General features: G+C 43.3%; 6 protein-coding genes and 1 long non-coding RNA gene across 15 annotated transcripts; 3 read left to right on the forward strand and 4 right to left on the reverse strand.

Annotated features, from left to right (window-relative positions):
* The first annotated feature begins 4,012 nt into the window (after window positions 1–4,012).
* LOC139542564 (pleckstrin homology domain-containing family G member 4B-like) lies at window positions 4,013–32,720 on the forward strand. Of its 4 annotated transcripts, none has more exons than XM_071348148.1 (24): window positions 4,013–4,308; window positions 13,748–13,945; window positions 14,182–15,625; window positions 21,074–21,262; window positions 21,359–21,482; window positions 21,615–21,708; window positions 22,095–22,181; window positions 22,300–22,416; window positions 24,499–24,597; window positions 24,681–24,832; window positions 25,231–25,369; window positions 25,531–25,653; window positions 25,803–25,997; window positions 26,168–27,117; window positions 27,243–27,492; window positions 27,646–27,735; window positions 27,846–28,070; window positions 28,251–28,421; window positions 28,658–28,835; window positions 29,063–29,179; window positions 29,284–29,538; window positions 30,192–30,439; window positions 30,563–30,656; window positions 30,769–32,720. In XM_071348148.1, exons 1-23 carry the CDS (start codon window positions 4,306–4,308, stop codon window positions 30,638–30,640), a joined length of 5,526 nt encoding a protein of 1,841 aa, XP_071204249.1. In that variant the 5' UTR covers window positions 4,013–4,305; the 3' UTR covers window positions 30,641–30,656; window positions 30,769–32,720. The 4 variants fall into 4 exon arrangements, with proteins under 4 accessions (XP_071204249.1, XP_071204250.1, XP_071204251.1 ...); XM_071348149.1 differs by having other exon boundaries at window positions 30,773–32,720; XM_071348150.1 differs by having other exon boundaries at window positions 30,599–30,656.
* Window positions 32,721–32,952: 232 nt separating this feature from the next.
* tgm2a (transglutaminase 2, C polypeptide A) lies at window positions 32,953–40,772 on the forward strand. Its single transcript, XM_071348153.1, has 13 exons — window positions 32,953–33,084; window positions 33,454–33,636; window positions 34,565–34,792; window positions 34,887–35,005; window positions 35,153–35,281; window positions 35,395–35,572; window positions 37,189–37,318; window positions 37,414–37,517; window positions 38,001–38,243; window positions 38,333–38,608; window positions 38,705–38,865; window positions 39,900–40,036; window positions 40,306–40,772. Exons 1-13 carry the CDS (start codon window positions 33,075–33,077, stop codon window positions 40,451–40,453), a joined length of 2,046 nt encoding a protein of 681 aa, XP_071204254.1. The 5' UTR covers window positions 32,953–33,074; the 3' UTR covers window positions 40,454–40,772.
* Window positions 40,773–40,830: 58 nt separating this feature from the next.
* LOC139542567 (regulation of nuclear pre-mRNA domain-containing protein 1B-like) lies at window positions 40,831–44,773 on the reverse strand. Of its 2 annotated transcripts, XM_071348156.1 has the most exons (8): window positions 44,665–44,773; window positions 44,038–44,257; window positions 43,771–43,900; window positions 43,330–43,469; window positions 43,037–43,158; window positions 42,621–42,747; window positions 42,251–42,426; window positions 40,831–42,055 (listed from the first exon to the last, which is right to left on the reverse strand). In XM_071348156.1, the coding sequence occupies exons 2-8, from the start codon at window positions 44,186–44,188 to the stop codon at window positions 41,906–41,908; spliced, it is 996 nt and encodes a 331-aa protein (XP_071204257.1). In that variant the 5' UTR covers window positions 44,189–44,257; window positions 44,665–44,773; the 3' UTR covers window positions 40,831–41,905. The 2 variants fall into 2 exon arrangements, with proteins under 2 accessions (XP_071204257.1, XP_071204256.1); XM_071348155.1 differs by having other exon boundaries at window positions 44,038–44,710.
* Window positions 44,774–45,129: 356 nt separating this feature from the next.
* Window positions 45,130–53,132, forward strand: tti1 (TELO2 interacting protein 1). 2 transcript variants are annotated; one of them, XR_011668520.1, is made up of 8 exons: window positions 45,130–45,253; window positions 45,571–47,898; window positions 48,079–48,246; window positions 48,598–48,743; window positions 48,906–49,080; window positions 50,981–51,185; window positions 52,273–52,360; window positions 52,511–53,132. XR_011668520.1 is itself a non-coding variant. In XM_071348152.1 (8 exons), the coding sequence occupies exons 2-8, from the start codon at window positions 45,594–45,596 to the stop codon at window positions 52,731–52,733; spliced, it is 3,276 nt and encodes a 1,091-aa protein (XP_071204253.1). In that variant the 5' UTR covers window positions 45,130–45,253; window positions 45,571–45,593; the 3' UTR covers window positions 52,734–53,132. The 2 variants fall into 2 exon arrangements, 1 of the variants encoding a protein (XP_071204253.1); XM_071348152.1 differs by having other exon boundaries at window positions 48,906–49,046.
* Window positions 53,133–56,736: 3,604 nt separating this feature from the next.
* Window positions 56,737–93,686, reverse strand: LOC139542568 (V-set and transmembrane domain-containing protein 2-like protein). The gene is made up of 4 exons (XM_071348157.1): window positions 93,327–93,686; window positions 75,642–75,808; window positions 74,083–74,127; window positions 56,737–58,439 (listed from the first exon to the last, which is right to left on the reverse strand). The coding sequence occupies exons 1-4, from the start codon at window positions 93,442–93,444 to the stop codon at window positions 58,044–58,046; spliced, it is 726 nt and encodes a 241-aa protein (XP_071204258.1). The 5' UTR covers window positions 93,445–93,686; the 3' UTR covers window positions 56,737–58,043.
* A 7,482-nt stretch (window positions 93,687–101,168) lies between these two features.
* LOC139542569 (beta-catenin-like protein 1) lies at window positions 101,169–139,585 on the reverse strand. Of its 4 annotated transcripts, none has more exons than XM_071348159.1 (16): window positions 139,406–139,585; window positions 137,261–137,437; window positions 133,951–134,057; window positions 130,551–130,690; window positions 130,257–130,354; window positions 129,242–129,335; window positions 128,576–128,667; window positions 128,308–128,380; window positions 127,792–127,850; window positions 125,989–126,137; window positions 123,306–123,487; window positions 114,525–114,622; window positions 114,059–114,139; window positions 105,579–105,716; window positions 104,197–104,269; window positions 101,169–101,582 (listed from the first exon to the last, which is right to left on the reverse strand). In XM_071348159.1, exons 1-16 carry the CDS (start codon window positions 139,568–139,570, stop codon window positions 101,494–101,496), a joined length of 1,815 nt encoding a protein of 604 aa, XP_071204260.1. In that variant the 5' UTR covers window positions 139,571–139,585; the 3' UTR covers window positions 101,169–101,493. The 4 variants fall into 4 exon arrangements, with proteins under 4 accessions (XP_071204260.1, XP_071204259.1, XP_071204262.1 ...); XM_071348158.1 differs by having other exon boundaries at window positions 130,257–130,349; window positions 130,546–130,690; XM_071348161.1 differs by having other exon boundaries at window positions 139,272–139,410.
* A 731-nt stretch (window positions 139,586–140,316) lies between these two features.
* LOC139543257 (uncharacterized) lies at window positions 140,317–142,238 on the reverse strand. The gene is made up of 3 exons (XR_011668641.1): window positions 142,011–142,238; window positions 141,759–141,799; window positions 140,317–140,565 (listed from the first exon to the last, which is right to left on the reverse strand). It is a non-coding gene; the product is annotated as an uncharacterized lncRNA (long non-coding RNA).
* Window positions 142,239–143,847: the final 1,609 nt, after the last annotated feature.

The raw sequence follows: 143,847 nt of genomic DNA on the forward strand, positions 1-143,847 counted from the left end.
TGACCCCAATTTTCTCTAAAACACAATACAATGGAGGCAGGATACTTGTCCACATGATTAAGCATGTATCTAATGTTGCAAAAATGACATTAACTCATTTTTGAACAAATGAGCAGTTACTGCCTTTTTGCATGGTAGGGCAGTGTAGATATATCCATCTCTTACATATACTGTAACCACATACACACACATATGTCTTGTCCTTTGAATGTAATCTGTGTAGAGGAATGTGCTGGTTGGGGTCCTCTCTCCACTGGTCAGGGTTAGTATGAGCCTTCACTCTCCCCTCCCAGGTTTGCTTACTCAGCCAAACGGAAAATATATACTTTTCACTTTTTTAAGAACAGTTACTCTCAGTGGCTGTGCGTTATAAGGCTTTTTATCACACACAGCTGTCTCTATGAACATCTCCACCCCTCAGACCACAGTTAGGGCAAGGAAATGACCTGATATGTCTCCTTTTCTCTCCTATCTTCTCTCTTCTCTTCTCTCCTTTTCTCTCCTCTCTTCTCTCTTCTCTTCTCTACTTTTCTTTCCTATCTTCTCTCTTCTCCTCCCTAGTGTGGGTTCCTGTCTGGGGTCTTGGTACATATTGCGACTGACTGTGTAACGGATTGGCCCGATAATGCGCCTGGTAGTCTAAACAAGATCTATCCACACAACAAACATTCCAATTTAAGGCAGGGGAAAATGGTCCAGTCAGTGCACACTAAGAAGGGGCTGAGGGAGGGAGCGTCTGTCAGGCTGTAGTTTTAGATGGTTATCTAGTTAATATGTTTCTTCAAATAACTACTATTTATCTCTCAACATACTGATATTAAGTACAGGATGTATGGGCATAAATTTGAGATATCTGTCTCTGTGTGCTCTGCAAATAGAGATATCTAAGAGCTGGTCCATGGGAGTGTGTTTGCACACAGATCTTTATACTGAGATAGTAGGGTAGCTGGGAGGGCAACAGCGACTGTCCAAGTCCACATACTGTAGATGCCATGTATCATTTTGGTCTTTGTCTGGACCTGCAAGTGCTCGTCACCAGTAAGGATCCCCAGTCCGTTAGCAGTGGATCAATTACAGCAAATTCCTCAGCAGCGTAACTCTTTCACTCTTAAACGTCTCATAGGCTATCAGACATTGTCTTTCATTCTATCTTAGTTATGAAAATAGAATAGTTTCTATTGGTGTCTATCTCTCACAGCTGTGATAGGAAATCCTGTTCAGATATTGTCCATTAGTTCATGTGCCAGGACTGGAGGGAATTAAAAGTAATGAGGATAATAGTGGTCGATATTGCCACTCCTATTTGCCATGTCTTCAATTTAGCCTACTAGAAAGTGTGTGCCCTCAGGCCGGAAGGGAAGCAAAAGTTATTCCGCTACCTAAGAACAGTTTTTGCTCCAGAGTGGCGTAGTGGTCTAAGGCACTGCATCTCAGTGGTAGAGGTGTCACTACAGACGCTGGTTCGATTCCAGGCTGTATCTCAACCGTCCCGTGATTGGGAGTCCCATAGGGCAGCACACAATTGGCCCTGCGTCGTTAGGGTTTGGCCGGGGTAGGCCATCATTGTAAATAAAAATTTGTTCTTAACTGACTTGCCTAGTTAAATAAATGTTAAATAAATCAAATAAAAAAATAATAGTAAAGCCTCCTTTACTAGCTCAAATAGCAGACCAATCAGCCTGTTACCAACCCTTAGTAAACTTTTGGAAAAAATTGTGTTTGACGAGATACAATACTATTTTACAGTAAACAAATTGACAACAGACTTTGTCTGGGAAGGACAATCAACAAGCACAGCACTTACACAAATGACTGATGATTGGCTGAGAGATATTGATGATGAAAAGATTGTGGGGGCAGTTTTTGACGTTATTGATCATAGTCTGCTGCAGGAAAAACGTATGTGTTTTGGCTTTACACCCGGAAGCCTCTCCAACATCCAGGTAGAATCAGGAATTCCCCAGGGCAGCTGTTTAGGCCCCTTCATTTTTTCAATCTTTACTAACGACATGCACTTGCTTTGCGTAAAGCCAGTGTGTCTATGTATGCGGATGACTCAACACTATACATGTCAGCTACTACAATGACTGAAATTACTGCAACACTTAACAAAGAGCTGCAGTTAGTTTCAGAATGAGTGGCAAGGAATAAGTTAGTCTTAAATATTTCAAAAACTAAAAGCATTGTATTTGGTACAAATCATTCACTAAACTCTAAACGTCAACTAAATCTTGTAATGAATAATGTGGAAATTGAGCAAGTTGAAGAGACTAAACTGCATGGAGCAACCCTGGATTGTAAACTGTCATGTTCAAAATATGTTGATACAACAGTAGCTAAAATGGGGAGAAGTCTGTCCTTAATAAAGCTCTACTCTACTCTTTTTAAAACACTGTCAACAAGGCAGGTCCTAGAGCCCCTAGTTTTGTCGTACCTGGACTACTGTTCAGCCGTGTGGTCAGGTGCCATAAAGAGGGACTTAGGAAAAATGCAATTGGCTCAGCACAGGGCAGCACGGCTGGCCCTTAAATGTACATGGAGAGCTAACATTAAGGATATGCATGTCAATCTCTCATGGCTCAAAGTGGAGGAGAGGGCCTCCCGAGTGGCACAGTGGTCTGTGTCACTAGAGATTCTGGGTTCGAAGCTGGCCGCGACCGGGAGATCCATGGGGCGGCGCACAACTGGCCCAGCGTCGTCCGGTTTAGGGGAGGGTTTGGCTGGCAGGGATGTCCTTGTCCCATCGCTCAATAGCGACTCCTGTGGCGGACTGGACACAGTACACAGTCGCCAGGTGTATGGTGTTTTCTCCGACACACTGGCTTCCGGGTTAAGTGGGCATTGTGTCAAGAAGCAGTGCGGCTTGGTTGGGTTGTGTTTCGGAGGACACACGGCTCTTGACCTTCGCCTCTCCTGAGTCCGTACGGGAGTTGCAGCGATGAGACAAGACTGTAATTACCAATTGGATACCACGAAATTGGGGAGAAAAAGAGAAGAGATTGACTTCATCACTACTTGTTTTTGTTAGAGGTGTTGACAAGCTGAATGCACCGAGGTGTCTGTTTAAACTACTAGCACACAGCTCGGACACTCCCACAAGACATGCCACCAGAGGTCTTTTTACAATCCCCAAGTCCAGAACAGACCATGGGAGGTGCACAGTACTACATAGAGCCATGACTACATGGAACTCTATTCCACATCAGGTAACTGATGCAAGCAGTAGAATCAGATTTAAAAAAACAGATAAAAAAACACCTTTATGGAACAGCGGAGACTGCGAAGAGACACACAAACAGGTATAGACACACGCATACACACACGGGCGCTAGCACACGCACTCTACACACACGTACAATGTAATATTGTTGTATAGTGGTATCATACATTTTGTGTTGTGAATATGTGGTGGTGTGACAGTGTTATATGATGTACTGTTTAATCTTTTGTTTTATGTGTAATATAAGTGTCTTAATGTGTTTGGACCCCAGGAAGAGTATTTGCTGCCTTGGCAGAAGATAATGGGGATCCCTAATAAAATACAAATACAAATGTGAGGTCAAGTTATCTGGTCAGAATGGAATTACCGATATTGAAGAAACCACAGCTAGTCCTCCTGAATGAAATTCTCTGTATCTATATCCACCATCTTCACATTCTCTCTGCTCACAGTGCCATAATAACAAGCATATTTAGTTCATTTGCAGGACAAAAGAGGACATGAATGTGGAATGGAAGCCAAAGGAATGGAAAAGTGGGAAAGGTGCATGTGTGAGAGAGAACGAGGAAGAGAGAAGGGGATGGGGAGCGATAAAGAAAGAGGGAGGGAGGGAGAGGTGAGACGGAAGTTGAGAGTAACCCCAAAGAAAAGTAAGAAAGAATCTTGAAGGGATTTCCTTCTGAGAGGGAAATCTTCTCCCCTCCCCTCTAACTCCCTCTCTCTCTTTCTCTCTCTCCCTTGCTCTTACATGCCTGCATGAGTTGCTTGTGTCATGCTGCTCCCTCTCAAACTGTGGGCAGACAAACATAACACCAGAAGAGAGAAAGCAGACAGGGAGAGTTATTAGCAGCAGCAGAAGAAAACTCGGGAGCTCCAAGATTATTTTTTATTTTTTTTATTTATTTAAGTTTTCCTGTTTCTATAAGTATTGTCCTCTTCACTAAGCAATGAGAGACCATGTGGTTACATTGGAGAATACTGTGGTCAGTTTGTCACTTTGTGAGACCCATCTGTCTAAGGATTATCCTCTTGACTGGACTCTGTACATCCCTGCTTAACTGGATAACCAACACACTGTAGGAAACATGGTACTGTAACTGCTGCTCAACATGGCTTAATTTGACTGTATTTCATTCAATTTCATATGTGTGTAGTTTTTGAATTTTCTGTTTTGATAGGATTTTCATCATATTGGAAATCATTTAAAATATATCTTTTTTAAATGGACATGCTTCAAATGACTAAAATGTCTAATGTCTAGCTACACAGCAAAATGCTTTGACTCAAGGTGAGGGTTTCAGGTTACTGTGCATTCGCAATTTCCCAGTGATTTCACATAACACTCACTGAATCTGTTGCCCTGCGTCTCCTCTTAGAGTCCAGCACATAGAATTGCACAAAGGATCCCTTTGGGAAAATATAACTGAATTAATGTTTTGCTGTTTCAAGTGCTACTCAGGCTCTGGAGAGGGGATGGCTATATGTTTATATTCTTTATAGCTCAGGGTGAGAGTACATTGGAGAGGTAGACTTAGGAACTGAAGTGACCATCATACTGGTATGTTTCCATTGAATCACAACCTGAAAACAAGAGTTATTTCGTTAGCATAAAAAATGATGTACTGTCTTGCCTGGTTACCTCAGTAAGTTCTTAAACATTGAGGTCACTCATGGAACACCATAAAATTCAGGCTCTCTATGTACTTGTCATCTCTGTGATCATGCGGGGGAGGGAAAACTGCCAGTTTGAATAAAACTATGTTCAGCTGTGACATAATTACAGGTAGGAGGATGAGTAAAGATGATGAAACTGATCCCCCGCTTTTAATTAAATGTTTTTAAGCTCACTACTAATGCCAGACTACTGGTCTGCCACCAACTTCAAGCCATTCTGCTAGACAAGGCATCATAATTAGTATTTTCATGCAATAAATGCTCCATTTGCAGAGCTTGTGAAACAACTAAATATAACGTCTGCTTCTCAGTGGCTCAGTGATGGTTGACAGTAGATCCACACAGATTAGGCCTGTGTTTATTTTCTCTCACTGTAATTTGGCATGTTCTCATGGAGGGCGTTAGCACGTTCTGAGGTGGTGAGTCAAGATGTTGAGATATTCTCTCAGAATAGATCTACTGGTATGTAATTGAATGCCTGTCTGTAAATTCTGCTGTGTAATGCAGGATATTTGCCCTCAGCATTTTGTGGGCCCCCGGTCCATTTACTTCAGGGAACATGTATCATGACTTTGTTCAGGTGTTATCAAGGAGAGGTTATCTTTCAATTCTGCCCTCTGATTAATTACACTGGGCATACCAAACATTAGGAATTACCTTCCTAATATTGAGTTGCACCCCAACCTCATTTTATCGTCAGAACAGCCTCAGTCAGGGCATGGACTCTACAAGGTGTCAAAAGCGTTCCACAGAGATGCTGGCCCATGTTGATGCCAATGCTTCCCACAGTTGTGTCAAGTTGGCAGGATGTCCTTTGGGTGGTGGACCATTCTTGATACACACGGGAAACTGTTGAGCGGGGAAAAAGCAGCAGTGTTGCAGTTCTTGATACAAACCGGTGCACCTGGCACCTAATAGCATACCCTGTTCACAGGAACTGAAATATTTTGTCTTGCCCATTCACCCTCTGAATGGTACACATACACAATCCATGTCTCAATGGTCTCAAGGCTTAAAATCCATCTTTAACCTGTCTCCTCCCCTTCATCTACACTGATTGAAGTGGATTTAACAAGTGCCATCAATAAGGATTTATAGCTTTCACCTGGATTCACCTGGAAAGTCTATGTCATGTAAAGAGCAGGTGTTCTTAATGTTTTGTATACTCACTGTACATAGCTTGCTTATCAGTTTAGTTCCATGATTATGGACACAAGCACAGTTTTTAAAGAGCCAATGTCAAAAAATTCATTTATGGACATTTACCTGAACAGTTTAATTAGCATTAGCAACCATTTATGGAACCCAAAAGGGACTAAACCTAGACAGATCCTGATTAAGTATCTGTAGTGATACGACAGTGAGACCCTTCTATTAACTGGCCTGTAAATTAAAACAATGTTACAGTGACATTGATTTATTTAGATCACAGATATGACTCTCATTTCTGCAACACCACACCAGTACATTTACAGTAAGTAGTCTAAATCTGGGCACAAAGCCCCCAAAAACAACAGTTGATTGAGGTTACAAAGGAGGAAACTTGCTGGGTTTATCTTCACAGTTGGCTGTGTTAGTTTGCATTGTTTGCCATCTCTGTAAGATGCTCACTATCACTGGGACTGTATAATGACTAACACTGTGCTTTTCTTAATTATTCACATATTTTATTGAAGGAGTTGCCTTCTAAATACCACTACACTCTTAGAAAACAGGGTTCCAAAAGGGTTATTCGGCTGTCCTCGTAGGAGAACCCTTCCCACTGGGCACAGATTCAATTCAACGTCTATTCCACATTGGTTAAATGTAATTTTATTGAAATGACGTGGAAACAACATTGATTCAACCATTGTGTGCTCAGTGAGTTTTTGGTTCCAGATAGAACCCTTTTTGGTTCCAGGTACAACTCTTTTGGTTTCCATGTAGAACCTTCTGTGGAAAGGGTTTTACATGGAACCCAAAAGGGTTCTTCAAATGGTTGTCCTATGGGGAAAGCCAAAGAACCGCTTTAGGTTCTAGATAGCACCTTTTTTTCTAAGAGTGTACTGTGGCTTGATGTTGAAATCTCATCCTTTGGATGCATGGTAGGGACTAAGGTTCCCAACTGAACAGACTCATAGCATCTTGGTTAGTTACTGACAGACAGCTCACCCCAACTAAACAATACACACTTTTGTCCTAATCTCCATTTTGGGGCATTCCTAAAAAGTCAGTATGTGTTTGTTGTTTAGTGGATGCCAGATCAAAATATAATTAAGGCTAACCAAAGCTGTCACACAGAACTAACACACCTAATAAAATGTTCAATAGAAACATGTGAAAAAAAGGATCCCAAAGATTCACAGGATTGGATGCTACAACAACCCTCTATTGGTCCAGCTGGAAAAGGATGTCCAGTTTGCCATTCCTTTTAGATATTTGTGATCTCTTAGATTTTACTGTAATAGGCTAGTTTGGTAAACTGTGCCTGCCTGTCCTGGGGGACCACTGAGAATGATGTGTGTTGTTTGGACAGTCATCCTGTGGGTGGCTTACCAGTGTTATCTCCTGATGGCCAACAGAAAGCTGCCCCTCAGACATCACAAAGATAGTCTGGTCTAGGAGAGTCTAAACATTATCTCCACCCAATTTGTTGAACGTTAAAAATAAAAACTGACGTAAACACAGGAAATTGAGCTTTTGCCTATCTGAAGTTAAATTTGTGTCAGAAATTGCTCAGATGCTCTGCCAAATAACATTATCCATGGGCGTATTACAGAGACATTTTGTATACAAGATAATTCATACTGAAATACTTTAGGATACTTAAAAGGCGTCTTGGCCACTGGCTTAGAAGTAGTTGTTTGGATTGGCTGTTTAGTGAAGAGAAATGTTCAACTCTGAAATATAAGAATGTACTCTACCTCTATCCTATCCTAATGCAATGAACTGCAATCTGAAATGAGCCATTTATTTTAGAGATGGGATTGTATTTATTTAGTGCCCAGTGTTAGACCTACCTCAGCAGAATGTCAGCACTCAGCAGTAGACCGTTAGGCAGGCTTGCTGTTTACACCCTCAGGGTGTTCTCTTGTTGCTCAGACATAACAGTAACCATGAATCATGGCAGTGCTAGTCCTGCTAACGCCACTTTCCCACATTGCAGACCCTCGGCTGCTCTTCTCTTTTTTTCATTTCAAACGACGAATAAATGACCTGTCATGCTTTCCTTAGGGCTTGTTATCATGCCTTGATAAGTAACCTGCCCTGCAGTGCTATTTTAAGTGTGGAGATCAACTCATTCAACCATAGTATGACATAACACAGGGGCTTTATTCAGAGGCCCGTAAAGGTGCTGGAAAAATGTTTTCAGGTCAGGTCAGCCCCAGACCTGGTTTTCTATTAACCCAACATCAGGCCCTGCATCTCATACAGTTGAAGTCAGAAGTTTACATGCACCTGAGCCAAATACATTTAAATTCAGTTTTTCACATTTCCTGACATTTAATCATAGTAAAAATTCCCTGTCAGGTCAGTTAGGATCAATCAATCAATCACATTTATTTATAAAGCCCTTCATACATCAGCTGATGTCACAAAGTGCCGTACAGAAATGTCAGAATAATAGTAGAAGGAATAATTTATTTCAGCTTTTATTTCTTTCATCACATTCCCAGTGGGTCAGAAGTTTACATACACTTATTTAGTATTTGGTAACATTGCCTTTAAATTGTTTAACTTGGGTCAAACATTTCAGGTAGCCTTCCACAAGCTTCCCACAATAAGTTGGGTGAATTTTGGCCCATTCCTCCTGACAGAGCTGGTGCAACTGAGTCAGGTTTGTAGGCTTCCTTGCTCGCACACGCTTTTTCAGTTCTGTCCAAACATTTTTTATGGGAATGAGGTCAGGGCTTTGTGATGGCCACTCCAATATCTTGACTTTGTTGTCCTTAAGCCATTTTGCCACAACTTTAAAGGTATGCTTGGGGTCATTGTCCATTTGGAAGACCCATTTGTGATCAAGCATTAACTTCCTGACTGATGTCTTGAGATGTTGCTTCAATATATCCACATAATTTTCCTCCCTCATGGTGCCATCTATTTTGTGAAGTGCACCAGTCCCTCCTGCAGCAAAGCACCCCCACAACATGATGCTGCCACCCCCGTGCTTCACGGTTGGGATGGTGTTCTTCAGCTTGCAAGCCTCCCCCTTTTTCCTCCAAACATAACGATGGTCATTATGGCCAAACAGTTCTATTTTTGTCTCATTAGACCAGAGGACATGTCTCCAAAAAGTACAATCTAAGTCCCCATGTGCAGTTGCAAACCGTAGTCTGGCTTTTTTATGCCGATTTTGGAGCAGTGGCTTCTTCCTTGCTGAGCGGCCTTTCAGGTTATGTCAATATCGTTTTACTGTGGATATAGACACTTTTGTACCTGTTTCCTCCAGCATTTTCATAAGGTCCTTTCCTGTTGTTCTGGGATTAATTTGCACTTTTCTCACCAAATTACGTTCATCTCTAGGAGACAGAACGCGTCTCCTTCCTGAGCGGTATGACGGCTGCGTGGTCCCATGGTGTTTATACTTGCGTACTATTGTTTGTACAGATGAACGTGGTACCTTCAGACGTTTGGAAATTGCTCTCAAGGATGAACCAGACTTGTGGAGGTCTTCAATTTTTTTTCTGAGGTCTTGGCTGATTTCTTTTGATTTTCCCAAGATGTCAAGCAAAGAGGCACTGCGTTTGAAAGTAGGCCTTGAAATACATCCACAGGTACTCGAATTATGTCAATTAGTATATCAGAAGCTTCTAAAGCCGTGATATAATTTTCTGGAATTTTCCAAGCTGTTTAAAGGCACAGTCAACTTATGTAAACTTCTGACCCACTGGAATTGTGATGCAGTGAATTATAAGTTAAATAATATGTCTGTAAACAATTGTTGGAAAAATGACTTGTGACATGCACACAGTAGATGTCTTAACCGACTTGCCAAAACTATAGTTTGTTTTAACAAGAAATTTGTGGAGTGGTTGAAAAAGGAGTTTTAATGACTCCAACCAAAGTGTATGTAAACTTACGACTTCAACGGTATGAAAATTCAGACTATGAAGAACAAAACACATCTTTCATAGAAACTCCCTTGACCATGTAGCAGGTTTTTCTATCTTCTTCAGGGGCAACAGAGCTTTTCCAAGACAATGATCCAACATTCATAAGATGAAAATCCCAAGTGTTTCCCAGCTAAAGTACATAATCTATTGTAAATAATCATGAGCCCACCACTGTTGGCTCGTTGATGTGTACCCAAAGGGTGTGTGTCTGAGGCTCTGAGCTGTGGCCCAGTCATGCGAGAAGTGTAATGACCGTTGTCTTTGGAGAGATCAAGAGGGAGTGTCCATGTTATATGCGGAACTGGTCCTTAGAATCCAAGAGCCTTTCCAGAGACTTGGGAGAGGCTTTTAGAGGAGGTCTAGTATCTGGTGTCAGACTTAGGGTTGCAAAGCTAATGGTACTTTACCAAAGTTACTGGAACATCTTCAGTAATTTCGGTATTTAACAGAAAATCTATTGCAATCTATCGCAACTTTGGTCATTTATACTTGAATATTTTTTTTTTTAAGTACTAATATATACAGTAGTATTACATTTTTATACCTGTGTCCATTTTGTCCATGAGTTTCTAGTAGAAAGACCATATGGTTCTCTTCCAACTATTGACTTTTTTCAAAACTGCCACCAGTTTGATGCCAAAACATTGACAACAAATACATACTGACATAGTAAAATAAATAAAGGTGTGTAACAAAAATATATAAAGAGTATTTCATGCTAAAACCCTCATATTAAACACCAACGGTATTCACTAAGTTGATATTTAGGATAATATTTTACAGTTTTGTCAGTTACATTTTTTAAATCATCGTAATTAGTTAGTTCATATATTTTACATGTGATAAGGCCACACAGAGGGCCAAAGATAATTACAGACACCTGTAAAAAAAGGTTGACTAGATGTTTTGTGATCGATTACATAAAATCCTTGAAAGATACCAAAATTCTGGTAGTTTACAGGTTAACTTCGAAAGTTTCCAGTAATATGTCCTGCCTTTGCAACCCTAGTCAGACTGTTACATAAAAGTGTACAAATCGAGCAGTCAGAGTGCAGATTGGGTTACTGGGTGCAGAGGTTAGTGAAAGGGTAGGTTTTTCTCCTGACCACCATAGACTAGCAGATGTTTTAACTGAGAGCTGGACGGGAAGTAGTCTAGTTAGCCAGGTGAGGTCTGAGGGGATCGATCTGGTCACATCCTGATACGCCCAGACCCTCTCTCCACCTCCACACCACAGCTGGGATACATTGAGTTATGTGGCGTGATCTGTGGAATGATCACAGTGGTATTTCTCTATTCAAAACAAACTGAACAGAGATGCAGGTAGGCAACATATTTTCCCATTGAGGAAACAGATGTAGCCTATTGTTGATAAAATCGCTTCATTACATTTTGCATATTTATTGAAATGCCTACTCTTTGTTGAAATATAATTGAACAATCAAGAGGGTGGTGTCTAGTAGCATTTGCTAGTCATTATATCCCTGCAATTATATTGAAACCAGACTATGTAACTTGGCAAGGCATTGTAACCACATTGCACCAGAAACCACATAACAATGTTTTCTCCTACAGAGGCTATCTATTGAGATGAGAAACACGCACATGTACATTTACCTCCCACAGCCGACACATGGCCTTCACAAAGCTAAATTAAGCAGGGCCTAAAATGGGTGATGGGCCACTCTGATGAGATCAGAGAGAATGTGAAACCATAAACCAGGCCTCTTCTCTAGCAGAGACCCCCAGTCTGTTTATGGATAATTGGTATCTGCCTATATTTACATTTACATTTAAGTCATTTAGCAGACGCTCTTATCCAGAGCGACTTACAAATTGGTGCATTCACCTTATGACATCATCTATATGATTCTTATGCTGCTCAATGTCTCCCGTGATACTGTAGCCACCCTGACATCCACAGCAACTTTGCCCTCGTGTTGTCAACATCTGTCTCTGGTGAACGGTTATTGGATTGTGCTGTATGAAGGGGAAAAAAGGTGGGGTCTGACATCTTATTGGAACAATACTGAAGGATGCCAGGATCAGAGGATAGCAGACAATGGTGACTGTGTATTTTATGACCTTAAGGGATGCAGTGCTGCTTTTGGATGTTCAAATCAGCGATATATGACACCGTAGCCTTCAGAAAGTATTCACACCCCTTGACTTTTTCCACATTTTGTTGTGTTACAGCCTGAATTTAAAATTGATTAAATTGAGATGATTTGTCACTGACCTACACACAATACCCCATAATGTCAAAGTGGAATTATGTTTTTACACATTTTTACAAATTAATAAAAAATGAAAAGCTGAAATGTGTTGAGTCTATAAGTATTCAAACTATATGTTATGGCAAGCCTAAATGAGTTCACAAGTAAAAATGTGCTTAACAAGTCACATAATAAATTGCATGAACTCGCTCTGTGTGCAATAATAGTGTTTAACAGGATTTTTGAATGACTACCTGATTTCTGTACACCACACATACAATTATCTAAAGGTCCCTCAGTTGAGCAGAGAATTACAAACACAGATTCAACCACAAAGACTAGGGAGGTTTTACAACGCCTAGCAAAGAATGGCACCTATTGGTAGATGTGTAAAAAAAAAAAGCTGACAAATCCCTTTGAGCATGGTGAAGTTATTAATTACACTTTGGATGGTGTATCAATGCACCCAGTTACATCAAATATACAGGCGTCCTTCCTAACTCAGTTGCCAGAGAGTAAGAAAACCACTCAGGGATTTCACCATGAGGCCAATAGTGACTTCAAAACAGTTAAAACAGAGTTTAATGGCTGTGATATGAGAAAACTGAGGATGGATCAACAACATTGTAGTTACTCCACAATACTAACCTAATTGACATAGTGAAAAGCCTGTACAGAATTTAATATTCCAAAACATGCATCCTGTCTGCAACAAGGCACTAAAGGAATACTGAAAAAAATGTGGCAAAGCAATTATATTTTTGTCCATAATATAAAGTGCTATGTTTGGGGTAAATCCAATACAACACATTACTGTGTACCACTCTCCATATTTTCAAGCATAGTGGTGACTGCATCATGTTATGGGTATGCTTGTAATCATTAAGGAATGGGGAGTTTTCAGGATAAAAAAGAAACAGAATGGAGCTAATTACAGGCAAAATCCTAGAGGAAAAGCTGGTTCAGTCTGCTTTCCACCAGACACTGGCAGATGAATTCACATTTCAGCATGACAATAACCTAAAACACAATGCCAAATTGACACTGGAGTTGCTTACCAAGAAGACAGTGAATGTTCCTGAGTGGCCGAGTTACAGTTTTAACTTAAATCTACTGGAAAATCTATGGCAAGACCTGAAAATGGTCTACAACCCATTTGACAGAGCTTGAAGATTTTTGAAAAGAATAATGGGCAAATGTTTCACAATCCAGGTGTGGAAAGAGACTCGCAGCTTTAATCACTGCCAAAGGTGCGTCTACAAAGTATTGACCCAGAGGTGTGAATACTAAATGAGACATTGCAAAATTGTATGAAAACAGGTTTCCACTTTGTCATTATGGTGTATTGTGTGTAGATGGGTTAGATTTTTTTTTAAATTTAATCCATTTTGAATTCAGGCTGTAACACAACAAAATGTGGAATACTCCTGCCTGTATCTAATCTTTATCTTTATCTTTTCTTGGTCATTTTCTTTGTTGTTGTTGAATATTTAAATTTGTTTGTTTGTGCTGACCTTTGTTTGTGCTGTCTCTTATGTTAATAGAACACTGAGTCTCTGGACGGGTCCATCCAGAACACTCTCTCAGCCCTCTTTCCCCCCTTCGAGGCCACAGCCCCCACCGTCCTGAGCCAGCTCTTCCAGGTAATAGAGGAACGTTTCCGTGGAGACGCCCTCCAGTGTCTACTGGACTTCCTCATCCCGGCCAAACACATCCTTGAGAGTGTTCAGCAGGCTGCCTGTGTGAGTCAACAACCTCAGAGCTATACTCATCAACACAGATGCACAGCTATACAAAAAAATACATACTGTAACAGTTTACCATACACACCTACAGGCTCAAATAACGACCACCTATGCAAAACAAAGTTAGCTCAATTACAAAGTTTGCAACTGCCTTCAACTCCTCTCTGTCTTGTACTGCTAATTGTAAAGACAAATTAAATGGTAAAGAAATGTCTGTCATTTTCTCCCGTCAGGCCCAGTACTCTGATGTGGTGTTCTGCTGTGAGGGCTGGCCTCTGTGTCTGCATGAGAAAGTGGTGATCCAGCTTGCCCCGATCAACCCCCTATTTCTGTGCCCAGGGGACTTCTACTTGCAGGTTGCTCCCTTCTCTGAGCAGGCCGCCCGCATCGTGGTCCGGAGCCTGCTGGAGGACGGACAGGGTCAGGTGGTGGAGGTGGAGGAGACACCCATCCCTGAGACCTCCTACCCCTGCATCTTCTCTGAGGACTGGCTAGGGGAGATCAACCAAGGCCGCCACGGTACTCCACTTAGCCACTGTGTCCTCTCCACAGACCAGGGCATGGTGAAGGTGCCATGGGCGCAGGTGACTCTCCCTGAGTTTGTGGATAAACCCAGAACTATGGCCTCATCATCTCTTTCTCCGGCTGCTGTTCAACAGGAGGTAGTGGCAGGGCCCGGGCCCTCATTGGTCCTGCCTCACCCTGCACCTGCGTACTCTGTGGAGACTAGGATCTCTCCTGCTAAACATGGCATTGCGGTGTCGCTGCGTCTGGTGGACAGTAATTGCTCCCGGCTGGTTAAGGTGGATCAGGATGGGCCTATGGCTAAGCCCATAGGCTGGGTGTCTCCCAACACATGGGACAGCCGCAGCAACAACACCTCTGAGGTTGAGGGGGAATACGTGGACTTGGTGGAGTTCACTAACAAGAAAGAAGCATTGCTCCTCAGTGGGGCTCACAGTCACAAACACCCCAGAGCGCTCATGTCTAGGCCTGTTCCACTTAACAGGCCTGGTGTCCCTCTGGCTCCAGCTCTGCCTCTGTCCTTGGCCCAAGCCCTGGCCCCCAACCAGCCCCTCAGGGAACCCTTACACTGCGGCCGGACCATCCGGTCCTCCGAGGAGCCCCCCTGCACCCCTTGCATGAGGAGGAGAATGGGCCAGGTGTCCAAAGCACAGGAGCTCAGGTGCCGGTACAGGGAGTCTTACCATTCAGCACTGCAGAACCCTGTTACCTTTGAGAGAGACAATACACTGAATACACTGGCGGTTCTGGAGGAGGCTAGTCCATGTGAGGGGAGGCTGGGACTAGAGGGTAAAGAACTATGTCCTGGTGTCTCCCAGCAGTGCTGCCATCCAGACCCAGGACATCATGACCAGATTCCCCCTGTTAGCACTGTTACCTGTAGGGAGTCTGGAGAAAGTTACACTATATCCAGTGGAATTTTACAAGGCCTGAGTGACACTATAGAGAACGATGGGAGATGTCCCTCTTCTCTGTCGACCACTGTTGTGGACACATCAGAGAAGTGTGAAGTAGTGATACAAGGAAGAAAAATTAGGAGGGATATTGTCTCGTCTGCAGAGAAGATTCCCAGCTTACATGTAGTGCAATGTAAAAACGCCACAGCTTTTGGACTGGTTTCCCCAAAGATGAACAGGCGGAGACTGCCCAAAGGTAAGAGATCTACAGCATGAAATATGTTTCTTATTCTGTAATATATAAAGGGGATTTTTTTAAACACAATTGTTTAAAAAATAAATGGCCCCGGAGGATGGCTGCCGTTTTACGGGCTCTTAAGTGCTATTGTGTGTGTTTTTTCGCGTTATTTGTAACTTATTTTGTACACAATGTTTCTGCTACCGTCTCTTATGACTGAAAAGAGCTTCTGGAAATCAGGACAGCAATTACTCACCTCGTACTGGATGAAGATTTTTTCTTTAAAACCTCTTAAGGATCCGCCCCTTTTTTCAATTTTCGCCTAAAATGACATACTCAAATCTAACTCCCTGTAGTTCAGGCCCTGAAGCAGGGATACGCATATTCTTGGTATAATTTGAAAGGAAATACTTTGAAGTTTGTGGAAATGTGAAAGGAATGTAGGAGAATATAACACAATAGATCTGGTAAAAGATAATACAAAGAAAAAAACAAGCGTTCTTTTGAATTTATTTTGTTACAATCATCTTTGAAATGCAAGAGAATTTATTTAAAAAAAATGTATTTTACCTTTATTTAACCAGTTCGGCTAGCTGAGAACAAGTTCTCATTTACAACTGCGACCTGGCTTAGACAAAGCAAAGCTGTGCGACACAAACAACAACAGAGTTACACATGGAATAAACAAACATACAATCAACAATACAATAGAAAAAGTATATATACAGTGTGTGCAAATGAGGTAGGATAAGGGAGGTAAGGCAATAAATAGGCCATAGTGGCAAAATAATTACAATATAGAAGTTAAACACTGGAGTGATAGATGTGCAGAAGATGAATGTGCTAGTAGAGATACCGGGGTGCAAAGGAGCAAAATAAATAAATAAAATAAATAACAGTATGGGGATGAGGTAGTTGGATTGGCTATTTACAGATGGGCTATGTACAGGTGCAGTGATCTGTGAGCTGCTCTGACAGCTGGTGTTTAAAGCTAGTGAGGGAGATATGAGTCTCCAGCTTCAGTGATTTTTTGCAGTTCGTTCCAGTCATTGGCAGCATAGAACTAGAAGCAAAGGCAGCCAAAGGAGGAATTGACTTTGGGGGTGACCAGTGAAATATACCTACTGGAGCGCGTGCTACGAGTGGGTGCTGCTATGGTGACCAGTGAGCTGAGATAAGGCAGGGCTTTACCTAGCAAAGACTTATAGATGACCTGTAGCCAGTGGGTTTGGCAACGAATATGAAGCGAGGGCCAGCCAACGAGAGCATACAGGACGCAGTGGTGGGTGGTATATGGGGCTTTGGTGACAAAACGGATGGCACTGTGATAGACTGCATCCAATTTGCTGAGTAGAGTGTTGGAGGCTATTTTATAAATGACATCGCTGAAGTCAAGGATCGGTAGGATGGTCAGTTTTACGAGGGTATGTTTGGCAGCATGAGTGAAGGATGCTTTGTTGCGAAATAGGAAGCCGATTCTAGATTTAATTTTGGATTGGAGATGCTTAATATGAGTCTGGAAGGAGAGTTTACCGTCTAACCAGACACCTAGGTATTTGTAGATGTCCACAAATTCTAAGTCAGAACCGCCCAGAGTAGTGATGCTGGTCGGGCGGGCAGGTGTGGGCAGCGAAGAGCATGCATTTAGTTTTACTTACATTTAAGAGCAGTTGGAGGCCACAGAAGGAGAGTTGTATGGCATTGAAGCTCGTCTGGAGGTTAGTTAACAGAGTGTCCAAAGAAGGGCCAGAAGTATACAGAAAGAAAGGCCACAATGTATTATTCCAGCCCAGGTGCAATTTAGATTTTGGCCACTAGATGGAAGCAGTGTATGTGCAAAGTTTTAGACTGATCCAATGAACCCTTGCATTTCTGTTAAAAATGTTGTATCAAGACTGCCCTAATGTGCCTAATTTGTTTATTAATAACTTTTCATGTTCAAAATTGTGCATTCTCCTCAAACAATAGCATGGTATTCTTTCACTGTAATAGCTACTGTAAATTGGACAGTGCAGTTAGATTAACAAGAATTTAAGCTTTCTGCCAATATCAGATATGTCTATGTAAATGTTCTTGTTACTTACAACCTCATGCTAATCACATTAGCCTATGTTAGCTCAACCGTCCCGTGGAATGGACACCGATCCCGAAGAAGTTTTAACGATTCGGACGCGAAGGATTTACTTCAGACACCCGACAAGGCCCACATCTCCATCATTCGCAGGAGAAAGAGACGAAGATATCGGGAACGTAGGTCGGGGAGCCTTGTTTTTTTAATTGTATTTTTATTTCACCTTTATTTAACGAGGTAGGCCAGTTGAGAACAAGTTCTCATTTACAACTGCGACCTGGCCAAGATAAAGCAAAGCAGTGTGACAAAAACAACACAGAGTTACACATGGGATAAACAAACAAATAACACAATAGAAAAATCTGTATACAGTGTGTGCAAATGAAGTAAGGAGGTAAGGCAATAAATAGCCCAATAGTGGCAAAGTAATTTCAATTTAGCAATTTACACTGGCGTGATATCTGTGCAGATGAGGATGTACAAGTAGAAATACTGGTGAGCAAAAGAGCAGAAAACAAAAACAAATATGGTGATGAGGTAGGCAGTTGGTAGGATGGGCTATTTACAGATGGGCAGCGATCGGTAAGCTTGTAAGGATCATACGGCGAGTGGGTAATTTGCCTCTACCATCAGTCCTATGAGCCAATGTATAATCATTGGATAGCAAAACAGATGCGCTACGATCACAAATATCCTACCAACGGGACATTAAAAACTGTAATATCTTTTGTTTCACCGAGTCGTGGCTGAACGACGACATGGATAAAGTACAGCTGGCGGGGTTTATGCAGCATCGGCAAGATAGACCAGCTGCCTCCCTTAAGACAAGGTTGTGGCGGCCTGTGTATATTTGTAAACAACAGCTGGTGCATGAAATCTAATACTAAGGAAGTCTCGAGGCTTTGCTCGCCTGAGGTAGAGTATCTCATGACAAGCTGTAGACCACACTATTTACCAAGAGAGTTTTCATCTATATTTTTCGTAGCTGTCTATTTACCACCACAAACCGATGCTGGCACTAAGTCCACACTCAATGAGCTGTATAAGGCCATAAGCAAACAGGAAAACGCTCATCCAGACGTGGCGCTCCTAGTGGCCTCAGACTTTAATGCAGGGAAACTTAAATCCATTTTTACCTCATTTCTACCAGCATGTTAAATGTGCAACCAGAGGGAAATTAACTCTGGACCACCTTTACTCCACAAACAGAGACGCGTACAAAGCTCTCCCTCGCCCTCCATTTGGCAAATCTGACCAAATTGTATCCTCCTGCTTCATGCTTACAAGCAAAAACTAAAGCAAGAAGCACCAGTGACTCGGTCAATAAAGAAGAGGTCAGATGACGCAGATGCTAAACTTCAGGACTGTTTTTCTAGCACAGACTGGAATACGTTACAGGATTCTTCCAATGGCATTGAGGAGTATACCACATCAGTCACTGGCTTCATCAATAAGTGCATCGATGACATTGTCCCCACAGTGACCATACCTACCCCAACCAGAAGCCATGGATTACAGGCAACATCCGCTCTGAGTTAAAGGGTAGTGCTGCCGCTTTCAAGGAGCGGGACTCTAACCCGGACGATTATAAGAAATCCCTCTACGCCCGCAGATGAACCATCAAACAGGCAAAGTGTTAATACAGGACTAAGATTGAAATGTACTACACCAGCTCCAACGCTCGTCGGATGTGACAGGGCTTGCAAACTATTACAGACTACAAAGGGAAGCACAGCCGCGAGCTGCCAATTGACACGAGCCTACCAGCCGAGCTAAATTACTTCTATGCTCGCTTCGAGGCAAGCAACACTGAAGCATGCATGAGAGCATCAGTTGTTCCGGACGACTGTGTGATCCCGCTCTCCGTAGCTGATGTGAGTAAGACCTTTAATAAACAGGTCAACATTCACAAGGCTGCGGGGCCAGACGGATTACCAGGACGTATACTCTGAGCTTCCGCTGACCAACTGGCAAGTGTCTTCACTGACATTTTCAACCTTTAGCACTCACATCTGTAGCCACGAAGTGCTTTGAAAGTCTCGTCATGGCTCACATCAACACCATTATCCCAGAAACACAAAACCCACTCCAATTTGTATACCGCCCCAACAGATCCACAGATGATGCAATCTTTATTGCACTCAACACTGCCCTATGTGAGAATGCTATTCATTGACTACAGCTTAGCGTTCAACACTATAGTGCCCTCAAAGCTAATCACTTAGCTAAGAACCGTGGGACTCAACACCTCCCTCTGCAACTGGATCCTGGACTTCCTGACGGGCCAGGTGGTAAGAGTAGGTAACCTCTCCCCTGCTGATCCTCAACACGGGGGCCCCTCAGGGGTGCATGCTCAGTCCCCTCCTGTACTCCGTTTTCACCCATGACTGCATGGCCAGGCACGACTCCAACACCATCATTAAGTTTGCCGACGACACAACAGTGGTAGGCCTGATCACCGACCACAATGAGACAGCCTATAGGGAGGAGGTCAGAGACCTGGCCGTGTGGTGCCAGGGTAACAACCTCTCCCTCAACGTGATCAAGACAAAAGAGATGATTGTGGACTATAAGAAAAGGAGGAAAGAGCACGCCCCCATTCTCATCGACGGGGCTGTAGTGGAGCAGGTTGAGAGATTCAAGTTCCTTGGTGTCCACATCACCAACAAACTATCATGGTCCAAACACACCAAGACAGTCGTGACGAGGACATGACAAAGCCTATTTCCCCTCAGGATACTGAAAAGATTTGGCATGGGTCCTCAGATCCTTAAAATGTTCTACAGCTGCACCATCGAGAGCATCCTGACTGGTTGCATCACTGCCTGGTATGGCAACTGCTCAACCTCCGACTGCAGAGGGTAGTACGTACGGCCCAGTACATCACTGGGGCCAAGCTTCCTGCCATCCAGGACCTCTATACCAGGTGGTGTCAGAGGAAGGCCCGACAAATTGTCAAAGACTCCAGCCACCCTAGTCATAGACTGTTTTCTCTGCTACCGCATGGCAAGCGGTATCGGAGCACCAAGTCTAGGTCCAAAAGACTTCTGAACAGCTTCTACCCCCAAGTCAAAAGACTCCTGAACAGCTAATCGAATGGCTACCCAGACTATTTGCATGGTCCCCCCCACCCCCTCTTTTACGCTGCTGCTACTCTCTGTTTATTATCTATGCATAGTCACTTTAACTCTACCTATATGTACATATTACCGCAATTATTTTTGCCTTATCTATTTTTTACTGAACACTTATTTTTCTTACAACTGCATTGTTGGTTAAGGGCTTGTAAGTAAGCATTTCACTGTAACGTCTACACCTGTTGTATTCGGCACATGTGACAAATAACATTTGATTTGATTTATTACATCCCTCTGTATCATCCTTCCTCTCTAAAGATGTCTCCCAGGCTCGCCAACCCTCTATGCCTGTTAGAAACGGACAACAGACCCCTACACCGGCCCCTCTCCCTGAGACAACCCAGCAGCCTCCGGGTCACTATGCTGTTTCCAGGTCTAAGGTCCAGGCACCAGACTCAGCGGAACCCAGCACTCACCCCCTCCAGATGGGAATAGCATGTCTTACTGGTATGGAAACCCCCTTACATGGTTTGCCTTAGAGACAGAGGTGGATGACATCTCTGTTCAGTGAAAGATCCTCATGTTCCCCTCTCCCATATTTAGGTGGCAGAGACAGGACAGGTCGGTTGGTGGTTGAGGTGTACGGAGACCAGGAAGGATGGAGATCTCCTTCAGTGTCTAGTCTAGAACTCTGCAAACTGCTGCTCTACCTCCACTCTGTAATCAGGTATATATGCATTGTGCATTGTGGTTCAGGCTACAGAGGTTTTTAACCTCAATGGGTTTTACCTGGTTAAAAAAAGGTTAAAGAAAATATTAAATAAAAATAATTCATTGTTTTCATCTTCATATTTTCTAGGAGAGAACTGAGAGAACTTGGACTGACACTAGTTATTGATGCTCGGCAGAATCTACCTCCATCACAGTTCAATAAGGCCTTGCTGATGCTTCAGGTAAGAAAGACTTGACATCTTCCTGGTCATATTGGGATCTGCATTACACAAAATCACATCAAGAGGATAGCAACTTGCTAAAAATTATACTGAACTCAACTAAACTTTTCCCTCTGTTTATTATTTTCTTCATTCCCCTGACTTGTGCTCAGCTTTACCTGCAGGTCACAGGAGGTTGGTGGCAACTTAATTGGGGAGGACAGGCTCGTGGTGATGGCTGGAGCAGAATAGGTGGAATGGTATCAAATGCCATTCCATTCCCTCTGTTCCACCCATTATTATGAGCCATCCTCCCTTCAGCAGCCTCCACTGCTGCAGGTATAGGCTAATGCATTTACTGATAACTATTTATTGCTGTGAGGTCTCATATTTTGAGAATGTTACAGGAGCAGATTCCCCATGCAGTACACAGTGTTCTTATCCTGGTGGAGAAAGAGAGCTGCCATCGCCCAGAGAAACATCCTGGACAACAGGTCAGATCTGAACCAAGGGTTTCCTCTAATGATTTCCATCAGGCTTATCATTTCATGAACAGTTACTGTATTTATTCTGGGAGAATTGCTGTCTGATGTCACTGACTGTCACTGACAGATTGATGTAGTGACATCACTGAAGGCGTTGCACAAGCTGGTGGAGGGGAGCCAGTTGACCTACGGCCTAGAGGGCACCCTGCTCTACAGCCACCAGGACTGGCTGCAGCTCCATCAGGTAGGCCCCTAGAGGACACCCTGCCCTACAGCCACCAGGACTGACTGCAGCTCCATCAGGTAGACCCCTAGAGGACACCCTGTCCTACGTTCACCAGGACTGGCTGCAGCTCCATCAGGTAGGCCCCTAGAGGGCACCCTGCCCTACAGCCACCAGGACTGGCTGCAGCTCCATCAGGTAGGCCCCTAGAGGACACCCTGTCCTACGTTCACCAGGACTGGCTGCAGCTCCATCAGGTAGGCCCCTAGAGGGCACCCTGCCCTATAGCCACCAGGACTGGCTGCAGCTCCATCAGGTAGACCCCTAGAGGACACCCTGTCCTACATTCACCAGGACTGGCTGCAGCTCCATCAGGTAGGCCCCTAGAGGACACCCTGCCCTAGAGCCACCAGGACTGGCTGTAGCTCCATCAGGTAGACCCCTAGAGGACACCCTGTCCTACATTCACCAGGACTGGCTGCAGCTCCATCAGGTAGGCCCCTAGAGGGCACCCTGCCCTACAGCCACCAGGACTGGCTGCAGCTCCATCAGGTAGGCCCCTAGAGGACACCCTGTCCTACGTTCACCAGGACTGGCTGCAGCTCCATCAGGTAGGCCCCTAGAGGGCACCCTGCCCTATAGCCACCAGGACTGGCTGTAGCTCCATCAGGTAGACCCCTAGAGGACACCCTGTCCTACATTCACCAGGACTGGCTGCAGCTCCATCAGGTAGGCCCCTAGAGGACACCCTGCCCTAGAGCCACCAGGACTAGCTGCAGCGCCATCAGGTAGACCCCTAGAGGACACCCTGTCCTACATTCACCAGGACTGGCTGCAGCTCCATCAGGTAGCCCCCTAGAGGACACCCTGCACTACAGTCACCAGGACTGGCTGCAGCTCCATCAGGTAGCCCCCTAGAGGACACCCTGCCCTACAGTCACCAGGACTGGCTGCAGCTCCATCAGGTAGACCCCTAGAGGACACCCTGCCCTACAGCCACCCTGACTGGCTGCAGCTCCATCAGGTAGACCCCTAGAGGACACCCTGCCCTACAGCCACCCTGACTGGCTGCAGCTCCAGCAGGTAGGTCCCTAGAGGACACCCTGCCCTACAGCCACCAGGACTGGCTGCAGCTCCATCAGGTAGACCCCTAGAGGACACCCTGCCCTACAGCCACCCTGACTGGCTGCAGCTCCATCAGGTAGACCCCTAGAGGACACCCTGCCCTACAGCCACCAGGACTGGCTGCAGGTCCATCAGGTAGACCCCTAGAGGACAGCCTGCCCTACAGCCACCCGGACTGGCTGCAGCTCCATCAGGTAGACCCCTAGAGGACAGCCTGCCCTACAGCCACCCTGACTGGCTGCAGCTCCATCAGGTAGGCCCCTAGAGGACACCCTGCCCTACAGCCACCAGGACTGGCTGCAGCTCCATCAGGTAGACCCCTAGAGGACACCCTGCCCTACAGCCACCCGGACTGGCTGCAACTCCATCAGGTAGACCCTTAGAGGACACCCTGCTGTCACGATCATCGTATTGTGAAAGAGAGGACCAAGGCGCAGCGTGATATAAATACATTCTTCTCTTTATTAGAAGAAGACGAAACGAACACTAATACAAACTAGACAAAACAATAAACCGACGAACGTGAAGCTATGATAAACAAAAGTGCAGACACAGGCAACTTAGACATAGACAATTACCCACAACCTACCTAATGACTATGGCTGCCTAAATATGGCTCCCAATCAGAGACAACGATAGACAGCTGTCTCTAATTGAGAACCAATCTAGGCAACCATAGACTTACATAAACACCTACACTGAACACAACCCCATGAACTCTACAAACACCCCCTAGACAATACAAACACCCTAGACGAGACAAAAACACACAAACATCCCCCATGTCACACCCTGACCTAACTAAAATAATAAAGAAAAACAAAGATAACTAAGGCCAGGGCGTGACACCTGCCCTACAGCCACCCGGACTGGCTGCAACTCCATCATGTGGGACAGTTAGAGCAGTAGACAGACACTAGAGAACTCTTGTTTGTTGTTTTGCTTTGATGTCTGATGAACAGTACATTTGTCTTTCAGAAACTTCATCCCTTCATGTCAGATCTCCAGGAGGCTTCAGGTTTGCTACTGAAGGCCATCAGAAAACTAGAGGGAGGTCGTAAGATTGACAAAGTGCAGGTAATGAATTTAACCTGGACTTTGACGACACTATATTACTGAAAATATGTTGGATTGGAAACCCATCTCTCCATGTGTGGCAGGATGTACAGAGGTGTATTCTAGAACAGAGAACGCTGATGAAGGATGTTCTGGAGGACAGCCGGTTGGTCGCTCTGCAAAGGGAGGGCGGAGCCATGCTGTCCAGGCTGAGGAGGGAGAGTGACCTCAGATACTCTCACTGTGAGGATTACAGGTATACTTTTATATTTTTTATTTATTGAACCTTTATTTAACTGGACAAGTCAGTTAAGAACGAATTCTTATTTACAATGACGGCCTACCCCGGCCAAACTCGGACGACGCTGGGCCAATTTTGTGCCGCCCTATGGGACTCCCAATCACGGCCGGATGTGATACAGCCTGGATTTGAACCAGGGCAGTCCCTGGTTAAAATCCAGGCTGTATCACATCCGGCCGTGATTGGGAGTCCCATAGTGACACCTCTTGCACTGAGATGCAGTGCCTTAGACCGCTGCGCCACTCGGGAGACCACTACCTGTCACTGTTTAGTATGGCTGTGCCAATTGAGAGGCTCCTTCACAAAATTATTATCAATGTATTATTCCCTTGACCTCTGACCTCTCTGTACAGTGATGCTGTAGACTCTGTGACCAGTATGTACAACCATGTAGAAGAGCAAGCCCATATGCTGGTGCAAAGATCCAACATGTCCCTGGAGCACCTTGAATACCTACTTCAACTCAGAGAAATGGAGGGCCACTTCTCTAAGGTACATTCAGAGGCTCCTCATATACATAATGTATACCCGTTATGTAAGGTTCATCCAGGGGCTGTTTTTGTAAGAACGATTGCATGATGATAACTAACTGACTATATGACTACCCCATGTTTTGGGGGTATAACATTTTTATAATCCTCCTCCTCATGTAGATCAGGCAATGGTTTGATGCCGAAGGGGAACGGCGGTTGCTGGAGGCAGAATCGGTGGATGACTCCAAAGAAAAGGTTGCACATACTCTCCAGAGTTTCAGAGCATTCCTTTCTGAAGCCAATGTAAGTCCAACTTTCTCCATTCATTCTCTCTCCACCACACCACGGCAAAGGGTTGACACTGTTTCATACTTGTTTCATTGGAATCTACTTGGACAAGGAGGAATGGAAGTGCCCATGAAAGTCATTTTTACTATCTTACTATCTTTTAGGAGCAGAAGCACCAGGCTATGGTTCTGGTGACAGAGGCAGAGAAGATCCAGGGCCCATCTTCATACCCTGAGACTGAGGTGTTCAGGACCATGGTGTGCACTTTCAAGTCTGGCCTGGCTGACTCCCTCTCACGGGCAGAGAGGTGCTCCAGTGAGCTGGAGACTATGGTTTCTGTGTGCAGCTTCTGTGAACAGGTTGGTGGGATGGGTTTTTCCACAATTGCTGTTTACATCTCATATATAGCATATCATATTGATGTTGACATGTTGTAGGAATATAGGAAAAAGTAATGAAGCTTGAATGACTATCGCCTCTCAATGCTTCTTTCAGGTTTTTTAATAGGTATTCTGCCTCTTTCTTCCAGGCTACTGAACTGGCCAAAGACTGCAGACAATACCTGGGCCAGGAGCAGGTTGGCAGACACCCAGAGACGGATGATATCTCTACACTCCAGATGTACCAGGAGAGCTTTGTTCAGTTCTCCCCAGATCGCTTCCAGGAGGTGAAGGCCCAGGCGTGTGCTCTGAGGGGCTCCAGAGGCATGCGGGTGTGGAACGTAGCCTGGCTCAAGTGTCAGGAGGTTAGGCAGCAACTGGAGGAGAGACTACAGGATGTGGAGAGGGCCTTGCGGAACACAGGCTCCTGGTATGAACAACATAGACATGGTGAGGATCAGGCCACAGCACAGACAGTGACTCATCATGATAGAGCTCTGTTACTGCCCAGACCTGGTCCACCACACTGGTACAATCCCCCAACAGGCTCTATGGTGGAAAGGTATCATGGGATCTTGGAGAGCAGGAACAACTCTGTGACCTGCTATAATATCAACTTCAAGCCTCAGAATAACAGACCTTGTAAAGGGTCAAAGGCCACCACCGTGCCGGCCTCTCCCTGTATCAAATCCATTAGGAGAGCGGAGAGGGATCCCAGCAGGAGAGAGGCCTGTCGAGGGAGGAGTGGAGAGGCCGCCACCCTTGCAGACTCACAGACGGTGGGCTGTGAGTGGTTCCCGTGGAAACGTGGGGGCCTGGGCCGGTCCATGAGCGAGGACTCGTGTGCAATCGCCATGTCCAGTCAGTCTGAGGCTCGGATCCAGACACAGTCCTGCTCCCACGGGCAACCCTCCTGCCGGATCCTGCAGGCTGCTCAGAAGTTCCAGATCTCACGGCATGGCAGCTTCTGCTCAGCAGTGTCCTGTAGTGGCCAAGAGAGGGCAGAGAAGGCCTCTTCAAGGAATACTAGCTCATCAGTGAGAAGGTGTGAGGGAACAACATCTCTGGCAAGTCCAGAGGAGAACGCTGGCAGTGTTATGTGAGTTACTTATTGTATTTTTATCCTTCTGTGCTTTTTCTGTCTCTAAGCTTGCACTGCAGTGGCAGAGGTACATTACAGTATTGCATTATTTTTGTTGTTGGTGTAACTTTATATCTCTGTAGGAAGCTGCAGAGGATCATGGAGGAACTGCTGTTAACAGAAAGGGAGTATGTGCGTTCCCTGGGCTACATCCTGATGCATTACCTCCCCCTACTGGAGAGGACTGACGTGCCCCAGGACCTGCGGGGCAAACGTGGAGTGATATTTGGAAACCTGGAGAAGCTGTATGACTTCCACGGCCATTTCTTCCTCAGGGAGCTGGAGGCCTGTCAGACAGAACCCTTAGGAGTGGCTCGTTGCTTCCTAAGATACGTGAGTTACAGTTCACCTGCTCATGTCTCTTAATTCACATTTTCTACATGTTAAGCTTGAGTTCTATAACTCTGTTGATTTGTTGAATTTGCTACTGAAGTTGATACCTTGAATATTCCTGTTGTGACTGTAAACTCTCCCCCCTATATCCAGAGAGAAAGTTTAGGCCTTTATGCTCTCTACAGTAAGAACAAGCCTCAGTCAGATGCCTTAATCCTTCACCATCGCCATGACATCTTCAAGGTGAGGCACTCCCATCAATGCTCAATGTCAAGGATCAATGGTCAATTCCTATCAATGCTCTCTCCATCCCTCCTGTGACCAATTCTCTGTGCCATCTCCTCCCACTCCAGAGGAAGCAGCAGGAGCTGGGGGACCACATGGACCTGTCCTCCTACCTGCTGAGGCCCATCCAGAGGATCAGTAAGTACAGCCTGCTGCTGCAGGACATGCTGGGGGTATGTGGGCCTCAGAGAGACAGGGACAGGGAAGAGCTCCAGGCTGCAGCCGATGTGATCCGCTTCCAGATGCGTCATGGCAATGACCTCCTCACCATGGACGCCATCCAGGACTGTGACGTAAGTTTACCAACCAAATCATAACAATCTCCAAAATAATGTGTAACTTATGAACAGCTGTCTAAATGTGAGGGCAATGTGGGCGTATAAGGGGAAAATGATCGCCTATTACTGTATAAACACTATCAAGGATTTTCAGGAAAAACATGGATGTCTTTTTCTCCACTCCTACCCCTCCAGGTGAATCTGAAGGAGCAGGGCCAGCTGATTCGCCAGGATGAGTTCATCGTGTTCTTCAGAAAGAAGAAGTGCTTCCGCCATATCTTCCTCTTCCAGGATCTCATTCTCTTCAGCAAGACGAAGAAGACAGATGTGGGCAATGATGTGTACATCTACAAACAGTCTTTCAAAGTGTGTATACAATATAAAGACATGTTTTACATGAACAACCGTAAAGGACCCCATTTTCAGAATAAATACTTTGTATTGTTTTCATTGTTCAACCAAAATAATGCAATCTTACCGGCCTTTATGTTTGCGAAACAAAGACCAAATCATCCAGCCCTTATGTTGAAATTGCTAACAGAAAGCAGTGTTTATTTAGCCTTTCTTTCTTTTGTCTTTCTTTCACTTCTGTTTCTGTCTAGACGTCTGATATCGGGATGACACATAACTCTGGAGAGAGTGGTCTGTGTTTTGAGATCTGGATCCGTAGGAGGAAGTCCCAAGACACGTACACTCTGAAGGCTGACAGGGCAGAGGTGAAGAGGTCTTGGACCAGAGACCTGGAGCAGATTCTCTGGGAACAAGCTGCCTACAGCAGAGGTTAATCCTCCATTCTGTATATGCCCTGTCAATCGCTATTCATGGGCTTTTATGAACTGTCTACTTCAAATGTGATTTTTAAGTCATAGACTTTATTTGTTTGTTCCTCTAGCCGACCTCAGTGTCTGTAATTATTGATATATTTTTTGGGGGGGGTGTAATTGTGAACAAATACATCTTACTGATGTTTTGGTAAAATGTGTTAGAGTGTGTTTGGTGTGTTGTAGACCTGCGGATGCAGGAGAGGGTGTTCAATGGGATGGGGAGGAAACCTTTCATGGACATCCAGCCTAGTGAGGCTGCAATCTGTGACAGGGCTGTCAACTGTGTCCTGCTAGGAAGAGGTAATGTATAAAGTCCACAGCCAAGTCCCAAGTCCCATACCCATGAACTAACAACACAAATGCGTGATGTACTCACTGAATGAATTGTCTCTTTCCTTTGTCAGCCCCGGTGCCGTCTTGTCTACAAACAGATCTTGAATATCTCCGGCCCAACTCCATTGGTTCAGGCAGTAGTGCATCTACCTCCTGCAGCCACTCATCTTCCTCCTCTGGACGAGGTTCTTTACCTCCGGTTGGTTACCCTGGCAACCAGACACAAGGTGGGGAGGCCAATCATATTGTTCATTCTTTCCCGGCAACTGTGACGGAAGAGGACCTCAGTAATCATCATAATCACCAGAAACAAAACCTTCATCTCAGTGAGTTTTCTTGTTCTTGGATGGTACATGATGACTACAGACTAAAACTAACAGACATACAGAACTTTACTCTTGATACATTGGCTTGCAAAAGTATTCACCCACTTTGGAATTTTTCCTATTTTGTTGCCTTATAACCTGGAATTAAAATAGATGTTTGGGGGGTTTGTATCATTTGATTTACACAACATGCCTACCACTTTGAAGATGCAAAATATTTTTTCTTGTGAAACACAGCTTTTCAGAACAGGAGTATATATACTGAGATCATGTGACAGATCATGTGACACTTAGATTGGACACAGGTGGACTTTATTTAACAAATTATGTGACTGAAGGTAATTGGTTGCACCAGATCTTATGTAGGGGCTTCATAGCAAAGGGGGTGAATACATATGCAGGCACCACTTTTCCGTTTTTATTTTTAAGTTATTTTTAAGTTATTTTTTTCATTTCACTTCATCAATTTGGACTATTTTGTGTATGTCCGTTACATGAAATCCAAATAAAAATCTATTTAAATTACAGGTTGTAATACAACAAAATAGGAAAAACACCAAGGGGATGAATACTTTTGCAAGGCACTGTATGTGCAAGCATGTGTCTAAACCTGAGTGATGCCATATCTACATACCTTTCTGTTGATATTCCAGTGGGCTGCACAGATTCGTCAGGTGAGAGTACCAGTGTGTTCATAAGCTCGGAACGCAGCTGCCTCTCTGCTATTGGTGGAGAGGTGGAGGACTCCTCATCTGTTACGTCCCAGAGTTCCCAGTCCCATGTCAGCCAGAGAACAGCAGCACCCAGCCTCAAAAAGAACAGCTCACCTGCTACCATCAGGAAGAAGCCCTCCATCTCTCCCAAACCACCAGTGCTGGCTGCTCCACAGAGCCTGCAAAAGGTGTGGTGAAATGATGTGATCAAGCCAGTAATTGGATCTAATTGTAAACCTTCATAAAAAATCCACTGCACTCTTTCAAATGTATGAATTTAGTTACATTATGTATATTCCATCTCTATGAAGATCAAAGAAAACCGACGGCCAGTACTTTCTTCACAGGGCAAAGAAATGGTTGCTATAGGAAAATCAACAGAAGTTTAACCTGTGGATTCAACGGGTGAGTTGAAACCAAATACAGTACTTTTCATTGCCATGTACGGGGCATAGATGTGCAATGTAGTCATTTAACTTATTATGGGATTGATTTTCTCCCTGATGGTTTCATCCAGTCAGATTGATGGTGCAGCCTACTGAGAACGTCCTGTGGATCTCTGAGGAGTGATGATGGAGTGCAGTCAAGCTGACCATCCTGGCATGAAGAAGGTTTGAATTAAAAACGCTTTTGATAACAGATATAGTAACTAAGACCTCTAGTTGACAAGCACTGGAGAGAAAGTCACTTTTGTTTTTAAAAGAGCTACTGTATCTGGAATATTCTAGCTGAAATATCATGAAAATGAACACCTGATGAACTGTGGTTAGCTTAAAAGGTGTCCATTCATCTGATAATACTACTTGAACAACCACTTCTTTATCAGCTACTGCTTTAACTGAATGACTATGCGTTTGACATCATTGGCTCATAGAACTGACTTCCCTTTTTCTTGTAATATGATTGAAATCTCAGCTATGAATTTCAATGTTGCAAATTTCTTTGGAACTGACACATCCTTCCCATGTGATGTTGACTCTCTTGATTACCAGATTTTTACACATATTTAACACTGTTTATAATAACAATGTAGACATTGTCAAACAACTGGCGAAAGAAACAACAGTCTTGTCCCCATCAGTTTTCTCTGCAGGTTCAGGGCAACTTGTCAGTGGCATGCTTAGACATGATTTGCTACCCAGACAGGTAAATAGATTTGGGATCAATTATCCAGGGTCAAAATAAGCCCACTGACAGGTGGGAAGAGAAGCAGCAATATACATAGGCCGTGATTCAATCCAATCGCAGATTTGGACAATGCACCATTTAAGGTAATTTCGGATTGAGCCAACATATGCAGCGTTTACCGTGAATGTGGCCTCTGTGAACACGGGAATATTGCTTATAAAACGTGCATTGCGGAGAGATTGCGATCAGATTGAACCCCGGCCTTAATCTATTTTTTCCATTTGGACAGAAAGCTCTGTGAATATAATCTCTGGAAAGTGCGAACACCACTAACTGGCAATTATGTAAGGGTCCGTCTGGCATCATCAGAAGCCACCAATTTCTGACTGACTATTATCCGGTTCAGTCAACATTTCATTTTACAATACTGTCATTATAAAATATGTACATTATTGACTTCTTTCTTTTCTTTTATTAGAAAAATGAATGAGCAACTTTGCTTCCTTTTTAAATGTCAATATGGTATGACATTCTTTGAATCCACTGTTACCAATGTTAGTTTTGTTCATTGTACACATTTCCCTTTTTCTTTTTTTTGTTATGTTTTTTATATCCTGCTCAATGCAATGATTCTCACTGCAAGCTATTTGATCAATGCCATTTTTGTAGACAATTGAGGACTTTTGCCTGTATTTCTCCAGCAGCTTGTTTGAACTGCAGCTTACCCTTATGTTGTGCAATTAGAAGAAATGGGAACAACTTCCTTCACTGGAAAATGAAACTTGCCACCTCAAAAGGTCATAGGTCATGACTAAACCTTGTGACCTGACTGACCGAGTATAGTCCTTTTGGTCAACACATAGCTATCGGTTAAACTGTCTGTATCAGATAATTAATAACACTGTTGTGTAGGCAAGTGGTTCCCAACTCCGGTCCTCCAGTACCTCCAACAGCAGACATTTTTATTGTAGTCCCGGACAAGCACACCTGATTTAGCTTGTCAACTAATCATCAGGCCCTCAATGAGTTGAATCAGTACTGTATGTTTGTCTGGGGCTACAACACAAATGTGTGCTGTTGTTGGTATTTCAGGACCAGAGTTGGGAACCAGTGGTGTAGGCTACCCTGCTGAACTGAACGCTCCTCTACCAGCTCCCTTCCACTGTCCTGAAAAGTCAAACATGGGTTAACTGCAGTGTCAGTGCACAGAACATGAGTATAAAAATGAAGCATTGAGATATTATTTATTTAAATGTGGGTTGTCATTTAATTATAACCTCTGTCTATGATATTAATATATGTTACAAAAAACAATAATGACATAAAAGGTTTATGCAAAAATGTGTTTGTTGTTATTTTATCTGAAGATTAGTAGAAAACTGTTGTAAAGTATTTATAGACCTCCATGCAAGTGTCAGGTCTGTGTGAGTCATTGTTACATATAGCAAGTTATACCATAGGCTGAATTTACAAACCTGCAGTTCACAATTCCATCTTTATGTAATGCAAGCCACATTTAATAATTTTGGGGAAGGAACAACGTGACTAAAACAGCTTCAAGGGGGATGTGGCCTCACAGACAACGTGGTCATATTACACATGCTACAAATATCCCTGGGCTGACATTACAGCCAGAACATCATAAAGCATACGTTCTAACGGCCCGACCAGGAACACCCGGCATTATCTAAAGTAATGGATCAAGGTAAAATAACAACGTTTCTTTAGTGTGTATCTATGTTGTATAGATAAATCCAAATATACTGTGGTTCTTCAAAGTCTTTGTCTGTGTTTTACTCATGGAAGCCCTCCAAGTTTGACAGGTTGGTGTACAGGTTGTTAAACAATTGAAATTACATATTTTGGCTAAGAAATACCATCAGCAGAAAATAAACTTGACATTTGGGAACCTGTTGCTGATTAACATAGATTAATAAGTAATATAAGAGTTTGAAAGGGATACAAATCACTGCTTGTTAGTAATCCACATTTTTACCTGTTAAACTATACATTATTACTTAGGAAAATGGTCTTGATGATATTGAAATGTGTTTTTAATTGACTTATTTCACAGCCTTGGATATAGAGCGATGTGATTTGGAGAGTAGGATCAACAATACTACTCACCACACTGACCAGAATGGGCTTGACCGGCTGATAGTTAGAAGGGGCCTGCCCTTCACCATCACTTTGCACCTCAGATCTGGGAGTCAGTTCCAAGCAGGCGTCAGCACCTTCAGGCTCATAGTAGAGATAGGTACAGTACTGTGGACACGATACAAAGACCTCATTAGGATTGGAACATTCAGTATTTTGTCAGAAAAGCTGTATGTATATGAATTTACATTTACAGTGGGGTCTGAAATGATTGACACCCTTGATAAAGATGAGCAAAAATGATATAATAAATCCTTCTAATATTTCAAGTTGGCCATTTTATTTATAGGATTCATATTAAAATTAGCAATGGCCATCTCAATCTCCGGACTTGAAACCTATTGAACACCTGTGGTTTGAATTGAAGAAGGCAGTCCATAAGAGCAGACGAAGGATATCAAGGATCTGGAAAGATTCTGTAATAAAGTCCTAAAAGATTCAGTTGATAAAGTCCTCAAACCTTCCCAATGTGTTCTCCAACTCATAAAACAATTTAGAAACAGGCTCAGTGCCATTATCCCCGCAAGGTAAGGTATTGAAAGGGATTGAAAACTAGGGTGTCAATCATTTTTACACCTACCTTTTTGAGAAAAAAAGTATTTATTGTTAAACAAAATCTCTTTCTCTAGCAATTCTCTCAGCAGTCTTAGTATAAAATCATATAATTTCCTAATTTATTTTAGCATACAATACAGCTCAGTATTTGTATGATTTATTATATAATTTTTGCTCATCTTTATCAAGGGTGTCAATAATTTCGGACCCCACTGTAAATGTAAATTCATATACATTAATGTAAATTCACATACATACAGTTTTGCTGACAAAATACAGAATTTTCAAGCAAGGATTCTCCAACTATGTGTCAAAATCCTCTTTCTTGTGCTTTTTGAGGTGGAATGACACAAGTGTCAATAATTTCAGACCCTACTGAATGTCTACGGCATCATCTCTTCGATTTCTCTTTTCCTCAGTGTCTACAGGTGACTTGTCCTAAAGGCTTAATTCTAATTTATGTCTTTCAACAGGGCCGTTACCTAAAGAGCAATCAGGCACCAAGTCTACCTTCAGCCTGACTGACTCTGCATCAAAGACAGCCTGGAGTGCGTCCACTACTAGTCCCCCTGGGAATGTAGTCTCTCTGTCTGTGTCCTCCCCTCCTGATGTCCCCATTGGACTGTACTCCTTGACCTTGGACCAGGGCCAGAAGGTCAAACTGGGGGAGTTTGTACTGCTGTTCAATCCCTGGTGTGCCAGTAAGTCAGAGTGTTTCTTTGCACTATCATTAGACCAGGGAGCTCTGTAACAGATCTCGTCTGTAATCTGCTTGTCTATTTTTCTTGGCTACAGAGGATGCAGTATACATGGAGGAAGAGAGAGATAGGCAGGAGTATGTGTTATCCCAGGCTGGTCTCATCTACAAAGGCACAACAAAACGAATCAAAGCTTCCCCATGGACATTTGGCCAGGTATGTTGTGGTGCTTCCACAGAATAATACATTATATAATGTACATGTAGCATACATAATTGGAATCTGAATTAGTTGAACTATGTACAGTATGACAAGCCAGGATGAATGTATATTTATCCCTGTCTTCCGGTTCTCCCTCTGTAGTTTGAACCTGGGATGCTGGACATCTGTCTGAAACTCCTGGATGAGAATCCTAAATACTCGTCTGATGCCGATGCAGACTGTTCTGGAAGGAGAAACCCAGTTTATGTGACTAGGGTGATCAGTGCCATGGTAAGTGTGAGCACTGAAGTACCAGGATGTGGCTGTGCTCAGACTAAACATCAGGCACTATTGACTGCAATACATCAATATAAGAAAGTAATGATTTTATCCTTGTGTATCAGATCAACAGTAATGATGACAAAGGTGTGCTAGTGGGGAACTGGTCAGGTGACTATGATGATGGTGTGAGACCCTCTCACTGGACAGACAGTGTTGCCATACTACATCAGTGGGCTGATAACTGCTGCCAGAGGGTTCGCTATGGCCAGTGTTGGGTGTTTGCTGCAGTAGCATGCACAGGTAAAAGCAAAATAACTTTGTTCAGTTCCAATGCATCTACATTGTAGAATAATAGTGAAGACATCAAGACTATGAAATAACACATATGGAATTATGTAGTAACCAAAAAAGTGTTAAACAAATCAAAATATATTTTTGATTCTTCAAAGTAGCTACCCTTTACCTTGATGACAGCTTTGCACACTCTTGGCATTCTCTCAACCAGCTTCACTTGGAATGCTTTTCCAAAAGTCTTGAAGGAGTTCCCACATATGCTGAGCACTTGATGGCTGCTTTTCCTTCACTCTGCGGTCCAACTCATCCCAAACCATCTCAATTGGGTTGAGGTTCGGTGATTGTGGAGGCCAGGTCATCTGATGCAGCACTCCACTCTCCTTCTTGGTGAAATAGCCCTAACACAGCCTGGAAGTGTGTTGGGTCATGATAGTCCCACTAAGTGCAAACCAGACGAGATGGTGTATCTGAATGCTGTGGTAGCCATGGAGGTTAAGTATGCCTTGAATTCTAAATAAATCCCTGACAGTGTCACCTCCTCCTCCATGCTTCACGGTGGGAACCACACTTGCCGAGATCATCCAATCACATACTCTGCGTCTCACAAAGACACGACAGTTGGAAACAAAAATCTAAAATTTGGACCGGTCTAATGTCCATTGCTCATGTTTCTAGGCCCTAACAAGTCTCTTCTTATTGGTGTCCTTTAGTAGTGGTTTCTTTGCAGCAATTCGACCATGAAGGCCTGATTCACGCAGTCTCCTCTGAACAGTTGATGTTGAGATGTGTCTGTTACTTGAACTCTGCAGCAGAGGTAACTCTAGGTCTTCCTTTCCTGTGGCGGTCCTCATGAAAGCCAGTTTCATCACAACGCTTGATGTTTTTTGCGACTGCACTTGAAGAAACGTTCTTGAAATGATCCGTATTGACTGACCTTCATGTCTTAAAGTAATTATCTTTGCTTGTTTGAGCTGTTCTTGCCATAATATGGACTTGGTCTTTTACCAAATAGGGCTATATTCTGTATACCACCACTACCCTGTCACAACACAACCGATTGGCTCAAATGCATTAAGAAGGAAAGAAATTCCACAAATTAACTTTTAACAAGGCACACTTGTTAATTGAAATGCATTCCAGGTGACTACCTCATGAAGCTGGTTGAGAGAATTCCAAGAGTGTGCAAAGCTGTCATCAAGGCAAAGGGTGGCTACTTTGAAGAATCTAAATTCTAAAATACATTTTGATTTGTTTAACACTTTTTTGGTTACTACATGATTCCATATGTGTTATTTCATAGATTTGATGTCTTCCTTATTATTCTACAATGTAGAAAATAATTTAAAAAAAGAAAAACCCTGCAATGAGTAGGTGTGTCCAAACTTTTGATTGGTACTGTACATAAAATAGTGAATGTATATATTTGTCTTGAAGCTGCAAGTACTAGAACACATATTTTGTCTGGTTATGAGGCAAACCCTTTAACAAGATGATTTATAGTGCATGGCTTCAATGGAAACTGTCAGGACTGTAATCTGCAGCTACTTGTAATATCTTCAGTGCTTTTCTTTAAGTGCCAAGTGATAGGAAGGTGCTGATGTGTGACTTCTTCTGTCCATAAGTTTCTCGTGCTCTGGGTATCCCGTGTCGAGTGGTTACTAACTTTGGATCCGCTCATGACACGAACAGCAACCTACTGATTGAGTTCCTGTATGATGAGGATGGAAATGATATATCTGATGATTCAGTATGGTGAGAATAATACTCTAAGCGCTACTGAAACAAAAATGCTCTATATGATTGTGAAACAATGTTACAATGTACCTGTATTATACACTTTGTCTCAGGAACTTCCACGTGTGGGTAGATAATTGGATGGCTCGTCCTGATCTTGATGCAGGCTATGATGGCTGGCAAGCAAGTGACCCCACACCACAAGAAAAGAGTGAAGGTGATCCTGCAAATGTTAATGCACAAAAGTTATATTTCAAGTCAGACACCACCGTGTGTATGAAAATGCTTCATAGATGAAGTTGGCACTATTATCATGGCCAACGCAAGTAATGAATTAACTCACACTCTAGACACAGGCCTCTTATGTGTCTTAGAATGCAATACTATCTGTGTGATATGCCTGTTACTAGGTATTAATCCACTCAGCTGGGAGTATCTAGGTCACTTGTCACACTATCTACATCAACTCATTCAATGCAAGGTGCAACCAGTTAAGATGCATGGTAGTCTGATGTAGGCCTATCTTCAGAGATGTCCAGAGACAATTGTTGAAAGGGAAACGTTTTATGATGTGTTACTTTACAATTTTCAATGCGTGGTAACATGATCACATTTTAAGTTTGAATTCAGTTGACAGCTTGTCAAGGAGGCAGTGCAGTACAACAACCCACTCCATGTCCTTGGTTATTCTATCTGACAGGAGTGTTCTGCTGTGGCCCTGTCCCTCTGAAAGCCATTAAAGAGGGGGAACTTAACCTGAAGTACGACGCCCCGTTTGTGTTTGCTGAGGTCAACGCTGACGTGGTCGAGTATGTGAAGCTGACCAATGGCAGGATGGTAAAGATGGGGGGATCGTCCATTGATGTGGGGCACTTTATTAGCACCAAGGCTGTGGGCAGTGACGAGAGGCACGACATCACACACCTATACAAGCACCCTGAAGGTAGGCCACATGTCTACAGGACACATAAAATCAGACTAGTCATTGTAAATCTGTGCTAGAGATGCATTATAACTTCTGGTGGCTTTCAGGTTCTTTGCAGGAGAGAGAGGTCTATGAGAGAGCCAAGCATCACAATGAGCTCCAGCAGAAAGGAGAGGAACCAGGCCTGAAGGTGAAGATCAAGGTGTCCCCTGACATGGACATTGGGGCGGATTTTGATGTGTTTGCAGTCGTCACAAACAACACAAAGGCTGACAAGACGTGTCGTGTTATGTTTTATGCCCGAATTGTGTCCTATGATGGCAAACCAGGTGCCAATTGTGGATTTATTGAAGACTTAACCATGGAGGTTCCCACTGGAAAAGGTCAGGTTTAATTCGTTTTACTTCGTGCCATCTACAGTATTAGCCAGAAACATGGAATGTATGTTTTTCCTGACCCTGCTGTCTTCTGATCTGTAGAGAAGCGCCTTCCCCTAAGACTGGAGTATGTTGACTATGGTGACACCATAACGTCAGATAGGCTGATTCAATTGGTTCTCATTGTCATCGAATCAAGTCCCAGGGAATTCCACAAGGCAAAGAGGACCATTGTGCTGGAGAACCCAGATATAGCCATTAAGGTATTGGTTATTTTCTTTACCAATTCTTTGTAGAAATTGGGATGTTAAATCAAATAATTCAAAATGTTTCCTTTCCTCAGATAAAGTTGATGACTTTTAGTGTAATATTTACACTACCGTTCAAAAGTTTGGGGTCAGCAAAAAAATGTGTCTATATAAACTGTGTTCTTTTACCCATCTTAATCTTTTCTTTTTATTGGCCAGTCTGAGATATGGCTTTTTCTTCGCAACTCAGCCTAGAAGGCCAGCATCCCGGAGTCGCCTCTTCACTGTTGATGTTGAGACTGGTGTTTTGAGGGTACTATTTAATGAAACTGCCAGTTGAGTACTTGTGAGGCGTCTGCTTCTCAAACTAGACACTCTAATGTAATTGTCCTCTTGCTCAGTTGTGCACCGGGGACTCCCACTCCTCTTTATATTCTAGTTAGAGCCAGTGTGTGCTGTTCTGTGAAGGGAGTAGTACACAGCATTGTACGAGATCTTCAGTTTCTTGGCAATTTCTCGCATGGAATAGCCTTCATTTCTCAGAACAAGAATAGACATGAGTTTCTGAAGAAAGTTCTTTGTTCCTAGGCATTTTGAGCCAGTAATCAAACCCACAAATTCTGATGCTTCAGATGCTCAACTAGTCTAATGGCCAGTTTTATTGCTTCTTTAATCAGAACAACAGTTTTCAGCTGTGCTAACATAATTGCAAAAGGGTTCTCTAATGACCAATTAGCCTTTTAAAATGATAAACTTGGATTAGCTAACCCAACGTGCCATTGGAACACAGGAGTGATGGTTGCTGATAATGGGCCTCTGCGCCTATGTAGATATTCCATTAAAAATCAGCCGTTTCCAGCTACAATAGTCATTTACAACATTAACAATGTCTGCACTGTATTTCTGATCAATTTGATGTTATTTTAATGGACAAAAAAATTGCTTTTCTTTCAAAAACAAGGACATTTCTAAGTGACCCCAAACTTTTGAACGGTAGTGTAGGTATTCAGAGAGGGTATAATCAGCATGTCTAACATGTTCTCCTGCAGCTCTTGGGAGAACCCAGAGTAAACCAGAAGCTGTCTGCACAAATCTCACTACAGAACCCTCTACCAGAACCCCTGCAGAACTGCTTCTTCAGTGTGATGGGAGCTGGCCTCACAGATGGAAAAATCCTCATACAGAAGTATACAAACAGTGCTGACACACTGGATCTGCTCAATATTAGCTTGATAGCTTTTTTAGCCACTAGTCAGCAAACAATCTCCAAATATGGTAGTACAGTACAGTTGTAGTACACTTGATTGTAAACTCGCTTCAAGGCCACATATCCTTCTCACATTGAAAAATAATAGAGCTCCTCTCATATAGCCTACCAGTGAACTCTGCTCTCTGCTTACGTCACTGTATCCATTCCCTCTCATGACCTTCCTGTTCTCTCTATTCTCCCTGCAGTGTTGGAACTGTGGGTCCAAAACAAGAGGCCAAGTACACAGTGGAATTCACACCTACTAGCATCAGGTCCAGGACCCTAATGGTAGACTTCGACAGTGACAAGCTGAGCAACATCAAGGGATACTTGAACATTGAGATAAAGGAATGAATAATATAACGGCCAACGACACTAATGGCATTATTTTTTTTTTTATAGATTTGCCACATTTCAATTGCACTTCCTTGCAGTATTTGATGACATCTGTACATTTGCTGCTGTAGCACTTAGATGAGCATTTCTAATTATTCCAGAAATACAAATATTCTATTTGTTTCACAGAAATGTGAATAACCTTTTTACATAATTTGTAAATGCTGTGAAAGTCCATTGTTTTACATCAGATAGCACAACAAATCTGTCTGCACTGAATCAGAGACAAGTGTTGTGTAGAAGTAAAGCCACCTGTCAGAAGACGTTGGTAAAAATATCAACAGACTCAGTGTATTAATGTCACATTAGTCAGAGTATAAACCAGTCTGGACAGCTTTTCTTTTCCAATTGTTCAATTTTATTTGTATCCATGGATTTGTTTTATTACTGAAAAACTACTGCTTTAGTACATCATCTGCAAAACATCATTTCTTGGGGCAGATGTCCTTCTATTACTCCTACTGCATTCTGTAACATTGGCAAGCACTTATCTCCCAGGATGCATCACCCAAACTAAAGAGATCACAGAAATCAGATTGTCAACCATTGTAAAACTGAGTTAACGATTGACTCCTGAGGAAGGAAGGACTGCAGCAGTGACAGAATGAGCCAGTTCAGATTCTGATACTCTGTCAAGTCTGAATAATGCTGACTAATTGGTGGCCAAGTCCTGAAAAGCATCAGTCTGCTAGTTAGTTTGACATTTGTACCAAGTGATGCAATCATCAAAGACCATTTTATGGACACGTGTTTCCAAGTGACTGTAAGTCAGTGTCTCCATCTGCCCCAAGTTTGCTAATAACTTCTATCAACCACATGTCTGAGGGCTAAAATATTTCACATTGGATTGAGAAAAACTAACACATGGTTGTAATGGTATCGACTGATGATTGGTATGCATACAATTCAAAACATGTTTGATGACAGACCTGAAAAGAAGGATACTGTTGTGTGTTGAGCTGGAATTATGGAAGATGAAAATAACATCACAACCAAAATATAACCTACATAGAAAAACATCCCCCCTCCCCAACATTACAAAATCAACCAACTTTAAAGCCATTAAAATAAACGAGATGCATCTCTTCACAAAGATCTAGTGGGTGTGTGAGCCACCATCCCACCATACGAGCACAAAAACGCAGAAAAATGGGGATTGGCTGATGACCAACACTTCTCTTCTTTCCAACGCAGAATCAGTTAGCTGGCGTTCGACTGGCATTCAGAATAAAAACAAACAGGAGATATTTGTCCAAGCTGGTGGAACAGAATCATCAACAACCATTGTCTCTCCCACCAGGGATGTCCCCAAGCTTCCACTGTCCCTCTGAGTCTCTCCCTAGGGTTCAGTAGCTAGAGAGCAGGTTCAACAGTGTGTGCCCTGGCAAGAGGCAGGGTGTGGCAGGGAGCTCAGTCGGTGGAGAACAGGTCTCCAGCAGAGGGTAGAGGGGCCAGACCTCCCGTCACATTGGGCAGCAGAGAGAGGTCAGGCAGGCTCTGGATGTGGGACTTCAGGTCCTTGCGCACCTGGGTGACCCGTGCCAGCTTCTGTTTGAACTCCTGCAATACAAAGAACGCTACTGATGTCAAACGGTACACAGTTCAGATGGGTTCACTGCGTACTTCTTCTAAACAAGCCAAGTAAATTACAAAGCTGCTGTAATTTGATAATGGGAACATAAATATTTCCACATTCTAATTGCTTGTTTGTAACAAGAGACAAGTAAAACAGTGATTTAGATGGTTTAGACATGCCTCCAGTTTCTTCTCCCTCTCGGTGAGGGCTTCCTTCTGGCTACCGATGTACTCTGTCAGCATGCGCGCCAGCTGCCTCCTGTCCTCCAGTTCAGCAGCCAGACGTCCGTTATACTCAGCCAGCAGTAGACAGGCCTCATCCACCGTCTTGGACAGTTTATCAGCTGCCTCCTTATCTATAAGGACAGGGTGAGTCAAGTCAAACAGGGTGGAATGTTGCCTTAAGCACAATATCGAAAACTATTTAATTCACCAAATTTAAGTTTGAAAAAATAATCCCTAGGCCTACAATACACATTGAGTTTGGAGATAGGCGGGGACAAAAGTTCACCTGTGCTCCAGATACCATGAAGACTCCTTCAGGACTTACCAGTGATCTTCTCTAGCAGGGACACATCCTGCACCTCCTGTGGCAGAGAGGCAATCTTCTGGCGCACAGCAGCATCACCCGAGGCCGCATTCTCCAGGTCCTGCAGGGCTTTGACCAGCTCCTCCGTCTGAGGGGAGGATGGGGGAAGAAGTGAAGGGTGTGTGAATACCAAAGCTCTGGGTATCAATCTCCAATTTTCAATCTGGAGAATGTTTCTAAAACACAATTCACAACCAAAGTACAAAAACGAGAATTTTCCAAATCATGAGTCCATTGGACATCAATGGATCACTGACACCTAGTGGAGAGTTGGGAGATAATTACAACTAGTGTGAAAAGCTGTCACATTGCAGTGTAATAAGCAAAGCACTGGTGAATGGGCTAAAGACATATGGAGTTGTGTTAGTTCTGTCTACCAGCTGTGGCCCTGAGATGTCTGAATCCTGTGGGGACATGTGGCCCCTGTAGTCATCATCTTCTTCCTCTTCTTCCAGCTCCTGAATTTTCTGATAGGTCCGTTTAGGGGCCTTCTTCTCTTCTGTAAAAAAATACCACAGATTCATACAAAAACAACCAATTGGAAGTTGATGTTGCGTGGGAATTCTGACATCCAAATACACACATATATATAGGAAACATGCTGTCACCAGTAAGTAATTTAGTAAAGCTGAACTGCAACATCAGTGATAACCTAGGGGACTGACCGTACCTGTGGGTTGGTGTTGGGGGCTGTTAGAGTCTTCGATGGCGAGCTTCAGCTGCTGGATGAACTCTACCTTGTAGAGGCTGCGCTCCTGCCAGATAGTGAGCAGCCTGTCCATGGGTCTTCTACAGCCATCATCAGCCTCTCTGAGGGAGAGAGAGAGAAAAAGAGAGATTCATCATGAAATTCAACTCTTCCTAGCCAAGCAACTCAATAAGATATTTGATTCTCTTGGTTATTGGCTTGTTATACTGCTGTAGCAGTAGCAGTGTACTCCACTTACCAATGTTTATAAGCAGGTTAATGTCTTACTGATGTAGCTAGACCAACCCTCCAATGCAAACATGGTATACTAAAACATAGGCCTGCAGCACAAGTCTCTTAACGGAACATTTCAGTGCGAGAGAAAAGTTTAGCTCTGAAACTGTATCATCCCAAACCACATACCTTGCAACATGAGAGCAAGCATCAACAAGGACAGTCTCAAAGTCTTTGGCGAACTCTGGACCTTTCTTCTTGCTGTTTTGAATCACGTCATTGGCAAGATAAAGGAAAGTCAACTTCCTGCTGCTTTTTGCTGATAGAAAAATACAGAAAGTAGACAAACTAAATAACAGTGTTTGGCATACTTCAAGTCACATATTAACGTTTCAGTGTGTAACTAGCTGTGGTAGACAATATTGTCGAGGTGGTAACGTTCATAAGTTCTCTCACCTTTCTTCAGTTCTCTGTGCCATACTTTGACGATGAGCGACGAGTGTTTGCGATGATGAATGATCCACAGAGACAGCGTCTGAACGCTCTGCTGAGAGTTGCTGAGCTCCGAAAGCTTCTTCTCCAACGCAGACTCAGAAAATGATGACATGATGTGCCCAGAGGTCTCTCTTTGATATGCCTCACCCCACAACTGTTTCTTGGACGTTAACTAAGGAAACTAGCAATGTCATCAAAAACAAAGTTCCAGCCAGTTAGCCATGCAACCTGCTAATGTTATGCATGAAACACCCTAACGTTAGCTACCCAAACGTCTGTTTGTCCATGCTTCTCGAGTCTTCCTTAATTTAACTACCTACAAAAACGTGTTAAATTATGCAATCGCCTTTACATTGATGAGTTCGAAATCTAGTAAACGTGTTTACCTCGCTATCTAACGTTAACGTTATAGTATCTATTTACAAATAGCCATCTAGAAAGTCCTAGTTAGATAGCGTTAGCCTAGCGAGTTAGCTAACCTATTCACTGGGTTTGTTTTCTCTCTAGCTACTCTGGGATACTAGTTGCAAGTTCATTACCAATACATCCATTCACAGTCTAGTAAATGTGCGGTTTCAATACACATACATGTCGCTATACCGTCACTCCGTCAGCCAGCTGTCTTTCTAAAAGTCTCTGGATCTCTTCAAAGATGGCCGCTTGACCTTTCACCCGACACAGTCACACCGTACAAAATCTGTTCAAAAAACGTTGCAGAGTAACTGGTGAAATTAGATCATTACTTGAAATATTCTAAAATTATTGTCACGTGTAGCTATATTAAACGACATACAATTGCATGCAAATTAGCTAGCTAAATCAACCGGTGTCGGTCAAGTATCATCATGCTTAGCTAGGGGTGGAAAACGACAAAGATGCAATCGTACCGTTTCCTTTAGCCAGTTTTGCAGGTCAAAAAATTGAAGTGCAGCGAAGTAAACTTTGACCCCAAAATATGTTTAAATATAATTCATTTACAAGTATTAACTGCACCAAAGCAAGCAAGCTAGCTAACAAGCATGGTAAACACAGCTATGCGACGCAGGATAATGACGTAGCTACAGGGAAAAGTGACGCTTGTGTGACAGCCAGCTAGGACAGTCTTCATTCAGTTTCAGTGCTGTATCTCGAAAGGAGTTCGTCTCAGATGTCCGTCACAAAATATTTACAAACAAAGGTAAGCTAATTTGAAGCTTACTTTGTTAGGTTACTCTTGCTTTGGCATTTACGCATTCCATTAGATAGCTAGCTTTCTGTCTATCTAACGGTAACGTTACCTTTAGCAAGGATGGCCAGGAAAAGTTATGTTTTGGGGTGACTAGTAAAGGACCAAAGTTAGGCCTATAAGATTAACATTTAGGTAACTGAAGCTATTATTCTGATAGTCAAAATCATTGTAATGCATTGAGCATGTCTACTGCTAAACTGCATCCCACTACTGCATCCCAAAACAGTTTATGATCAGATGACCAATATCATCATTCTCTCTTTCAGTGAGTGACATCTGTCTTCAAAGAATGGACCATCAGATTGACGACCCAAAGCTTGCTTTTGCTTACCTCCGTCCAGCCTGTGTGCTCCTAACTCGTGAGCCCACGGTGGGCAATGTGGAAACCCTGAGCACACAGCTGAGGCATGTAAATCATGGAACTCTGCAGCAGCTGCAGGACTATGTCCTTTTTCCTCTCCGCTTCATCCTGAAAATCCCTGGCCCCAAGCGGGATGGCTTGATCCAGGCTGTGGCCGAGGCCATGGGATATGTCCTGGAGAACACCTGTGTACGGAGCTGGGAGACGCTGAGGGACCTTCTCTCAGAGCTCTGCCTCTGCCTCTGCTCCCCCACGGACCCAGGGAAGCCAGCACCTACCTCAGAGGAGCTGAGAGCTGCAGTACTGAGGTGCCTGGATGCTCTGCTCCATGCAGCCTATGGTGACGTGGTCTTCAAGCTGTTTGAGCCCATCATGCTGCCTGGCCTTGGGGCTGCTATCTCCCTGCTGCTGGCACTGGGAGAGCAGGAGAAGTCCCGCACCGTGCAGGCTGCTGCTCTGAAATGCCTGCAGGCCCTGACTCTCCAGTGTGACTGTTCTATGGACCATGTGTTGGTGGGTCTGAAGGAGAGGCGTATCCTAGGCAGTACCATGGCTTCTTTCTTACCTGGGATCACCATCGCTGTGAGCCGTGTGATCACTGGCGATATGAGACATGGACATGCTGTCACAGTTAGGGCCATTAAGGTGTGGTTCAAGACAGTGGGATTGGTGATGGCTGACGACCATCTTCAGAACACAGGGACTGGGGAGAGACAGCTGTGGGAACTGGGGAGAGTATGGGAGCTGGTAGTGCAGAGAACTCAGGACTGGGTGCGAAACACCTCTGGGAGGCTGGCCTTACTGTTAAAAAAGATAATCTCCTGCACCTCAGCCCATCAGCACTGGAGAGTGAGGCTTGAGATGGTGAACTTCTCAGACCACCTCCTGGCCAACTGTAGCTCCTCCCTGGGTGAGTGTGTGGGCCCCCTCCTGGAGGCTCTGGTGGGGGCTGTGAACGATGAGGAGCCCACTGTGAGGGAGAGGTGTGAGGCTGCCCTGAGGGAGGTGGCAGAGAGGCATCAGAGCTCAGATAGTAACAACCAGGCCTTTACTGACGTGCTGTCAGAGAACCTCCACTCCCTGGCCACCTCGCTGCCGCGCCTCATGAGGACGTCTGATGACCAGCGTAAGGTGTTTGTCCTCAACGTGTTCCTGGGCTACCTCAAAATCCTGGGCCCCAAGGTGATAGTGGTACTCAATTCAGCGGCCCACCTCCAGCGGGTGTCCAAGGCCCTGATGCAGGTGTTGGAGTTAGACGTGATGGACGTACGCATCGTGGAGGAGAGGAGCTCTGCCGTAACTGTGGAGACGGGGCCCGGACCACATGGGGCACATGCTCAGAGGAAGCACTTCCTCTACTTCACAGACGAAATAATCTTCTCCCTGCTCAAGGAGATCTGCAGGGTGTTAGGTTACTATGGGAACGTCTATCTCCTAGTAGATCACTTCATGGATCTGTACAAGGAGTCGTCAGTCTACAGGAAGCAAGCTGCAATGGTGCTGAATGAGGTGATCACAGGAGCAGCAGGCATCGGTGTGGCAGGAGGCCAGGAGAGGCAGGGAGTGCCCAGTCAGGAGGACCTGAAAGCAGTAGTAGAATCCATCATAGAGGAGTACATCTGCCTGAGCCACTGGCACCTGCCAACCCTTATTGGTGAGGAGTCAGACAGAGGGGAACAGGAGCAGCAAACTCAGTTTAGTTTCTACTCCATATCTAATGGGGTTGAAGGGAAAGGGAATCCCCTCCAGTTGGTTCAAGCAGTCCACAAGAGCTCCACCATCCACGAGCTGAACAGCAACATCTGGCAGATCTGCATCCAGTTGGAGGGGATAGGCTGCTTCGCCCAGGCCTTGGGGATGGACTTCCGTCTCATTCTGATGACATCACTGTACTCGGTTCTGGAGAAGGCCGGGGATGAAACCCTGATGGTCAGCCAGGCAGCGCTGGATGCCATGTGGGACATCAGCCAGGCCTGTGGATACGCCTCCCTGAAGGAGCTGATCAATGAGAACTCAGATTACCTGCTGAACGACGTGTCTTTGAACCTCCAGAGGCTGGGTGTCCACCCCCATGCCCCCAGGGTCCTCACCGTCATGTTCAGTCACTCCGACCCCAGCCTGCTGCCTCTGGTGGGGGACATAGTCCAGGACGTGCTGCTGGCTCTGGACATGAGCTACGACGAGACATCCCCTCTGTTCTGCACTGTACTGCACTCACTTATGAAGGCTCTAGGTAAAGTTTCCACATCCACTTAAATGTTTTCCCTAGTTTATAACATTGTTATCACCATGTCATGGCATGCTTTTGAATTAGAGAACTCAGAGAAAATTGAAACGCAGGACACAAAATGACAACCTTTAGCTAACACAGCCTAAGTAACACAATCTTAATCATGTTGCTTTTCCAATACAGCGAGGTGGTTCCCCTCTAGTGTTGCGGGAACAAGTGACGCTTTGGGAACCAAGAAGGTGTGGCGTGAGCAGGACCAGCTGAATGTGCGCCAGTTTCTCCTGGACTACCACAAACAGAAGGAGCTGGCAGTGGGCATCGGGGCAGAGGAGGAGGGCACCGAGCACCCAGGTTAGTTAGGGCTCTCTCTGACTGCCACACTATTCCCCTGAAAACAAAGTTCTCACATTAATGATGCACAACATTAGCGCTGTGCTTGGTGAAGGTTCTCAACACTACTGTACCGTGTCAGACCTGAATAAGTTTGACTCGTGCTGTTTTCCTCATAGCTAGGTCTGAGTCATCACACTGCTTTTTAGGCATCGGGACGATTTTGTGTGGTGTGCTGCTGTGACAGTTAGTCATGTTTAAAAAATGTCAATTGAAAACTGTGCAACAGAAATCAGAACCCATCAGTGTTATGTGTCGCTGCGTTTCTAGCACTGAATTCAAACGTGTATTATTATTTTAATTTTAATTCAGAGCTCCCGCCAAGCATGGACTGTGAAGAGGATATGGATGGTCCTGATGTGAAAGTTGAGCTTCCAGCCCACATCACCATAGCTAAAGACGTCATGGAGCGTTGCATTCACCTGCTCTCAGACCCCAGCCTGAGACTCAGACTCAAGGTAGTCCTCTAGATTGTTTTGAATTCAAAGATACGTAGCTTGAAAACTAAAGACCAGAGAGTTCAATAAAATACAAGCCTCTGCCACATGTTGCTGTCACGTGTGCTCACTATCGCCAATTCTGTGAGTCCTGACCCAGGTTTTTGGTTTGGTTTGTTGCAGGTCCTGGATGTGTTGGAACTGTGTGTGTGTGTGCTAAGTCAGAAGGAGAATGAGCTACTGCCCATGGCCCACCGCTGCTGGCCTGCCCTGCTGCTCAGACTTACTGCTGATGACCCATTAGCTGTCCTCCGAGCCTTCAGGGTGTCTATTTCACTACTGCTCCCACCTTCACTCAGTTAAATAATCATAATTTCCTGTTTACATAATACATAGTTGATTACATAATTAGGACAAAGTACATTTGTTGGTCAGGTCCATAAGTATTTGGACAGTGACACAATTTGCATAATTTTGTCTGTACGCCACCACAATGGATTTGAAAGGAAACAATCAAGATGTGCTTTAAGTGTAGACTTTCATCTTTAATTTAAGGTTTTGTCAAAATTATTGTATGAGCCGTGTAGGAATTACAGCCATTTTAATACATAGCCCCCCAATTTTAGGGGCTCAAAAGTATTTTGACAAACAAACATAATCATAAATTAAATTGTGAGTTTTAATATTTGGTTGCAACAGTCAATGACTGGCTGAAGTCTGGAACCCATAAACATCACCAGATGCTGGGTTTCTTCCCTGGTGATGCTCTGTCAGGCTTTTACTGCAGCTGTCTTCAGTTTCTGCTTGTTCTTGGGGCGTTTTGCCTTCAGCAAGTGAAATGCATGCTCAATTGGCTTCAGGTCAGGTGATTGACTTGGCCATTGCAGAACATTCCACTTCTTCGTCTTATAAAATGATTGCGTTGCTTTTGCAGTATGCTTCGGGTCATTGTCCATCTGCACTGTGAAGTGCCGTCCAATGAGTTTTGAAGCATTTGGCTGAATCTGAGCAGATAATATACAGTGGGGAGAACAAGTATTTGATACACTTCCGATTTTGCAGGTTTTCCTACTTACAAAGCATGTAGAGGTCTGTCATTTTTATCATAGGTACACTTCAACTGTGAGAGACGGAATCTAAAACAAAAATCCGGAAAATCACATTGTATGATTTTTAAGTCATTAATTTGCATTTTATTGCATGACATAAGTATTTGATCACCTACCAACCAGTAAGAATTCCGGCTCTCACAGACCTGTTAGTTTTTCTTTAAGAAGCCCTCCTGTTCTCCACTCATTACCTGTATTAACTGCACCTGTTTGAACTCGTTACCTGTATAAAAGACACCTGTCCACACAAAATCGGCAGTGTATCAAATACTTGTTCTCCCCACTGTAGCCCTAAACACTTCAGAATTCATCCTGCTGCCTTTGTCACCATGCTTCACAGATGAGGTGTTATGCTTCGGATCATGTGCAGTTCCGTCCCTTTTCCATTCTCTTCTCTTCCCATCATTCTGGTACAAGTCGATCTTTGTCTCATCTGTCCATAGGACGTTGTTCCTGAACTGTACAGGCTTTTTTTAGATGTTATTTGGCAAACTAATCTGGTCTTCCTGTTTTTGAGGCTTACCAATGGTTTACATTTTGTGGTAAACCCTCTGTATTTACTCTGGTGAAGTGTTCTCTTGATTGTTGACTTTGACACAGATACGCCTACCTCCTGGAGGGTGTCCTTGATCTGGCCAACTGTTGTGAAGGGGTTTTTCTTCACCAGGGAAATAATTATTCTGTCACCACAGTTGTTTTCCGGGACTTTTGGTGGCCGGTTGGGATACAGTCTGGAGTCGAACCAGGGTGTCTGTAGTGACGCCTCTAGCACTGAGATGCAGTGCCTTAGACCGCTGCGCCACTCGGGAGCCGCGAGTGTAAATGAACTAATGAGGGAATAACACAGATGGAACATGGAACAGCTGAGAAGCCAATTGTCCAGTTACTTTTGGTCCCTTAAAAAGAGGGCGACCACATATAAAAATTGCTGTAATTGCTACACCGTTCAACCGATTTGTAATACTCAAATTAAAGCTGAAAGTCTGCACTTTCAGCTCATATTCATGATTTAATTTCAACTCCAATATGCTGTGGTAGACAGCTAAAATAATAATAACTTGGTCAATGTCCAAATATTTATGGACCTGACTGTATACATATGATTCACCTAGAACAGTTGGTATTTATAACGATGTATTTTCTCTCTAGGTTCTGTGCACATTGGGGGAAACCTGCAGAGATTTCCTGAGGAAGAGGGTGTCAAAAGAGGTGATCCCCAAGCTGACTGCCTGGCTGTCCAAACAGGCGCCAGTGAGTGCCAGGGCTGGCCCAGTCTACAGCCACACCCTGGCCTACAAGTTACAGCTGGCTGTGCTGCAGGGCCTGGGGGCTCTCTGCCTTCATCTGGACCTAGGTAGGCAGGCCACCAACACCCTCCTTTCCTTAGTCTAGGAGACACTCAGCTTTATTTTCATAATTTTTTAGGGAATGTTAAAACGGTAACACTTTTTGTCCACTAGGTGTCACTATTGCACCGTTTTGGAATTACACGGGTGTATCCTATAGACTGCATTGAATGGTGTATGTTCATGTACATTTCCCCAACCAAGCTCCCAAGGGAGACAGACATTGCTGTTGCCTTAGTCAAGGGATATCGAGACACACAAGGCAGGGCCAGCATGACACCCACCGTTTGGATACACCTCACCTAGCTGAGCCGATTCATGGTCTTCTCTGTCCTTGGTCTGTGAAGACGCTACCTCCCTTCACATCAGCCCCAGAGGAATACAGCTGAGTCGGTTTAAGTTGAGACACAGAGAGACAGAGGCTGCTGCAACAGAAATAGTAGAACACACTGGTTAACATCAGCTCCACCTCACCGCTGGGGCATCTCCAGAAAGGCAATTATTGGCCATAGAGAAATTCTCCCAATGTGATACGCTTTTAAGTTTATTTACACCAAAAGAGAAACACCTGGGCTGGTCTCTCCCTCAGTATTTATTTTCTGTGTTCACCTCTTGATTCCACAGAAAAGAGGGGGATAGGTATACTGGATAAAATGAATTCTGAAATAATCCCATTTATCTTTTCAAATATGCACCAATGTTTTCTGACACAACGAGCAGGCTGGTTTTTCACCCGTCTGGGTTGAATTGTCAAATAAGAAAAGCTTTAGCAAGAAGCGAGAAAGCTTATTTTGAAATTAGGTTTGAATGGCGGCCCAGTTAGGAGCTTAGGGAATACGTGTCTGGGGTCGGGGGAATGGGGAGGGGACTACTACAAAGTGATGGAGTTGCCATGGTTATGAAAGGTACTGAGAGTGGGGAGTGGATGTGTGAAATCCGGAGATGGAGGCAGGCGCTGTGAAATTCCCAGGTCATTTCAGTATTTTTTTCCCCTCAACACTATCTCCATTTCCTTTTTTCTTTTCCCATTTTTTATTTTATTTTCCTTGGTTTTCCTTCTGGTATATATGTGGTATATCTGAGTTGTATTTGCAGGGGACTCAGATATGGATGCTGTAACTGAATCCTGCCTGCCCTACCTCAGCTGCAGACAGCCACCCAAACTGCAAGAGGCCTGTCTGAGGTATGTTTGTATTGCAATAATAAATCTAGCAGTACAATTAAAAGGCCATTTTTATCTGGTACCATCATATGACCTTATGTTTTAGAGTTAGATTTCTATTATCATTTTATTCAGTTGAATTTATCAATGTGCTATCTCTATTCTGTGTAGTGTCTTCCTCCGCCTAATAGAAGTGGATCCTGATGCCTTCTGGTTGACTCTGAACGAGCTGTACTGTCCCTGCTCCTACAACCCGCCCCACCCTGACCTGCAGCCTGTGGAGCTAAGTGGGATGGGCCTCCCGAGGAATGAATACACAAATAATGTCTTGAAACTCCTGGAGGACTTTGGCTTGCCTGAGGACACACAGCCAGCAGGGATCCAGATCCAGTGAGCTGCGCTGATGAACAGTACCCCAGTCATCCACCTGTCTGTCCCCAAGCAGAGAAAGGAACACTACACTGACGACAGCCTCAGGAGAGCATAGCTTGTCCTAGTCTTCCCCCAACCTCTTTTCAGGGACTCTGCCTTGCAGACTTCATCCTATAGTTTAACAGTGACTTTGAAACACCAAAATGTTAAGTGCTGATTCTGTTCTGTTGTGTTGGTTAAGGGTGTACATATTCCAATGTGCTGCCAAGGGATGGACAAACGACCAGTATTTTGAATGTAAAGGAAAAAAAGTATTAGTAATTCTGTGGAATCAAGAGGTGAACACAGAAAATAAATACTGAGGAAGAGACCAGCCCAGGTGTTTCTCTTTTGGTGTAAATAAACTCTTTTTAATAAACAATTATTGTTTTTTTTATTATAACAGAAATGCATTTTTCCTGACCTCTTCGTTGTAACTGCTTAGCCTTTCATACAAGTAGCTGTAGCAATCTATGCCATAATTGAGCTTTTCTACCGTAAGTAGAATGGCAGAGCTTTCATTTGCCTGCAAATCTGGCTTTGTTTAAATGTATGTTATTTTTTTCACCTTTTTTTTTTACCAGGTAGGCCAGTTGAGAACAAGTTCTCATTTACAACTGCGACCTGGCAAAGATAAAGTAAATCAGTGCGACACAACACCACAGAGTTACACGTGGGATAAACAAAAGTACAGTCAATAACACAATAGAAAAATCTATATACAGTGTGTGCAAATGGATTAAGGAGGTAAGACAATAAATCAAATCAAGTTTATTTTATATAGCCCTTCGTACATCAGCTAATATCTCGAAGTGCTGTACAGAAACCCAGCCTAAAACCCCAAACAGCAAGCAATGCAGGTGTAGGAGCACGGCGGCTAGGAAAAACTCCCTAGAAAGGCCAAAACCTAGGAAGAAACCTAGAGAGAAACCAGGCTATGAGGGGTGGCCAGTCCTCTTCTGGCTGTGCCGGGTGGAGATTATAACAGAACATGGCCAAGATGTTCAAATGTTCATAAATGACCAGCATGGTCAAATAATAATCAGGAGTAAATGTCAGTTGGCTTTTCATAGCCGATCATTAAGAGTATCTCTACCGCTCCTACGGTCTCTAGAGAGTTGAGAACAGCAGGTCTGGGACAGGTAGCACGTCCGGTGGACAGGTCAGGGTTCCATAGCCGCAGGCAGAACAGTTGAAACTGGAACAGCAGCAAGGCCAGGTGGACTGGGGACAGCAAGGAGTCATCATGCCCGGTAGTCCTGACGCATGGTCCTAGGGCTCAGGTCCTCCGAGAGAGAGAAAGAAAGAGAGAAGGAAAGAATTAGAGAGAGCATACTTAAATTCACACGGGACACCGGATAAGACAGGAGAAGTACTCCAGATATAACCAACTGACCCTAGCCCCCCGACACATAAACTACTGCAGCATAAATACTGGAGGCTGAGACAGGAGGGGTCAGGAGACACTGTGGCCCCATCCGATGATAGGTAGTGGATGGGCTATTTTTATTATTATTATTATTGGGCTGTGTACAGCCCATCTGAGGGAGATATAAGAAGGGAGATATAAGAATCCCAGCGATTTTTGAAATTTGTTTCAGTCATTGGCAGCAGAGAACTAGAAGGAAAGGTGGCCAAAGGTATTGGCTTTGCGGATGACCAGTGAGATATACCTGCTGGAGCGCGTGCTACGGGTGGGTGTTGCTATGGTGACCAGTGAGCTGAGATACGGCGGAGCTATACCTAGCAAAGACGAATAGATGACCTGGAGCCAGTGGGTTTGGCGACGAATATGTAGCGAGGGCCAGCCGACGAGAGCATAACAGGTCGCAGTGGTGGGTAGTATATGGGGCTTTGGTGACAAAACAGATGGCACTGTGATAGACTGCATCCAATTTGCTGAGTAGAGTGTTGGAGGCTATTTTGTAAATGACATCGCCGAAGTCGAGGATTGGTTGGATAGTCCGTTTTTTGAGGGTATGTTTGGCAGCATGAGTGAAGGTGGCTTTGTTGTGAAATAGGAAGCCGATTCCAGATATAATTTTGGATTGGAGATGCTTAATATAAGTCTGGAAGGAGAGTTTACAGTCTAGCCAGACACCTAGGTATTTGTAGTTGTCCACATATTCTAAGTCAGAACCGTCCAGAGTAGTGATGCTAGTCGGGCGGGCGGGTGCGGGCAGCGATCGTTTGAAGAGTATGCATTTAGTTTTACTAGTGTTTAAGAGCAGTTGGAGGCCACGGAAGGAGTGTTGTATGGCATTGAAGCTCGTTTGTAGGTTTGTTAACACAGTGTCCAAAGAAGGGCCAGATGTATACAGAATGGTGTCGTCTGTGTAGAGGTGGATCAAGGAATCATCCGCAGCAAGAGCGACATCGTTGATATATACACAGAAAAGAGTTGGCCCGAGAATTGAACCCTGTGGTACCCCCATAGAGACTGCCAGAGGTCCGGACAACAGGCCCTCCGATTTGACACACTGAACTCTATCTGAGAAGTTGTTGGTGAACCAGGCGATGCAGTCATTTGAGAAACCAAGGCTGTTGAGTCTGCTGATAAGAATACAGTGATTGACAGAGTCGAAAGCCTTGGCCAGGTCGATGAAGACGGCTGCACAGTACTGTCTTTTATCGATGGCGGTTATGATATCGTTTTGTACCTTGAGCGCGGCAGAGGTGCACCCGTGACCAGCTCGGAGACCGGATTGCACAGCGGAGAAGGTACGGTGGGATTCGAAATGATCAGTGATCTGTTTGTAACTTGGCTTTCAAAGACTTTAGAAAGGCAGGGCAGGATGGATATAGGTCTGTAACAATTTGGGTCTAGAGTGTCACCCCCTTTGACAGTGATGAGGGGTGGTCGTTTGACCACGGACCCATAACGGATGCAGGCAATGAGGCAGTGATCGCTGAGATCCTGATTCAAGTTGGTCAGGATAATATCTATGAGGGTGCCCATGTTTACGGATTTAGGGTTGTACCTGGTGGGTTCCTTGATAATTTGTGTGAGATTGAGGGCATCTACCTTAGATTGTAGGATGGCCGGGGTGTTAAGCATATCCCAGTTTAGGTCACCTAACAGAACGGCTTCAGCTTCAGGTCTTGGTTCCATTTTTCCTTTGATAACCAGAGGTCATGGTCATTCCACACAAACCTCCTGTTGATTCACATAAAACAGATCCACTACTTGCTGCACAAACGCCTGATTGAAAGTCCTAGCGTGATTTTGAATACAACTTGAAGTCCACTGAGGGTTGAAGTGTAGGTTAGAGCCCTGGCTTGTTTGTGAGGTCTTGTTAAGACTGAGGGGTCTGGAAGCCTCTCCGTGACATAATGAATGTGCATGCTGGGGAGACAGGAACAGGGTTGCCACATGTGCTTTGCGTTGGCGAAGGAGTGCTTTATCTCCACCATACTTTGCTATTTATCCAGCTGCCAACGCTGACAATAGCGCCATTACTCATCAGCCATGGAGGCCCTGCCTGGCAGCCCATACAGACACAGCCAGGGACGGGATAAAGCGATTTCCCTCCAACCAGGCTTGATAATTTCATGCAGCAAGGGTTCATATTCTATTAATTATCAAATCATCTGACAGCCTAGTTTGACTGATTAGGCAGGCACTGTTTGGCACACCTAAGAGTAATGCAGTTCAGAGATTACATACTGTAAGACTCAATTTGTTGATTACTCAGGATGCATGGGTGTGAGGAAGGAGACTGGCAAGAGGAAATATATGACTGCCTTATGAGTTGACTGTGATGGAGTATTCTGGCTTTGAATAATAATGTCTCTACAATGGCAGCATACAAATCAGTGTGTATTAGCATATAAATAATTGCAAGGTCAGATGCTGACTTTTCATGATGAATGTAATACAAACATATTTTCCATCATCAACGTCTCAAGCCCGTACATACTAGAGGTACTAAATAATGAAGTTACTCTGAAGGCAGTTTGCATTCAAGTCACAATAAATAGGTAAATAGGTTCATGTACAATTTATTTAATTTGATAAAGGCATACATTTAGTGCGAGACCAACAACCTAGAAGAAATTCTAAAATATACAACATTTTTATAATGATTTCTTACAAAACATTAAAGCAAAGTTAAGAGCTAGAAACAGTTCCTTTATCCATGTCTTTCACAATGCCACATTCAGTCTGTAGGGAAAGCACAAAACACCATAAACAGGTTTTATTTGATAAACATTGGCTTAGCTCTGGTTGAGTGGAAATCATACTTGAGAGGAAAGTCTTCAACAAACAAAGCAGCTTTGACCAAATTAAAGTGACCAAATTATATTTCTCCATGAAGTTGCCCATAGAGAGACAGCAAAACATAAACAAATATTCTCTATCTTACTTTGGCTAAATCAAATGCAACATAGAAACGGAGAGTAACTTAAGATATTAACAAACCAAAATGAATTAACAAAGCAACAAGTTAACTGTCCAACTTAAAACTGTATTTCCTCATGGATGTTTGAAAAACATTCTAAGAAAACATGTTGAACATGCACTCACTTTTTAATTTTATACAGTAATCTATAGAGTGTGGACCATCTAGAGTAGGGGTGTCAAACATACGGCCCGGATCCGGCCCGCGAGGTGGTCCAATCCGGCCTGCGGGTGGTTTTAAAGATATAAAAAAAAAAAAATTGGAGGGGTCAATAAACTTTAAAATCACTAAAACCAAATCAAAACTGTGTAAAAATTATAATGGATCTACATTCATACAGTTTCTTGACTGGGTCCAGCTCGCTGATAATCACAGAAATAAAAGCTAGAGAGTCAGGGGTAAATTCCCAAAACTATGGATAGAGGACTGTTTTTAGCTAATTTTGACGGTGAGGAAATATAACCAATTTTCAGTGCTGCCCTCTGGACCTCGTTGAAAATGGAATGCAGCCCCCGGGGAAAAATGACTTTGACACCCCTGATCTAGAGGGTTGTGATATAGAAAGAGGGGGCTAGGACTGGGAGTGGAGCTGAGGTGTTTTTGGTGGGACATTGTTGCGTTAGGGCAGTGTAAGGGGAGATGAGAGAGGCCAAGGTATAGGACTGGGGTGGCACCAGAGTCCATTTGGTGTGTGCATGTTGGGCAGAGGGCAGGGGTACGCAACAGGGGAAGCGGTGTGTACAGAGACTTTAGTTTAATCATGTATGTTACAGCTGGGGTGGTTGAATCAAAAGTCTCTACACACTGTGGTCCTCCAGGACTGGACTTGCCCTTCTGAGGTGTAGGACAAGGTTGGAGCTTGGAGCTGAGGCCGGAGCAGGTTAGGGAGGTTATGGGTGAGCTGTGAGGCCTAGAGGACAGCTGTCAGTGCAGTCAGTAGCGCTGTCATCCTCAGCAGACCTCTTCCTCAGCTCCCTCCCAGTGCCTGTTGGTTTGTGGTGGCTGTGGTGGGCTGCTGGCGAGTGCTTGCCATGCTCCGGCTGGTGGCCGCTGCCTGCCAGAACCTTGGTGTCCTTGGTTTGGAAGTTGGCCCCGTGGTGGTGCAGCGCCGGGTTATGGTTGCTCTCTGGCTCCACCTGCAGATAGGCCCTCACCTTGTGGTGGCGGGCATTGCTATCGGTGTCGCTGAAGTCGATCACGCGGCACTCGTACGTGCCCTCGTCAGACGGCTTCACGCTGGACAGACGCAACTTGTGGGAGATGTTGCTCCCAGCAACCTTTACTACCTGCAATAGACAAAGAAAATATATTGGTCTATTATTTCCAAGAGTGAAATTATACATTTGGATTCCTGACAGGCTATCCTTTCAGAGGAAATATGCTCACTTCAACCCTAATTTGCCAGCCAGATACATTTCTTCTTCCACTCTGAAGATTCTAAGTGTCTATATCTGTTGTTAATAATTTTCCTAGAAAACAAACGTCCTTGTGCATCCCCACCACTTCCCCCTCTGTCCCTGCATCCTGTGTGTGTGTGTGTGTGTGTGTGTGACAGCCAAGCTGTCTGATCCGAATGAGGCTGGCAGCCAGCTCTGTAATGAGATGCTAGCTGCGTTGCCACAGATGCACCACAGTACACACTTACAGAGCAGATGCACCTCCTCCTCCCCAAGCCCTGTACTGCTGGCAGCCCCACCGAGCCCAGTCAGGAGCACAGCCACCCGGCCACTGCACTAAACAAAGCCGCCTGGCAACCAAACAGATTGAGTGGGGATGTGAGGAGGCACACATACAAATGACATGTACACACACAGTCAGACCTTCGTTCCCATGTTGCCCATGTTGTTCGCTAAAACAAATGAGGAGTTGCTGTGGCCCTGCATACATACAGAACATGCCTTTTCTTGTTAAGGGTCTAATAGTTCAGTGGCTTATAAAACCTGTAGAAAATATATTTTATAGTGTCAGATCTTAGATAACATGAAGTGATCACATACTGTGGGAAAGTCAATGGTTGTGACACACCAGGGTATAAATACAGTTTTCTATATATCAGCTTCCTCCCACACAGGTAGTGTAGCCAAGGCTGATGATTAGTCTGTGGTTGTGTATCTCTGTTATCAGCCCAGAGTCCTCTAAGCTCAGAGAGAAAATCACACAATCACATTCAGCCTTGAGAATAAAACCAATAAAACTGACCAAAATAATTTTGGTGGAGTATAGTTAGTAGGTCTGCATGGTTGAGTATAATCTCAGCATCTTTGATTTTACATCAATAGAATATGAAAATGATCTGGTTGCTGCCATCAGCTGTATTTGTGGGGAAACATGAAAGGCTAATATCCATCCATGCCTGCTGGAACCAATGACTCTGGGCTGGAACCCTCCATACCGTTTTACCGGCTGAGCGACTCCGTACCGTTTTACCGGCTGAGCGACTCCGTACCGTTTTACCGGCTGAGCGACGGCCCAGTGGCGTCCTCCTTTACACCACAGCTGTTGGTTTCATTATGGTTAGTCAGCAGCAGCTAGCCAGACAACAGGGACATTAACCAGGGAGGAAACCTCAGATCAGAGATAGGCTTCATCTTCTCCTGGAGACGAGAGAGTAGAGGGACACGCACAGCAAGCTGAAGAGCCGCTGTGCGAGCACAGAACTAGCTGTTAACAAATCATTACCCTCAGCCAGGCTGGCGGCAACAAGGCACACCAGGGCAGATGAGCTATCAAAAGTTCTGCTGACTCCCCGATCATTCTCCAGCAAGGAGCACACAGTCTCTCCTTTTTTAACCCTTGTGTTGTCTTAAGGGTCAAAAATGACCTGCCACTATGTTTAACAGCAGAGAAAACACATCCAGTTATTTATTTTTTTACTTGAAATTTGATGACTTGTCCTAAAGTGACCCCAACATTAGAAAAAGTGAAACATCGCCTTTGTTCATATTTCAATGAAAGCTGTACACCACCAGGGTACAAAGATTGTCTTAGGGTCATTTTTGACCCGGCAGTTATAAAATAATTTACACACCACAAGAGAGAGAGCGAGAGAGCGAGACACACACACACACACACACACACACACACACACACACACACACACACACACACACACACACACACACACACACACACACACACACACACACACACACACACACACACACACACACACACACACACACACACACACACACACACACACACACACACACACACACACACACACACACAATGTGTGCTACTGATTGAACTCAGCCAGCAGCTTCTGAAGAGGAAGATCACCATGGCGTGGACAACCTGGACAAGGTGATTGGAACTTACAGCTGCAGGAGGATGACTGCCCGCTGGCCCCTGGTCATCTTCCATAACATCATTGATGTGTCCTCATACAATGTCTTCGTGATATGGAACAACATCAACCCTACCTGGATGCCTGATAAGCGGAACAAGAGGAGGGTGTTCCTGGAGCAGCTGGGAAAGGCATATGTAACCCCACACATTCAAAGAAGGGAGTGCCTCACCCGCACAGCAGCCTTTGGAGTGCTTGTGAAAGCTGTTCAGGGGGCTGAATCTTGTCATGATCCATCTGAGGCTGCAGCTGGGGCAGGCAAGAGGAGGCAATGCCAATTCTTCCCCCCAAAGAAGGACTGTAAAACAAATACTATGTGCTGCACATGTGAGAAATACATCTGCAAAGTCCATGCACACCCACTCGCATACTGTCCTACATGTGCTAATTAGAGTTGATTGATTTATGTTTTTCACGTTTTTGTTTTGTATTTATTATCTTCTTTTATTCTTATTTATTGTTGTTGTTTATACACCTTGTGGGTGGGGGTTAAAAAAATGGGAGAAGACTAGTATTTTGTAGTTGAATTCCTCATTGTAAGGATAGATATATAAGAATATATCACTAAGTTGCCAAAAAAAGACTGTTATTGTTTCCCTTTAATAAAATGTATTCAAAACGACTTTCTGCACATTTCTGCATTTCTGCTTTCTTAGGCTATACAAGTGCTATCTCTTGCTAAAAAAAAATATGTTTACACCTATGCAGTACCTGTAGCAATAATAATAATAATATTAATAAATCTCTACTTTAGTAAAGAAAACAATTATGACAGGTGTGTTGTAATAAAAACGAGAGGTGTCCACTGATTAAATGCAGTCTTTCTGCATTGTGAAGAGGGAAAACCCAGATATTCACAAAGTTTGTGATGAATGACAGGTTGTTTCTTCATGCAAAATAGATTTGGGGTTTAAAATTAAATTAAGCTGCTTTATTTTAGGGGTTTAGTGAAGGCGAGTCATTTTTTATCCTTAGGACAAGGGGAGTATACAGAATGTGTAGACTACACAAGGGTTAAATTAAGACATCAGAGAGCACTGCAGTCGTGAAGTTGGGCGCAGTCATGCTTTAATGAGAGAAGACAAGAAGACATCACACCATCTTGCAGCCTCAGTCTTTCTATAGAACTGAAACACATAATTGTAGCAGAAGTGAAGAGTTTATTTCCAAAACGCTATAAATACATTTTCAGAAATCTTGGTAAATTAGCTTTTATTGTTTAAAGGACTTAAGAAAGAGATTGGTGTGTTTTTTCACAATCTAATCGTGGCATTGGCTTTGTTCACTATATAATCATCCATCATTCACCAAATGATATTTTGAAAGAGGAAGCAACATTTTTTAAGCACATGTTTTCTTTTCAGTCTCTTCCATCTCCACTGAATGATGTTAACTGTAAGGATTTCTTTCCTAATAATAATAATCTAAAATTAAGAAATATACAGAAAGTCCTGTGTGAAGGCCAATTTACAGAGGAGGAACTTCTTGAGACAGAGGTATATCAGACCTTTTTTGATGTACTCAAAGATCCCTTATTAGCATGTTTTAAAACTACTTCTATAAAAATAGCAGATTATCAGGTCTACCATTTTATCAGGCAAGAAGGTCTGATTTCAATTGTACTGAAACAGGACCCAGGTGGTAAGTATATAGATCAAGTCCATTTAAAAAACTGGAGGCCTCTTACACCGCAATGTTGTGATGCCAAAATCCTGGCGAAATGCATAGCACATAGAATTAAAAAGGTTTTACCAGATATTTCTTACATGGACAATATATTGGAGATAATATATGAAAATTACTTGAAACAATAGAACATTATAAAACATCATAGATACCAGGCCTGGTCTTCATAGCAGAGCCTGGACTATTTTAATTTTGGTGAATCTCTTATACAATGGGTTAAAGTTATGTATTGCAACTCCAGGTGTAAAATAGTAAATAATGGTTACTTCTCAGAAAGTATTGAGCTGTCAAGAGGAGTAAAACAAGGCTCCCCGTTGTCTCCCTATCTATTTATTATAACCATTGAAATGATAGCTATGAACATTTGATCCAACAAGAACATCAAGGGGTTAGAAATCCAGAGGTTAAAAACAAAAGTATCAATGTATGCAGATTACTCAAGTTTCTTCTTAAGTTTGCAATGGTGCATGGTCTCATTGAGATCGAGATCACTTTCTAGCCTCTCTGGACTAAAACCCAATTACGATGAGTGTACCATATTACATATTGGATTGTCAAAATATACAATGTTTACACTACAGTACCTTTACCAATAAAATAGGCTGATGGTGAAGTAGACATACTTGGTACTCATACAGCTGAAGTCGGAAGTTTACATACACATAGGTTGGAGTCATTAAAACTCGTTTTTCATCCACTCTACAAATTTCTTGTTAACAAACTATAGTTTTGGCAAGTCGGTTAGGACATCTACTTTGTGCATGACACAAGTAATTTTTCCAACAATTGTTTACAGACAGATTATTTAACTTATAATTCACTGTATCACAATTCCAGTGGGTCAGAAGTTTACATACACTAAGTTGACTGTGCCTTTAAACAGCTTGGAAAATTCCAGAAAAGGATGTCATGGCTTTAGAAGCTTCTGATAGGCTAATTAACATCATTTGAATCAATTGGAGGTGTACCTGTGGATGTATTTCAAGGTTTACCTTCAAACTCACTGCCTCTTTGCTTGACATCATGGGAAAATCAAAAGAAATCAGCCAAGACCTCAGAAAGAAAATTGTAGACCTCCACAAGTCTGGTTCATTTTTGGGAGCAATTTCCAAACACCTGAAGGTACCACGTTCATCTGTACAAACAATAGTACGCATGTATAAACACCATGGGCCCACGCAGGCGTCATACCGCTCAGGAAGGAGATGCGTTCTGTCTCCTAGAGATGAACGTACTTTGGTGCGAAAAGTGCAAATCAATCCCAGAACAACAGCAAAGGACCTTGTGAAGATGCTGGAGGAAACAGGTACAAAAGTATCTATATCCACAGTAAAACGAGTCCTATATCGACATAACCTGAAAGGCCGCTCAGCAAGGAAGAAGCCACTGCTCCAAAACCGCCATAAAAAAGCCAGACTACGGTTTGCAACTGCACATGGGGACAAAGATCGTACTTTTTAGAGAAATGTCCTCTGGTCTGATGAAACAAAAATAGAACTGTTTGGCCATCGTTATGTTTGGAGGAAAAAGGGGGATGCTTGCAAGCTGAAGAACACCATCCCAACCGTGAAGCATGGGGGTGGCAGCATCACGTTGTGGGGTGCTTTGCTGCAGGAGGGACTGGTGCACTTCACAAAATAGATGGCATCATGAGGGAGGAATATTATGTGGATATATTGCAGCAACATCTCAAAACATCAGCCAGGAAGTTAAAGCTTGGTCGCAAATGGGTCTTCCAAATGGACAATGACCCCAAGCATTCTTCCAAAGTTGTTGCGAAATGGCTTAAGGACAACAAAGTCAAGGTGTTGGAGAGGCCATCACAAAGCCCTGATCTCAATCCTATAGAACATTTTTGGGCAGAACTGAAAAAGCGTGTGCGAGCAAGGAGGCCTACAAACCTGACTCAGTTACACCAGCTCTGTCAGGAGGAATGGGCCAAAATTCACCCAATTTATTGTGGGAAGCTTGTGGAAGGCTACCCGAAATGTTTGACCCAAGTTTAAAGGCAATGCTACCAAATACTAATTGAGTGTATGTAAACTTCTGACCCACTGGGAATGTGATAAAAGAAATAAAAGCTGAAATAAATCATTCTCTTTATTCTCTGACATTTCACATTCTTAAAATAAAGTGGTGATCCTGATTGACCTAAGACAGGGAATATCTATTAGGATTAAATGTCAGGAATTGTGGAAAAACTGAGTTTAAATGTATTTGGCTAAGGTGTATGTAAACTTCCGACTTCAACTGTAAGTTATACTTAAACCCGAACTTGTTCTCCAGTAGATTATGAAGAAAGGCTCATCCTTGTTTCAAAATGGCCTTTTTTCCTTCATACAAATAACAACTTCTCATTTTCAATTAATTGAAAATGAAACTCTGTTTAAAGTATCGCCCTTTCTTAAACAAGCTGTAACGTCCTGACCAGAGTTATTATGTGTTTTGCTTGTTTAGTGTTGGTCAGGACGTGAGCTGGGTGGGAATTCTATGTTGTGTGTCTAGTTTGTCTGTTTCTATGTCCAGCCTAATATGGTTCTCAATCAGAGGCAGATGGTAATCGTTGTCCCTGATTGAGAATCATATATAGGAGGCTTGTTTTGTGTTGGGATTTTGTGGGTGTTTGTTTCCTGTCTCTGTGGTTGTCTGCACCAGATAGGTCTGTCTCGGTTTTTGCACATTTTGTTATTTTGTATGTTGTTTGTAGTGTTTCACTTGTTCTTTTATTAAACATGTTGAACACTAGCTGCGCTGCACTTTGGTCCTCTCCTTCAACTATGGAAGAAAACGGTTACAGAAACACCCACCAAACCCGGACCAAGCAGCGTGGCAACGGGCAGCAGCAACAGCAGCAGCGGTAGCAGGAGGAATGGTCATGGGAGGAGATCATGAACGGAAAAGGACCCTGGGCAAAGGTTGGAGAGAATCGCCGCTCTCGGTGAGGAGAAGGAGGCAGCCACAGCCCAGGAGCGGTGGATTGAGGAGGCAGCACGTAAGAGAGGCTGGAAGCCCGAGAGGCTCACCCAAAAATTTCTTGGGGGGGGGGGTTAAAGGGGAGTGTGGCGAAGCCGGGTTGGATACCTGAGCCAACTCCCCGGGCTTACCGTGGAGTGAGAGGGCGTCGTACTGGTCAGACACCGTGTTATGCGGTGGAGCGCACGGTGTCCCCAGTACGCGTGCTTAGCCCAGTGCGGGCTATTCCACCTTGCCGCACTGGGAGGGCTAGGTTGGGCATCGAGCCGGGTGCCATGAAGCCGGCCCAACATATCTGGCCTCCAGTACGTCTCCTCGGGCCGGCGTACATGGCACCAGCCTTACAGGTGGTGTCCCCGGTTCGCCTGCATAGCCCAGTGCGGGCTATTCCACCTCGCCGCACTGGCAGGGCTACGGGGACCATTCAACCTGGTAAGGTTGGGGAGGCTCGGTGCTCAAGAGCGCGTGCCCTCCTTCACGGTCCGGTATATCCGGCGCCACCTTCCCGCCCCAGCCCAGTACCACCAGTGCCTACACCACGCACCAGGCTTCCAGTGCATCTCCAGAGCCCTGTTCCTCCTCCCCGCACTCGCCCTGAGGTGCGTGCCCTCAGCCCGGTACCTCCAGTTCCGGCACCACGCATCAGGCCTATAGTGCGTCTCAGCCGGCCAGAGTCTGCCGTCTGCCCAGCGGTGCCTGAACTGCCCAGCGGCGCCTGAACTGCCCGTCTGCCCAGCGGCGCCTGAACTGCCCGTCTGCCCAACGCCGTCTGAACTGTCCGTCTGCCCAACGCCGTCAGAGCTGGCCGTCTGCCAAGCACCATCGGAGCCATCCGTCTCCCCAGCGCCATCTGAGCCATCCGTCTCCCCAGCGCCATCTGAGCCATCCGTCTCCCCAGCGCCATCTGAGCCATCCGTCTCCCCAGCGCCATCTGAGCCATCCGTCTGTCCCGAGCCGTTAGAGCCGCCCGTCTGTCCCGAGCCGTCAGAGCCGTTCGTCAGTCAGGAGCCGCTAGAGCCATTCGTCAGTCAGGATCTGCCAGGGCCGCCAACCAGACAGCATCTGCCAGAGCCGCCAACCAGACAGCATCTGCCAGAGCCGCCAACCAGACAGGATCTGCCAGAGCCGCCAACCAGACAGGATCTGCCGGAGCCGTCAGTCAGCCATGAGCGTCCGGAGCCGTCAGTCAGTCATGAGCTGCCCTACGGTCATGAGCTGCCCTACGGTCATGAGCTGCCCTACGGTCATGAGCTGTCCTACGGTCATGAGCTGTCCTACAGTCATGAGCTGTCCTACAGTCATGAGCTGTCCTACAGTCATGAGCTGCCCTACAGTCATGAGCTGCCCTACAGTCATGAGCTGCCCTACAGTCATGAGCTGCCACTCAGTCATGAGCTGCCACTCAGTCCGGAGCTGCCACTCAGTCCGGAGCTGCCACTCAGTCCTGAGCTGCCCCTCTGTCCTGAGCTACCTCTCTGTCCTGAGCTACCTCTCTGTCCTGAGCTACCTCTCTGTCCTGAGCTACCTCTCTGTCCTGAGCTACCTCTCTGTCCTGAGCTACCTCTCTGTCCTGAGCTACCTCTCTGTCCTGAGCTACCTCCAAAATCATGTGGGGGCCTTGGGGAGGATTCTTAGGCTAAGGTCGTGGGCGAGGGTCGCCACTCAAAGGAGGGGGACAAAGACAGTGGTGGAGTGGTGTCCTCGTCCACCGCCGGAGCCGCCACCGCGGACAGATGCCCACCCAGACCCTCCTCTTGAGTTGTAGGGGTGAGTTTTTTTCTCAGAGTTATAAAAGCAAGCAGAGCAGAAACTGGCTACTATTTAGTTGACTGATCTAGCTGGCAAGGTAACTGCTGTTTGACAGAAAAAAAGTATTTCTTCCCAGTGCTGAGCTAGTAGTGTAACTGACATGTTACGTTTGCCAATGTTTCATCCCCTCTCAACTGAACTGAATGAACTACTAGCAGCTAGTTAGCTAGCTAGTAGCTACCACAGCCAGTAAAACTCTAGCTAGCCTCTAGCTATCTGTCAGGTTGCAGTATCTAACAGCTGTTGAGTGTATGGAAATGTTGTGTAGCCTTTGTTTTGTCCCGTTTCAACAGAAGTACATTTGATGATGTACCATTGTACCATTAGCTAGAGATTGCCAAAAGTTGGCTAACGTTATCTAGCTAGCTAGCTCACTAACTATAGCTATTATTTTTGTCTCAATCACACTAGACCTGAATCGATCGATGAAAACAGCGGAAAAACGATTGAAATTATATTCTGACGATATATTCTGACGTTTTTTCAGAATAATGTGAGTTTTATTAGTCAGTATAGCAATGTAATGTTAATCATTTGTCTGTTTCCCTAGCTAATTCCCTACATTTTACACTGACATGGTATTAACAGCTCTACAGGCTTCAATGTCATGGCGCACAATCAGTACACAACACTATGCTCAGCATGTCTACATTTTTTTACTTTTTTAATTTAACCTTTATTTAACCAGGTAGGCCAGTTGAGAACAAGTTCTCATTTACAGCTGCGATCTGGCAAAGATAAAGCAAAGCAGTGCGACAAAAAACAACAACACAGAGTTACACGTGGGATAAACAAAAGTACAGTCAATAACACAAAAGAAAAATCTATATACAGTGTGTGCAAATGGAGTAAGGAGGTAGGCAATAAATAGGCCATAGTAGCGAAGTAATTACAATTTAGCAAATTAACACTGGAGTGACAGATGTGCAGATGATGATATGCAAATAGAAATACTGGTGTGCAAAAGAGCAAAAAAGGTAAATAAAAACAATATGGGGATGAGGTAGGTAGTTGGATGGGCTATTTACAGATGGGCTGTGTGCAGTTGCAGCGATCAGTAAGCTGATCAGAGAGCTGATGCTTAAAGTTAGTGAGGGAGATATAAGTCTCCAAATTCAGCGATTTTTGCAATTCGTTCCAGTCATTGGCAGCAGAGAACTAGAAGGAAAGGTGGCCAAAGGTATTGGCTTTGCGGATGACCAGTGAGATATACCTGCTGGAGCGCGTGCTACGGGTGGGTGTTGCTATGGTGACCAGTGAGCTGAGATAAGGCGGAGCATTATCTAGAAAAGACTTATAGACGACCTGGAGCCAGTGGGTTTGGTGAAGAATATGTAGCAAGGGCCAGCCGACGAGAGCATACAGGTCGCAGTGGTGGGTAGTATATGGGGCTTTGGTGACAAAACGGATGGCACTGTGATAGACTGCATCCAGTTTGCTGAGTAGAGTGTTGGAAGCTATTTTGTAAATGACATTGCCGAAGTTGAGGATTGGTAGGATAGTCAGTTTTACGAGGGTATGTTTGGCAGCGTGAGTGAAGGTGGCTTTGTTGCAAAATAGGAAGCAGATTATAGATATTATTTTGAATTGGAGATGATTAATATGAGTCTGGAAGGAGAGTTTACAGTCTAGCCGGACACCTAGGTATGTGTAGTTGACCACATATTCTAAGTCAGAACCGTCCAGAGTAGTGATGCTAGTCGGGCGGGCGGGTGCGGGCAGCGTTCGGTTGAAGAGCATGCATTTAGTTTTACTTGCATTTAAGAGCAGTTGGAGGCCATGGAAGGAGTGTTGTATGGCATTGAAGCTCGTTTGGAGGTTTGTTAACACAGTGTCCAAAGAAGGGCCAGATGTATACAGAATGGTGTTGTCTGTGTAGAGGTGGATCAAGGAATCACCCGCAGAAAGAGCGACATCGTTGATATATACAGAGAAAAGAGTAGGCCCGAGAATTGAACCCTGTGGTTAACACCCTGAACTCTATCTGAGAAGTTGTTGTAAACCAGGCGAGGAAGTCATTTGAGAAACAAAGGCTGTTGAGTCTTCCGATAAGAATACTGTGATTGACAGAGTCAAAAGCCTTGGCCAGGTCGATGAAGACGGCTGCACAGTACTGTCTTTTATCGATGGCGGTTATGATATAATTTAGTACCTTGAGCGTGGCTGAGGTGTATTTGTGACCAGCTCGGAAACCGAATTGCACAGCGGAGAAGGTACGGTGGGATTCGAAATGGACAGTGATTTGTTTGTTAACTTGGCTTTCGAAGACTTTAGAAAAGGCAGGGTAGGATGGATATAGGTCTGTAACAGTTTGGGTCTAGAGTGTCACCACTTTTGAAGAGGGGGATGACCGCGGCAGCTTTCCAATCTTTAAGAATCTCGGACGATACGAAAGAGAGGTTGAACAGACTAGTAATAGGGGTTGCAACAATGGCGGCCGACATTTTTTGAAAGAGTGGGTCCAGATTGTCTAGCCCAGCTGATTTGTACGGGTCCAGGTTTTGCAGCTCTTTCAGAACATCAGCTATCTGGATTTGGGTGAAGAAGTAGCTGGGGAGGCTTGGGCAAGTAGCTGCGGGGGGTGCGGAGCTGTTGGTCGGGGTTGGGGTAGCCAGGAGGAAAGCTTGGCCAGCTGTAGAGAAATGTATATTGAAATTTTCGCTTATCGTGGATTTATCAGTGGTGACAGTGTTTCCTAGCCTCAGTGCAGTGGGCAGCTGGGAGGAGGTGCTCTTATTCTCCATGGACTTACAGTGTCCCAAAACTTTTTGGAATTAGAGCTACAGGATGCAAATTTCTGTTTGAAAAAGCTAGCCTTTGCTTTCCTAACTGACTGTGTGTATTGGTTCCTGACTTCCCTGAAGAGTTGCATATCGCGGGGGCTATTCGATGCTAAAGCAGTACGCCACATGATGTTTTTGTGCTGGTCGAGGGCAGTCAGGTCTGGAGTGAACCAAGGGCTATATTTGTTCTTAGTTCTACATTTTTTGAAAGGGGCATGCTTATTTAAGATGGTGAGGACTTTTAAAGAACAACCAGGCATCCTCTACTGACGGGATGAGGTTAATATCCTTCCAGGATACCCGGGCCAGGTCGATTAGAAAGGCCTGCTCGCAGAAGTGTTTAGGGAGCGTTTGACAGTGATGAGGGGTGGTCGTTTGACCGCGGACCCATAACGGATGCAGGAAATGAGGCAGTGATCGCTGAGATCCTGATTGAAAACAGCAGAGGTGTATTTGGACTGCAAGTTGGTATAATATCTATGAGGATGCCCATGTTTACGGATTTAGGGTTGTACCTGGTGGGTTCCTTTTTAATTTGTGTGAGATTGAGGGCATCTACCTTAGATTGTAGGATGGCCGGGGTGTTAAGCATGTCCCAGTTTAGGTCACCTAACAGAATGAAATCTGAAGATAGATGGGGGGCAATCAATTCACATATGGTGTCCAGGGCACAGCTGGGGGCTATAACAGGCGGCAACATTGAGAGACTTGTTTCTGGAGAGATTAATTTAAACTGTTTGGGAATAGACCTGGAAAGTATGACAGAACTTTGCAGGCTATCTCTGCAGTAGATTGCAACTCCTCCCCCTTTGGCAGTTCTATCTTGACGGAAAATGTTGTAGTTGGGGATGGAAATTTCTGAATTTTTGGTGGCCTTCCTAAGCCAGGATTCAGACACGACAAGGACAACAGGGTTGGCGGAGTGTGCTAAAGCAGTGAGTAAAACAAACTTAGGGAGGATGCTTCTGATGTTAACATGCATGAAACCAAGGCTTTTACGGTTACAGAAGTCAACAAATGAGAGCGCCTGGGGACACACAGGGCCTGGGTTAAACTCTACATCACCCGAGGAACAGAGGATAGGAGGATGGATGAGTAGGATGTACAGTAGGATGAGGGTACGGCTAAAGGCTATCAGAACTGGTCGTCTAGTGAATTGGGAACAGAGAATAAAAGGAGCAGATTTCTGGGCGTGGTAGGATAGATTCAGGGCATAATGTACAGACATGGGTGTGGTAGGGTGCGGGTACAGTGGATGTAAACCTAGGCATTGAGTGACGATAAGAGAGGTTTCATCTCTGGAGGCACTAGTTATGCTAGGTGAGGTTGCCGCATGTGTGGGAGGTGGGACAAAAGAGCTGCCTGAGGCATGTTGAGTGGGACAAGGGGCTCCGCAGTAAAATAAAACAATGATAACTACCCTAAACAGCAGTATACAAGGCATATTGACATTAGAGAGAGACATAAAGCGAGGCATAAAGCAATCACAGGTGTTGATTGGGAGAGCTAGTTAAGACAACAACGGGTAAGACAACAACAGCTAATCAGCTAAGACAACAACAACAGGTAAAATGGCGATGAAAGGGCAGAGAGGGTCAGTTAACTACACACAAAATAAACAAAATGGAGTACCGTGATTAATGAACAGTCCAGCAGGCATCAGCTATGTAGCCAAGTGATCATAGGGTCCAGTGAACAGCAATAGATAAAACAGGGAAGCCATTAGGTAGTCGTTACTACGCTAGCCGGGAGATGCGTCTGGCTCGAGGCTAACTGGTGCTAGCTTCGGGACAAGGGAATCACCGACGTCCGTCAAAGGCCGGTTGAGGGCACATCGGACAGAATTCCGTTGGCAGACCAGTCGTGATGGATCGGCGGGGCTCCGTGTCGACTAAGGGTCCAGGCCAAATTGGCAAAAGAGGTATTATAGCTGGAGTAATTTTGTTTGCTAGCCGGGAGATGGTCCTGGCTCGAGGCTAACTGGTGCTAGCTTCGGGACAAGAGCGTTAGCCACCATAGCCACTCCGGTGCGCCCGGTGCAAAGGTCCAGAGCTTACGGCAGGAATCCGGTGATGTAGTGGCTTCTATTTGTGTTAGTGAAGAGTCAGTGAGGCATCAGCTGTGTAGCCGAGTGATCATAGGGTCCACTGAGCAGGCTGGGATATGGACTTGGCTCAAGGCTAGCTTCAGGGCTGGGCCACTCGGTAGCAGCTGGCAAGCTGCGATGATTCGGAGTAATGGTCCAGAGCTTACGGCAGGAATCCGGTGATGTAGTGGAGAAAAGCAGTCCAATATGCTCAGGGTTGATATCGCGCTGTGCAGACTGGCGGGTATTATCCAGGCTAAAAGCGGCTGGTGTCTGAGCTAAAGGTAAAGGCCGCTAGCAGTGGCTAACAATGACTAAATAGCTAGTAGCTAAATAGCTGGTTAGCTTCTGATGGCTAGCTGCTGATGGAGGTTCTAGCTATAAGGTCTAAAAATAGCAGATCCGTATCACATTGGGTGAGGCGGGTTGCCGGAAGGTATATTTAATTTAAAAATGGAAAAAGAGATATATACAAAAAAAGACAAAAAAAACATAAAATTTACACAGGACAACAACAAACACGTCCGCACTGCTACGCCATCTTGGAATTGCAGGATCAGATGGTGACAGGTGTCCCAGCAGGGTCAGACAGCCAGGGAAGACCAGTCTACAGAGCTCAGGTGAAATTTGCAGTATATTATAACAACCAGTGAATGGATACAATGTTCCATCTTGAGTTGATGGGTAGACTACAGTCTGGGATCTGGGAGTGATGGTCATTTCAATTATCGAACCATTGATTCTATTCTTGGATAATTTTTATTTATCCGTTATTTTACCAGGTAAGTTGACTGAGAACACGTTCTCATTTGCAGCAACGACCTGGGGAATAGTTACAGGGGAGAGGAGGGGGATGAATGAGCCAATTGTAAACTGGGGATTATTAGGTGACCGTGATGGTTGAGGGCCAGATTGGGAATTTAGCCAGGACACCGGGGTTAACACCCCTACACTTACGATAAGTGCCATGGGATCTTTAATGACCTCAGAGAGTCAGGACACCCGTTTAACGTCCCATCCGAAAGACGGCACCCTACACAGAGCAGTGTCCCCAATCACTGCCCTGGGGCATTGGGATCTTTGTTTAGACCAGAGGAAAGAGCACCCCCTACTGGCCCTCCAACACCACTTCCAGCAGCATCTGGTCTCCCATCCAGGGACTGACCAGGACCAACCCTGCTTAGCTTCAGAAGCAAGCCAGCAGTGGTATGCAGGGTGGTATGCTGCTGGCATACTAATGTAATACTAATGTATAAATGTACACCAAGGTAATTCTTTGTCATGCCTCATCTGAGCAGGGTCAGATGGTGACAGGGGTCTCAGCAGGGTCAGGCAGCCAGGGGAGACCAGTCTGTGACGGAGCTGTGGTGAACTTTTGCAGATACAACCCTTTATTCTTTCTGTGCAGCAAACACTGGACAAAGAAGAAGCTTCAAAGATTGGAACTATTTTAAGAGAGTCTGACAAACCTCTAAAGTTGATTTCCAAACTGTATCAAGGGTTGATAGAGGCTTTTCCCGATGACACAAAACATGTAACACAAAAATATGAGGAAGACCTGGGAGACGCTATTGATGATGATGAATGGATACAGATATGTTAGAATGCCAAGTCATGTTCATATAATCTCAGACATAAATTACTGCAGTTTAAGACCATACATAGAACATTCTATATGCCAGTGAAACTGAATATCAGGCACTCAGAAATGTCATTCGTCTGCTGGAGGTGTAAAACACAAAAGGGGACATATTTGCATATGTTGTGGTCTTGTGAAGGATGGGTAAATTCTGGCAAAGAGTATGTTAATTTATCTCAGCATGTCAACAGATTCTCTCTGTTTTTGTTTGCTTGGAAATGTTGATACATGAGACTGTTATCAGAAGAAACTGTGTAACCTTGCATTTATAGCAGCTAAGAAATGCTTTGCCGTTAATTGGAAGGTTGGTTATCCTCCCACAATGTCACAATGGATGGCAAAAATGTCAAGTTAAGTATCACTAGATTTGATTTATTACAAGAGTAAAGGTATACTGTGGAACTTTCATAAGGTCTGGATTCTTGAAAAAAAGCTAACATTCAGCTTCCACAGCCCCAAATAAATGTCAATACTTATTGCATTGTTTCTTTGGTAATGAGGCCTCTATTGGACACTAGATTGCCAACAAGACAAATACAAAAGTGCAAAAGAGAAGCCAGACAGGCAGGAAATATAACATATAATGCAGCAAGTAAAGACTCACACTTATTTTGGTAGCATCCTTTGACATCTCGTCCTGGGGTACAACCTGTAGGAAAGAGATTTCAAAGAATAAGAAACTTTAGCCATACTTGTATTTAAAAAAATAATAATCCCCACTGCCTTACATCGATGATGAGTCCACTTACAGGTAATTTAACCAAAGAGCAGAACATAGATAATGGGTCTAATAATGCCTACTTTACAGGTAATTGCATCCAAAACGTACAGCTGTACTCAAAATTCCGTACGGTATGTACGGTATCCTCTATTAAGAGGAATAGATTGAGAGGTGAAACTTGGGTCGGGGCATTTTGAGAAGTGTAACTTGGTCAAAAAATACAATTTTAAAAGGAATAGTTTCACCATATTAAGACGAGAGTTCAGTTTATGTAACAGGGTTAAACTTAAAATGAGGGACAGACATAAATTACTCACTAAACAATAAATAATAATCTCCAGAAATGACTGTTAAAGCAACAAAATAAATATGGCTTTACAATGGGGGTGACATTTCTTTTAAATGTTGGGGTTTAGTGGGGTAAAATCTACCTAGAAGTCCCGGAGGGACATGTCAAAATACTGAATTTAGCACTTCAGCAAGTTTTTATTCATATAAAAACATTTGATTTATTGAATTCTCCATGTAGTCTATATTAAACGGCAACATATTAAATATAACAGTCTTTTAAAATTCCATATTGGTGCACAATTTCTACTTAAAATATCAAAGGCACTCTTTTCATGGAACCACCCACCTGTGTTTCCCCCAAGGCACCAATCTCCACAATTTTAGTATTCCCCACAATTGTAATATGAATTCGAAAAACAAAAAAATTATGCTATACATTTCAACCTGTGCCTATATTATCATGTAGGCATGATTCATCAAGAAAATGAGGGTTCACTACAGCACAGCCTGTACAGTATTCTAGGTCAGTAGCACCACCTGCCTCCAGCCTCCACTACCTCCAGCAAGGGAAGGAAGCATGGTGTAACACAGCCAGTCCTCAGGGACACTTCATGAATAATGAATCACAGTGAGGTGAGAGGAAGTTTCTTTACATTTCTCCCTTTTCCAATTAAAAAGTGTTGGAAAACACAGCAGGAGAACTGGAAAACATTCTGTGTGTCCTCATGGAAAACCTGCTCTGCTTTACCCAGCTCAGGTTCATTTTCCCATGAGATGGTTCCTCAGCCTCCTCTTCTGTTCCTGTGCCTCAGGGGCACCTGGGGAACCTGCTGCTATTTCTGCCTACTGCAGTGATTCATGTGTGGTTTATTACCTTGCTGCTCACCTCACTCATTCCTATGTACTTTATTAGTTGGTACTGATTCTGACTTGTATAGCTGTGCCTTGATGGCAAACTCTAAGGATTGGGATTTAGTCAGGAGTTTGTGCACTGTATTCTAATGCTATGCTTGCTACTTGCATTTCTGTTTGCAATGTGGGAGAATAAAAATACTTTGTTCCATCTTCTGCCTCAAACCTTTGATCACTGATCACAGAACACCTCACCAACAACATTCTCTCAGCAGTGACAGAGTGAGCAGTCTAGCTACCTGATTGGAGGTCCATGGCTGTTTCTCTGTCCAGTCTTTGTGGTTCCTGATATACCACCACTGGATCTCAAGGGAGTAGGAGGGGCCTGCCCCCCGGAAGGAGCATGCCATCTCCACATCCTGGCCACTCTGTGCTGTGATGTCATAGGGGACCTCTGTGAACACAGCTGTATGGAGAAAAAAGCTAAGTTAACAGTTGGCTTTAAAAACGATGACTCAGTCCTCTCTGAAGACAATATGGGTGGTGTTTCTCTTACTGCAGTTGATTTACAGTGATGATAATACACTGTGATTGTAAATGGTCTCTAATAGAATATTGAGTTAACCCTAGTAATAGTGTGCATAAATCGTAATTTTTTAAAATAACACAACACAATCTAGAAATACTTGTTTTTCTAAGCAACTATGAGGAATACAATCATAAATCCTCATTTACCAGTTGAAACATTTCCATTTAGATGAGTATCATTTGTTGGTCTGATGTAATAAGGAGCATCCAGACACTGCACTTGATTAATCTATGAATTTGCTTTTTCCAATTATTGATAAACATGCACCTGTTAAGAAAGTGACTGTTAGAACTGTTAAGGCTCCATGGATTGATGAGGCATTGAAAGAGACGGGGCAAAAGGAGTGGCTAATAACTCTGGCTGCACATCTGAATGGCTGATTTTCTGCAAATTAAGAAATGATGTGACTAAACTCAACAAAAATAAGAAGAATCTGTATTATGAAGCCAATATCAATTATATAAAGAATGATGGAAAAAAGCTTTTGAGTACTTTAAATGAGATTATGGGCAGAAAGACAAATTATTTAATTGAATCAACTGGCTTATTCATCACAAAACCATGTGATGTTGCCAATTATTTTAATGATTACATCATTGGCAAAGTGGGCAAACAACAAACCTCAGCTGAATCTGATAATAAATGATGTGGCTGTTGAACAAGTTAAGGGGACAAATGTATTTGGTGCTACATTAGATTGTCAACTGTCAAGGTCAAAACATATAGATTCAATGGTTGTAAAGATGGGGAGAGGTCTGTCCACACTCTAAACAGCAAGTCCTGCAGACTCTAGTTTTCTCTTATCCTGATTATTGTCCAATCATGTGGTCAAGTGCTGCAAAGAAAGATCTCGTTAAGCTGCAGCTGGCCCAGAACAGAGCGGCATGCCTTGCTCTTCATTGGAAACAGAGGGCTGATATAAATACTATGCATGGCAGTCTGTCTTGACTAAGAGTTGAGGAGACTGACTGGATCACTTTTTCTTTTTATAAGAAACATTAATGTGTTGAAAATTCAAAATTGTTTGCCTAGTGAACTTACACACAGCTATGACACACACGCACACTTACCCCACCAGACAAGCCACCAGGGGTCTTTTCACAGTCCCCAAATACAGAACAAATTCAAGAAAGCGTACAGTATTATATAGAGCCATTATTGCATGGAACTCCCTTCCATTTAATTTTGCTCAAATGAACAGCAAACCTGGTTTCAAAAACAGATAAAGCAACAACTCACAATACAATGCCTCTCCCCTATTTGACCTAGATATTTTGTGTGTATGTATTGATATGTAGGTTACGTGTGCTGTTATTAAATGTATGCAGTTCTGTCCTTGGGCTGTTCTTGTCTATTAATGTCATGTTTCATGTTCTGTGTGGACCCCAGGAAGAGTGGTTCTGCTTTAGCAGTAGCTAATGGGGATCCTAATCAAATACCAAAAATACCAATCATTGTGCTCACCTGGCTTGCTCTTTAGTTAGCCTACTTATACAAAGTTTGTAATATGTTGTTTTATTAATGTACCACTCTGCTTGTTTACTAAAGAAGGCATTAATACTAAAACAGCTCCCCTGTTTTGTTTTTCAGTTAAAATATGTACTGGAGGTTTGAGCTACAACAGACAGCTTTGACAGATTTTCTAAAGTAGTTCTGATGAGCAATGTCACAACTGGAGAGTGAAGCCTTGCTGAAGAGCTGGCAAACTAAAGAGGATTGGGTGTATCTCTCTCCAGCATAAAACCACTCAATAGGTTATGCAAAACTAGTGTTTACTAAACCAACACTCACAAACTAGATGTGAATGTGTTCACAAACACATAGTGTGAATATGCAGTTTAATAAAAATGTATTAAGTTTAGCCTGTCATAATGTAAACTGGCATTGAATGTTTACTCTTGTTCAAACGTGGATATCAGTAACCTATGTCAAAAGAGCTTAGCACATTCTGAGGTTAGAATATCTTAATTTTCCCACTATATTTCACATGGAAGCGGAGCTAGAGTTGGGCTTCATCCCAGACACCTGCCTGGGTGGGAGGAGAGCAAGGAAGCTGCCTGGGCTGAGCTGGATCCTCTCCATGTATAACACAGGCTGAAATCCCTCACATGGGTAAACTAGCCTCAGTAGAATGAAGACATCAGCTCTTCTGATCCCAGCACATCCGTTTATTAACTGGGCCCAAATCCTCTTAAACGCTCCCTTAAACACATTTTTAATTTGCTTCTAATCCCATTCATGGCAACGGAAGCTCACAAGGAGCAACCACACGTTCCCACGGGTGTATTGGTGGTGCTCACACCGATGAAGTCTGTCTAACTGGTGAAAAGTGTCTTTCTTCAGATTCACAATGAAGTCAGCATGGCAAACCATTGTAGGTTAATTAACCTCCAAAATGTTCTTCACAAAAAATGCAGGTGATAGCACCAAAACCAAACATTTTAGATCAGGGGTGTCAAACTGCTGCTCATCAGGGGTGTCAAACTCTTTGGAGGGCCTAGTGTCTGCCTAGTGTCTGCTGGTTTTTGGTTTTCCTTTCAATTAAGACCTAGACAACCAGGTGAGGGGAGTTCTTTACTAATTAGTGACTTGAATTAATCAATCAAGAACAAGGGAGGAGCGAAAACCGGCAGTCACTCGGCCTTCCGTGGAATGAGTTTGACACGTGTTTTAGATAATAAAAAAAGTGTATCTTTGGTGCTTACCAGAAAACACTACCCATAAAAACGACATCAACCTTGAGAAAATCAACTGGCTGGGGAATGAGAGAGAGAGTGAACAGCATTGTCTGAGCTATAGAGAGAGAGAGAGGTGGCCATGGTGCTGAAAGTCTAGTGCTGCTGCCAGCTTATTACTAGCTCCCAGGTGGTAGGCTTATTCAATCTCCACTAGAATACCGGAGACAATAAACTAATTCCGTTTCTTCCTAAAATTTCGATCTATCTTTTTTTTTATTCCACCGCTTTCAGGCCTGAGTTTAATAGCCTCTGTAAATCTCTGGGCCAACTGTGCATACTGAGAAAGCAATGTCTCCCGCTCCAGAGAGCTACAAGCCCCAAGTCATATCTCCTTGTAAATCGATCAAATCCCTTTGAATTTCATTTGCCAGACAAAAAACACACTTTGTATTGATTCACCTTTATGGTAGGAAGTGGAGCCTACAGCTTTCTTGTATTCAAATCCAATCAAATCAAATCAAATTGTATTTGTCACATGCACATGGTTAGCAGATGTTAATGCGAGTGTAGCGAAATGCTTGTGCTTCTAGTTCCGACAATGCAGTAATAACCAACGAGTAATCTAACCTCACAATTTGTGATGTAAACTGTCATTAAATGGACAGGCTCTCTGTATTGTTTTTTGACGTTGATCATGTTTATTTTTTATTTAGTACAGACGTGGGATCTTAAAATAATCCTGCAGCAACAGGAAATGTGAATTATTATGTGAATTATAATTAATGCCCGTTTTTGTAGGGATTCATACATTTTCCATAAGGGAAACTTCCAGAACCTTTTTGAACATCAAATACACCTTTTTAAACCTCAGGTTTTACATTTCCAGGAAAGCAACAGGTTGATCAAATGAAGATCCTACATCTGTATGAATCATGCCAAATGGGTTTAGAGGGAAAATATGTGGGAATGATTGACAATACAAGTCTGTGGATATTTCTCTTATTAATGCTTACATGACAACATTGACTTAGAAACAATGCTAATTCAAAGATGGCCTGTGTAATCACTAGCACCCTGTCTGCACATCTTAATTAGAGCCCTCAAAGGACTTTGGAAGTTGGATATGAAATGTCTGGAGGAATCATTATCTTCACAATAACACAATAGTGTAAATAGAATTAGGCAATCACTACAATCAATGCTGAAAAAACTGCAACAGAAAGACAGACATGACAGATGAACAAAGGCCCACCCACAATGCAGAGAAATGGATAAGAAAGAAGGAATCTTTGAGGCTCTGGAAAGCCTGGGAGGGCTCTTGTCATCATCTTCCTTTGAAATGTGGAGTTAGTTAATGAAACCCTGATAAAAGCTAGCTGGAGGTGCTTCTTCATGCTATTGTCTTAATCCAGACTACCTTAAAACTTCATATTATTTTGTAAGATATACTGTAGCTAATGACAGATAAAAATAGATAAAAATAGAGATTCACCACATATCCTCACTGCATGAGACCTTTTCTTGAATCTCATTGATTTATTTTGTGGAATCTTGAAAAAATGGCCAAAAGGAAGGGGAATTGCAGCCCACACTGTACTGTAAACAGAGAGATGGAGATATAATTGATTGTACAGTATAAAAATGACTGAGTGTGGCTGGGATGGGAAATAAACAATTTCTATCATATATTCTCGAGATCATATGAGCGAGGCAAGCAGTCTGGTAACTTGTTTATTGGAATCTACAGCAGCAGCTTATACTCAGGAGAAATTCCGCTCAAGCCTCCAAATAAAACATTATTCCAAGTTGCAGTCTGATAGTCACACTGCACAGCACAGACAACTGTGCACAGACATCAAGCCATTACACAACATAAACATCATTTGCATTCTCCTTCTCTGATCCATATTCTGGGCTGGAAGTTGCTGTACCGCAAACACTCATCTAGAGTTCCACTCTCACCCCCATGAAATTACACTGCAACAGTCTTCGCCTCTCTCGCGCACTTTTTAAATATCTCATAACACCGCAACCACAGGAGTCCATCTCTGAATATAAATGCTTCTGTTCTGTAATGTTGAGTTTGAAAGTGTTGAAATCATCCTGCACTAATTTTGGTGGTTAGACACTGTGGTGGGAAAAGTACCCAATTGTCATACTTGAGTAAAAGTAAAGATACCTTAATAGAAAATGACTCAAGTAAAAGTGAAAGTCACCCAGAAAAATACTACTTGATTAAAAGTCTAAAAGTATTTGGCTTTAAATATACTTAAGTATCGAAAGAAAATGTAATTGCAAAAATATACTTAAGTATCAAAAGTAAAAGTATAAATAATTTCACATTCCTTATAATAAGCAAATCAGAAGGCACCATTTTTAATTTTTTTATTTATTGATTTATGGATAGACAGGGGCACACTATAACACGCAGACATAATTTACAAATGAAGCATTTGTGTTTAGTGAGCCCTCCAGGTCAGAAGCAGTAGGGATGACCATGGATGTTCTCTTGATAAGTGAGTGAATTGGACCATTTTCCTGTCCTGTGAAGCATTCAAAATATAATGAGTACTTTTGGGTGTCAAGGAAAATGTATGGAGTAAAAAGTACATTATTTTCTTTAGGAATGTAGTGAAGTAAATGTAGTCAAAAATATAAATAGTAAAGTAAATTACAGATACCCCCAATAAAGTATTTTTACTTAAGTACTGTACACCACTGGTTAGACAACAGTAGACAAATGTTGGTAGTTCCCCCCTTACAATGTAGCTAGCTCTGGGGAACAGCAGTAATCACTGGGAATGAAAGCAGGAACACAAGAAAAAGACAGAGAGAGAGCAAGAGAAAAGAGAGAGATAGAAAGAGAGAGAGAGAGATAGAAAGAGAGATAGAGTGTGAGAGAGAGAGTGTGTGTGAGAGAGAGAGAGAGAGAGAGAGAGAGTGTGAGAGAGAGAGTGTGTGTGAGAGAGAGAGAGAGAGAGAGAGTGAGAGAGAGAGAGAGAGAGAGAGAGAGAGAGAGAGAGAGAGAGAGAGAGAGAGAGAGAGAGAGAGAGAGAGAGAGAGAGAGAGAGAGAGAGAGAGAGAGAGAGAGAGAGAGAGCAAGAGAAAAGAGAGAGATAGAAAGAGAGAGAGAGATAGAAAGAGAGATAGGGTGTGTGAGAGAGAGAGAGAGAGTGAGAGAGAGAGAGAGAGAGAGAGAGAGAGAGAGAGAGAGAGAGAGAGAGAGAGAGAGAGAGAGAGAGAGAGAGAGAGAGAGAGAGAGAGCAAGAGAAAAGAGAGAGATAGAAAGAGAGAGAGAGATAGAAAGAGAGATAGGGTGTGTGAGAGAGAGAGAGAGAGTGAGAGAGAGAGAGAGAGAGAGAGAGAGAGAGAGAGAGAGAGAGAGAGAGAGAGAGAGAGAGAGAGAGAGAGAGAGAGCAAGAGAAAAGAGAGCGATAGAAAGAGAGAGAGAGATAGAAAGAGAGATAGAGTGTGAGAGAGAGAGTGTGTGTGAGAGAGAGAGTGTGAGAGAGAGAGAGAGAGAGAGAGACAGAGAGAGAGAGAAAGAAAGAAATAAAGCAGTATATCAACAGCTCACACAATTACTCCAGAAACAAAGGGCTAAGCACAATGGAGTCACACTGGCTTCAAATAACCAACTCCTGCATCAAGAATACTGATGCCAAAACTTCAATACCGTCTTCCATTTAATCCACCACTACCATCCACAGCCTTGGGCATCTCTCCAACTTGATCTCACTAGAGCTCATTTTGTGCAATCCCTGCTGTTTTGGCTCAAAATCAAAGTTCAAAGAATATCCCCTGCCACAGAAAATAACGTAAAAAGTGACTGAAGTTTATCAGAGGTTCTCTAGACAGAGCTCATCGGTTCATATTGTAATGGTAAATAACATTGGGCAATGGACTCAGGACAATGGTGATGCGTATTAGTGATCTCTGTTATGTGTGGTCAATAAATTCCATGTGGTAGCATTCGTATAGCTCTTGTTCCAGCCATCATCCACAGGGCTGAGGATTTCAAAATGTTTCATCACTAACAGTGTTAGCTACATGTAAAGCCCCCCCCCACCCTCCACCCTCCACCTTGCAGCCCAAAACCCCAGCTCTCAAAACCATTATGATCCATGCTGGGGGTCTGCCTCTGTCGCTTAGAGCTCCTGCTGCTGTGGGATGATGTATGAGGATATTGTTCCTTACAGCACAGCATGTCTGGTATCTGTAAGGCAATCTAGTGATATGAATCATGTCATCATCAGCCTCCTCTTAAGATGTCAGTGTTATGCAGTACAGGGGGAGCTCTAATGAACTACACATCTCTACTGATCTGGAGGCAGATACTCAAGGATTGTACATGGCACTTTTGAAAATAGAATGTAGATGCGGGAAGAGAGGGAAGGGAAGGTGAGTGGGATGCCAGAGTGTTCACAAAGGGAGAGAGCGATGGAGAGAGAAACACACCAGGGGTGAAGATGGTGTCAGTAGAGAGAGAGAGAACGAGAGAAGAGAGAAGAAAAGAAAAGGGAGAGTCATTTGAAGAAGAGGAACTAAGAGGAACTCGAGATAGTGGAGAATAGTGACATTTAAAAAGAGGACATCTTGAGGGCCCTGGGAATGGACATACATTTACAAAGAACACAGAATGCACTCTACACACAGTCGTGTTTTTCTTTTATAGCCTAGTCTTGATTCTTTTAACAAGAAATATCTTTTCGAATGTCAGTATCTATAAACACATATGTAGTCACTGCAGCTTTTAACCCCTGGATGAAAAATAGCATGAAAACAAGTTATGAGAGTGATGTGCAATGACGCGCTCTCCCTCCCTAGATGATAGCTGGCCTAGCAGATTCATTAACCTCTGCAGTTGCCCCCACAGACCCAGGCAGAGAGAGGCTCGTCGCTGAGCACAGCCTCTCCCTTTGATTCCTCACTTATCACTGGCAGGCCAGCCAGCTCCATCCACTCCACTGAAATAATTGCCTCTTCTTATGATGCTCGCTTAATATACTGTAAATAGCAGCGGTCAGGTTTCAAAGACACCTGTAAGCATCTTGAAGACACAGTAAACAGACAGTGACTAACTATCCAAAGGTCATCTGGCTGTTGGTTTGTTTATGCTGTGATGTAATGCATATAGCCCATTTTGAAATTAGTCTTTAGTGAACGTCTTTCGCTTTCGTTCTTATGAAGTGAAATTCTCTGTAGATATTTCTGTTTGTAATGAATAGTCTACATGGTTAGGCCTAGTAATTTTCCTGGAAAAAGGTATTGTAAATATTTTGGAGAACAGTGGAAGCTGAGTTAATTGAAATTAAAATATGATTAACCCTCGTTTGAGTCGTACAATTTCTCCATGATCAATTTTGACACAAGACAGAGTTCGGATTTATGCAGCTGATTACAAAAAGTCAATAAAGTGACAATCTGAAAAACAGCTGTCAAACATGATCATACATGAACCTTGTGAAGCCTCTCTGTTCTCAGGACAAAGCTGAAGTCATTGGAGATTTAGGCCTACAGTATATAACACCACAATAAAATATGTGTAATGTATTTTACAGAGCTTAATAAAGCAGGATTTTGGGTCACAACCAGTAGTTACTATAACAAGCATAAAAGCTCTAAATGATTATGGCATGGGATGTTTAACATGATCTAGTGGAAATGCCAAGGCTTTATAATCCAGTCATCTGTATGCTACTTCCAACACATCTAACAGTCAAAATAGCATCATTCAGAATGATCACATAATAATTAAATGAGATTGTTCACTTCAGCGATTTACAGAATGGTGTTTATTGGTTATTGTTGTGCATACAAAGCATTTTTCTTGTTACAAATTGGTAAGAATATCATCATTATCTAAATGTCTTAAAAACCAACACTGCAAAAACTCTCCAGTGGGAGAATGTGTTAAATACTCTGTCACTGTTTCATAGAATTTCTGGCTGAGCTAAAAGGACAGAAAAATATTCAACTAGGTTAAACACTGTACCAAATGAGTGATATTACTGTTGTACAAAAAATAAAGGTCACATGACAGACAAACACTGAGCCCCATGCTGAGCTGCCTGCATAACAATATGCAAGCAGTATCCTGTGAGACAAGGGGCCTTTGAGTCCATTGACGTATGCAACTAGTGACTCCTCCATGGCACTGTTTCCACTGTGTTTCATCCGTCACGAAGGAGAGCGATTAAATAGCCTCCCCACAACAATCAATGAATTCAGAGGCAAATACCTCACCTCAGAGATGGGACCATCAATAATCACAACAGTACTTCCTAGGGAAGCCATACAGTAGCTATCCAGAAGCTCTATCTGGACTCAGTAGACATGGATTCAAAATGCACACACAACAGCCTACACAGCCAGTTAAAGGTGTGAACTCCACTGAAACCCTTTGAACCTTCAAGTAAAAAAAGAAAGGAACATAGAAAACAAAAAAGAGCATATTTTTGCTCGTCCTCTTTAAATCTCCCCAGCCAGCTAGCTAGCCAGCAGCCATCCAAGCCAGCTCTCTGGGGCCAGATACAAATGGTGTGATGCAGCGCTACGAGAGACATCAGCATTTGGTATCTAATCTTCTCGCCTTCCTAATGCACCCAGGAGTCTCTCTCTCCAGCAGCTGAGACTGAGAGGAGAGCTGATAGCTCAGAGAGCCAGCCAGGGCCAGGATAAGAGAGCAGGAGAGGAGCTGGAAGTCTGCCCGACAGTGCTACTGAAATTGCCCGACAGTGCTACTGAAATTCACCTCCACTTAAATCGGCTTCTCCTCCTCAGGCGTTCCTAAGGAGATGCTCATGGGGCAACCTGACACCAAAAATAAGAAATAAACAGGGCCTTTTTGGAGAACATGTAGTCAGGGATTTAACAAAACAGCCATGCTGTCTTTTTTTCATCTCCCTTCACTTGTGGTGACTTTGATGAATGATGTAACTCACTGCTTATGTTTAGCGCTCATCTGAAATAAACTGAATCAGACAGAAGCAAGCTGGCCGGCCCACTGTGGACTGCAAGTCGGAAGTCCTATATAGACAGGAAAGACTTGGAAAATTCTGTGTTATCTAATACAATAGCAAAAGGTGATTTGCTGTTTCCTTTTTTTTTTCTTTTTTGATTTTTACCCCCTTTTTATCCCCAATTTCATGGTATCCAATTGTTAGTAGTTACTATCTTGTCTCATCGCTACAACTCTCGTACGGGCTCGGGAGAGACGAAGGTCGAAAGCCATGCGTCCTCCGAAACACAACCCAACCAAGCCGCACTGCTTCTTAACACAGCGCGCATCCAACCAGGAAGCCAGCCGCACCAATGTATCGGAGGAAACATTCCAAAAGGTAAACACAAGATCGGGAGCGATTTTGTCAAATTGTTACTTTTGTTACATGTTTGCAACCTGATAATTAACATGATTTATCAATATAAATTAAAAGTGCACTGAAAACCTGGATTCTCACTTTATCCATTGCACAGTTGTTCTTATTACTCAATCCTAGCTTACCATGAACTCCATGTTTGATGAGCTAGCCTATTTAATGACTGCTACACAGGAGGCTGGTGAGTGGAGGACGGCTCAAAATAATCACTGGAATAGAGTGAATGGAGTGATACCAAAATATTAAGTGGTATTAAATACCATTCTATTCATTCCGTTCCAGCCATTATGAGCCCGTCCTCCCCAATTAAGGTGCCACCAGCCACCTATGGCTGAATACCAATCAATATCCTTCACATAAGAACAGAAAACCAGATAAATATAATATGCCCGTCCCACTTTCTCAAACCACCCATTTAATCCATTTAAAATAAAACACTTCTGAGAACTCTGAGACTGTCTCTTTTTCATTGAAAAGTACAGAACACCAGCTTTCAACAGTCTCTCTCAATGCCACATCAGTGGAGCCTGTGACAGCATGACTGTAGAGAGAGAGCAGCAATGACTTTGACGTGCCATATTAAAAAGAAAAACAGCCATGAAAAGTGTCACATTTGATAGGCCGCAACACATCAACCGTCTGCAGAAAAGTCCCCAGACATCCAGATAGGGTAACAACACCCTCAAAAAAAAAACATAAGCTAATTTCTTTGGCCACTAATCAAAAGTGACTCTGTGAATACGATGGCCTGATAATAATTTATCTGCAGTAGAATGTATCATCTCTTGTAGCTAAATGTATTGTCCTTCTAAATGTTATCCTCCAGGCCGTCAACTGAAGTGATGACTTCAATCACATCTAACTGGGGACAAAAGCTTGCTATTAACTATCCATCATTGTAACCAACACTACTAATACATCAGTGTACTCAGATGGCTGAATGTCATGGTATTGCATAATTGTGTATATGATAGCCAGATGACGATCTAATTAGCAACATCTCTTTTTGCTATATTTGTGAACATATCATTGTAATAGGCCCGCCGTCCTTGGCCAAAGCACCAATCTAACAGCAAAGTAACTGGATAGAGACAGAACCATTGCTGAAGGGAGCATTAGCTCTGAGCAGGAGGTGTGTGCAGTCAAGCAATACAAAACCACAGAAAAATGTAATTTACCATTCTACATTACTGATAGGTGCAAGCTATCCAGCCCACTAGCCTTTTGAAATACCAAGTAGCCCTTAAAATATTACTGGCAGCAATTAGAGGGACGGGTAAAAGACAGAAACATTGAATATGAAAGACAGACAGGAGCTAATGGTTGGGTTTTAAACAATCCTGTGAATAACATGCAACATGCATGCAGATATCAATTCCCTGTTGTCAAATTGCCTTTCGTACTAAATTTCTCTCAGTTATTCCAAGCTTTCTACACTTGCTTATTGTGTAAAACACAACATTGTAGATCATTAAAACCAAGAAAATACCATGGAACACACTATAAATACAAAGAGAAACAGAAAAAGTGAGTCTCCTGTGTATTACCATCACCACCTCTGGCTGAGCCAGCCCATTCCCAGAATGAGATGATTGAACAGTGCTGCTGGGTCTCCATTCACCCACTGTGTGTGAACCAGCCGCTCCACAGCAGCATAATTAGGGCTGGTCACTGGCGAGAAAGAGAAACGGTATAATGGATGTCCCTGTCTCAACATGGCCCCAGGCCAGCCTTCTAATTGAGCCAGGCCTCTGATATGGTAGACGGGATCATGATGGCTAGTTAACGTTGTATTTCCACACTGATAACATTGTTTTTCAACGCACTGTGTAGGCTACCAGATTGAATAATACTGCTAACTAGCCCACATGCGTTCAGTAGCAACATACTGTAAGCCTATTGAAAAGCAGTAACATAAATATGTTTTTACTGGTGTGACCAAAATCTATCTCGTGTTTACAAAATAATCAAATGAATCTGCCTGATTACAACAACAAAAAAGTATAATCATAACTGGTAGACAAAGTTGTTTTTCTCCAAGCCCTTGAATGTTGTGTAATGCTGATAATGGGAGTAATAATTTGTTGGTGCCCATCAGCAATGTGACACTGATGTCAATCCATATTAGTCATCAAGGTTGCACAAAGTAGTTGCCGTGGTGAAGTTTCTAACTCAGTGCATATGTCTGTTATTAACTGATCAGTTCCGACCTAATACTGACAAAAAGTATAATACCTCTTTGTTTTCAAGGACAAGCCACATGTAAAGAAAAAACATAAATTAAAAAGGTTTTATTCTTTTTAGCATGTGGCCTGTTCTTAAAAACAAAGAGGTATTATACTTCAAACATTTACTCAAGCTGCTGTCTTCATTGGTTCGTTTCGGGACACCCATGGGGGCATGCAAGCTATTTGGAGAAGCAAATCTCAGTTCGACTCCACTAAAGCAAATCAACATGACTCCACTACTCACGCTGACTGCCAACATATGAGCCCTGCCAAGTCCGCTCCAGGAGGTCTGCGATAGCCACCACAGCAGTCATGTGTCTAATGTGAGATAAGCTTGCTCACTCTTCCAACCAGAGCCCAGAAGGATCCCTCAATCCAGTCGTCTTATGATCAAGGCTGGAGGAAATATAGAGGAAATATGGTTTGTTCTCTGTGGGGAGAGCCAGGGAGAATTGGTGACTCCCAGAGACACTGGCATGAAAGGGACAGAGACTGTGACTCTGTATTGCCAGTCAAAAGGCACATATTTTCTTCTCCAAAGTGCTCTGGGGATATGTTTGGCCAGAGACATAAGGACATGAAAGGGAAATGACAAGGAAAAGACTGGTTCACTTTGAAGCGCTTACACTCCACAAGAGCCATCAGAACTGAATACACAGAGAGAAAACACATTGCATGACTGCTGGCTGACCCTACAGTTTGTAATGGGCTGCGTTTGAAGAGAGAGGAAAAGGAAATGGAGAGAAAGAAAGAGTGAGAAATGGTAAGGAGGTTGTATCAGGAGGCCTGCAATAAGTGCCCTGTCCATTCAATGCAGGTCTGAAGCCTAGTGGTTAAGAGCGTGGGCCAGTAAACGAAAGGTTGCTGGTTCGAATCCCTGACCCTACTAAGTGAAACATCTGTTGATGTGCTCTTGAGCAAGGCACTTAACCATAAACGCTCCTGTAAGTTGCTCTGAAAAAGAGTGTCTGCTAAATGACAAAAAATCTAATGTAAATGGTACTTTATGCTACTGGAACCTTTTGGTCAACAGGGCTTCCCTGCATTACCCACTGCTAGGAGAAATCAAAAATAGTTCAATGGTTTGCTCCATATATGGCCCTCAAAAAGCTTCTATACAACTGCAAAGCATATTTTTTTGTAGTGTAGTTCCAGGCTCATCTAAACATCTAACATATATTACACCCACTCATAAAATAGGGAGTGGAGAGGAAGTGTGCCATTCAGAGCAGCTTATCTTGCCTGGTCTCAGGGTAATCTAGTCTGGTTAAGGCCTTAGTACCCTTCCCACCAGAGGGACATCTGTCCCAAGATGATTCCTCCTGGCTGAGCATGGTAGGGAGAGGAGCTGCTGCCAGCCCAGCCCAGCCAGGATCCCACCACTGAGAGCAGGCCAGAGACCAGCCTGTCAGCCTCTCCTGCTCAGCGTGAGCCTGGCTTAATGAATAGTCAACAGAAACTGCTAAGGCTGAAGCAGGAGTGACTGTAGGCCTAGAGCAGAGAGCAGAGAGAGGACATGGACGTTAGGTGGATGTTTGTTATATAGCGGCCCATACTATTGTTGAAAAGAAAATTAGAAAATTTTGCCTTGACATGTCATATTTTATTCAATAACCTATCGGTTTAAATAATATTACCGGTATATTCATAATCTGTACACTGTTGGCTCTCAGTGTCTCAGTCTCTATGTGGGAGTTGCAGGATCTGGTTGTTTTCTCTCCTCTTTAGCACTTAATTGATTCATTAATGTCATTTGATTGGCTAGATACAGTGCATTCGGAAAGTTTTCAGACCCCTTGACTTTTTCCAAAATTTGTTACGTTACAGCCTTGTTCTAAAATGGAATAAATTGTTTTTTCCCTCATCAATCTACACACAATACCCCATAATGACAAAGCAAAAACAGGTTTTTAAGAAATGTTTGAAAATGTATAAAATAAAATAAAAATGAAATATCACATTTACATAATTATTCAGACCCTTTACTCAGTACTTTGTTGAAGCACCTTTGGCAGCGATTACAGCCTAGTGTCCTCTTGGGTATGACGCTACAAGCTTGGCACACCTGTATTTGGGGAGTTTCTCCCATTCTTCTCTGCAGATCATCTCAAGCTCTGTCAGGTTAGATGGGGAGCGTCGCTGCACAGCTATTTTAAGGTCTCTTCAGAGATGTTCAATCGGGTTCAAGTCCGGCTCTGGCTGGGCCACTCAAGGACATTCAGACTTGTCCCGAAGCCACTCCTGCGTTGTCTTGGCTGTGTGCTTAGGGTTGTTGTCCTGTTGGAAGGTGAACATTCGCCTCAGTCTGAGGTCCTGAGCACTCTGGAGCAGGTTTTCATCAAGATTTCTCTGTATTTTCCCTCGATCCTGACTAATCTCCCAGTCCCTGCCGCTGAAAAACATCCCCACAGCATGATGCTGCCACCACCATGCTTCACCGTAGGTTTCCTCCAGACATGACGCTTGGCATTCAGGCCAAAGAGTTCAATCTTGATTTCATCAGACCAGATAATCTTGTTTCTCATGGTCTGAGAATCCTTTAGGTGCTTTTTGGCAAACTCCATGCGAGCTGTCATGTGCCTTTTACTGAGGAGTGGCTTCTGTCTGGCCACTCTACCATAAAGGCCTGATTTGTTGAGTGCTGCAGAGATTGTTGTCCTACTGGAAGCTTCTCCCATCTCCACAGAGGAACTCTGGAGCTCCCACCGGGTTCTTGGTCTCCTCCCTGAGCAAGGCCCTTCTCCCCCGATTGCTCAGTTTGGCCGGGCGGTGGTTCCAAACTTCTTGCATTTAAGTATAATGGAGGCCATTGTGTTCTTGGGGACCTTCAACGCGGCAGAAATGTTATGGTACCCTTCCCCAGATCTGTGCCTCGACACAATGCGGTCTCGGAGCTTATGGACAATTCCTTCATCCTCATGGCTTGGTTTTTGCTCTGACATTCACTGTCAACTTTGGGACCTGATATAGACAGGTGTGTGCCTTTCCAAATCGTGTCCAATCAATTTAATTTACCACAGGAGGGCTCCAATCAAGTTGTAGAAACATCTCAAGGATGATCAATGGAAACAGGATGTACCTGAGCTCAATTTTGAGTCTCATAGCAAAGGGTCTGAATACTTATGTCAATAAGGTATTTCTGTTTTTTATTTACAAAAATGTCTAAAAAAAAAAAATTCTCGCTTTGTCATTATGGGCTATTGTGTGTAGATTGATGAGGATTTTTTAAATTTAATCAATTTTAGAATAAGGCTGTAACATAACAAAATGTGGAAAATGTCAAGGGCTCTGAATACTTTCTGAACGCACTGTAAAAATCCCTCTGCATAACAGTTGGTGATGCATTCAGAAAATCTGTAGTGAATTACAAATAATGGATAATGTCAACCGACATAATGACTGCAGGGACATTATATTATAATATTTAGCCCACCTTGTAGCCTTTCAGGGCCAGTTTACACGCTCTATGCTATCCCTGTTGCCACTAATTTAGGTCAGAAGCAGTGGGAGATTCATGCATCTGTAGAGGTGATGGCAAGCGGTGGATGGACACAGTTGGCTGTCTGTAACAGTGTGACCTGCATGTCAGCCTGGTCTGTCTGGTTCTAGCCCACTGGCAAGAGGTTTACCCACACACCCTGGAGGAGCAGGTAATGAGGGTTCACACCCTGATACAAATGTCCGTTTTTTTTTTTTACACATTAATTTTGGACACCAAGGTGCTTCCCATTTTCAAACTGGTTTACTCGGATAAAGTTTTATAAGGGCAACATATAAAAGCTTTTCCATGGTGGACTAACGAGGCCTGGTGAGGCAATGTTCCTCCTCTGCAGTTTTCCTCCTCTGCTTCTCCTTAGATTAAAAGTTAATGAGTCATCAGAGAGATCTCATTTCCATCACTGATCACACAACCCAACATCACACTCTACTTCACACAACCCAACCACAGAAATGATACCATGCATGTTATCATACTAGTATCTGCTAGTAATACCAGTGGGCATAATAGTGATGTTAGTGCTGGCAGAAGTAAGAATCTGATGTTACACTTTGTTCCGGGCTATCATCAGTATCTTGCTCAAGGGCATGGAGGCACTTAGCCTCACACGCAATCTTCTCTTCTCAACAGTCCATTTTTCTACACATGCCAAACTTCTGCCCACACATCTGCTGAGCTAACAACCAAGCAGCTGGAATCTCAAACAGATGATGATGAACCCAGACAATACATGTTTATCTGAGTGATGCAACTAACTGTAAAATAGACTGCAGGAAGCCAGAGAGAATGTTGGTGCATCATAAGAGAGGATGTGTCTCTAGTAGAGATGTTTTAGTCCTCCAGTTAGTAACAGAATTTTTACCATTGTAGCCTATTATTGGACTACCCACTGCTTACATGGCACTTGTTATCCACTACATTCTGAAAAAGATGAGTATTGTGTCAGAATATAGGCTTGATGTATTCAATTACCACCTGCAGTGGTTCTTTCAACAGTTAATTTTCAGAAGCTGATCATTACATGGTTGTAACTATACAATTACGAGATCAAAGCAACCCAGCTGACATAGTTTAGTTGAAACAAATAGATAGCTTCCACACACATATATTTGGATAAATATAATACAGTTGATTGAGATGAACATGACATTTTCAATAACAATATGTCATTCATCAATGTGGAGAGTTGCACCCTCACGAGGTATTTTCATCATAATATGTCTGCCCCCACTATTGCGCTGCTATGACGTAAATATGATTGTCAGTGTGCTAAGTATTAACTTTTATTTCACAGAAAACGGTATCTACAGATTTGTACATAAACAAATAAAAAAAAGTTAAATAACAGTGCATATAGAACATGAATTAGCTGCAGGCGCTTGACTACCGGTAATATTAATGTGCAAAATAAATCCCTCATCCTTCTACCTCAGGTGTTCCCTTTATAAAGAAAAACACCTTTGCATCAGTTGCCTCCACCCTGATCGTAGGCTACTCTCCCTCTATACCCGCAGTATCTTCCTGGTGTTTACTGTCAGTTGTTCCTTTCTGCATGTTGCACACTAATATCATTAGAATTGAACCAAATAAAACATTAGGACAGAAACGTACCGTTCCCGGAGATGTGGTTCTCTACCTCTGCATGTCCACCTTGCCTTGTGGAAGCACTAAGTTGGATGTAGAGTCCCATGTAATGTAAAGTCCCTACTATTACCCCAAAGGCTCCCATCTCTTTTGTTTGAGATTCCGTATTCTTTGCCACTCTCTCACATTAGGTGTACTAAGTTTACAAGATAAAATCCAGGCAACGTGTTGTGTAGATAGACCCGGATTTTAAACAAAAGCGCAGATCGCAGATATGAAGCGGTTTGATGGTGCAGCCACCCTCTAGTGCAAGTCGCTGATACCTCGCTTCAGCTCCGTCGGCTCTGGATGCGGCGGAGGGAGATTTCTCCTCACGCACAGAAAGGGGAGTGAGTGCCTTGCAATGGGGAATATCAATTAGGCGGAATGATCTGAGCGAGTTATTTATTCATTAAACTTTTACAAGACGGTCATTCTTAAAGCTGTAGGACCATCCATCTTTGACAAACTATATCTATCTGTCTGCATTTATAGCATAGAAAAACAAAAACTAATTAAGACAACTGATGCAAAACATAAATTAATATGTTCAATTAACCTTGGTAGGACATCAACAGGTGGAGAATTTATGAATGTCTTTGCCTACATCAGTCACATGTTGCTAATCACGATTCCAATAACTGGAGTTTTCTTTATTGGCTAAGTGTCCAAACAATTGCTATCATTGGTGCAACTAGGCTTTGAGTGTCAATCAATTTTGGAAGTCTGCATGCTGTTTGGTTTTGCACTGATATGATCAACCTAAAGCCATATGATAGAGTGACATAAACATCTGATCACCACCAGCTATAATCCCACATTCGATGCGCCTGTAAAAGTAATGCATGGTTAATGTATTCAGCTCCACATGACAGTTAAGATAGAATTTGAGAAAGAGGTATATTGAGGACAATTCATAGCTTTAGGGGAAAATATGTTCCTGGTCGTAATGCCTAACATAGGCTATTGTCTCCGGTCTGGTCGTAAAAGCACACAGACGCATCACAGCCATTTCAGGGACCAATGACACAGCACTGCACAATCAGCCCCATGGACAGTGCCAAACTGACAGGATGCGCTCTTCGCCCTGGATGCACACAGCACATACAGTGGACAGACTGTGGGATATACAGTGCCTTAAGAAAGTATTAATACCCCTCGACTTATTCCACATTTTGTTGTGTTACAGCCCGAATTCGAAATTGATTAAAAATCATGTTTTCCCTCAGCCATCTACACACAATACCCATAATTACAAAGTGGAAACATGCTTTTTGGATTATTTTGCAAATTGATTGACAATTAAATACAGAAATATCTCATGTACATAAGTATTCACACTCCTGAGTCAATACTTTGTAGAAGCACCTTTGGCAGTGATTACAGCTGTTTTCCACACCTGGATTGTTCAAAATTTGCCCATTATTCTTTTCAGAATTCTTCAAGCTTTGTCAAATTGGTTGTTGGTCATTGCTAGACAACCATTTTCAGGTCTTGCCATAGATTTTCAAGTAGATTTAAGTCAAACTGTAATTTGGCCAGTCAGGAACATTCACTGTCTTCCTGGTAAGCAACTCCAGTGTAGATTTGGTATTGTGTTTTAGGTTATTGTCCTGATGAAAGGTGAATTCATCTCCCAGTGTTTGGTGGAAAGCAGACTGACCAGGTTTTCCTCTAGGATTTTGCCTGTACTTAGCTCCATTCTGTTTCTTCTTTTTATCCTGAAAAACTCCCCAGTCCTTAATGATTACAAGCATACTCATAACATGACGCAGCCACCACTATGCCTGAAAATATGGAGAGAGGTAATCAGTAATGTGTTGTATTGGATTTGTCCCAAACATTAGACTTTGTATTCAGGAGAAAAAGCTTATTGCATTGCCACATATTTTTGCAGTATTAATATAGTGCCTGGTTGGAAATGGGATGCATGTTTTGGAATATTTTAATTCTGTTCAGGCTTCCTTCTTTTTGCTCAGTGAATTAGGTTAGTGTTGTTTAAGTTTTCTCCTATCACAGTCATTAAACTAACTGTTTTAAGTCACCATTGGCTTCATGGTGAAATCCCTGAGTGGTTTCCTTCCTCTCCGACAACTGAGTTAGGAAGGACACCTGTATCTTTGTAGTGACTGGATGTATTGATACACCATCCAAAGTGTAATTAATAACTTCACCATGCTCAAATGGATATTCAATGTCTGTTTTATTTTTATTTGTTACCCCTCTACCAATAGGTGCTCTTCCTTGCGAGGCAATGGAAAACCTCCCTGGTCTTTGTGGTTGAATCTGTGTTTGAAATTCACTGCTCGACTGAGGTACCTTACAGATAATTGTATGTGTGGGATACAGAGATGAGGTAGTCATTCAAAAATAATGTTAACCACTATTACTTTACATAGGTCCACGCAACTTATTCTATGACTTGTTAAGCACATTTTTACTCTGAACTTATTTAGGCTAGCCTAAACAAAATTATTGAATACTTGACTCAAGACATGTCAGCTTCAAATTTTTTTATTAATTTGTAAAATTGTCAAAAAACATAATTCCACTTTGACATTATGGGGTATTGTGTGTAGGCCAGTGACCCAAAATAGGCCAGTAACCCATAATCACCACAATTATCTTCTTCACAGAATTAATAACCACATAATTAATAATTCACTCTGTTGCAGCCACACATGTACTCTCATATTTACTAACTTAAATGTCGTGTTTAGAGATGGATAAATGTGATGATAAGTTACATCTATTTTGTTTTATGAGCTGTTCAAGGAAAACAGGCTAGAACAAACATTTTCAGAATTGAAGAGCACTGCTAACAGAATCCAATTAGGAAGATCATGTGGCTAATAATGGTCACTCACAGTGACCACTGCATGAGATATATCATTACAACCTTCATGGTAAAGGAGCTAAGGGCCTGATATTAAATCTTCCACCAGAAACAAATTATTCAATAACATTGAAATTGCAGTTTGTCTTCCCACTTACACCATGTACACTGCAAGGAACCAAGGAGAAAAATCACAGCACACGGTGTTCAATTCAATCACTTGGAAAATACAATTATTCTACTTCCTCTCAGCTGTGAAATTGCTGTACAACCACTGTTAACATGGTGGTGTCATAATCACTGATAAGAGATGCGTGGGGTACCTTCCTGCCAATACAATATGCAAATGACAATTCTCTCGTTATAAGCGATATTAGAGCGCAGCTTGCAGAGCAGCTGTTACGCTGTTGGAGAACGGCCTCCTTTGCCTCATCCCTGCCGCGACGACGCCACTGCAACGTGAGACATGAATGATTGGCATGGCAAGATTGCTCCCACATGTTCTCGATAAGCATTGCTATGGTGATGATGTCATTGAGCCTCTGCTCGAGCCTGGGCCGGTGGCTCGCACTCATTTGCATGTTAAGTTTGATGCTGTGACAGAGCATCAATAAAAATGCACTCCCTCATGACACCCTTGAAGGCATATGGTCTCTTCTAATGCATCACACATACAAACACAAAAAAATGCAGGATTCATTGAAACTACTTTACGATTCTAGTTACCAAGGAGATCACCATCTGCGGGGACACAGCCCGAACGCTCACCTCCCCACAATTCCCAACCAACGCGTCTCCGGTACTCCAGCCCTCTATTCATTTGAATGTGTTGACAGTTGGAGAAATTGCTTGAGCTGCGCTGAGAATTCGAAAAGTATGAAAGCCAACGGTCCAATATTCTAGAACACTGTTGTGCGTACCCGTACACGTTTTGGACTATGATAACCCGTTTAGACTGAACGTCTGCGAGCAATATGAAGCATTCAATTTCTAAAACAACTGAATATTAAATTATGTCAATATCTGCGGTGAGCAAAGTGGCAACAGGGCCATGAGGCATAAATATAAACAAAAGTAAACAAAGGCATGGCACAGAAAGCTGCACTATTTAATGTTCCAAGTCATCTGATTTTATCTCAATATCAAATGATTTCTGGTAAACAACTAAGTACCTTACTGTGATTGTTTTCAATTAAAATTGTCAAAAATAAGTAAAAATTGCTTCTTAGCTAAATGCAATTTCTCAAAGAAGAATTTTGATAGGACTGGGAGTGGTCTGAGAGGGGTCTAATGGGAGGGATGTGTAATCTGTAAAGAACTGTTATCCCTTACAAAAAGATGTTTTTTTCCCAACAAACTTCCTGCCAGTTTGTGGCAAATTTGATGCAAACTAAATAGTATACCACAATGTTCCCAGAAGTTTGCAAATGCTTGCCACTAGTGGTGAAACTGAGGCAAACCTTTGGCAACAATAATATTTATTGCCACTAGTGGCAAACAGTTCACCAGAGGTTAGTGGCCAACAGTTCACAATGCAGATAGCCCGGTTAGCCAATGTGCAGGGACACTGGTTGGTCGGGCCAATTGAGGTAGTATGTACATGAATGTATAGGTAAAGTGACTATGCATAAACGATAAACAGAGAGTAGCAGCAGCGTAAAAGACGGGTGGGGGGTGCACACAATGCAATAGTCCGGGTAGCCATTTGATTACCTGTTCAGGAGTCTTATGGCTTGGGGGTAAAAACTGTTGAGAAGCCTTTTTGTCCTAGACTTGGCACTCCGGTACCACTTGCCATGCGGTAGTAGAAAGAGCAGTCTATGAATGCGGTGGCTGGGGTCTTTGACAATTTTTAGGGCCTTACTCTGACACCGCCTGGTGTAGAACTCCTGGATGGCAGGCAGCTTAGCGCCAGTGATGTACTGGGCCGTACGAACTACCCTCTGTAGTGCCTTGCGGTCGGAGGCAGAGCAATTGCCGTACCAGGTAGTGATGCAACCAGTCAGGATGTTCTCGATGTTGCAGCTGTAGAACCTTTTGACGATCTCAGGACCCATGCCAAATCTTTTTAGTTTCCTGAGGGGGAATATGCTTTGTTGTCTTGGTGTGTTTGGACCATTCTAGTTTGTCGGTGATGTGGACACCAAGGAACTTGAAGCTCTCAATCTGCTCCACTACAACCCCGTCGATGAGAATGGGGGCGTGCTCGGTGCTCCTTTTCCTGTAGTCCACAATCATCTCCTTAGTCTTGGTTACGTTGAGGGATAGGTTGTTATCCTGGCACCACCCGGCCAGGTCTATGACCTCCTCCCTGTAGGCTGTCTCATCATTGTCGGTGATCAGGCCTACCACTGTTGTGTCGTCGGCAAACTTAATGGTGTTGGAGTCGTGCTTGCCCATGCAGTCGTGGGTGAACAGGGAGTACAGGAGGGGACTGAGCATGCACCCCTGGGGCGCTCCAGTGTTGAGGATCAGCGTGGCAGATGTGAACGCTGAGCTTTGGTCAATGAATAGCATTCTCACATAGGTGTTCCTTTTGTCCAGGTGGGAAAGGGCAGTGTGGAGTGCAATAGAGATTGCATAATCTGTGGATCTGTTTGGGCGGTATGAAAATTGGAGTGGGTCTAGGGTTTCTGGGATAATGGTGTTGATGTGAGCCCTTACCAGCCTTTCAAAACACTTCATGGCTACGGACGTGAGTGCTACGGGTCTGTAGACATTTAGGCAGGTTGCCTTCGTGTTCTTGGGGACAGGGACTATGGTGGTCTGCTTGAAACATGTTGGTATTATAGACTCAATCAGGGACATGTTGAAAATGTCAGTGAAGACGCCTGCCAGTTGGTCAGGACATGCCCGGAGCACACGTCCTGGTAATCCGTCTGGCCCCGCAGCCTTGTGAATGTTGACCTGTTTAAAGGTCTTACTCACATCGGCTACGAGAGAGTGATCACACAGTCGTCCGGAACAGCTGATGCTCTCATGCATGCCTCAGTGTTGCTTGCCTCGAAGCGAGCATAGAAGTGATTTAGCTCGTCTGGTAGGCTCGTGTCACTGGGAAGCTCGCGGCTGTGCTTCCCTTTGTAGTCTAATAGTTTGCAAGCACTGCCACATAAGATGAGCGTCGGAGCCAGTGTAGTACGATTCAATCTTAGCCCTGTATTGACGCTTTGCCTGTTTGATGGTTCGTCAGAGGGCATAGCGAGATTTCTTATAAGCTTCCGGGTTAAAGTCCCGCACCTTGAAAGCGGCAGCTCTACCCTTTAGCTCAGTGCGAGTGTTGCCTGTAATCCATGGCTTCTGGTTGGGCTATGTACGTACAGTCACTGTGGGGACAACGTCCTCGATGCACTTATTGATAAAGCCAGTGACTGATGTGGTGTACTCCTCAATGCCATCGGAAGAATCCCAGAACATGTTCCAGTCTGTGATAGCAAAACAGTCCTGTAGTTTAGCATCTGCTTCATCTGACCACTTTTTTATAGACCGAGTCACTGGTGCTTCCCGTTTAAATTTTTGCTTGTACGCAGGAATCAGGAGGATAGAATTGTGGTCGGATTTACCAAATGGAGGGCGAGGGAGAGCTTTGTATGCGTCTCTGTGTGTGGAGTATAGGTGATCTAGAATTCTTTTCTCTCTTGTTGCACATTTAACATGTTGATCGAAAATAGGCAGAACTGATTTAAGGTTCCCTGCATTAAAGTCTCCGGCCACTAGGAGCACCACCTCTGGGTGAGTGGTTTCCTGTTTGCTTATTTCCTTATACAGCTGACTGAGTGTGGTCTTAGTGCCAGCATCCGTCTGTGGTGGTAAATAAACAGCCACGAAAAGTATAGCTGAAAACTCTCTAGGCAAGTAGTGTGGTCTGCAATTTATCACAAGATACTCTACTTCAGGCGAGCAAAATCTAGACTTCCTTAGATTTCGTGCACCAGCTGTTTACAAATATGCACAGACCACCCCCCCTCGTCTTACCGGAGTGTGCTGTTCTATCTTGCCGGTGCAGCGTATATCCCACTAGCTGCATATCCATGTCATCATTCAGCCACGATTCCGTGAAACATAAGATATTACAGATTGTATCTCATCTAATTTATTGTCCAATAATTGCACGTTGGCGAGTAATATTGACGGTAACGGCAGCTTTCCCACTCGCCTTCTGCGGATCCTAACCTGGCACCCCGCTCTGTGTCCTGTGTATCTGCCTCTCTTTCTTAACTGGGATGTTGGCCTTGTCGGGTGTTCGGAGAATGTCCTGCTTGTTGAAGAAAAAATCTTAGTCTAATCCGAGGTGAGTGATGGCTGTCCTGATATCCAGAAGCTATTTTTTTGCCGTAAGATACGGTTGCAGAAACATTATGTACAAAATAAGTAACAAATAATGCGAAAATAAACACATAATAGCACAATTGGTTGGGCACCCGTAAAACTGCTGCCATCTAAAAAAAAATCTGTGGCAACGGTTTACCAGAAGTTGACAACACAAGGATTCTCACTAATTCCATTGCTCATGAATAAACCAGAGCCCACATCACAGAATCTGCTTTCCAAGCACATTTCAGGTTGTACTAAGATCTGCGAATAAGGCCTACCCGCCCCATTCCATTGGGATTGCCAAGGAAGTCATATGAACAGACATGGTGCAGTATGATACCAGCACCTTTATGTCATCCTGGGGATCCCAGGCATCAGACCACATTACCACTATCTGTAGGGTGTCACGCTGTGATTTCACAACCCAACTGCGGCAGTTCTTCTGTGTAGAGGCATACTGTATATTCAGACATCCTCCCATTAAATATGTATACTTGAGATATAAATACCATTCTAGTCTTACCAGATGATGACAAAAGGCCTGAGTAGTTGTCTATGCTTCTTTTAGGTTGTGCGTCATCATGGCCTACACGGTCTTCCCTCAACCTCTCTTACTGCTAACACAACCCTGCCAACAGCAACAAAGTGGGAAATAATTACACATAATTCACCTGCACAGAAAACAATGTGACAGCAATTTATTTTATTACTATCTCAAAAGAAGAATGGAAATGAGGTGCAAATGGGGGTTTAAAATCACAAAAACAATCTTAACAGGATGGGATTTTATTACAAAATACACAAATCAAACAACACAAACATGTGAGTCTGAGTTGCAGCTTAAGATTTCACATCTTTGTTATTATATTTTGAGTCACTATAGTCCAGCACACAGAGAGCGCAGTCAATACAGCTTCTCTGCACCTGCTGGACACTGGTATCTTCTGTCTGTGAGTGTGTGGAGACCCTCTGTCCTGGTCAGGTACTCCTCCCAGGGATTGGTTAGGGTTAGAAGTTCTCCAGCAGGTCCATAATCCTCTTCTGCTCACTCTCTTTGAACTCCTCACTCTTCCCGTCCCCAATGTTTTCAGCATACTCTGAAAAAGACAAATCCCTAAGTTTAGTTTGGCTGACTATGAGCTTTTCACGCGGTCTTCTTTTGAATCAAACCACTCCATGGGCATGGTTCCTGTAATCCACACAAATCAAAGGAATGGGAATTGAAACCTAGGAGGATGTTCCTGAATGACAATTACATAACCGCTCTTTTCCTCTCTCTCACGCCTACACAAGAATACATGCATGAACACTGAACACACCCAGTTTTCCCATACGTGTGTTAAATAACCCATGGCTTAGTGCCGAGGCCAGAATACAAAAAAGGAGAGATATAGAAAAGGCTGCAGTCTGCAACCTAAAAATCTAGGATATACATTTTTCTAAAACTTAATCTCCAACCCTATGTTCTAGCCTGTAGATCCAGTGTTGCGCTCTAGCAGTGCAGTATGTTTATTCCTATATCCCCTGACTTACACCTTGTATCTCAAGGGTACATACTTCAGCCTATATTCTCTGCCAACTCACACTAGACTCTTCTTTAACTGAGGCAAACTCGCTGTGGAACGCCAGGCAGTCACACAGGCGTAGCCTCTGAAAGCAGCAGTCTATTTGTGAGTCTAATGTGGAGGGGAGTGTGCTGTCAGAAGCCCAGCGCAGGTAGCCCCTCTTGCAGGATTACCAGTAAAGCCTGTGGACCCTTGAGAGAGGAGATCAAAAACAAAGTTTCTCTTTTAAATGCCAGAGAATAAGAGTTTCTGACAATGGCCTGAGGCAAGGGGAAAACCATGCCTTCAATAGACTGCTGGGGTGAATCATAAGGAGTTCACACAGAGGATTCATCTCCTCATGAGATTCAGTAACCATGACCATGAGCAGAAATTCAAGAGACTCACACACTTTCTAACACAGAGCGCTCTGAATCTCATACTCATGATGACTGATAGTAAAACTATACACAGTGGTATTAAGCACTAACAAAAAACAAGACTCCAAATATTTTCTTGAAGTCCTATATTCTACATCATACCCTGCTCATTCAGCCCGAATGTGTGAGAGCCAGCAGGGTTCCACAAATGACCCACACAATCCCAATATCCCCTAGAACAAGCCTCAAGAAGACAGGCCCACTCTCCAAAATCATGGGCTGGCATTCTAAGGCGCTCTTCCTGTCACTGTGTCGACCAGGAATATGGCGTGACAAACGCTGCTACCATTTGCTGGGTCACCGACTAGGGCTTCCTGCTCGATCGCAAATGTTGAACTTAATTTTCGAGCCAGTCTCACTGTCGACAAGTAGGTTAATCATTAAGGATCTCAGCCTGCAAATTTACAGAATGGAGAAACATTTGAAATGAACCACTCCTGACACTTCACCTGTCAACTCTGATGTGTCACCGATGAGGCTATGAGCTGAAGATAACAGGGAGTGCAGACTGCTGCAGTGCTTGTCAAGACACTCCGAAGAACTTCAATGCTTCATTTCTCCCAAGAATAACACCTTCAATCTGTAGGTTGTAGTCTTATGCAAGACTTTAAAACCTCAGACTGCACCGGTTGGGAGGGTATGGCAGTCACACACACGGGATCATTATGCTTCTGGATGGCATCGTCCACCACACGTGACTTCACAGGTTGGGCCCTTTTACTGAGCAGCTGTCGATCGGAGCTAGTTTAGAAAGCTACATTACATTATTAATTCCCCAACACAGTTTCATTGATACCTTGGTTCCACAGAACCTCCCACTCTGAGCTGAGGGCCAAGAGGCCCCATCTGGTGGGAGCCCATCAGACAATAAGGTCATTTCACCCGGCCTGGCCAGACCGCTGAGGCTGCTGGAGTGTAGAGGCCTGGACAGACAACCTATATCATCTGGAGCAGACAGAATGTAATATACCTAGTGTATCATTCAACAGAAGTAATAATCTAGTATTACAATTTATTCTCAAGCTCCATATTATCCATAGAACGGGTGTGAGATAATAGGCAGCAATAAAAAAATCTCTACATTTGGTCATCTCAAATTCATCAGCGGTCCACTCTAGACAGCCTTCACTTTCATTCTAAAAGATCGGGGTCAAGTTCAGAGCCATTGACATCCTCTCTGAATGTATTTAACCTGCTCATGCTGCCAAAGCCATGTCCAATGCAGGAGTCAGCCTTTTAATGGGGAAGATCAGGGATGAGCTTCCCAATCTAATGGGCACCCACACAGTGTCAGTCTCACACAGACACAGACGACACAGACGAGGGCAGCTGAGCATGAATGTAAAGTAAGTAGTAACTGTTGGCTTTCGAGGGAGACAGGGGACATGGGGCTAGTGCTGCACATCAACATGAGACTCGCTACCCTGTCCAAGCTGTGACATGATGGATGTCTCTATTTACATCACTACATGTCATCAGGGCTGAGAGCCATACCGTCCACAGCTTCCTGGTCTTAGTTGACAATGACAGAGGTTAATAAATAACTCAAAATACAAATCACATGAATATATAAACTAAAAACAGATAGTACAAATGTATTTATGCCTTTTAGGTAAAGGAAGGAAGGAGTGAGGCTGGTAAATAGGCTAGGTGTTGTATGGATTCGGAGTAGATCCATGTCAGTGCTAGTCTCTCTGCCTCTAGCAGGGTGTGGCGTGGACCCTCACCTCTCATGATGTGCCGCACCACTTTGACAGAGCCTCCCCTCAGGTTCAGGATCTGATGCACCCTCTGCTGCAGCTGAGAGGAGAAAGGACAAAGGGTCATGACTGAATCACTGATAATGCTAGCATACTGTACACTTTGCCTCTTTGTGACATTGTACAGTTACTATATCACTCAGAAGTTAAGCTAAAAAGATAGTGTCTGACACACCTTCAAATTAGTGGAATTGGCTATTTCAACCACACCCGTTGCTGACAGGTGTATAAAATCGAGCACAGACATGCAATCTCCATAAACAAACATTTGCACATCCTATGACGTGGTACCATCGCAACAAGTCAGTTCATCAAATTTCTGCCCTGGTCAACTGTAAGTGCTGTTATTGTGAAGTGGAAATGTCTGCGGTCAACAACGGCTCAGCCACGAAGCGGTAGGCCACACAACTCACAGAACAGGCCACTGAAGCGCGTAGCTCGTAAAAATCGTCTGTCCTTGGTTGCAACACTTACTACAGTTTTCCAAACTGCCTCTGGAAGCAACGTCAGCACAAGAACTGTTCAGCGGGAGCTTCATGAAATGGGTTTCCATGGCAGAGTAGCAGCACACAAGCCTAAAAATCACCAAACGCAATGCCAAGCGTCGGCTGGAGTGATGTAAAGCTCGTCGTTATTGGACTCAGGAGCAATGGAAACAAGTTCTCTGGAGTGATGAATCACACTTCACCATCTGGCAGTACAACGGACAAATCTGGGTTTGACAGATGCCAGGAGAAAGCTACCTGCCCGAATGCATAGCGCCAACTGTAAAGTTTGGTGGAGGAGGAAAAATTTTCTGGGGCTGTTCATGGTTCGGGCTAGGCCCCTTAGTTCAAGTGAAGGGAAATCGTAACGCTACAGCATACAACATTCTAGACGATTCCGTTTCAGCATTACAATGCCCCTGTGCACAAAGCGAGGTCCATACAGAAATGGTTTGCTGAGATCGGTGTGGAATAACTTCACTGGCATGCAGAGCCCTGACCTCAACCCTATACAACACCTTTGGGATGAATTGGAACGCCGACTGCGAGCTAGGCATAATCGCCTAGCATCGGTGCCCGACCTCACTAATGCTCGTGGCTGAATGGAAGTCCCCGCAGCAATGTTCCAACATCTAGTGGAAAGCCTTCCCAGAAGAGTGGAGGCTGTTAGAGCAGCAAAGGTGGGACCAACTCCATATTATTGCCCACGATTTTGGAATGAGATGTTCAACAAGCAGGTGTCCACATACATTTGGTTGTGTAGTGTACCTACAAGGTACCAAATACACGTAGCCGAATCTTCATATATACTGTGCATACAGTAGGTATTTTTCATATTTAATGTAAATCAGCCCATGGCCCTACCTGGGATATCCCTGAGTTGCTGATCTCCACCATGATATAACAGAGCAACTGGAGGACAAACAGCCCAGCATCCAGCCTCCGTAGGTAGAACTCATCCTCCATCACATCATCCAGAATCTCACCACGTTTAACCATGTCCTGTTACACACACACGGATAAAAACAGAATTAAAAAAATAATATTCAAGTGTTATTTGTCAACCTTTCCAAATCCAATCTCTTTATTGATCAAGTCAACACACATTTCAATTGATTTAAGAGTTAAGTGGCCAGGGGGTCTGCTCTGCTGCTTCTGCTCGCATGCACACCTGTATAGTTATCCATCTTAACAAAGCTGTCCATATGCCAATAACGTATAGCTGTCAAAACACAACGGCCACATTAATCATCATGAGCCATGCAACCGGACTGAGGAGAAGGGGCTTCTAGCATGTGGTGCCTAACTCCTAACCATGACGACTTGACACCTGAGAAGAACTGCAACAGAACTCTGATGTGCATGTTAGCTCTCACCCTGCTGTCAGCCCAGGTGGAGAACATGACAGTTGGCATTCTTTACTGGATATAATTGCACCAATAGACATCAGCCTCCCCCTCAGGACTAAATCTATTTTCAAGGGATATTCTGGCATCAGAGAAGGAGGCATATTGCTGGCATGCACACAGCAGCAGTCAGTGTGCTCTAGTAGTCATACACAAGGGCATCCAACAGGAATATTAATCCGTGCTCTATATATGAGCAAAAAAACAGGATCCTTTAAAAAGAGGTTTGTGATGAAAACAAACTGCTCTTCAAATGTGGATCCAGAGGGCAGTACCGTGTGCTTGACATTCAGATTCAAATACTGACGCCTGTCAGTTGACTTTATTTTGAAAGCATTACAACATTGAAGGGCTTCATTTCTTTAAATAAATCATATCAAGACACATTCAAGCTAGACTAATTTATGACGTTAAAATATCTTTAGTAGGCTAATATCAAAGACTAAACTATTTTGGGACTTGTAAGCATTTGCAACTCTAGCCTATTTAGATGTAAAACAATAGACCTACCCATGATTGAAAACAATGTTTAAAAAGACTTCTGGGGATATAGCTGGTGCAGCTTTCAGAACAAAACTCCTGCCTGTTCTGAGACGGTCATCTCATATAGGCTACTGCATCAGACCAAGTGGATAAAAATGTCTGTATATGCTAATGTATAGCGAACCCTAGGGACAAAGGGACTGGCAAACATACCAACTAGTCTGTCCTCATTACTCTGAAAATAATTGGAGTGGAGAAAAACTTTTTCAAAGGAAGCCTGGACGACTTAATCAAGGAATGAGGCCTGACAACCAACCACCAAGGAGAAAGTAATGAGGACCGATTTTCAGTCTCTTCTCCATTCCACATCCTGGTCCAGTACAGGTGTTAATATGACAACAGCAAAATGGAACAAATGCTGGCTCCATGCTTTTCCTCTGGTGGAATGCAAAGAATTAAAGTTACTTCTTCGTCAGCACTTTCCCTGAGCTTACTGTAGCCCTCCGTACGCCAGAGGGCTTACCGAATCAGTTTACTTGTGTGGTGTAAGAGTAGGTGATAAAACTTGAACGGGGAGAGATGCTGATTTTCACTTTTGATAGTTGCACAGATTAACATTTAGGCTTTTCAGAAATCAAATGGCATTTTCCTCTATTTTGATCCTAACCTAGGTAATAGAATCCCAGAAATACAGGCAACCACCTACACACACACAAACGTACATGCTTTAAGCCATCACAAGGATCAATAAGACTCCAGTGGTTGGGTGGGAGATGATGCTGCACAATAGGACCTTTCAGGCCTGATCCCTACCCAGCTCCCATCAATCCCACAGCACACAGCCCTCCTACACACAGAGGCTGAGGTAATGGATGTCTGAGCAATAGCTCCATTCTCTTAATAAGGCTGGAGCAGGTAAGGAAGACAGGAAGCAGGGATAGAGAGGAGCAAAAATAACCAACGCATTGAAACCAACCACCAACACTTAAAATTGGAAGAAAGGTAAACTACATGACCAAAAGTATGTGAACACCTGACATCAAACATGTCATTCCAAAATCATGGGCATTAATATGGAGTTGGTCCCCCCTTTGCTGCTATAACAGCCTCCAATCTTCTGGGAAGGCTTTTCACTAGATGTTGTAACATTGCTGCAGGAACTTGCTTCCATTCAGCCACAAGAGCATTAGTGAGGTTGGTCACTGATGTTGGGCGATTAGGCCTGGCTCGTAGTCGGCATTCAAATTCATCCCAAAAGGTGTTCGATGGGGTGAGGTCAGGGCTCTGTGCAAGTTCTTCCACACCGATCACAGCAAACCATTTCTGTATGGACCAAACTTTGTTCACGGGGGATTGGTCATGCTGAAACAGAAAAGGGCCTTCCCCAAACTGTTGCCACAAAGTTGGAAGAACAGAATAATCTAGAATGTAATTTAGGGCTGACCCCAATTAGTCAACTGGTGGATTGTTTGGTCGTTAGGCTGTTATTCGACCGAGATCATTTCAGTCAAGCAGTAACAAATAGATAGCACAGGAGGTCGGTGGCACCTTAACTGAGGAGAACAGGCTCGTTCTAATGACTGGAACCAAATGTTTAACAATGCGAAGGGCTCTGTACAGCTCCGCATTGACATGATTGGTTGACGGTAGGTGGGGGCGGAACATCCTGTAGAAATAACAAACTCACTTCCTTGACAACTGCTCCGCGAAGCATGAAAGCCCTGACTTCTGCTGAGGCTGTATCACCGTAAATGCTGCATGGCCATGGATTGACCATGTGCCCAGATGCACAATGCATTTCTCTCTCCTGAACGCGCACACTCCCGCCAATTTGTCCACATTCATTGTATGAATTGTTTGCGTTTGATTGTTGGTGTATATCAATTTCCCATGACCTATATCACCAGTAGTACATATCCTGATATAAGAATTCATCTACAATGTTTGTTACTTTGGTTATGGTAATTTCTGTTAATGCATTCAATATTATTATTCCAGTCTTCCCGTTATCATTGTCGGACTGGACACGTTGTTTGCAGAGTGCACAACCTATGCTACATTTGTGAGAAACAAGTATTGGTTTATTTCATTCTATTTATGAGTTTTGTCAATTTAGTCATTATCTTTTATTTGGAGAACTTCTGTCAATGTTGAGTAAGGGAATGTAGGCATATAAATGTGCCCATTTGGGGATCTGATACTACTTCTGGTTGGCTTAATGACCTGTGGAGCTTCTCAAAGCAATGTTGTTTACTTCACCTCAAACAGCAAGCAAACGAAGGTGGTTTTTACATCCATTGACAATTACAATAGTTCCTCAATGTATTTGAAAAATCTTTCCAGTTCTCTCCCTTCAATAACCACTCAACGTGAAAGGGAAAATGTCATGCTTTGATGAAGTGGAAACGTCATAAAATATTACCTGATTACTTCATATCAGTGCTTGACTTGGACTAAAATAGTTGCCGGGACTCATTTTGGGTGCCAGTACCATTTATATTTTAGAGGCAGGAGCTCCACAATATTTTTGAGCTAATATGCTAAGAGGAGTTCAAGCAGTAGAACATTTGAGGTGCTGGGACTCAGCTCCAGTGAGCTCCTGCCCAAGTCAAGCACTGCTTCTTATCCCTTGTGCAAAGCCTACAGCTGTGTCTGTCCCGAGCTCACTGGCATGGGAAACTGAGGGCCCAGAATATACAACGTTGCAAGTTCGCTAGCACAAGCATTGGGCTGGACCCACATAAGTTATTAATAGTTGATACAATGTTTCAAGTTCATTGCAGACAGGCCATGTGTAGCCAATGTGATTTACAGGACATTTAATTTGTTTAAATCAGGATATTTTCTACCTGCACACTGCAATATTTTTATTTGTTGGCGTTATGCAGGCTATTTTTACATAGTTAGCAACGGCAAAATAAGTTACTTTTTAGGTTTGTATTATTTTCCACTAGATTTGGGTGGAATTTTGATTAACCACATGACAATGATTCAGACATGAAAACATTATTATAATTGAAACTTTCACGAAGACGTGCATTTAAAACCATAAACGGCATGCAGATCGGTAGAAATGGTAAGATAAATTGGCATTCCACATGAGAAAGGTCTCCGCCGACTCCTTTAGCCAATTACCGGCTACTTCAGGAGAGTAATGGCAGAATCTGTGAAAGCCAGCAGGAGTGGGAGGAGAACAGTTGGGTCAGGTTCAGGTTTTTTTCTTCTTGTTATCTATAACTCTGGCGCCCTCGAGGCATTTGTCTAATTTCATCAAACCGTAAGCTTAAAGCATCAGACAAGCTCAATGCATATAGTTGATTTTATTAAAACACACAGGTTTTGTCTATATATGGAAAAATATACGTTATTTTTTTTGGGCCCAATCGATTGGTCAAAAGAATAGATTAATTGATTTTAGTTTTTTTGCCGGAGTCAATCCTAATGTCATCGTATGCTGTAGCGATAAGATTTCCCTTCACTGGAACTCAGGAACCTCGTCCGAACCATGAAAAACAGCCCCAGACCATTATTCCTCCCCCACCAAACTTTACAGTTGGCACTATGCAGTCGGGCAGGTAGCGTTCTCATGGCATCCACCAAACCCAGATTTGTCCATCGGACTGACAGATGGTGAAGCGCGATTCATCACTCCAGAGAACGCTTTTCCACTGCTCCAAAGTCCGGCGAGCTTTACACCACTCCAGCCGACGCTTGAAATTGTGCATGGTAATCTTAGGCTTGAGTGCAGCTGCTCGGCCATGGAAACGCATTTCATGAAGCTCCCGACGAACAGTTCTTGTGCAGACGTTGCTTCCAGAGGCCGTTTGGAACTCGGTAGTGAGTGTTGCAACCGAGGACAGACGATTTTTACACACTACGCGCTTCAGCACTTGGTGGTACCATTCTGTGACCATGTGTGGCCTACCACTTTGCGGCTGAGCCATTGTTGCTCCTAGACGTTTCCACTTCACAATAACAGCACTAACAGTTGACCGGGGCAGCTATAGCAGGGCAGAAACTTGACGAACTGACTTGTTGGAAAGGTGGCATCCTATGATGGTGCCAGGTTGAAAGTCACTGAGCTCTTGAGTACGGGCTATTCTACTGCCAATGTTGGTCTAAGGAGATTATATGGCTGTGTACTCAATTTTATAAACCTGTCAGCAATGGCTGTGGCTGAAATAGCGGAATCCACTAATTTGAAGGGGTGTCCACATACTTTTCTATATAGTGCATGATAGGCTATAGACAAGTTTGGGAAAGGCAAGAGAAAGGCTCATTTCTGGACGCTTTGAAATACTTTCTCCTTTGAAATCCTTTCAGCATCGATGCATCCAGTTACAGTGCCTTGCAAAAATGAATTCCCCTTGCGTTTTTCCTATTTTGTTGCATTACAACTTGTAATTTAAATAGATTTTTATTTGGATTTCGTGTAATGGACAGACACCAAATTTGGTGAAGTGAAATGAAAAAAAACTTGTTTCTAAAAAAATTAAAAATGGAAAAGTGGTGCGTGGTACATATGTATTCACCCACTTTGCTATGAAGCCTCTAAATAAGATCTGGTGCAACCAATTACCTTCAGAAGTCACATAATTAGTTAAATAAAGTCCACCTGTGTGCAATCTAAGAGTCACATGATCTCAGTATATATACAGCTGTTCTGAAAAGCCCCAGAGCCCGCAATACCACTAAGCAAGGGGCACCATGAAGACCAAGGAGCTCTCCAAACAAATCTGGGACAAAGTTGTGGAGAAGTACAGATCAGGGTTGGGTTATAAAAAAATATCTAAAACTTTGAACATCCCAGGGAGCACCATTACATCCATTATTAAAAAATTGAAAGAATATGGCACCACAACAAACCTGCCAAGAGAGGGCTGCCCACCAAAACTCACAGACCAGGCAAGGAGGGCATTAATCAGAAAGGCAACAAAGAGACCAAAGATAACCCTGAAGGAGCTGCAAAGCTCCACAGCGGAGATTTGAGTATCGGTCCATAGGACCACTTAAGCGGTACAATCCACAGAGCTGGGCTATACAGAAGAGTGGCCAGAAAAAAGCCATTGCTTAAAGAAAATAAGCAAACACATTTGGTGTTCGCCAAAAGGCATGTGGGTGACTCCCCAAACATATGGAAGAAGGTACTCTGGTCAGATGAGACTAAAATTGAGCTGGCCATCAAGGAAAACACTATGTCTGGCGCAAACCCAACACCTCTCATCACCCCGAGAACAATCCCTACAGTGAAGCATGGTGGTGGCAGCATCATGCTGTGGGGATAATTTTTATCCTCACATCGGCAGGGACTGGGAAACTGGTCAGAATTGAAGGATGGTGCTAAATACTGGGAAATTGTTGCGGGAAACCTGTTTCAGTCTTCCAGAGATTTGAGACTGGGACGGAGGTTCACCTTCCAGCAGGACAATGACCCGAAGCATACTGCTAAAGCAAAACGAGTGATTTAAGGGGAAACATTTAAATGTTTTGAAATGGCCTAGTCAAAGCCCAGACCTCAATCCAATTGAGAATCTGTGGTATGACTTAAAGATTGCTGTTCACAAGCGGAACCCATCCAACTTGAAGGAGCTGGAGCAGATTTGCCTTGAGGGACAAAAGTCCCAGTGGGTAGATGTGCCAAGCTTATAGGGACATACTCCAAGAGACTTGCAGCTGTAATTGCTGCAAAAGGTGGCTCTACAAAGTACTGACTTTGGGAAGGTGAATAGTTAAGCACGCTCAAGTTCTGTTTTTTTTTGTCTTATTTCTTATTTGTTTCACAATAAAAAATATTTAGCATCTTCAAAGTGGTAGACATGTGTAAATCAAACGATACAAACCCACAAAACAATCTATTTTAATTCCAGGCTGTAAGGCAACAAAACAGGAAAAATGCCAAGGGGGTGAATACTTTCGGAAGTCACTGTATGCTGTTTGCATGCAGAATGTGCAGCCCTGTATGTCTATAGCATGACCACTAGGATAGTGTGGCTACTAGAGGAGCTGCAGGTAGTTAGACTACTCCTCGTTCCCTGCCTGCAGTCAGCAGAGACCTGACTAACCTGACAGGGGCTACAGCAGTAATTACTTGTCTGCGCTAATCAATTTCACAGCAACTTAGCACTTCTCTCTGATACCATCTCTTTGCCTCGAAAGCAGAAATGAGAGAGAGAGGGGGGAGAGAGAGTGGGTGTGGAGTTGGGGGGGGGCAGATGTGGGGACTAATTCCCTGTGCCTTAACACAACCTTTAAATAGAAGATGAGATGAGTTTAATCATATGCAAACAACTGAGATTTCCAGGTTCTCAGTACTGCACTGAGGAATTTTGCCATATTGTGGTCGGTCTCAGACATGTTTTACTTTAATCAATTTCCAAGAGCATCATTATTATCACCAAGATGGAGGGATGAGGGAGGGGAAATAAGCAGCTTATTAAATTCAGGTCCGGAGGACTCCTCTGATGACGAGAAGTATACTCCTGTGGAGTAGAAAAGGAAAACATTTTGCTTACCCTAAAAAATAACACCTGAACGAGAGTGGACTAATAAAAACAGAACTGCTGACGGCAGCCAGTTGTACAAAGGAAGTGGAAGGGGCACAGAACACAGCAGGAAATGGCATCTTTATAGATAGAAGACATGAGAGAAGATCCCAGCCAGGACAGAAAAAAGATACTTAAAGTATTAGTTACCTACGTTTCTTCAATCTTTAACGAAACTAAATACATTCTCATTTTGAACAATGTACTAGGGCTATCCATGTGCATCAAGATAATGAAGACAGAAAATGTGTTCTTTGGGTGTTACTTGGTCATACTTGCACTCAAAAGTAATGGGGAATGTCAAGTCGTGTCAAGCGGTCACCCTTTAATTTACAATTTCAAATCAATGGGGGTCAAATAAAATCATTTCTCATCAGATATGAATCTTAAAGCTATCTCCCTCTTAAAACTCTACCTTCTCCTGTCCTCTCGCTCCTGCTGGAGAAGAGAATTCTCTTATCTGGCTCTTTCCATCTGGCTGAGGGAGCACAGCACAGTCTGGGCCTCACACATTCTCTGGGATCACAGGGTATCAGACTCAAACACTGCCTTGCTTACCTGTGGCTGATCGGATCTCATTGGGCATCTCTGCCTGTAACAATGGAGGGGGATTCCAGCCACAAAAAGCAAGCAGACATAACCCTCACACAGCAACATATTCTGAGTGGGTCCATGCAGCAGAAGCTGGGGAGTTTAACGTAGATAATAACATTATATTTGGGCATTGGATTTAAATCAAGGATTCCAGCCTCTCTCCAACCTAGCCGCAAGTCCTGAAGTTGTGACAATTACAAGTCTATCTAAAATGACTCTTCTATCTGGACACTTATCTGCCCTTGTTTCAGAATTATTGTCAGCCGAGGTTAGAATGCAGGCTGTTGGTAGCGAAGGGGGGTAGGGGTAGGACCCTTACGTGTTTCTCTCCTTCAATCCTCTTGTCAGCCAGCTGAACAGCTTCCAGGTACTTAAAATGCAGCTCCATCAGTCTATCAACCTGTAGGACAGAGGGAAAAGACATCAGACACCAATACAAGGAACTATGCATACAAAATCCCCAGGTAGGGAGAAAATAGAATTCAGACAGTCAGAGGCAGGCATGTAGTATGTCTACGACCGTGTCTGTAGAACCACTCAGCTAGTCTGTTGTCTCGATCACTGGTAGTGAGGTTCATAACTCTTCCCACCACAGTATCAATATTTCAGTCAATAATAGTGACCAATCACATGCTGATCAACACAAGCTCACACCTGTACCAGGGGGCTTCTATCCTAGAACTTAACATGCAAAACCCGAACATTGGGGCACATTATTCCTTATGCGCTTTAAGAATTTTTATTTTTTAATTATCTGCACAGTGGTGGATCTGTGAAGATCGCACCTTCTCACAGTCGTTCTCTGTGAACTTGCTGAGGAGCCTCGTCCTCTGCTGGGCTTTCAGGTTCCGCAGGCAGGAAGCTATGATGGAACACACGTGTTCTGCAAAGAGAAAATAACCAGATCAGTTCCACTGTGGCTTCATCAAGGTAGCCCAGCTTCATCTTCATGAGGGGTTAGAAGTAGCCTACTGTTATTGAACCCACAGTGCTAATATTATACTGTACGTAAAAATACTATGCATTTTCAGAATTCATAGGAGCAACAGACTATTGTAAAACGGATTATATTCCAAGATCAGGTTACAGTCTGGCAGTGGCAGGAATGGAAACATATAATGATTAGGACTGATGATAATTTTCTATTACTATGCAGAGATAAGCATGGAAAATCTTAGCAGGGAAAAATACAAAGTAATGAAATTTAAAAATCAATTTTCATTAAAGGCTGGCTGTAATACTCCACAACCTTTATGCTTGTCATTGAATATAATTTTCTGGTGGTGATAAAAAGCCCTTCTGTAGAGGGTGTGTGGCCATTTAATGAGCCTGGGCTCCAAAACCTCTGGTTAATTGACAAAATTAGTAACAAAAGGCAAATTGGTCCTACGAGTGCTATTGTTAACCTAATAACCAAAACACACATTTCACAGAACATTTACTCTACCCCAGTGACACCCCACTTTTGTTCCAGCTTACACCTGCATCTGACATTTAGACCTAAATCTGACAAAATAATATGCTTATGAATCGGCCATACACAAAATACTAAAACAAAAGACGGAAAAATAACATTTACATGCTGATATGAAACTGTAATTTGACAATTAATAAGAGGTCAATTTCTAAGTTCAATTTATCTTGGAAGTTGCTAAGCAACAAGCACAAGACTTGATTCTATTTTGGTTTAAGACTCATCTTCAGGAAGGTGCTCAATACTGCTCTCCCATGTGCCACTTATCAACACATTTTGTAAGAGAGATAAATGCCATACAAAGCAAGCGCACAACTCTATTCACTAGTTTTATAATTAACTGTTTGTGTTTATTATGATAGGTTTTACCATCTTAAGCTAATGTCAACAAGTGGACTGTCTACACATAATGAGGGGAATACAACTTCCGGGGACATTAGTTTGTCAACATAAGCCGAGTGGTAATTGTTGTCAGCACCTTGACACCACCGTGGGATGTTATTGATCGCTACTGGGCACTCTACACAAACAGGTGCACAAGATCGATGCTGATTAAGACATACCCTTGTCATCCAGTGAGGGGGTGTCATTAGACTACTGATGGCATGGGAGTTGCTGTCACTTCTCAAGCTTTAGGAGCTACACCATGCTGATCAGAAATCTTCAGTTTTTTTTATGAAAATGAACAGCCAAATAACTGAGCAAGGCAAGTATACAGGACCAAAGAAATACATTTAAATGGAAAAATATCACCCACCCTCTTATTATAAACTTATATTTTGGCAGTCACAGTGGTAGGCCTATTTCCCCACTAAATACTGTACAATAAGAGGGACATCAAATTCAGGAAGTAAACAGAGCAGCAGCATGTTCATCAAACAGCACCACAGAAAGGAAGTGCTGTCTCAGCTCTCCCTATCTCCAGAGGACCAGAGTCACATGGGCAGTGGGGGTGTGGTGGCTGGGTGGGTAAATTAGGACATCATTAAAGCTAGTATAAGAAGTGCCTCTGGTGAAGGACTGGGACCACTGCTAAGACTCCCTGGGCTGAGCTGCAGAAGGCTGTGGAAGAAGTACTAGTCTGCAGTCGGTGGCAGTTCAACTCAAAGTCTGAGTGTGTTACAGTACCACTTGGGCTGTGTCTTAAATGCCACCCTATTCCTTATATAGTTCAATACTTTTAACAAAAGCCATGGGCCCTGGTCATAAGTAGTGCACTATATAAGGTATAGGTTTCCATTTCAGATGCAGCCCTGGCCTTTACCCTAGGCCAGACCTGCTCCTCTCTGTTATCAGGATAGGACGATGAGGTCTGTGAATGAGTGTCTTCACTATGGCACACTCCAGAGCACCTCAATGAGAAAAGCCATTAGCCACAGGGCCATGGTCGCAGTGTGACATTCCATTTACATTTACATTTAAGTCATTTAGCAGACGCTCTTATCCAGAGCGACTTACAAGTTGGTGCATTCACCTTATGATGTCCAGTGGAACAACCACTTTACAATAGTGCATCTAACTCTAAGGGGGGGGGGGTTAGAAGGATTACTTTATCCTATCCTAGGTATTCCTTAAAGAGGTGGGGTTTCAGGTGTCTCCGGAAGGTGGTGATTGATTCCGCTGACCTGGCGTCGTGGGGGAGTTTGTTCCACCATTGGGGTGCCAGAGCAGCGAACAGTTTTGACTGGGCTGAGCGGGAGCTGTACTTCCTCAGAGGTAGGGAGGCGAGCAGGCCAGAGGTGGATGAACGCAGTGCCCTTGTTTGGGTGTAGGGCCTGATCAGAGCCTGAAGGTACGGAGGTGCCGTTCCCCTCACAGCTCCGTAGGCAAGCACCATGGTCTTGTAGCGGATGCGAGCTTCAACTGGAAGCCAGTGGAGAGAGCGGAGGAGCGGGGTGACGTGAGAGAACTTGGGAAGGTTGAACACCAGACGGGCTGCGGCGTTCTGGATGAGTTGTAGGGGTTTAATCGCACAGGCAGGGAGCCCAGCCAACAGCGAGTTGCAGTAATCCAGACGGGAGATGACAAGTGCCTGGATAAGGACCTGCGCCGCTTCCTGTGTGAGGCAGGGTCGTACTCTGCGAATGTTGTAGAGCATGAACCTACAGGAACGGGTCACTGCCTTGATGTTGGTTGAGAACGACAGGGTGTCGTTCCACAGCCTGATCACTACACCCCAAGTGATAGAAGGCTTCAAGCTTGAACACCTAGCAGTAATAACAGCTCCATTAAATGTATGTAACTTATATTATGAATTTCTGCTGATAAATAGCCTACTGCAGGTTTTAGGCCTACTTAAGCCATGCAATCCTATTGTAAACTGTTTGGTTTTGAAGGGTTCCTGTTACAGTAAATTGCACAAAGCAAAACCTTGCCACCCGTCAGGCCACTTTCTGTACCCACACTTGGATGGTTCCACGTGGTTGGTGCAACTTTGAGGGGTTGTTCGTCTAAATGCTTTCAAAGAGGAATAGAGGGTCTTCATTATTTGAAAAAATTATAAATATGGTCCGTAAGATAACTAGTGTTGAAATAAAAGGAATGGCTGAACGTGCTTAATGTTTAAATACAGTATGGTTGATTAACTGTATCGCTAATGATTTATCCAACTCTCTCCGTATCGCGATTCTATAAAACATCCGGCAGACCAATGTAATTTCAGTGAAAACATTGGGTGGTGGTCACAAAAAAATTTATTTAATTTTTTTTTTTTTTTTTTACAGCTACCAGTTACCTTCAGATGAGTCCCATGATGGTTCGGACGCTACAGAAGTTGGCACATCAGACGAGTCAACGGAGAACACCATCATATTCGTGAGAGTCTCATCTTTCCAGAGTGGTCATATTAGTTTATAGTCCAAACTGTTCGGATGGAACAGACATTTTCATGAGAAAAACGATTTCAGGAAGTCTCATGGTCGACAAACACCACTGTAGCTTGGCCACTTTCCACCGTAGATGTGGAAAGACGACAGAGATCTCAATCCACTGCATCTGCCCATGTTAAACTGGCAGATTTTGATTGGGATTTTTGTATTTATTATTGGCCTCTCGAGTGGCGCAGTTGTCTAAGGCACTGCATCTCAGTGTAAGAGATGTAAGCCCCCCCAAAAAATCTAATCAAAGTTTATTTGTCACGTGCGCCGAATACAACAGGTGTAGACCTTACCGTGAAATGCTTACTTACAGGCTCTAACCAATAGTGCAAAAAAGGTATTAGGTGAAAAATAGGTAAGTAAAGAAATAAAATAAAAAGTAAAAAGAAAGGCTATATACAGTAGCGAGGCTATAAAAGTAGCGAGGCTACATACAGACACCGGTTAGTCAAGCTGATTGAGGTAGTATGTACATGTAGATATGGTTAAAGTGACTATGCATATATGATGAACAGAGAGTAGCAGTAGCGTAAGAGGGGTTGGTGGGTGGTGGGACACAATGCAGATAGCCCGGTTAGCCAATGTGCGGGAGCACTGGTTGGTCAGCCCAATTGAGGTAGTATGTACATGAATGTATAGTTAGTGACTATGCTTATATGATAAACAGAGAGTAGCATCAGCGTAAAAGGGGGGGGGGGGCACAATGCAAATAGTCCGGGTAGCCATTTGATTACCTGTTCAGGAGTCTTATGGCTTGGGGGTAAAAACTGTTGAGAAGCCTTTTTGTCCTAGACTTGGCACTCCGGTACCGCTTGCCATGCAGTACTAGAGAGAACAGTCTATGACTGGGGTGGCTGGGGTCTTTGACAATTTTTAGGGTTTTCCTCTGACACCGCCTGGTGTAGAGGTCCTGTATGGCAGGCAGCTTAGCCCCAGTGATGTACTGGGCCGTACGCACTACCCTCTGAAGTGCCTTGCGGTCAGAGGCCGAGCAATTGCCGTACCAGGCAGTGATGCAACCAGTCAGGATGCTCTAGATGTTGCAGCTGTAGAACCTTTTGAGGATCTCAGGACCCATGCCAAATCTTTTTAGTTTCCTGAGGGGGAATAGGCTTTGTTGTGCCCTCTTCACAACTGTCTTGGTGTGTTTGGACCATTCTACTTTGTTGTTGATGTGGACACCAAGGAACTTGAAGCTCTCAACCTGCTCCACTACAGCCCCGTCGATGAGAATGGGGGCGTGCTCGGTCCACTTTTTCCTGTAGTCCACAATCATCTTCTAAGTCTTGGTTACGTTGAGGGATAGGTTGTTATTCTGGCACCACCCGGCCAGGTCTCTGACCTCCTCCCTATAGGCTGTCTCGTTGTTGATCAGGCCTACCACTGTTGTGTCGTCTGCAAACTTAAATGATGGTGTTGGAGTCGTGCCTGGCCATGCAGTCGTGGGTGAACAGGGAGTACAGGAGGGGACTGAGCACACTCACCAAATGTCAGTTAATCGCCCAGCACTAGTTAATGGACTCATGCAACTAAACTAAAACACAATGGTATATCAAATACAGGCACGCTGTGTTCCAGAATTACACATAATAACAACGGTTTAACCCCATTCGCTCAATACAGGCAGGCCACATTAAGGCCAACTGTTCATTAGACGTGACCTAGAAAAATTATGCAGATCCTCCCGTTTGAATAGAACATCTATTAGCCTTATCAAAAGGCACATCACAACAAGACATAGCATACTATAGACTGCAATGGTTGCTACTGCTGCTGGTTTCTCATAGGCTGACCACACCGCTCGCATCTCGTGTGCTCGCGTTGCAAAATAACATTTGAAATCTATGTTATTCAATTATTGCACCCACACTGCTCGCTCGCACGCGTCAACAAGAGTCTGCGTTGCTAGGGGCTAAAATAGAAGTAATACTATGAAAGTTTAGATGCCAATCCCCATATAAGTTAAACGATGAAAAGGCCTGGAAGGAGGAGAGATGACTAGAAACGATTCGGTTGACCGTTTTATGTGTGGATTAATTGTTGGAGTAGAGGACCTTGTGCACTTCAGGTAAAATAACTCAATGTTTATATCCCAGGACAAATTAGCTAGCAACAGCAAGCTTGCTAAATAAGACAAATTAGCTGGCAAGTGTAAGCTAACTAGCTAAATTGACAAATGTTTAATGCTTTTTGACCTGTTCCCAAACTATGTAATTGGGTCAGAGTTTGTTTTGATATTTTAACCTGCGTGTCGTGATCGCGTTTGGTGTAGGGAGACAAAATAAATGTATGCACAATGGCGCACGCGCGTAGCCGGTTTGGGTTCCGTGTCAGAAAGTTGCTCAATGCAGCAGTGTGCTTGACCAGCTCCAACTGCCTCCTCTCCTCCTTGGTGAATAATGAGGAAATGCACGTTGAATGTAGAACTCATCAACTTAAAAAAGACTACACCGCCACCCCACTACCACTATGCCAATCCATAGTGCCCCATCTTCCAGAAATCAGCAGCAGGAGAGAACACTAAATGCTTTCCATATCACAGCCCCTGCAGCAGAGTGGGGGACAAGTGAAAAACATTAATGAGGAAATAATACCAATCTCTGGGAGAGCTGGCGTAGCGTCGGCTGTGAACAGTCTCAGTCTAGCGTGGTGATCAGATTCATGGGTGAGGAGCTCCAAGTACCAGAGACTTTCTGTTCCAGTCCAAGAGAACCAGAAAAAGGTGACGCAATTTGACAAAGAAATGGTCCATGTTATTGCTGTATTACCATGATCAACACCTATTGAAAATAGAATCTACAAAGAAAAGCTGCTACACGTCAACCTGGAGCAGCCATTAAAGTTAGAATCCGTAGCGGTGATAATGCCACGTCCGTTTTTGATATTACAACAAGGGTGTCGGATATCACTGCACTCGCGATTTAACAGCAGAGTATGTACTACATTTTCTTTGTTACCTTAATGCTGGAGCTCCTCTCTGTCGTTTAATAAAAATGTTTAAACAATAACAAACGTGCCTGGGGCGGCCAGCAGCGATTTTTCACCTAATGCAGATCTCAGCTTTAAGTTAACATGCAAATAGAAAAGAGGGCCACGCTGCAATTGAGCTCAGAGGAGCAGTAGAGGTTAAGGGTGACAGGTCCTGACAGCTTGCCGCTGGGGAGAGATTGAACCAGAACCAGCCGTGCCCTGAAGAAAGCAATCAACCCTTAAGAGTAGACCACAGGCACCTCTGCAAAGTACAGGCTCTCATCTGTACTGTCTGAGGATCCCACTATACCTGACTAGAATAGTCCAGGGGAAGAAATCACTGACATGGCTGGGCTGTACTTCATAAGGTATTTTGATTGTCGACACCCATGTGATGCCTACACTATGGCTCCTATCACTGCTGGGTATCAGCAACAATGAAATGGATTGACCAAGTTTCAAACCAATTCAAAATAGATTTATATGCAGGTATGCATGAGTTCCCCATGATCAAAATCCCTCATTGACAACACAGGAGACTGAACAGGGCTGTAATACAGCAACTAATCATCCAGCTTGAGTTCAAAGGATTGAGACTACTGGTAGATTAAAACCAGTGTGATATTGTGCACTGATCACAATAATTGTTAACTAGACCTATCACCTAAAACAAAGTGATCTCCTAAAAACACATCTACTACAGCTCCTATTCTTCTGTCATTTCAGTATGACGTGAAAACGGGAATAATAGAGACATTAAAGAAACACCAAGGCATTAGCTCAACATCCAAGGAAAACAAAACAGACTATAAAAGGGCTGCGGTCAAAACTACTGTGCTGCTGGATGTAAATGAGCTGTTTACTTCTGTTCTACCACACTGTGTGCATCATTAGCTTGCTAAATATAGTCTGCCACCGTCTGTACATCTAGAATCTCATTCAATCTATGTACAACATTAGGACATGGAAATGAACACAGATCTAAAAAGGTAGGCTATCGGCTATCTGCAATATTTTCTTATAACATCTTCTCTTGATGTATTTGTATCTTATGTATACAAATGTCTGACAATTCGCAGCCATTGGGCCTCAGTATATTTTCAGAGGCGATTTCATGGGGATCAATCTCTCTGTATATGACAGAGAGAGGGGTTTGGAGAGTGCTTTGCCTCTTAATTACTTAGTCTCATTTGTAGCTGCTGATAATTAATTAATCTATGACTGCATTGTGTTATTCTTGAGAACCAATTTTCCCATCCGTTTTTCAATTACAGCAAAGGAGGTGCCACTCTAGGTCTAATTACTGTCACATGCTATATGACAAATCCTATGGTCATGTGGAAATCATATGCCCTCAAAACAATAGCAATTTAATACGCATTCTAAAATGTCACTGCTAAATTATGAAAAAGCGACGACTCAAAATGTTGCAAAAGTGCCAAATAGTGCTTACACTACTTTATAAATGGTTGTCACTCAAAATAATATATAAAACACAAATGATGTAAGGACACATCTTAGTCAATAAATTATGCTATGCATTAGGAACATGGCTAGGCATATGAAAAGGGTTATTATAGTCCAAGGGTACGTTACTAGCGGTAGTCCACTGTTCTATAACCTAGATGTCCTCCTGCCTCAGCATACAATTACTCTAAGCATTAAAAGCGGGACACAGCAGTGTAACCATACTTCATGGCTGGCTGGCTTGGCTGTGACTAGTGGGAGGTTCATCAGTGGGAGCACCAGGGGGATAAGCTTTAGCAGGCCCTGTTATCTCAGGCTATTCTGCAGGTCTCAGGTTAATTAATTCTGTCCCCCACATGAAGGGGACAGACAAAGGAAGCCAATTTGTTCACCTTGGGTGGGCTGTCAGGACATATGAAATATAATTAGAGAGAGAGATGTTTTCCTGTTGGTTGACCACCTCATCAAAAGGGGGAGGGGAGGGTGGCTGATAAGCACTGATAAGCATTTTCTTATTTCACAACGCAAGTGTGGTTTCTGAGAAGAAAATCAAACAAATGAATCAAAGCTATATTGATAACAAATCGACAGACTAAAAAGCCATCAAACAAACCTGATTCGATCTCCTGCCATGGCAAATTGTGTTTTGGGTACTCAGTGGGACAGTTGTAAGCTTTTGCAGATTTTGCTGAGGAAATATCTACTGTAATGTAACTTCAGACAAACAATAATTTCTTGTTTCCAATGGAAATTTGGAGTGTATAGAGAAATTAGTAAACCTTCATGTTCTTTGTCTACTGTCCCAGCTTTCCTCATCTTTTTAGGGGTCTTCATGAACAGGGGGAAGATGGTCCTCAGGCCCAGGATGTCCACAAACTTGTGGCAGTTATCAGAACCCTCTGGGCCAATCATGCCGTGGTCTAAGACCTTCAGAGCGCTGGTCCGAGACATTTTCTTTTCCCTGGGAAGTGTACAAAAAAAAACATTTCAGAAAGGCTCAACTATCTCTGGCACAACAGCTAGCTCACAGCATGTTCATGATGGTCTTTTGCCAGGCACACAGACTTAGTGACCTAGCAACATGGAGTCCCTCTCCCCTATCTAAATCTATAGGCAGTCCTTTAAAGATAACTCCTCATAACACAACGTTTCTGCAGCTTATGAGGTAGTACATTTTTTTGACAAAGTTAAATGGTTTTAAGAATGCAGAGGCAATTATAAAGATGCCTTCAACCGTGTTCCTAAGCTCATATTGCAAACCCCTTGATAAAGCCTAACCTCTGCTTCAATACTTTTCTCTATTTTTGTAGAGGTGCAGAACTTATGATTCTGTGAATCTCAAGGGAAGTGAAAAGAGAGAGTTACACGTTCCTCCCTAGATAACCCATTCTGAAAGCTTTCTCCTGTGGATGAGATAAAAGTGAGTTTTGCATTGCTATAATTATACTGAACAAAAATATGAATGCAACATGTAAAGTGTGGTCCCATGTTTCATGAACTGAAATAAATAATCACAGAAATGTTCCATACTCACAAAAAGCTTTTTTTTTTTTTTTGTAATCTTTTTTTCTTTTTCTTTTTTACATCCCTGTTAGTGACCATTTCTCCTTTGCCAAGATAATCCATCCACCTGACAGGTGTGGCATATCAAGAAGATTATTAAACAGCATGATCATTACACAGGTGCACCCTGTGCTGGGGACATACAACGCCACTGTAAAATGTACAGTTTTGTCACACAATTCCACAGATGTCTCAAGTTTTGAAGGAGCAAAAATCACGAGGCCCATGTTTATTAAGGTATCTGTGACCAACAGATGCACATCTGTATTCCCAGTCACGTGAAATCCATAAATCCATGTTCGCTTATACTTTTGTTCAGTATAGATGTCGATTTTTGTGTAAATCCGGCTGTCTGCCGGGCGTCTGCATGATGATTAGAGCTTGGGCATGGAGGGTTTCATAAATGCGTGTAACGTTTATTTATTGCTCTTTAAGGTCAATGCCATGGTTCTTCAGCGCCGTGTCGACTGATTGACTGGACTGGCAGCTGAGCAGAGTCAGAGACGTGCTTTGTGAAAAAAGACACTCAACCCTGTCAATGTATATACAGTGCATTCGGAAAGTATTCAGACCCCTTCACTTATACCACATTTTGTTACGTTTAGAGCCTTATTCTAAAATGGATTAAATACATGTTTTTCCTCATCGATCTACACACAATACCCAATTATGACAAAGCGAAAACAAGTTTAGAAATTGTTGCAAATGTATTCAAAATAAACATAAATACCTTATTTACATAAGTATTCAGACCCTTTGCTATGAGACTGGAAATTGAGCTCAGGTACATCCTGTTTCCATCCTTGAGATGTCTCTACAACTTGATTGATTGAATTGATTGAACATTATTTAGAAAGGCACACACCTGTCTATATAAGGTCCCACAGATGACCGTGCATGTCAGAGCAAAAACCAAGCCATGAGGTTGAAGGAATTGTCTGTGGAGCTCTGAGACAGGATTGTGTCGAGGCACAGATCAAGATTGAACTCTTTGGCCTGAATGCCAAGTGTCACGTCTGGAGGAAACCAGGCACCATCCCTACGGTGAAGCATGGTGGTGGCAACATCATGTTGTGGGGATGTTTTTCAGCGGCAGGAAGAATAGTAAGGATCGAGGGAAAGATGAACAGAGCAAAGTACAGAGTGATCCTTGATGAAAACCTGCTCCAGAGCGCTCAGGACCTTGGAAGGTGAACCTTCGCCCTAGTCTAACGGGACAACGACCCTAACACACAGCCAAGACAATGAAGGAGTGGCTTCGGGACAAGTCTCTAAATGTCATTGAGTGGCCCAGCCAGAGCCCAGACTTGAACCCAGTCGAACATCTCTGGAGAGACCTGAAAATAGCTGAGCAGCTACGCTCCCTATCCAACCTGACAGAGCTTGATAGGATCTGCAGAGAAGGATGGGAGAAACTCCCCAAATAAAGGTGTACCAAGCTTGTAGCGTCATACCCAAGAAGACTCATGGCTTTACTTTCAACAAAGTAAAGGGTCTGAATACTTGTGTAAATGTGATATTGCCATTTATTTTTAATACATTAGCAATAATTTCTAAAAACCTGTTTTCGCTTTGTCATTATGAGGTATTGTGTGTAGATTGATGAAAAACATTTATTTAATCCGTTTTAGAATAAGGCTGTAACGTAACAAAATGTGGATAAAGTGAAGAGAACTGAATACTTTCCGAATGCACTGTAAATCCCTACTTAGATATCAGATCACCAGTGACCAGTGTGAATTGAAAGGAGGGTTTAAAAAAGGCCTAGAGCCAAGCCAAGTACCTCCTTTGAGGAGGTACTTAGATGGTTTGTTTCAACCAACAGTTTAGGACATTCAATTACTGAAATATTCAAAACGGAGCTGTGTGTGTGGAGGTGTTCAACATCAAGGTCTTTACCTAAGCATGAGGTTCATAAGCTGCAGACCCTCTCCCCTGAGGAAGCGGTCCCGGTTGGCAGCCAGCATCAGACAGGAGCACAGGGCATCAAACAGGTTCTCCATCATCTCCTGCTCCTCTGCCGTGGCTGGGTTGTGGCGCTTGAACACCTGAAGTAGAATGACACCCACAGCTCATCACCAGGGTTGGGTAGGTTACTTTCTAAATGTAATCCGGTAGTTATTAGTTACCTGTCCCTGTCCAACACTTATCAGTAACGTAACACTTTGATTACCCAAACTGAGTAATGTAATCTGATTACTTAGTTAATTTTAGATGACTTCCCCTTAAGAGGCATTAGGAGAAGACAAAAGTTACAATTACCAATTGAACAACATCTATTGTAGGATAAATAGATGTTAGGGGTTTACATAGCTGGCCATAAATGGATGTTGCATTTTACTTTATGGGTTGGTTATGTACTAATCCATTACTTTCTACAACAGACAATAATAGTAATAATACGATTATGCTCCCTCTTTACATTACAAACCAAAGTCTGGAAATCTGACAGTCATGCCAATCAATATAATATCCTTTGATCTTAAAAAACAGGACTTGGAATTATGAGCATTAGCCAAAAACGAAGGATTTATTAGCCTACTCTGTTTATGATTTTGTTGTGATGGAGGATTGGGCTCATTGTTTTGAGTTGAAAAATAAATGCTGCTCTCATGGAATGGCATGCTTTGAGCACTACCGAAAAGTCCCTTTTGCATGTGAGAAATGAATGACATATGCTGCATTTGCTATAGCCCTATTGTTTACGCTTTTGTTGGTGACACTTTGATATCGTGACAATTTGCAGCTGTTTAAGTCAATCAAAAGTGTGTGAGTTTGAGCATATGTCCGTTAGGCTTATAGAATATTTTTTTGAATCAGCACAAATTTTATTGAGCAACAAAAGCCCCACTCGTGGTCTTCTTAAATTTAACTTGTCTTTGACTGTATGGAGCACAATACCACAGAGGAGTTTAGAAGGGAGGAACTCTGATTTGAATGTCATTAAGCAAACAGAAAGTTGATAAAAAAAAAAATCTAAATCACAAACATCCTTTCTGAATTTGAAAGTAATCATCTAGTTTTCAAAAGTATCTGTAATTTTATTACAATATCTATGCTGGTAACGGATTACATGTAATCCATTACTCCCCAACCTTGTCTATCACCAGGGAACTGACATGGCCAGAAATTACTTTGAACTGTGATGCTGGTAAATTCAGTATAAATGCAATAAATGATGTACTGGTTTGGCTCATTGGCAGACTTTAAACAGTGTAACTGTAATTCATTTTTGGCTGTGTATGATAAACCTCACAAAGATAGAACAGTATTCAACCAAATACATTTTGGGTGCAGTGCCCTCGGAACTAAGGACACACTGAAACCTTGCAACCGGCATCACCAACAAAGTGGAGAGACTTACGAAGCAAAGCAGAAAATCTGTCTAGCATCAAGTTACACTTCAAAATGTTATTCATTTGCATTAGACAGAATTATACTGGAGACCTTGAATATATCAAATATTATAATACTTAGCCAAAAGAATCCTGCACATAAGGCTAATCTAACTGAGGTTGTGTTCATGAAGTGGGTATGGCTAGATCACTACTGTAAAGAACACAGTTCTTATGAGCTGCTGAAACTTCAACAGTGTGATGTAAGGTGTGTGTGAGAGAGACCATGATGAATCAGAGAGAGAGAAGGAGCAGGAGCAGTAGAAAATGTGAACAGACAGGTTGGTCAAATCCCTAGGAGTCTTACAGAGAGCTGCTGCAGTAAAACGTCAATCCCATCCAGCTCCCCCAAGAGCTCCCTGGTGCCTGGAGGTAGGTAGGTAGGTAGGTGTAGAGAGAGCGTGAGAGAGAGAGAGAAACTTAAAATATTGTGGACATAAACATTGACAAACATAGTTAGAGCGGGACGGTGGGAGACTGAATCGATCGAGGCAGCACAACCAACCTAGGCAACTAAACTCAGAGGGGGAGACCAAGAAGAAAATTAGATAGGACAGAATATCAATGTGGCCCAGTGCATTATTGTTCTGGACATAGTCCCTGACTGTCATCCAGCAGCACTAGAAGGCCTTCTGGACCTAGCCACTCAGAAACTAACAAAAGTGTACTTTAACCAGTCATGTTACTCTACTATTTTGGTCCACAGACAGAGTAATCACACCAAACACCTCTGTGGCTATGTTTATTCGACAATAACACATTCGACTAGAGCAGTTTTCATCACTTTGTACAGCAAGTAGAGGAGAAAGGGCTGTAAATTTACTGTCATTGTTTTGAAGCAAGATAGCCAAGATTTCACTGCAGTACAGCTTGTTAGCATCGAATGGAATCTTTGCCTGAAAGAGAGAAAGGGTGGGGGTGATGAATGCCAAAATCAGTGACAGCATGAGCAATTGAAAGCCTATATGCTGTACTGTAGGTACTGGTCCAGAACAGACATTTTCAATGAGACACATCCAACCAGCCTGCAAAAACCTCTACATAAAGCATCAATAAGCCATGGATTGTGTCATTTTCAGTCATATCCTCACCTTTATTCTCTTTAGCAACCACTGCATGAGTCCTTGCTGAGCTGCTTCTGTGCACAGGCCAGGCCTGAACTCTGCCATGTTCTCAATGATGGCTGATGGAGAGTGATGGGAGAGAAGAGAGGGGAATGACTTTCAGATTATGACAGCACCTCGCTGAGAAGTATAGAGGTCTCAGATTCCTTTGCTAATACTTGCATTATAAAGCCGTCTGAGACACCTTATATCTCAATCAGCCAGGAGAAGGTCGGCAAAATCCCAGAGGAGAGAGAGACGACAGAAGGACAAGGAGAAGGAGCAATATAGGCCTGCTGGAGAAGAGGGAAGCCTTTATCACTAATTCCAGCTGAGCAGACACCATCCTGGAGGACATGAGCCTCTGAGCCCCAACCACGAAGCAGACAAAAGGCTTATTCAAGCCTGGAGAGCTGCCTTGATAAGACGCCATCAAAACACTAGGCGCACTGAGCCCAAATGTAATGATTAAATAATCGGAACGTGTTTCTTCTATGTGAATAGAATGGAGGGCATCTCACTGATTCACAAACCGTTAGGACATGTTATGACAAACAGATTTTCAGACTATGGGCTAAAACTGCTCCACGCCAGCATTTACAAACATTTTAATAATCCCCATATTTTGTCCAATCATTCTGCAGTGGGTCTTACCTAACGTGTTGTAGACTCCATCTGCCTCCTCCTTCACCTGCTCATCCAGCCTCTCCATGTTCTGCACCAGAAGGGCCACAACCTGTCCCTCCAACTACAGTTAGAGAAGAAGACAAGCTGTTTCATCACAGCATTATGGAATACTGTGTGGTTGAGTGACAACAATAAAGGCTCAGGCCTAATTTCCGTTGTTAACTTATAAGTCATATAAGACCAGAGTCATTTGACCTTTGCCTCCATGGTCTTTCTAAATGTCAGCCGACATTATGATGGGGTACTCAACCTTTTCCAGAAAACCGCCAATAACTTTGCTGCTGTCAAAGTGAGTGCAAAGGGAGGGCTAAGGCTTCCGCATGCTTCGTTTGGAAACGAACGAGTGTGCGCGCATACTCCCATAAAAGACCTTAGCTTGAAATACCAGAAAAGACCAGGCAAAAGTAATGTTTGTCCATCTTGAGACGCCGTAGCCAGTATACACTCCTCAAAATAGTCAGAATTAATCTAAGACAACTCAAGAAATCGGTCATTCATTTTGCAGTTTTTGCAGAGATCTTAGTCGCGCAATTTTACATCTAAGATGTTCGGTGCAGTATTTCTCAAGTGAAAGAATATGCATGAAAACGAGTAATCTATCGTTGAATGACAACAAACACTTTATTGAAGGATCCCTACCGTTGACCAATGACCGACGAAGGGGCGTAAACTTCAGCTCTGAAGTTCGCCTCAAGATTTTTCTTCGGAACGAACAGCCCAAAAAAACCTTGCAGAAGACCAGAACTAACATAAACGTCACAAAATGTCGTCATAATATATGCACAAGCTGTTTCGGATGGGAAGCACGCGGACGACTTAAGACAGACCATTTCACTAAGGCAATGGACATTAGCTGGGATTGAATCTGCTTTTAATCTTTTGAGTTTATCATCAGCATCAATATGGTTGTAGGGGGGGATGAGAAATAACACAAAATGGCAGCTAGCCATGACTTGATTGTATACAAACAAAATGGACTCACCAAAGAGTCTATGAGTACTTCCGCGCCCTCCTCACTTTCATGAAGTGTGTCGATGTCCGTCAGCTCTTGTAACAAATCAACCACTGCAATGGCGATATGTAGGAGAGGCTAAGGATTTTTACAGTGGGTATTAATATGTTTGATTTTTTCTAGGTTCAGTTTTGAATAATTAGTAGCCTTATTCAAGGTAAAATGCATAGAATAGCATTAGTCAATGGTTTAACAAGTGCAGGTAAATTAACTGAATTTAACAGTGAATGATGCCCAGTAAGCAATCTTTGAAGGAAAGGATATCTGTGTTCTCGTGGCTGAGTAAGCCCAGCAGGGAATGGACAGCATTGAGCTCCACCAAGAGGTGGTAGAGATCAGGCATGGTGGCGATGACATGCAACTCCTGGATGATGTCATTCAGATCCAGCTCTGTTTCCATGAACCTGAGCAGAGGCATAATAAAGTATGTCAGAAATGGAAAATAAGTCCAGACTTGTTGAATGCAATGTCATGTAATTAAAGACTGGAGCAGATCAATTTACCCTTAAAATAGAATTATACCTTTATAAGACAAAAGCATGAATACTTCAGGTATAACTAGGGCTGGCACGATTACCGTATAAATGTGAAACCGACAGTTATGGATGAAGACCGCCATGAAAATAAAATAACCGTCATAACTGTTTTAACAAAAGAGTCTTCGGTGCCTAGGCAACGCCCCCCTCCCTGCAGTCTAGGTTGAAGATGACTAAGGGTGTGTTTGTAAATTCACTCTGGAGTGTGAGTGCGCTCAGAGTGCACTCTGGGGGTTCTTATATTCAGAGCGTTGTCAGATTATCTGTGCGTAAATTCAGTGTTTACGCTCTTGGATTGTTCAGAGTGCACACTGGACGCTCTGGTCTAGGGGGAAAAGTATGTAAGCATTATAACCTAACGGCAGTCAAGCACCCAAGTTAACTGGCTAAAGTTGGCTAGCTTGCTAGCTACTGCCAGACACAAATGAGAGAACACCTCACTGACTATTTTACTCGCCCTAGTAGAGCTGGTTGGACTGTTGTCCTGTTATCTAGAGCGTTGGGTATTGTAACTGTGCTGCTAGCAACAATTTATTTTCGTTTTTTTGTCTGATGTTTACTGATACCTGTCAAATTCAATGGGTGTTGAGGGTTCGTCAATTCATCAGTTATTCTGCACTCTGTCACACAAACGAGAGAGCTCTGAAATCGGAGTAGATAGCCAAAGCAAATTTACGAACAAAGGTTAAGACAAGAGGATTCTAATATCCCACAACTCCTTGCAGCAACGGGACCAGCTATTCTAGTCAACAACGGCGCTGGTATTTCGCAACGGCACATCACATAAACCTGTTAATATTCAAAAAGTTTACACATGGAATCCTAACCTGTTATCGTCAATCTAGCCTACAGCCCATGCAGTCAGGAGTGGAGGAGAAAATGTACCTCTTAAAATAAATAAATATAAATAATATATATACACATACACACACAGCTGAAGTCGGAAGTTTACATACACTTTACACACAACATACACAACTCGTTTTTCAAACACTCCACAAATTTCCTGTTGGATGTGTTTCAAGGACTACCTTCAAACTCAGTGGCTCTTTGCTTGACATCTTGGGAAAATCTAAAGAAATCAGCCAAGACCTCAGAATTTTTTTTGTAGACCTACACAAGTCTTGTTCTTCCTTGGGAGCAATTTCCAAACGCCTGAAGGTACCACGTTCAACTGCACAAACAACAGTATCCAAGTATATACACCATGGAACCACGCAGCCGTCATACCGCTCAAGAAGGAAACTTGTTCTGTCTCCTAGAGATGAACGTACTTTGGTGCGAAAAGTGCAAATCAATCCCAGAACAGCAGCAAAGGACCTTGTGAAGATGCTGGAGGAAACAGGCACAAAAGTTACTATATCCACAGTAAAACGAGTCCTATATCGACATAACCTGAAAGGCCGCTCAGCAAGGAAGCCACTTCTCCAAAACCGCCATAAAAAAAGCCAGACTACGGTTTGCAATTGCACAAAGATGTACAATTGCAAAGATGTGCAAATGTCCTCTGGTCTGATGAAACAAAAATAGAACTGTTTGGCCATAATGACCATTGTTACATTGAGGAAAAAGGGGGATGCTTGCAAGCCGAAGAACACCATCCCAACCGTGAAGCACGGTTGTGGCAGCATCATGTTAGCATCATGTTGTGGAGGTGCTTTGTTGCTAGAGGGACTGGTGCACTTCACAAAATAGATGGCATCATGCGGGAGGAAAATTATGTGGATATATTGAAGCAACATCTCAAGACATCAGTCAGGAAGTTAAAGCTTGGTCGCAAATGGGTCTTCCAAATGGACAATGACCCCAAGCATACTTCCAAGTTGTGGCAAAATGGCTTAAGGACAACAAAGTCAAGGTATTGGAGTGGCCATCACAAAGCCCTGACCTCAATCCTATAGAAAATGTGTGGGCAGAACTGAAAAAGCGTGTGCGAGCAAGGAGGCCTACAAACCTAACTCCGTTACACCAGCTCTTTCAGGAGGCACGGGCCAAAATTCAGCCAATTTATTGTGGGGAGCTTGTGGATGGCTACCCGAAATGTTTGACCCAAGTTAAACAATTTGAAGGCAATGCTACCAAATACTAATTGAGTGTATGCAAACTTCTGACCCACTGGGAATGTGATGAAAGAAAATAAAGCTGAAATAAATCACTCTCTCTACTATGGAGGTGTGTTGGGTCATTGCTCTGTTGAAAAACAAGTGATAGTACCACTAAGCCCAAACCAGATGGGACGGCGTATCGCTGCAGAATGCTGTGATAATCATGCTGGTTAAGTGTGCCTAGAATTCTAAATAAATCACAGACAGGGTCAACAGCAAAGCACCCCCACACATCCTCCATGCTTCACGGTGGATCCACACATGCAGAGATCATCCGTTCACCTACTCTGCGTCTCACAAAGAAATGGCGGTTGGAACCCCAAAATAAAAAAGAACATTTGGAGTCATCAGACGAAAGGACATATTTCCACCTGTCTAATCTCCATTGCTCGTGTTTCATAGCCCAAGCAAGTCTCTTCTTACTGGTGTTCTTTAGTAGTGGTTTCTTTGCAGCAATTCGACCATGAAGGCCTGATTCAAACAGTCTCCTCTGAACAGTTGATGTTGAGATGTGTCTGTTACTTGAACTCAGTGAAGCATTTATTTGGTCTGCAATCTGTGGTGCAGTTAACTCTTAAAGAACTCTGCAGTAGAGGTAACTCTGGGCGTTCCTTTCCTGTGGCGGTCCTCATTAGAACCAGTTTCATCATAGCGCTTGATGGTTTTTGCAACTGCCCATGAAGAAACTTAGTCATTTCACTTTGCTTATTTGAGCTGTTCTTGCCATAATATGGACTTGTTATTTGTCCAAATAGGGCTATCTTCTTCCTACCTTGTCACAACACTACTGATTGGCTCAAACACATTAAGGAAAGAAAATCAAATTTACTTTTAACAAGGCACACCTGTTAATTGAAATGCATTCCAGGTCACTACCTCATGAAGCTGGTTGAGAGAATGCCAAGAGTGTGCAAAGCTGGCATCAAGACAAAGGGTGACTACTTTGAAGAACCTCAAATATAAAGTCATCCAAAGTTCCATGACCGTCACAGCCTTATGTATAAATGTCCCTCATTAACTCACCTCCCCGGGGTGTCTGGGAACTTTATCCTCAGCTCCTGGTTTTTGTAGGACCTTTTTTCAAAGGTCAGGATCATTTTCTTCACCGAACTCTCATCCACTGGTTCACCCTGAAAACAGAGTGCCCTTTTGTGAAAAGTGTAACCAAGACAACAAAAAAGTATTTTAGGAACAAGATCAGCACATTTAACGCCGCATGAGAGAAGACGGCTGACGCTTTAAGGGCTCCTAATCAACTGATTTTCTGTTCGTTTTTTTGCGTTGTTTGTAACTTATTGTTTTTACTTATTTTGTACATAATGTTGCTGCTACCGTCTCTTACGACCGAAAATAACTTCTGGACATCAGAACAACGATTACTCATCACGAACTGGCAGAAGCTTTTTTTTCCTTTAACGAGTCCGAAGTGAAGGACATACTGCTTTACCGGGAACAGGCCCAAATCCCCGTCATTTGCGTGAAGAGAAGACGGAGAAAAAGAGGGTGGAGGTGGGCCTGACTTCTGAGAATTCGTAGGCGATTGAATAAACACCCACTGCCTTCCGTTCTACTAGCTAATGTGCAATCATTGGAAAATAAAATCGACGACCTACGAGGAAGATTAAACTAACAACGGGACATTAAAAACGAATATCTTACGCGTCACGGAGTCGTGGCTAAACGACAACATTATCAACATACAGCTAGCTGGTTATACGCTCTATCGGCAGGATAGAACAGTGGCGTCTGGTAAGACAAGGGGTGGCATCCTATGTAAATGTGTAAACAACAGCTGGTGCACAATATCTAAGGAAGTCTCAAGGTTTTGCTCCCCTGAGGTAGAGTATCTCATGATAAGCTGTAGACCACACCATCTGTATTTTTTGTAGCTGTCTATTTACCACCACAGACGGATGCTGGCAACAAGACCGCACTGAATGAGCTGTATTCCGCCATAAGCAAACATGAAAACTCTCATCCAGAGGCGGCGCTCCTAGTGGCCGGGAACTTTAATGCAGGGAAACTGAAATCCGTTTTATCAAATTTCTATCAGCATGTTAAAAGTGCAACCAGAGGGAAAAAAACTTGACCACCTTTATCCATTTGGCAAATCTGACCATAATTATATCCTCCCGATTCCTGTTTACAAGCAAAAATGAAAGCAGGAAGCACCAGTGACTTGACCAATAAAAGTGGTCAGATGAAGCAGATGCTAAGCTACAGGACCGTTTTGCAAGCACAGACTGGAATATGTTCCGGGATTCCTCCGATGGCATTGAGGAGTACACCACATCAGTCATTGGCTTCATCAATAAGTGCATCGATGACGTCGTCCCCACAGTGACTACGTACATACCCAACCAGAAGCAATGGATTACAGACAACATCCACACTGAGCTAAAAGCTAGAGCTGCCGCTTTCAAGGTGCAGGACTCTAACCCGGAAGCTTATAAGAAATCCCACTATGCCCTCCAACGAACCATCAAACAGGCAAAGCGTCAATACAGGACCAAGATCAAATCGTACTACACCGACTACGACGCTCGTCAGATGTGGCAGGGCTTGCAAGCCATTACAGACTACAAAGGGAAGCACAGGCGACAGCTGCCCAGTGACACGCATACCAGACAGGCTAAACTACTTCTACGATCGCTTCGAGGCAAATTACACTGAAACATGCATGAGAGCACCAGCTGTTCCGGGAGACTGTGTGATCACGCTCTCCGAAGCCGATGTGAGTAAGACCTTTAAACAGGCTCAACATTCACAAGGCCAGACGGATTTCCAGGATGTGTACTGCAAGCATGCGCTGAACAACTAGCAAGTGTCTTCACTGACATTTTCAACCTCTCCCTGTCCGAGTCTGTAATGCCAACATGTTTTAAGCAGACTACCATAGTCCCTGTGCCCAAGAATACTAAGGTAACCTGCCTAAACGACTACCGACCTATAGCACTCACATCTGTAGCCATGAAGTGCTTTGAAAGGCTGGTCATGGCTCACAACACCATTATCCCAGAAACACTAAACGGACTCCAATTTGCAAATGCCCTATGTGAGAATGCCATTCATTGACTACAGCTCAGCGTTCAACACCATAGTGCCCTCAAAGCTCATCACTCTGCAACTGGATCCTGGACTTCCTGACGGGCCGCCCCCCAGGTGGTAAGGGTAGGTAACAACACATCCGCCACGCTGATCCTCAACACAGGGGCCCTTCAGGGGTGTGTGCTCAGTCCCGTCCTGTACTCCCTGTTCACTCATGACTGCACGGCCAGGCACAACTTCAACACCATCATTAAGTTTGCCGATGACACAACAGTGCTCGGCCTGATCACCAACAAGACAGCCTATAGGGAGGTGGTCAGAGATCTGGCCGTGTGGTGACAGGATAACAACCTCTCCCTCAACGTGATCAAGACAAAGGAGATGATTGTGGACTACAGGAAAAGGAAGCCCGAGCACGCCCCCATTCTCATCAACAGGTCTGCAGTGGAGCAGGTTGAGAGCTTCAAGTTCCTTGGTGTCCACATCACCAACAAACTAACATGGTCCAAGCACACCAAGACAGTCGTGACGTGGGCACGACAAAACCTATTCCCCCTCAGGAGACTGAAAAGATTTGGCATTGATCCTCAGAAGGTTCTATAGCTGCACCATCGAGAGCATTCTGACTGGTTGCATCACTGCCTGGTATGGCAACTGCTCGGCCTCCGACCGCAAGGCACTACAGAGGGTAGTGCGTACGGCCCAGTACATCACTGGGGCCAAGCTTCCTGCCATCCAGGACCTCTATACCAGGCGGTGTCAGAGGAAGGCCCTAAAAATTATCAAAGACTCCATCCACCCTAGTCATAGACTGTTCTCTCTGCTACCGCATGCAAGCGGTACCAGAGCGCCAAGTCTAGGTCCAAGAGGCTTCTAAACAGCTTCTACCCCCAAGCCATAAGACTCCTGAACATCTAATCAAGTGGCTACCCAGACTATTTGCATTGCTGCCCCCTCTTTTACACCATTGTTACTGTTATTATCTATGCATAGTCACTTTAATAACTCTACCTACATGTACATATTACCTCAATTACCTCCACTAACTGGTGCCCCCGCACATTGACTCATTACCGGTACCCCCTGTATATATTCTCGCTATTATTTTACTGCTGCTCTTTAATTACTTGTTCCTCTTATTTCTTATTCTTATTTTTTAAACTGCATTGTTGGTTAAGGGCTTGTAAGTAAGCATTTCACTGTAAGGTCTACACCTGTTGTATTCGGCGCATATGACTAAAACAATTTGATTTGATTGATTTTATGTCAGTAAAACTGTGCCCACCTCTTGGTCGTCTGCATCCTCATCATCATCCATGAGTTTCTCCAGTATCTTCTTCCTGTCACCACTCGGGTCCTCACCGTCATCTCTCTCCAGGCGTCTGGCTAGTTCTCTGCCAACCTTCTTGCTTCTGGGGTCATCATCATCATCATCCCGCAGACGCTTTGCCCCCCTGTCAGGCTACAATGAAGATCACACCATCAACACCGTGTTGAGCAGGTACATCAAAACAGGGATGTCAAGTCATAAGGCGTTGCAATGTATCCAAGCAAACAGTTAATAATGTAGCAAATGCATTCATCTTTACATGCAACAGCACTTGATTTTCTGATACACACTATGGCCAAAAGTATGTGGACAAATTCAAATGTGTGTATTCCACACCCATTGCTGACAGGTGTATAAAATTGAGCACACAGCCATGCAATCTCCATAGAAAAACATTGGCCTTACTGAAGAGCTCAGTGACTTTCAATGTGGTACCATCATTGGATGCCACCTTTCAAACAACGGCTCTGCCGAGAAGTGGTCAGCCACACAAGCTCACAGAACAGAACTGCCGAATTCTAAAGCACGTAAAAATCATCTGTCCTCGGTTGCAACACTCACTACCGAGTTCCAAACTGCCCCTGGAAGCAACGTCAGCACAAGAACTGTATGTCGGGAGCGTCACGAAATGTGTTTCCGTGGCCGATCAGCTGCACACAAGCCTAAGATCACCACGTGCAATGCCAAGCGGCAGCAGGAGTTGTTTAAAGCTCACCGCCATTGGACTCTGGAAACGAGTTTTCTGGAGTGATGAATCGCGCTTCACAATCTGGCAGTCCGACGGACGTATCTGGGTTTGGCGGATGCCAGGAGAACGCTACAGTGCCTTGCAAAAGTATTCACCCCCGTGGCGGTTTTTCTATTTTGTTGCATTACAACCTGTAATTTAAATGGATTTTTATTTGGATTTCATGTAATGGACAGACACAAAATAGTCCAAATTGAAATGGAAAAAAAATACCAAGGGGGTGAATACTTTCGCAAGCCACTGTACCTGCCCCAATGCATAGTGCCAACTGTAACGTTTTGGTGGAGGAGGAATAATGGTCTGGGGCTGCTTGTTCATAATTCATGCCCCTTAGTTCCAGTGAAGGGAAATCTTAACGCTACGGCACGCAATGACATTCTAGACGATTCTGTGCTTCCAACTTTCTGGCAACAGTTTGGGGAATGCCCTTTCCTGTTTCAGCATGACAATGCCCCCGTGCACAAATCGAGGTACATACATAATTGGATTGTTGAGATCAGTGTGGAAGAACTTGACTGGCATGCGCAGAGCCCTGACCTCAACCCTATACAACACCTTTGGGATGAATTGGAAAGCTGACTGCAAACCAGGCCTAATCGCCCAACATCAGTGCCCGACCTCTCTAATGATCTTGTGGCTGAATGGAAGCAAGTGTCTGCACCAATGTTCCAACATCAAGTGGCAAGCCTTCCCAGAAGAGTGCAGGATGTTATAGCAGGAAAGGGGTGACCAACCATATTAATGCCCATTATTTTGAAATGGGATGTTCGACGAACAGGTGTCCACATACTGTTGGCCATGTAGTGTGCTCAAGAAATTACATTCCACGAAAGCAACATTACTTTAGCTAACAAGGCTGAGCCACAGATAGAAAAAAGAGCAAATATCTTCAGCTGAGGTAGGCAAGCGTTTGTATCACAAGGTAGCTAGCTTAGCTAGATACTGTAAGTTAGTTAGCTACAGTAACTTGTTACCTTTACGTGCTAACTTTAGTTAGGCTAAATTGACATCAGATAGCCAACTCTTTAAATTTGTCACAACATTAACTAGCTAAGCGAACTTAGTTTATTCGCTAATTACCAATCATTTTAGCCAGAAGATAACAGTTAGGGCTAGAGTCAAAGACGCTGTTTACAGAACCCTTATTTTGCTAGCTAACTAACGTTACCGGTAAGTTAGCTAGCTGGGATATGAGGATATGTCTAACCAGCTAATTACCTGATAATTCAGTAGCTCGCCTACGTCCATGACGAAATGTTAAGTTTCGGGCAAACGTTACAGTTATCAACAATGAATTGTGGCTATGTCAGCCTCGCAATGTCCCGCTACAAACTTAAAACAGCAAATGTTACCGTAAAGCACTGCGTCGTCGTGATATTCTGAAGAGGAGGCTTGCTTTGGGGAACTGTGATGGGGACTTGACATTCTAAGGGCCTTAGCTGTAGGTCCCCATAAATTAAGAGGCAACACGTTTTCCTGTTTACTTTACAAGTTGCACAGATACTATAGAATGACATTGAATTTACATTTATTGTTATACGATAATTATGCAGGTGGTAACTTTTACAGGACTTTATTTTATTTTCAGGATTTGTTTCCTGAACCATATCTGCAGTTTGCAGCATTTTAATTACATAATCATAATACTGTTATTAATTAAAAAATAATTACAGAGCAACTATGGCATGATGCAACACACGCACACACACAGTCACACACAAATACACGTACACACTCTACACAGCATTGAAAGTCCTCTAACAGAGTGTCTGTAAAAAGAAAAAGAGAAATAAAGATTCAGCGCAAGGCTGCATGTGAGACAAGCAGAAAACCACTTTTTCAATCTGCATCATTCGGGATTTATGAGTGTTGTCTGGCAGGGGCCTCCATGTTGTCACCCTTCACTGTGACCAGCGATCTGTGACAGTAGTGCAATAGCAACAATATCCAAACAGGAGGCCATTGTAAACCAGTCAAGCTTGCGATGCTAGCAACACAAGGGAAAAGAGAGGAGACGGGCAGTAAAATTCTAAGTTAGAAAACACAAGCACTTTGGCAAGGCAAAATACTCACACTTCATGACGCTGTTACAATTGATGGAAAATATGGTTGTTCTTACCAATCCAGTGAAGATGACCCTACTGTATAAAAGCCAAGCAGAGTGTTGATAAACAGGTGTTGATAAACAAAGAAGGAGAAAAGTGTGAGTGGCTATGGTCAACGGTCAGCAGTGTCTCCAAAACCCCCTGCTATGTAGGTAATTAAAATCTGTCTTACCTCACACTACACATGCTGTGTTTGAGATGGAAAATATACCATAAGGGCTCCAAGAAACGCTGCTGGAGGTGGCATCTCTCATAACCTTGGCAGCCATGAATGATGAGCAGTGTGTGGTAACGCTAAATTTAATGTAGGCTTTTTCCATTTCAAGGAGTCCACAATTGTTATTTTAATGTTCTCCATGGCTATATTACTTTGTCCTGTCTGGGTGTTTTGCTTGGTTGAAACTTTCCTGCGAAGACATAAGAGAACATTGTTACTGTTATTATGAAGACTTAAAGTTGGAGAAAGAACCCATGATTAATGGTACTGCATTACAAACCAGGCCCAAGGCACTTGGCCCTGGAAACCATTGGAACATCTATTAAACCTGTAAAATTAATGTTTGGCTGAAAATAATTACCCAGAGACTTAATTACCAACGATTTTTATGGCCCTCTGGTTGTTGTAGTTTTTCTATTACCTCCCTCCTAAAGCAATAAAACAAGGCCAGCTGTGGTGCTATTAAAAACTCTCTATCCTCCTCCAGACTTAAAACTGGATTAACTGCAGTCAAAACCTTGTTTAATCTTTAATACACAGATATAACATCAACTATTGTTTTAAAGACGTTAACCTGTTCCTTAACACAAAGATGGTCAAGGAAAGCGTATAGGAAAGCCTATAACTGAGCTTTATTATATTAAAGGTACACTCAGTGTAAATGAAATTTCCACAAGCAGCACTGCAGATATTGAGATGAGCGAGACGCAAGGCTTCACTCTCGCACAGTCACACATCTGTGCATGTGCATGGGTTCGCTTCACACTTTTACAGCGTGGGAGCCACAGGACAAAACAGAGGAGAAGTTGAACCTCGTGTTTCAATGCTCTTAATTGATATGGAAATTGACCACTATGCGGTTTACTTTCTGCATCTACGTCATATCTCTGAGTCTTTCTTTAATCAACATAAGATGTGGTTACTGGTTACAGTTTCCTCTACTTTGTCCTTATGGCATTCAAATCAACATGCAGGAGCATATTCCTAATAGTGGCCTTGACAACAATGTTAATCAACAACCATCTGCAAGGGGATCCCCTGACAGAAGGAAAGCCTTATCAGAACGTGATGTCTGCCTCAAAATTTGTTAATATTCAGCTCCTCTATACAACAAAGACATGACGTACATTGGATGTGAATACAAGTACTAGTAGAAGAGGCTGGTGAAGGGAGGACATTTCATAAAAATGAATGGAATGAAGTGAATGGAATGGTATCAAACACATGGAAACCAGGTGTTTGATGTGTTTGAGACCATTCCATTAATTCTGTTACAGACAATATTTGCCTGTCCTCCCCATTTAATGTGCCACCAGCCACCACTGCAAATATTATATAGGAATATGTAAGTTTAAGGTAAAAAAAAAAAGACCTTGTCAGTACCATTAGGGATGCATGCCTGAGGAGTCAGTGAAAGGCAGGTACTGTAAAACATAAAACAGAAGATGTCACAGATGACAGGTTTCCTCATTTCTGTCCAGCTGCAGTGCAGTCATCATGTGAGCAATGACTTTCAAGGACCATTTGCCAAAAAGTTTTTAAAAATCTTTAAATCAATCAGCTCTTGTTTCCTCCTGCTGAACCCCAGAGCCACCATGAATCTCCCCTGTTCAGCATAATTAAATTAACTTGTACCATGATCCCTGAAGATGCTGGGCTTTTCACACAGTGTCTGCTCACTGTGTTAATGACATCTCTTCCCCCCCAATGTATTTGGGCTGTGCCGCTGGATCCTTTCCATTGAATTCCATCCGTTTCCTTTCATTCGGAGCAATATAATTTCACACAAACTGTGAGAGCTGATTACGCTAATCTGCAGAGGTCGCCAGTGATTGCATCGCAGCTACGCTGAGTGTGCCGGGCTCCACACTGTGACTTCATTATTTAACATCAGGGGGATATGGTGGCCTGACTTTGTGAAATACAAAGCATTGTTTGGCCCATGAGTCAGATGGTGCAATAAAATGAATTGCATAATTCCTTCTGAGATATTTCCACCACACACATGTTTCCCTCCCCAAAACAATTGGTGTTCATAAGTGTTGTACCTAGTTAAATAAATATATATATTTTTTAATATAATAAATGTGGGCCTATACAGGTGTAGGATCTTAATTTGATAACTTTCCTGCAATGCATTTGAGGTTTAAAAAGGCTTCTGAAATTAGTAATTTCCACATTAAAATTTCAGACTTGATTTTTCCCTCACGAAAAATGTATTCTGCCTTGTTCACCTGCCTTGGCGTTTCTTCTATTTTGTTGCATTACAACCTGTAATTTAAATTGATTTTTATTTGGATTTCATGTAATGGATAGACACAAAATAGTCCAAATTGGTGAAGTGAAATAAAAAAAATACTTGTTTAAAAAAATTCTAAATATATATTTATTTTAAGTGGTGAGTACATATGTATTCACCCCCTTTGCTATGAAGCCTCTAAATAAGATCTGGTGCAACCAATTACCTTCAGAAGTTACATAATTTGTTAAATAAAGTCCACCTGTGTGCAATCTGTGTCACATGATCTCTCACATGATCTCAGTATATATACACCTGTTCTGAAAGGCCCCAGAGTCTGCAACACCACCAAGCAAGTGGCACCACCAAGCAAGTGGCACCATGATGACCAAGGAGCTCGCCAAACAGGTCAGGGACAAAGTTGTGGAGAAGTACAGATCAGGGTTGGCTTATAAAAAAAATATCAGACACTTTGAACATCCCACAGAGCACCATTAAATCCATTATTAAAAAATGGAAAGAATATGGCACCACAACAAACCTGCCAAGAGAGGGCCGCCCACCAAAACTCACAGACCAGGCAAGGAGGGCATTAATCAGAGAGGCAACAAAGAGACCAAAGATAACCCGGAAGGAGCTGCAAAGCTCCACAGCGGAGATTGGAGTATCTGTCCATAGGACCACTTTAAGCCGTACACTCCACAGAGCTGGGCTTTACGGAAGAGTGTCCAGAAAAAAATAAGCAAACATATTTGGTGTTCGCCAAAAGGCATGTGGGAGATTTGGGAGTTTGGGAGATTCCCCAAACATATGGAAGAAGGTACTCTGGTCAGATGAGACTAAAAATGAGCTTTTTGGCCATCAAGGAAAACGCTATGTCTGGCGCAAACCAAACACCTCTCATCACCCTGAGAACACCATCACCACAGTGAAGCATGGTGGTGGCAGCATCATGCTGTGGGGATAATTATTTATTATCAGGGACTGGGAAACTGGTCAGAATTGAAGGAATGATGGATGGAGCTTAATACAGGGAAATTCTTGAGGGAAACATGTTTCAGTCTTCCAGAGATTTGAGACTGGGATGGAGGTTCACCTTCCAGCAGGACAATGACCCTAAGCATACTGCTAAAGCAACACTCGAGTGGTTTAAGGGGAAACATTTAAATGTCTTGGAATGGCCTAGTCAAAGCCCAGGCCTCAATCCAATTGAGAATCTGTGGTATGACTTAA

Source organism: Salvelinus alpinus, chromosome 17 (assembly GCF_045679555.1).
Source record: "Salvelinus alpinus chromosome 17, SLU_Salpinus.1, whole genome shotgun sequence".
Lineage (NCBI taxonomy): Eukaryota > Metazoa > Chordata > Actinopteri > Salmoniformes > Salmonidae > Salvelinus > Salvelinus alpinus.

Coding starts and splice junctions, on each gene's coding strand:
- LOC139542568 (XM_071348157.1), bottom strand. CDS start 93,444: ATGGGAGCCTTTGGGGTAATAGTAGGGACTTTACATTACATGGGACTC. Junction 75,809..93,326: donor GAACCACATCTCCGGGAACG/GTACGTTTCTGT, acceptor TTCTCCATACAG/CTGTGTTCACAGAGGTCCCC. Junction 58,440..74,082: donor AGGATGCTACCAAAATAAGT/GTGAGTCTTTAC, acceptor TGTCTATTGCAG/GTAGTAAAGGTTGCTGGGAG.
- LOC139542567 (XM_071348156.1), bottom strand. CDS start 44,188: ATGTCATCATTTTCTGAGTCTGCGTTGGAGAAGAAGCTTTCGGAGCTC. Junction 43,901..44,037: donor GCACAGAGAACTGAAGAAAG/GTGAGAGAACTT, acceptor TTTTTCTATCAG/CAAAAAGCAGCAGGAAGTTG. Junction 43,159..43,329: donor CCCCCAACACCAACCCACAG/GTACGGTCAGTC, acceptor ATTTTTTTACAG/AAGAGAAGAAGGCCCCTAAA.
- tti1 (XM_071348152.1), top strand. CDS start 45,594: ATGGACCATCAGATTGACGACCCAAAGCTTGCTTTTGCTTACCTCCGT. Junction 49,047..50,980: donor CTGTCCTCCGAGCCTTCAGG/GTGTCTATTTCA, acceptor TTTTCTCTCTAG/GTTCTGTGCACATTGGGGGA. Junction 52,361..52,510: donor CTGCAAGAGGCCTGTCTGAG/GTATGTTTGTAT, acceptor TATTCTGTGTAG/TGTCTTCCTCCGCCTAATAG.
- LOC139542569 (XM_071348159.1), bottom strand. CDS start 139,570: ATGTCATTCTATAGTATCTGTGCAACTTGTAAAGTAAACAGGAAAACG. Junction 130,691..133,950: donor TTCCCAGACACCCCGGGGAG/GTGAGTTAATGA, acceptor GCCTCTGCTCAG/GTTCATGGAAACAGAGCTGG. Junction 114,140..114,524: donor CAGAGAACGACTGTGAGAAG/GTGCGATCTTCA, acceptor TCTGTCCTACAG/GTTGATAGACTGATGGAGCT.
- LOC139542564 (XM_071348148.1), top strand. Junction 15,626..21,073: donor CAGGCGGAGACTGCCCAAAG/GTAAGAGATCTA, acceptor TCCTCTCTAAAG/ATGTCTCCCAGGCTCGCCAA. Junction 27,493..27,645: donor CTCGTTGCTTCCTAAGATAC/GTGAGTTACAGT, acceptor CCCTATATCCAG/AGAGAAAGTTTAGGCCTTTA.
- tgm2a (XM_071348153.1), top strand. Junction 38,609..38,704: donor GGAGGTTCCCACTGGAAAAG/GTCAGGTTTAAT, acceptor TCTGATCTGTAG/AGAAGCGCCTTCCCCTAAGA. Junction 40,037..40,305: donor GGAAAAATCCTCATACAGAA/GTATACAAACAG, acceptor TTCTCCCTGCAG/TGTTGGAACTGTGGGTCCAA.